Here is a 144,179-nt window from a genome sequence, read left to right as displayed (position 1 = left end):
AGGTGGGCTGACGAGGAGCTGGGCAGCTCATTCGAATGCCTTGGGTGATGTGGAGAAAGTGCACGCTGGGTCTGGGAAATCATCATCCTCTTACAAGGGGCACTACCTCGCTCAGGGCACACGGGAGGTGCACTGGGCTCTGGGCACACTTGGTGGCAGTGGGGCTCTCATCACACCTGTCAGTTCTGTGCAGGGCTCTCACGCGCCGGTACATGGGTCACTATACGTTTCTGCTTTTCCAGTTGTACTTTACACCAGCTCTGGCCTTTCGCTTTCTTTAAGATCTTAACTTTTATTTTGCCATATTCATTTTAGATTTCAATCAAGTCAGGTTGCCGTTGAAATTAGCAGAGATTATGGCTTTAATTAACCCTCCCCCATGACTTTATAATTTCATGACTTTTAGGCTCTGCTTAGAGCTGGCTGTAATTTTTAACAGACAGAGTCTGAACTGAGTCTCTAACAAAAGCCCTGTTCTCCTTCTCTCTCTCCCAGGCCATCTACACAACATTCTCCCCACCATGGAAGTGCTGGTTCTTTCCAGTCACTCCTCTCGGCAACATACGGAGATTCCCTAGCGCCTGGAAACATACTAATACCTAGCAATGATCCAGTGATAACTAACTAGTCCTCACATCCTCTGGGCGGGAGGGAAGGCTCATTGTTCCCATTGTATAGATGGAGAAAGTGAGACCGCGAGGCAATGTGACTTATCCAGGGTCACCCAGAGAGTCACTGTGTCAGACCAAGAATTAGAACCCAGGAGTGCCTGGCTCCCAACTTGTGCTTTAACCGATAGGCAGACTCCTTCTCCCAGCAGCAGAACTGTAAAGCGCAGGGCCCACAAAACACGCCCAGTTGTTGTTCTCGCATTTTCTGAAAATATGTTTACCATTAGAAGAAGTTTAAAGCTTTGTTGCGCTCCCACAGGAAACACCATTTAAAGTTAACATTTCACATGTAACAAACCATAGCAAAACATCAAAGCCTCCTGCACCAATGAGACAGACTTGGAAAATTCAGTCACTGCTGGGTAAACCTTCACATGGTGCAGACATGCCCCATGAGGCTCTTTATGTACCTCAAAAGCAAGTCTCATTTGTCATCACTAGTGCAGCCAGACACAACGCCACTGGTTTCTCGTCAGGGGTGCCATGTCTGCTTACGCAAGCAGTGAGTCTGGCCCATGTGTGGGGGTAGCTTCCAATATCAACAACAGCTCCTCATCCTATATGCCCAATTTCCAAGTTATTTAAACTTCAGAACTTACATCCCCAGACATTTTACTTTCTAAAACAGAAAAGGATTTGACACCCAGCCGGAATGGGTGGGATTCCTTGGTTTGTCGTGAGGGTGCTGGGGAGAATTTGCCAGCATACTTCATTCCTTACAAGCCTGAGTAATGGTAGAGGATTGCAGATGTCTGAAGCCAGCATGGTGGCCCAGTCTTACAGTTTTCACTTTGTAAATTGCACTTTATGGGTCTCTAATTACATTGGAGCAAATTGCATTGTTAATATATTAAGCTAAAACTGTTTAATTAGGCTACTCATAATCATTTCTGAAAAGTCAAATTTAATAACAACTGAACATATAACTATTAGAAAAAATTGTAATGTTTCAGGTTTGATTGCACACAAAAGTTAATAGTTAATAAATTCACACACCAAAATTATTCCAATACATAAGCTCTGAGAAGACTCATTTACATATCCAGAAACAATATTTGCTTTAATTATGTTAGTTTAATAGTGTGTCTACAGGAAACCTCATTAGAAATCAACAACAGACAAAAACCGCACAAATATCCTCCCCTCAAAACAATCAGGTGCCTGCTAAAAGATCTGCAGTATTCTTCTCCGCTTCAAGGAGCTGAATCTAAGCAGAAAGGGTTTGGCTTCATCAGGAAAGCAGTTGCATGTAGCCAACTTCCTAAACTCCACCTTTTCCTAGTGCAGATGCAAAGTAACAGCTTCAACTTGATTTTAGCTGGTTGCATCATAGCCTAGCCTAGAATGCAACCAGCTAACGGCGTTACCTTGCATTTAAACTAGGAAAAAGGCCAAGTGTGGGTCAGGCTTTGCTAGACACAGCTCTGTTCCTCAGGTCCCATGGAACTCTCCACTATAAAGGTAAAGCTCACGTGGGCAGCAGACAGAACTGCCTCAGGGCCAGTCAGACTGTGGAACAAACTCCCCCAGGAACATCACAGACGTCGCCACCTTCTGCTCCAAGGGCAAGGCGCATTTCTTGGACCTGCCATCTCTAACATAAACATGTAGCAACAGGTATATTTATGAAACACAAACCCTAAAGCCCTATCAAAGCCACATTCCACGTGCTTCTCCCCATGGGGAGATGAGAACAAACGACATAGTCTCATTGCTGAATGCACTACTGCAAGGGGCTCAGATACCATGGTGTCAGGAGGAGTGTAAGCAAAGGGGTTCACTCAATGTAGGAGCACCTCCTTGTGGCCAGGTATGGCACAGCAGCTCTCTCCCCATAGGACCCCCCCTGCCGACAGTCAATCAATCGCTGCGGTGGTCTCTCTTCCCACAACCCTGCCCTCCAGCCAGGTCATGCTTTAGTCCACCCCTTCTGGGGTAACAGAGTCCATCCAAGCTATGGTCCCATGACCTTACAGCAGGTCTTCTGGCTGTCTCTGGGCTCCATGGTGCTTAGACCCCTTGCCCCAGAGGGTTTCACCCCACCTTCCTCGGCGGCTGGTAGGAAACCCAGGCCCTCTCTCTACTCTGGGTTCCAGCCCAGGGACCCTGTACCTGGCAGCCCGGGTAGCCCTCAGACTTCTTGCTGCCTCCCTGGGCTACTTCCTATCTCTTCTATCCCCCAGAGAGTGACAGCAGATCCTCTCCCTGCAGCCCCCTTCTGCTACAAACTTCCCCTCTTTATAATAACCAGCCTGCTTGTGCCCAGCTCAGCTTCATGAGCAGTTAAGCCTGGCTCCCCTCCAGGTGCAGCCAGATAACATAATTGGCCACTCCGGCCCCCATTAATCCATTCAGTGCCTGTGTGGGGCACACACCGCATCACAGAACCTGAATCGAATCAAATGTGTTAGCTATGCCCTTCCTAAGCTCAACCTCCTTTCCTAGTCAAGCCCAGCCCTAGGAGCATAAACCTGCCCAGGCAGGGAATGAGCCTGGGGCTCTGCCCACCTGCTCTGGTGAAATGAGACAAGCTTCTTTGAACTTCACAGGGAAAGAGCTAATTTTCTGCAATTTGTCACTTTTTAGGGCCAGCTCCTGCCCCCTCCTCTGGGGTTGCATGGAGGCCTAGACCAGATGTTGACTGATTAATTTGCATTAGGGTAGCACCTAGAAGCTCCAACAAACATCAGGCCCCATAGTGGGGTGCTGCAAAGACACAGTGAGAGACAGTCCTTGCCACAAAGAGCTCAGTCTGACTAGTCAGAACAGACCCAGGAGGGGAAGGGCTGGAACGTACAAGCAGGGCACTGGTTTGGAAGCGTCATGCAGACTCCACACGTTAGGGTTGCCAGGCATCTGGTTTTTGACTGGAATGCTCAGTCGAAAAGGGACCGCTGACCGGGCCATTAAAAGTCCAGTCGGCGGCGCAGTGGGGGTCCGGGGCTAAGGCAGGCTCCCTGCCTGCCCTAGCTCCACATGACTCCCGGAAGTGGCCACCAGGTCCCTGCAACCCCTAGACCCATTGGCCCCTAGATGCCGGGAACCGCGACCGATGCGAGCTGCGGGGCAGCGCCTGCAGGCACGAGGGCAACGTACGGAGCCTCCCTAGCTGCCCAGACATCCACGGGCTGCAGGGACCTGGCAGCCACTTCCAGGAGCTGCAGTAAGTGCCACCAGGACCCCTCACCCCGAACCCTCTTCCCCAGCCCGGATTCCCCTCCTGCACCCACACTCCCTCCCGGAGCCTGCACCCCACACCCCCCAAATCCCCTGCCCCAGCCCTGAGCCTCCTCCTGCACCCCAAACCCTTCATATATGGCCCCGCCCCAGCTGGAGCCCTCACTCCCCCCGCACCCCAACCCCCTGCTCCAGTCCAGAGCCCCTTCCTTCACCCCAAACCCCTCATCCCAGGCCTCACCCCAGAGCCCACACCTCTAGCTGGAGCCCTCACACCCCTCCTGCACCCCAATCCCCTGCCCCAGCCCGGAGCCCCTTCCTTCACCCCAAACCCCTCATCCCCAACCTCACCCCAGAGTCCAAACCCCCAGCCAGAATCCTCACCCCTCCCATACCCCAACCCCCTTCCCCAGCCTGGTGAAAGTGAGTGAGGGTGGGGGAGAGCGAGCGACGGAAGGAGGGGGAATGGAGTGAGCAGGGGCGGGGCCTCGGAGAAGGGGCAGGGCATGGGTGTTCGGTTTTGTGCTATTAGAAAGTTGCCAACCCTACCACAAGTTTGGTCTTTTATCTCATATCTGAGTGGGTTTTACTGAGTTACGGCAGCGCACGGCTGGGACGGATTCGCTAAAAGAAGAACAAAGGAACGGGGCTGGAGGAGGGTGCAGGCCACGGGGGCAGGTGGAACTAGGCTGATGTGAACAAGTCGTGAATGGGAGGGGCTTGTTGGAGCCAGCAGCCAATCAGCAGATGAGATAGGAGGTTTGGGGTCACTCCATAGACAGCAGCTCGATGACATCATCGGTGTCCTAAGGTCGCTGGTAAACTGTTGCTGCAGCTGCTCTACTGACTTCAGCCTCTGTTCCTCTTCCCCCTTTCCCTTGCGTGGCTGGGGGAGAGGATGACACGTGGGTCCTCTCCCAGGGTTCCTGCAGGGGGGCTCCCTGCATGACCTAGGTCCTTGGAAGGCCTGGAGGAAGCACAGGCCCACTGGATTCATCTGCCCCACAGCGGAGGAGTGCACTGGCTGTGTGGGCTGCTGCAGGCACAGAGTGATGCTACTGCTACTCTGCAGCCTGGGGGAGAAGATTTTCTCTCCTCCCTGGCCTCAGGCTGGACGCTGGGGTCATGGAATTTGACTTCATTGTCCCTGCTTCCAACCAGAGACTGCCTGACTGTGCTAATGAACCAGGTTACAGCCAAAGCTGTGAGAGCTCCTGAGTTCTGGCACCGGAAACTTCAGCCCATGTATGTCTGCCGTGTGTGATCTAGGATTCCATCTGCCTCCTGCTGGGGTCACAGACGGTAACAGTAACTGCAGTGAGGCCTCCATCACCATCTGTGCCAGTCATAGAGGTCTCTCCCTCCCGGCTTACGGGCGACTTGGGCAGGGCTGCAGATAACAGAGTGGCTGCGCCAGGTATAGGAAGGTGCTGCCATCCATCACTCCTGAGGCTGCTGGGAAGCAGGTGATTAAAAGCAAGAAACGCATGAATCGATGCAGGGGAAAGGCTGCAGAATCACTAGGAGTCCTGACCATGCAGGTTCTGGCCTCCTTCAGCCTCCTCTGATGGGACTCTGAGCTCTGGCACTGCCTACCTTTCCAGGATTCCACCACACTGTCCTCTTGTTGCAGCAGGTGTGGCTCTTCCCGGCATTCATCTCATCCTTCCTTCCCTGCTTTTAAAGATGCCTTAGCCCTTGTTCCATCACAATGACTCGGCCCCTATTTACATCCTTCCCTTCCCCTTTATGTTTTTGCCTTAAATCCCCTTGGATTTTCAGCATTAGAGTTAGGGGGGCCAGTTTGGTTATGATGCTCTTGTTGCATTGTACAATGCATTACTCTCCTTTAATTCCATTTGTGCAGCTCCTCGAGGACGTGGAGGGGAGGAGCATGCTTTAAAAATCAAATTAGGAATCATTATTATTAACCTTCCTGAACTGCTGCTTTTAGGTTGTGCTGCTGCCTCATTAACCCAAAACTGAACTAACTTAACGTGAGTGATTTAATCCACACAAGGCAAAAATCGGACTGTCCTCACTTGAAGCCAGTGCAGAGCAAAGCAGGAAAGTGAAAGCAGAGCCAGATTCTCAGCTGGTGTCAATCATCCTCGCCCCATTGAATTCAGTGGAGTTACAACAATTTGTTCCAACTGTGGCTCTGCCCCAACATCCATTGAAAGGAACTGGCTGCATTCACATAGTCTCGTTTGATTTAAAAAAACAAAAGAAAAGAACTGCAAGTAGCATATTGAGCTTTAGAGGATGACAACAGACCCAACATGCTTAAGCAAGATGACACAAAAAGTTCCCAGATGTCATCATCGTCAGTCAAGGCATTTCATTTGATTTCCCCAACAGAGATCTCTAGTTAATCTGCGTTGCATTGTGCAGGATTCTTCACTTCTCAGACGGGACCAAGTTCATCTAGCACTGCATCAGCCATTTCATTCTCCAAGAAAGCAATAAGGGTCAGAAAGCGCCGAGAGGAAAGCTAAGCAAAGCCAGCATCCCTCACAAAGGATAACATCAAAACCCCAAATCTTCTAAGACTTACAGTTCTCTAGTCACAAACCTTTTGGGTCCGCCAGCTAGGTTCCTATTGGAACTAGCAACAGCTGTGTCACAGAGGTTGGCCTTACACTTGGAGTTACCGCTGAGTTTGACATGTCCTGCAGGTAAAAAATATGCAAAACTGAATATGAAAAAATCCCAATAACTAAATCTTTCAAAGGACAGGGCATAACCAATAAGCAAAATAACAATTACACTAAGTGACATGGACAGTGCTCAGAATGCAGGTACTCAATTATTACTGACCTGCATTACCTTCCATTTCTGCACCTGACCATAAGACCCCTGGGACTGTGGACGGAGTCATGGCCTGATTCCATTCTCCAAGAACAGCACACCTGAACAAATCTGCAAAAACTACAAGTGTCTTCTTTAAGCATTCAAGTGGCAAAGAAACAAAGCCCAGCCTTGCTGGAATACAGATTACCAGCCGCCCTTCATGCTTTGGGGTTATTTAAAATAAAACAGAAAGGTACAGATGGGTGTTTTTCTCATGAATAAATGTATTTGTGGACCTGAAAGGCAGGTAATATCTGCTTTCTGCACTAACAAGGTTACTAAATTAACCCCTGGGACACTGGTGTTATCCAGATGGCCAGTCCCATTGTTAGACATCCAAATTATAGGAGTCAGAGGTGGAAAAGATCTACCAGTTCTGAGTTACATCTAGCCCATCCCCACAGGCTCAGACATTGTTAGTGTGGTAGCAGCTCCTGGACAGAAGAATAGTGCAGGTCTGTGGGGTTGCATTTGGGCACAGCACTTCTGAAGGGGGCTTGGGGATTCTGACTGAGCTTTGCTGTTGCTTAGGGCCTGAGGGTTGTGGTGACAGGAAAGGAAATTGGGGGATTCCCACAAAAATAGACTTTTAATAATATATAGCTGGACTCAGGACTTTTTGCATACTGCAGCTGCAAATGCCTCAGTCCAGAAATCAAAAGCGCTATGGAGAGTCACAGGGAATCTGCAGTCATAAGGTTTTGTTTGGCTACGCTGATCTAGAAACTTGGTTCAAACTCATTTCCCTGTGTGTAAAACCAAGGGACTTGCATTGCTCTGTGGGGAGGGGTTTATCACAGAGAACACAGCTACTTCAGCTCATTCCACCCAAAAAAGAACACAAGGACTGACACCTCGGACGCTTCATGTTGTCAGGCAACATCATCAGTCCAGGATTTTTAACTCATTATTCAACCATGACCTGCTGCAGGAATCAGTGAGTGACACTTGCCCAGTATTTCCATGGCATGCGCCCCCTTGTCAGCTGCCAGGCCTCAGCACGCAAAACACACAGGAGCTGGAGCGAATGATCCTGGCTGAGAGAAAAGCAGCTGAAATGTCTATAATGAAAATGCAGTGTTTAAAACACGCTTTGAAATTGTTTCCATTTCTTTCCAGCCTACACTAAAAATCGTTATTTTTAGCACCAGCCCTTTGATTTAATTTTTTAATTGATTGTAAAACTAAGAATAATGGTAATGTCATGACACCTCGCCCAGCTGGGCAGCAGGGGTAGAGACTGCTTGTTTAGCTAACCAATTGCAGATGGGAATGAGAATGTGCTGCCAGGATGGTAGGGTGTTTCAGGCAGGTAGCTCACCTCTGAAATACAGGCTGGGGCTCTGGAAAGGGTCTAGGGCTTCCTTCAGTTAGACACGGTACACTATTCGCTATACAGAACAGAACAGATTCGCATTCAGATTGTGTGCTGCTGCACAGGCTGTTATGCCAACAATGTGACAGAACTGCCAGGCCCCACGCTGCAACTGCATTTTGATCACTTCACTCCCAAAAACGCTGGGCCTAGCGACACAGTGTTGGAAAGAGCATCTCTTCCCTTTCCTCTGACCTCACTTCCACAGTCAAGAGCTTCGCAGCTTAGTAGCCAGAAACTCATATACATGATCTTCGGTGCTAGGTCAGTTATGAGCTGAGCCAGCATCAGGTTTCTTCTGAGCAAGTGGGTACTACACTGGCTGAACAGTATTCTGCAAAAACACCCAAAGTCCATGCCTGCTGCTCTCCTCCAGGAGGGTTTGGTCCATAACTATGCAGACTGTAAGGTCTGTGGGGCAGCAACCATGTGTTTCATACAGGGCCAAGCACAATCAGTGCTTAACAAAGACACGGTAACTGTGGTGCAGGCTTAAGAGCTGTGCCAGGAGAACTGGATGCCTCCTCCTCTTACTCTGTTTGCTTCCCGGGCGGATGTGTTGCAGTTTCATGAGTGTGCTGTACCCTCTCTCTCTCTCATGTGAGCTTTGTTTTACTCAATTCAGTCGCCATTTGAGAGGGGGAGAGGGCAGGCGCTGTAGAAACCCTGGGTGCAGACACTCCCAGTGAATGGGCTATTCCTGACAATGGCCATTCCAGGAGCTGTAAGGAAAGATGGAAAGCAGAGACTCACATGGTTCTTGTGATACTGTCACAATCTAAAGTACTCCAGAACCCGTAGCTCACATTCAGATAGAATCCTCTCCTGCTACCCAAATCACAAGGCAGGGAAATCTACTCAGTGCTGGGCAGACAACAGCCAGGGCATGCAACTCACCCAGCTGTCCCACAACACAAGCACTTGGATTGAGGCACCATCTCTTCTGTTTGCCCCACTCTTCCCCGTCTTGTGGCTTTGTGGCTAAGCGCAGTCTGAATAGGGATGAACGCTGTGTAACTTCATGGCTGGAAAGCCTGGAAGGGCAGGAGAGAATCCCCACTTTCTGCGGTGAGGTGCCAGAGCTGCTTGGCACGTGGAAGCTCATGGAAGGTATACAAACTGTCATTATCCTTCTTGGAAAACTCATTAAAATAATGGCCTAATCATTGTGATTCCCACTTGTATTACTTGTAATAACATTAATCCTGATCGGCCATCCACAGTAATACCAAATGAGCTAAAATTCTTCTCTAGGATTTCCCCTGCAAGTTAGCATTACGGGCTTGTTGTAAGTGTATGTCCATCCTTGCTTCCAATGAGGAGGAGGAAAGCCGTTCCCCAAATCAGGGGATTAACTGAAATAACCCCTTCGTCTGGGTCTCCCAGGTGACTAGTCTCTCAGCGAGAAAGCATCTTCTATTTTTTAAATTGTAAACTCCTTGGGGCAGGGACTCTATTTAGTCTTGCACACAACTGAGCGCATTGTCAGCGCTTAACAATCTATGCAGTAAGATTTCAGGATTGTCACTCTGAAGCCTAGAATGTCTGTCGAGTCAGTGTGGAGGGACAGAAACAGCTACAAGCATGCTTGAGGGCTCTTTTGTTCAGAATATCACCAGGCTCAATCATCACTGCGATTTGCAGTCTGTTACCATTCATTTTTTAAATTCTCACCCATTTTGCCTCTACGAGTTACACCCATATGGTGTATGGCTGCAGAAAGGCATGTACCTATGCCATGCCAAGAGTCCTACCCTACGTCCTCACTACGGGGGTGGGGGTCGATTTAAGATACGCAAATTCAGCTACGCGAATAGAGTAGCTGAATTCGACGTATCGGAGCCAACTTACCCCGCTGTAAGGACGGCGGCAAATCGACCTCCGCGGCTCCCCCGTCGACGGCGCTTACTCCTACTTCCACTGGTGGAGTACAAGCGTCGATTCGGGGATCGATTGTCGCGTCCCGACGAGACGCGATAATTCGATCCCCGAGAGATCGATTTCTACCCGCCGATTCAGGTGGGTAGTGTAGACCTGCCCCTAGACCATTGTGATATCAGAAGTAACTCACCAATCACCACCCTTGCCCTACAGCTAATCTGAATGCAACAATTTCATTGTTGTCTGAGGCAGACTGTACAGATGGTGGATAACTTGGTCCAAATGCCTTCAGCTACTAGTTAATAATGTGTTCACAAACCTGAAGCACAAAACTTGTCTGATGAACTGGGTAGATTCCTAAACAGAGGGGAGATAGAGAAAAGTGCAAAGAGAAGAGAAGTATAAGAGCTATGGGAAAGATGCAAGACTTGGTTAATATGTTACTGGTTAATTAGCTTCTACAAGAGTCAAATTCTTCATTCTGTGGCTCTGAGCAGCTTTGCCTCCTGGCTGCTGATGTCTTCTTGCCAAAGATGGAGGCTATTTGTTTATTGTGGGATTCTGCACAGTCTCTGAGGACAAGAGAGCAAAAGATAAGTATTGGCTCAAGAAAAAGAAGCCCACTTTATTAGTAGTCTTCCTCTGCTGATCAGCTACTGCAGTGTGTCCCCACGTACAGCTGACCTGCCATTATCTGCATTGCATCCGTCCAATTCTGAAGAGCAGCTCTTTGGGCAGGGAGACTCCAGGAGCAGCAACGGATCCAATAGGACACACTGCAAAAGCTGGATCTTCGCCCCCCATGACAGCTGCACTGCCAGCTCTTGCCATCCCCCCTGCATATCAACATCTCTTCCATCCTATGGAGAGTGGGCTTTCCCAGGGCCTGGGGCAGGGGAGCCTGTGCCTGGACACCGCCCTGTCCTGAGTACTGATAATAGCGCTGATCCATGCGCAGGACAAAGGACATATGTGGATTGGATTTCTTCCCACTTATACCAGGCTCTTCTCTCTGTCCAACTGGGATATCGCTGCCCCACCTGCCAGGCCAGAGGCTGCTTGCTGGGACAAGATGCACGAGGGCGGCTGGACAGACCTCATTGAAACACACAGTAAAACCGCACACAACCCTTGAAAATGAGTGACATGGAAAATACTCCTGGAGCCAGCACTTCATCTCCAAGATACAGGCAGGGCAATGGAAGCCACTGAACATGGTGTGCAGGCAAATGATAGGAACAGCAAAGAGACTCACCCCACCCCTTGTACCTCAGCTAGGGGTAACCTGCAGAGCCCCAAGCAACTATTAGTAAATACACAAAACAACACTGGTGCAAAGAATAAACATCAAAGACCACAGGATTCCTCCCACAGCGTTTGCTCCTATGCAGTATTTTCTGTCCCTGTTTTTCTGGCGGAATGTGTAGTTTACTATGCCCCTGTCTGTTGTAAACAGACAGAACGTGCATGCAACCGGGTTAATGTTGCTGCTGGAACCTTAACTTTTGCATTTCCTGACTTTGTATTTTAACTGTGCAGCCATAACGTTCCACTGATGCAGTCTGTTGTGTATTCGTAACATAGAAAAGAGAAACCAACCGTTTTAAAAGGAAGTCCACCCGGAGCAGGCTGTTTGGGAAATGGTGACAAGCAGTTAAGTAAATGGAAGCTGATATGCGATGTTTCTGTTTTATTAGAAACCATCATATGAGTGCTGCTGATAAACACACTTCTTGTAAAATGGCTCTTTGTAGCGTGCCCAGGTGTGAGCCATAGGCATAACTGGCACTGAAAGGGAGGGAATAAAGAGCAAACATAGAAGATCATAAAATATGGTGGAAAATACATTCCAGGAAGCTCAACTTTACTAAAAGGTGGGGTTTCCTGTAAGTTTCCTTCTGTTTTCCCATCATGCTGGAGAGAGGAGTAGGACAGACAGACAGCACATATTGTATTGTGGAATCAGCACTTATTTGCCTATCAGATACAGCCTGTGGCAAGGTAGCAAACTGCTGGTGAAGGGGATATTTTCCTGTAGTAGCAGGAATGGTGGATAACTCTGTTTGCCCAACCCAGGCATCTTATCACAGAGCCAAGAGTTTTACTACCGATTCCTTCAATGCTCTTTTACATTTCACTAGCTCTGCCTTAGACATGCTTGGAATGTAAAGTACTATTCTCTGTAAGGTAACATCAGCTAACCCATGCTGCCCTCTTCAGGAGCTTATATTATTCCTTACTAGTGTACAGCATTGTCCCTGTTTTGGAAAATACCTTCAGCAGATGCCTTAAACTAGAACCTCAGGGACCTGGGACTGGCAGTGCAAAGATACTCTTTCCTGCTAAAAGGCTGTGAGACAGAACACTGAGAGTTTCTACCTGAACAATTCCATAGCAACAAATCCTTCTAAAGCCACATCCCTGACACCACTCTAATCCACAAAGTCCAGCAGCTCAAGCAAGATCTGAGGAGCTACACAAGGCGCAGAGAGAAGGATGTTGGCTCCTTCCAGGAGCCATGTAGCAGACGCAGCAGAATAGCTTTTTGCTGAATATGATTCATTTACGGTGACTTGCCCCTGTGGCACAAGACACAGAACGTACACGCCAAAGGGAAGTGGAGAATCCCCAAAACTCTGATGTTTGTGCTTGATGTAGGGGCCACAAGGTCAAATGAATCAGCACCAACTCTCTACAGCAATGACCAGTACAGTGTTCTAGGAGAGGTGAAAGGTGGCACCCTGAGCATGTACTAAGCCAGTGGGATACACTCTGTTAAGGATGTGTGGTGAGGCTATAAGTGAGAGCCTGGGGACAGTGGGCACCTGCTACAGACCCATGTGGCCGAAGAACAGCAAGGACAGTATGCTCCTGGGCTTCCTTGTGAGATAGCACACGTGGGAATTGTAGCTCCCCAGATATCAGCAGAATAACAAATGCAGCCAAACATCTAGCTAGCCCAGCATCTGGCCTGTGCCCCTCACAGTGCTCCAGCCCACCAAAGGGGTTCTTAGGTTCCTAGGGGGACAACTTTAGGGTCCAGGAAGTAGAGGATCCAACTAGAGGGGAACCCATCCTGGATCCACTTCATGCTGATGGGAGGGCACTGCTGAAAATGACCAGGAGCTCGGGGCCAGTGGCTACAAGGTGGGTGGACTCCGCACAGCGAAGGACATTGAAAGCAGCAGAACAAGATGTGAGATGTTGGATTTCAGTCTAGTAAGCATGTGCAATGGCAGGAATATTAAAATCCACAAGAAGGCTGAAGAGTCCTAGAGGGGATCAACAGATACCCATGAAAGAAGAATGCTGGGAACAGTGGAGGTGCCTCTCCTCAAAGGACCGCAGGGCACAAAGCAGTACCCAGAGTGGACATGGAGGAGAAGCCAGGACCTACACAAGATCGCTTATAGGGGGAAGGTAACCGCAGAAAAAAGAATGAACTAATGCTGCCAAAGGGAAGGAACAAGAGGAACTTTTACCAGTATCTCGGGGGGGAAGGGAAGACTAGTGAGAAAGTCACTGATAAAATTTGATCAGTTCATTAAGCATCTTAAAATGACAATATATCACATACATGATTGCAGGGAGCAAAGCCCAGTAGGGAGAGGGGGGCTTGTGGGCTGGACACAGAAGGATTAATCCAGCAATGGGACACCTGGGAGTGACCTACCTGTTGGTTTCTCAGCCAGGGGCTTGTTGTTTATCCCCACGGGACGGTTCAGGCAGAGAGGAAGTGGCAGAGCTGTACGTCAGCCCCAGAGCACCTGGCGAGGGGTGCTAGACTTTGGTACAAGTTGTCCCCTGCAAGCTCACATTCACAAGTCGTTTCTTCAGGCTTGACAGGCAGCATGAATTTATATGAGCCTGATGATACTTACTCCGCTTCCTCCTTTGTCCCTGGCACTGTCTGCCTCCCAGGCACACCTTTGAATTTGGTCCTTATTTATTACCAGCCTCTTCTCCGATTTCAGTCCATGGAGCCTGATGGCCAATGTTTGTTAGATTTCCTTCCAATAGTATTGTTCAGGCTGAGCGCCTTTGTCCCTAGCACAGAAGGTGAGAGTCAGTTCCCTAGGAATTTAGATGATATTTACAGTTATTTTCCAATATCTAATTTGCCTTTTATTTATTTAGGGAGCTATTTCAGCAGGACCCTCACTGCTGAGACACCACACTTCTTTATGGTGAAAGTCCTGAAGGCGGCTGGGGGCTGGGAACTTCAGATAGAGATATTACAGACTAAAGTAGTAATTACAACAGTGAATACAGCATTAAGTGAAAGGGAAAACACTGCAGGCAGGAGGAAAAGGAAACATAAATTAGGAACAGTACAATTATCTCCCAGCATTTATAATAGTCACACTGAGTGATGGTGGTCTCCTCCTTAGCAAGCGCTACTCTCTGACACTCTGTGACACCACCACATTCCAGAGAGAGAGAGAGAGAGAGAGTGTGTGTGTAAAGGGGTCTGGAAACCGGACCATGCTAAACTATTCCAACAGACTGGCAGAAGGGTGCACTTTGCTATGGGGGAACATGGAGTTGTAACATCTCCAGCAGCAGGCCTGGCATTTAATGAGCATACAGATGCAGGGCCATTTCCTCAGGGTAGTTCCACTGGAATTTGGATGATTTACACCCATTGAGGATCTGGCCTCAAGTCCTCTCTGCAGGATGAAAATAATAATGTTATTTGTAAGGTGCCTCACACTCCCACCACTCCAGGGACAAACAGTGACAGTTCAATCATAACAACAAGCACAGAGGAGAAAACCATCAGACTAGCAGACACATGTTCACGCCTTGTCCTAAACAAAATCTTTCCCTTTCGTGATGACCAGAAAGAGTCTTTCAAGCAGCTAGAGATCCAGAGCAGCAGCTAGAGATCCAGAGCAGCAGCTAGAGATCCAACCACCTTCCAGAGCTCTGCTCTGCCCAGACCAGGAGCTCCAGCTGCAGACTGACCAGCGCCCATGGGCTGTGGAGCCGGTGCTCCTGCCAATCCCTGGCTCTGCCCACGTGATCAGCTGGCATGGACTCCAGCTGAGTTCACATACACACAGTTCACAATTCATTAACTATTTGGTTGCTGGATTAAAAGCACTGTGCAAGTCATATCTCCACTACCCTCCATGCACCAATAACCTCCCCGCATGCCCCCCACACAGCAGAGAGGCAGGGTCTGCCCAGGTTAATTCTCTGCACTGGGTTTGGGGGTTTGTTTCTTTCTCCCTTGATCCCCAGTAAAACTCTCCATTGCAAAGGGATCTCCACTCCACATAGACTTACTGCAGGCCCAGCCCCTGGCATAGGATGGAGAGAGATGAACCTTCCTCCTCCCCAGGGAGCAGAGAACTCGGCCCTCGCACCCAGATGGAGCATCCCACAGCTTAGCAGCCTGTGACAGCCAGACAAGGTACCTGTCACTCCATCACCTCGTTACTTGGAGCAACAAGGCAGATTATTGAATCAGCCCCTCTCCCCAGCCCACAGCCAGCCGTGCGAGGGGGCTCAGCCTCCCCTCCACATCCCAACCCACAGCCAGCTGTGCGAGGGGGCTCAGCCTCCCCTCCCCAACCCACAGCCAGCCGTGCGAGGGGGCTCAGCCTCCCCTCCACATCCCAACTCACAGCCAGCCATGCGAGGGGGCTCAGTCCCCTCCCCCAGCGCACAGCCCGCTGCGCAGTGGGGCAGCCATCTGTCATTGCATTTGCCTCAGAGGGCAGTGCCAGTTCCGTTCATGAATGGGCACAAGTGGCACCAGGCCCTTTCTGAGCTGCAGAGATGTGTCTGGTGAATGATGCTTTCGCACTTTTCTCTTCTTCATAGCACGTGAATTTGCTTTATTCTAGCCCCACCAGTGCACTGCCTCTCCCTGTTCTGAGGGGACCTGGTTGTGCTCTGAGCTGTGGCCCAAAAGAGCAGTGAGAGCAAAGCTGGAGTCAGCCCAACCCTATGTGCCCTGTTGGGAGTCATGTCCTCCTGCAAGCTCCAGTGCAGTTAGTGTGGAGGGAGGGGCATCACTCACAGCAGCCCATGAGGCTGTAAAGCAGCGGCGGGGGAGTGGGGGGGAGCGTCCCCAGGGGGCTGCTGCTCCACAAGGGGACTGAGAATTTCCACAGACGTGTCACCTAGTAACAGAGTCAGAGGAAAGTTGTCTGGAAATTTCCCCCTCCAGGCATTGCATCAACTGACCCATCTGTGTGAGCATCCCGCTGTGTGAGGGGCATCCCTGGTACAGCAGAGCTGGCGCCTGGCCCGTGCCATGTCCTCCTCTCCCCTCATGCCTAGGGGCCACTCCCAGGAGAAAGTGGCCATGACCGGAGCCCTTCTGGTGATCCCCAGCTGCTGGACGGGCCCCTTGAGGCCACAGCATCAGTCAGTGTTACCCTGTGGATAACAACTCATCAGGTGCCCAGAGACTGGGCAGGCTGGGGCGCCGCAAACACCTCAGATAGAGAAGGGTATAGGGCCAGACCACTGGCCCAGCCGAGCTTCACATGGGCACTCTGTCCCTGGCCAGCCCCAGCATCAGGAGGGAAGTAAAAGTGATTTAAAGGCACATTTATCTCTACTCCCTTGGTAGTGCCAATCTGGCCCCACATCTATATCTACCTTAGGAGTCTGTGGGGCCCCATTCCATATAGTCCTGAGCCCCTGGTGAATCCCTGACTCCCCATCTCTACCCTGGGTACCACTGACGGGCAGGCAAGCCCACGCAGCCAGCCAGCCAGGCAGGACAGCCAAGGAACACACTTTGAATCCAACGTGAGCCTCCTTAGTCTGAGTCTCCCCCATTACAACCAGAGATGCTGTGGTTTCAGTGCTGCAGCTGACAGCGGAGGCCAGGCTCCCCGAATTTGGTGGTGCTCCCTGGGTAGCACCAAAGACATCAGGCCTCCCTTATTAAACATCGACACTTAGCAGCCATTGAATAAGCTCTTTCCCGCTCTAGGACCAGTCCACACCGCAGCTGCTAATTATCCTTTCCTGTTAGTTTCCATGGTCTCACTCTCTGATCATTTTATGGAAAGGAAATTATGAAATATTTGAAGGTTGGAACCAGCAGATCCCCCCACAGCAGGGAATTTCCATTATTTACCCATAAAAATATTTCAAGGGTTATTAGCATGTAAACTGTGATTAATTAAATTCACAGAAATTGTTTCTGAGGCATATAAATGAGGAGATTCCAGCTGAGTGAAAGCTGGGAGCCAGCTCCTCCCTCCCAGCAGCACAGCCACGCAGGGGGACGGAACTGAACTGGCTTCCTCTTCATTGCACTTCTCGGAGTCTCCTACACGGCCGAGGGCCACAAAACAAGCAAAAAGGGGAGCTCCTCTGAGGATAAAGACAAATGAGCCACTTTGCAGGACAGAGCAGCTCCTTGCAGAACCAGTGAAAACAGTTGCTCAGCAAAAGCATCTGCTGTTGAAGGGTGTGGGGGGGGCTTCAGACCAGCGCCCCCATCACAAAAACAGTTGCAACTGTTGGCAGTCTCGGCAGAGAGGAAGAAGACTGACTGGGCCAGACTGGCCCTCACCCCCTTCCTACATCTGCAGCAGATGTCACATTGTACAGCCAGGAAAGCTCCTGCCTTAGACCTTCACATCCAATGCAGGGAGTATGGATCTTGCTGCAAAGAGCAGAATACGTAGCACAGCCTTTGGGCTTGGAGCTGCTCTGTGCACCCAGGGCCGTCCTTAACGGGGTGCGGGGCCCGGGGCAGAAGTGACGGATTCGTCTCTTCTGGAACCGACAGCACCAGCCAATCGCACTGGGCCCCCCAAAGCGTGGGGCCCAGAGTGGGGGGGCCCAGAGCAGAAGTGACGAATTCATCTCTTCCGGAACTGACTGGTGTTGGGATTGGTCCTGCTTTGAGGAGGGGGTGGGACTAGATACCTCCTGAGGTCCCTTCCAACCCTGATATTCTATGTTTCTATGACTGCACCCGCCAATCGCACCGGTCTGCAGGGGCCCCCAAAGCACGCGACCCGGAGCTGTCACCCCAATTCGCCCTACCCAAGGGATGGCTCTGTGCGCACCCACAGTTTCCACTTAGAAGCAGGTGAAACAATAATAAAAACTGAGCCAAAAAAGTGACTAGGTCTTGGTCATTTCTATACATAAAATGTACAAAAGTTGGAATGTGTCAGATGGGCTCAAAGATCTGATCATGGCATGTTAGTGGCTGGAGGGCTGAGAAGAGGGTCTAAACCCCAACACCAGGATTGCTAATGGCTCTCCTCTTTTAACGGAGGTGTAAGCCTCCCACTGTCCAGGAGCAGAGTCTGGAGTTCCACCCCGACACCACAGATATTTAGTTGGTGATCACAATGTCTGCGTGGACAGCTCACGGACTGGTTACCAGTGACTTAGCACATCAGCCACGTACAAGTCACTAACACACCCTAAAATGGGGGCTCCTCAAAAACAGCTTTAAAATAGGGAGGAGACATGCCACTGAAAGGTCAGTGTCCGTGTTCCAGCCCCAAGTGACGGCGAGCATGGTCTGGGGGTCCGAAGTCTCCACATCGCTCGGCAGCCGTTTGTCAGACATCTTGATTAATTTCTTATGCTGAAGAAGATGGAAGAGGGTAGGATTCATCATTTTAAATCCTGGATGATGACAGATCAGGCAGCACATTTAACAATTGAAATATACTTTGCAGACAGTAATGGGTACTGTTAAAGAGTTACCTGGTATTTGGATTACCAACGGCATAGTCTATCAATTTTTATTTTTGCATTAAAGTTGTTTTTTCCATCTGTTGAAAATGTCTTTTTGTGCTTTCATCGGGCATTACACTTTATGTCTCATTTGCTGCACCCAGAGGAATTTCACGCTGCTACATTAATAAATACCCTGGGATGGTGGCTGAGCTTTTTACTTTCCAGAACACTGTTCCATTTCCATCTCTAGCCAGCAGTTTTTTGTTGTATTGCTTTTATATACAGATATAGGGGCAGGCTCTGACTGGTAGCTTAGCTCTCATCCCATCATGCCTGGAGGAGCAGGCCTTCCCCAGATTGCTCTGAACTGCTTTTATTAAAGATACTCCCTCTTCCATTTCCCACCTATGCAGGTAGGCAGCAATACAGCTCCTGAAGCTAGGACCAGAAAATCGCACAGGGGTGGGGGGCGAGTCCTGCTCATCTCTGAGCTGGAGCTCAAAGTCATATGAACAGCTAATGACAGCGACTCTACCACTGGGGGATTGAGGAGTTCCTGCCTTCGCACAAGAAGTGATGCTGAGGCAACTCCCAAGGGGAGACATGGCCCTGGGGTACTAGGGTTACCCCAGAGACTGGTCAGGGGGCGTTAGCAGTGCAGAAGGATAAGCTGTAAATCACAAGTCATGTTACCATTGCCACCATGATGCAGAGTCTGCCCATCTCACTTTGTGCCACAGCCACCGTCCCGCACCCATCTCCTGCTGGACTTGGATCTGAAATGAGGCATGTTTAGACATGTCAATGTGCTTATGCCTGTGATTTTCTGTGTACTGCACCTTTAAACCTCACAGGACTGCTGTCTGCAAAGGCGGGGGCCATTCTGTGCTCAGTTCACAGCAGACACACAAAGGAGAAGGAGGTTCGTGCAAACACACACACACACACACACACACACACTCAGTGCTTTCTCTCTCCCTGTCACAGGCAGACGTTACTGTTCTTTCAGTATAAAGGGAAGGTTATTCTGACTGAAAGTCCATGGTTACATATTGAAAAATGACATTATTAATACCAAATTGGGACTGAGACTAGTAGAAGGGTCACCCTAATGATCATCCCAAACCCAGCACCATGACTACTGCCCACCACAGCCAACATAAGTGCCATCGCTAACCCCATTGCAGTGTGCATCTTCCACCCCGCCTCTAAAACCATGGCAACCAAATGCATCATAACCACCAGTCCTTTTGGTCTCCTGGCTCTGCCAAAGTTCTCTCTGCCTCCTGCATTAGATGCCTCTTGCCGGGCTCAAGATCTGCCATCAGATCTTTCTTTCCATAACAAAATACAAACCGAGCAAGCACCACCCAAAACTAACAACCCACCTGTTGCAGGGTTGATGCACCCCATCGTGGGATGTCAGGCTGTCAAGGAGAAAAGGGGGTGGGGGAGAGCGAAAGCTCACCCCCTTTCGATTACTGCAGCCCCTTGCATTCAGGACAGCAAGGCCCCTTGGCCCATGTCCTTGGTCTCAGGCAGTAGCGCCTAACGTTCACAGTCCCAGGCAGTGGTGCCTAATATCTCGAGAGGTTGCCACACCCAGCGGTAGGCACGGCAGGGGACCTGTCCCACTCTACTTCACCAGGTCCCGACCCAGGGCCCTGTGGAAACAGTAGCCCTGGTTTCTGGTTCAGGTTCCAACCTCCACAAACACGTTCCCTAGGCCACTTCCTACCGGTGGTTCCAGCTCCGGCAGTTCCTCTGGGGACAGCGGCCATCTGTCTCCGTGGTCAACTGGGGGCCCTCAGTGGGCTCGGCGTGTTCGGCCGCCACTGTCTGGAGCTCTAGCAGCTCCCTGGCAGTCCCCTGCAGCATGTGTCCACTCTCCTCCTCAGTCAGCCCAGACTGAGCTGAGCTGCTTCCTTTTATACCCTGGGTCCAGCTGGAGCATGCCCAGCAGGGCAAAGGGGCGTGGCCTCCTGAGCCCACAGTGAGCGGTTAACCCTTGTTGGGCTAGTGCGGGGCTAATAGACTCCGTCACACCACCACAAAACAATTTTCAGGGGAAGGTTTAGAACATTGCAGAATCTAAGCTTCCTTCCGGGTTTTCCTCGACTGCATTATTACTTCAGAAAGCTCTTAGGGGAACTGATGTCCGAGCACAATATGTGGCCAATGCATCCTAGAGAAAGGAGGGGAGAGGGCCAGGCATCCCTGGCTATACAACGTGTCGGACTGTCTGTATAGAGCACTACACAAGCAAGTGAAGATAAAACATACCCCAGATTACTCCAGGTGAAATGCACCCCATTCCCAGCACAAAATGCATATTAACCCTGGGCCTTGGTTTAAAACCATTATCGAGAGATTTTCCAGAATATAGGAAGTTGCACAGCACCCTCCTGATTTTTGCAAAAAAAATAAATGAAAGGGGCGGGGAGAGGGGAATCCTAAATCCTGGCTATTTCTCTTTTCTTGCACTGACAATAGACTCATAGACTCATAGATTTTAAGTCAGAAGGGACCATTATGATCATCTAGTCTGACCTCCTGCACGACACAGGCCACATAATCTCACCCACCCACTCCTATAACAAACCCCTGATCTACGTCTGAGCTTTTGAAGTCCTCAACTTGTGGTTTAAAGACTTCAAAGTGCAGAGAATCCTCCATCAAGTGACTCCTGCCCCACACTGCAGAGGAAGGTGAAAAACCCCCAGGGCCTCTGCCAATCTGCCCTGGAGGGAAATTCCCTCCTGACCCCAAATATGGCGATCAGTTAAACCCTGAGCATGTGGGCAAGACTCACCAGCCAGACACCCAGGAAAGAATTCTCTGTAGTAACTCAGATCCCACCCCATCTAACATCCCATCGGGCATATTTACCGCTAATAGTCAAAGATCAATTAATTGCCAAAATTAGACTATCCCATCATACCATCCCCTCCATAAACTTATCAAGCTTAGTCTTGAAGCCAGAGATGTCTTTTGCCCCCACTACTCCCCATGGAAGGCTGTTCCAGAACTTCACTCCTCTGATGGTTAGAAACCTTCGTTTAATTTCAAGTCTAAACTTCCTGATGGCCAGGCTTTTCCTCCAGAGCCCTGACATGGGTGACCCAGACAGCAGTTACCAAGTAAACAGAGGAGATTCCTTCCTGAAGTAGATGAGAGGCACAAACCATTAACTGCTCATTACCCCTCCATTGTTATTCTTTTCTAGGGGATGGGGATTCCAGAGTTCTGAGCACTCCCCACCCCCCCACACACACTCCTGACTCTGACGCCATGTCTACACTACCACTTATGTCCACAAAACTTGTAGCTAAGGGGTGTGGAAGAAACACCCCAGTGAGCAACATAAATTACACTGACCTAAGCGCTGGGGTGCACAGCGCTACGTGGGCGGGAGAGCTTCTCCTGACAACACAGCTACCGCTGCTCGTTGGGGGTGGATTAATTATGTAGACGGAGGAGCTCTCGCCCGTGGGCTTAGAGCCGCTATACAGGGCTGCCCAGAGGTGGGGGCAAGTGGGGCAATTTGCCCCGGGCCCCGCAGGGGCCCCCCAAGAATATAGTATTCTATAGTATTGCAACTTTTTTTTTAAATGGAAGGGGCCCCCAAAATTGTTTTGCCCCAGGCCCCCTGAATCCTCTGGGCGGCCCTGCCGCTACACGAGAGCTTGCAGCAGCGTTGTGGCTGCATTGATGCAGCTACGCCACTGTAAGCTCTCCAGTGTAACCATAGCCTCAGAGGCAGTCCCTGGCCCCGTGTAGTAGCATGGTGTACGACCCAACTGGGTCCCCTGGCTCTGGGGCCACAGTGCCCCAAGTAGAGTTAAGGACCAAAGCTCCATTTTCCTTGTCAGGCCTGCAGGGAATGGCAGTGGCTGAGAGGAGCTGATGAGCCTGCCATGGAGATGAGGATCCAGCTGCCATCTATAAAAGGAGGAGGAAAGGCACGTCCAGCCTGGGAAGAGCAAGCGGACCCAGCTGAGGAGCCGAGTGTGCTCTCCTGCTTGGCACCCAAAGGACGAGGAAGTGGAGCTTCAGTCTTTCTGCTTTGAGCATTTACAGTTCACAACACCCAGTGACACACAGGGGCCAACTGCTTGGGAGCAGAGGCACTCATGGGCTTGTCGCAGGATTGGGCCCTCAGAAAAATACTCTGGCTAGGTGCAGACACCGCACAAGACAGAGGCTCAGGGAGGAGAGGGAGGCCATGTGGCACAGTCTGTCTGAGAGCACAGGAACTGGTCTGTCAGAAGCTGTAACATGGGGAGTGGGAGAGGAGAGGGAGGTTTGCTAGGGCAGACAGGGGGAGCAGGGTTATGTTCAGGGCGGGCTTGTGGTGGGCCTTCATGGCGAGGATGAGGAGTATGAATTTGATGCACATCTTCCCTTAACATCCTGCGTGTTCTCTCAACCTCCAATATCATTATGGTGACGCGCAACACGAGAGAATATAATTGCTGTAGTGATTACTTACAGCCATTACATTACGCTTTAAAATGCTCCTTTCAAATTGAACAATGTTTTTCCAAAGTCAACAGCTGGTTCACAGCTTGAAAGCAACAGTTAAGATAAATTAAATAAAAAGGGTAATAAAATCACAGTCTAAATTTAATTTCTGAAATGCACGCAGACTCCAGCAAAGCTTTTAAAACATCTTTAAAATACAGCCAGAGGAGCAAAAGTCAATCCACCCAATAATTATACAGTGTTCATTAATACGGGTGTGATGTTCAGTCACAAATAACTGCATCTGCTTTTAAAAATACATGCACTAGAGCACAAAAACAAATCTGTGAAGCACTCACAGGCTGAGAAGCCCCAAGAGGATCTGATTCGAAACTTCCAGTGAGATTAGAGCTCTGGGGAGGAAAACACCTCCTGTGACCTCGTTGATGGGAAGGGCACTTTCACCCCCCAACTGAGCCAGGGACTCATGACATCCCCCAAGGACATCACAGCCTCAGCAGTCCCCTGCAGGCCCGATAGATCTGGATTACATGTCTGATCTGTGCAACTTTATGTAAATGTCAGGTAATTTTTCATTGGACCGTCCTTCTGTTTTTCATTGGGTGAACATTATCTCTGCGGCTGACCCTGGCACTGCATGTGCTGTCTGCTTGGCTGACCATAAAGCAAACAAAATGAACATTCATTTGGCCGAGAATGAGGGGTTGGAACAATTGAAAAATATTCATCTCCAGATTTAGAGGAGCTATGCACCGAGTCTCTTTCATTCTTCTCTCCACACAGCTTTCCACATCCCACACCTTTCTGATCAGGAATGCTGCCAAGCTCTCTCTTTGACTCCGTTCTTTATCCCTTTGATCACCTGTTGAACATTTTAAAGCCTATTGTGTTTTGAAAGGAAAGTGGCCCAAGAATGAAAAGCAAATGTTCCCCCTTCACTCTTCGCTTCTTTCTAATCACTTTATTTTTGACACCTTAGAGACTAACAAATTTATTAGAGCATAAGCTTTCGTGGGCTACAACCCACTTCTTCGGAAGAAGTGGGTTGTAGCCCACGAAAGCTTATGCTCTAATAAATTTGTTAGTCTCTAAGGTGCCACAAGTACTCCTGTTCTTTTTGCTGATACAGACTAACACGGCTGCTACTCTGAAACCTCACTTTATTTTTGTATCTCACCGGGAGTGATATTTCTTACCAGTGCCTGTAGCCAGAAGGAACTCCCCACACCAGTTTTCATACCGAATCGTTATAGTGGACTGACAGCCTTGATGTCACAGTTTTACATTAATACAAGAGTGACAGACCCTCCGATGTCAAGGGGCAAAAATAACACAGCTATGGAAGTCACTAACATGAATCTGCAGACACCCTATTCTAGTGTTCTATCAAAAGGATATGGGCCAGTGGCCAAGGCCTGGTCCAGACTTCCCTTCCCTCCTGCATTTGCCAGTTATGTGATCCCTAATTCTCCTAAAGTAAAAAGCACACTACACAACACAGCAACCCATATTCTCACGGGCACCATGTACTCTGTGTGTGTGCTTGCATTCCACGTCTATGTGCAGTATACTACTGTAGACTTGTTAAATGAAATCACAGTGGACCCTGAAGCAGCTGCACTGCAGTGGTGAGTGATTAGAGAGAGAGAGTTTGGATATAATTTTAAGATTTTAAAGCATGTACAATATTATAAATACTAATGTTAAAATCCCCTGGCACGTTTTGCAAGAGAAGGACTATTAGCTAAATGTCTAAGCTGCAACTTGGGTAATTACATCTACCTGTCAAAAATTTCCCCTGCAGTTTCTGGTGGTGAAGTTATTTTTCACTTCCTTCCTTAAAAGACTGTGTAGCATTGCTGTGCTCTGATAAATAGCTGCTGTGATCCACCCCACAGCCTACTGCTGTGTTTCAGTAGTGGGTGAAGTGATTTCTATCCCGATGGCCTGTATGGGCCTTTCAGAGACAAGGTGTAATATAGTGGTAAGACGTTATTGTTCCCACGATCTCCATCACATTTATCACTGAATTTCCTGCCGCCTTCCTCCCCTGTGCTAAGACTGCCACACAATGCTGGATGTCTGTTGTGACACAGTGGGATATGTCTGTACCAAATTGTGAACTCCATTTTGTATTAACCTCCATTTTGTATTTAACCTCCATTTTGTGCTATGTACTGAATGCATGTATAACCTTGCCCAGTATTCTAGACAGCTACCAAATGCATGTGTAACCTTACCCAAGGCAAATCTATGATGATGTATTTTAGACTGCTACCCTGCCCGGGAAAGGTCCATCACAGAGCAATATAGGGCCATCAACTTTGATTGTCTCTCAAACACTGGCCCAGTTTATAGCATGGCTTGTAACTACAGCTTCTCAGCTTGAGTACAAGGCAAAAGGAGAGAGACTGTATTTAAGAGGCAGGGGTGGTTCTCTGCGCAGCGGGAGATTATCACTGCATGGAAACAGGAGTGAGAGAATGATTCCACCCAGCGTGGACGCTGACAAACCTCAGACTCACACGATGGGTGAGATCAGTGGAGGAGACAGTGTCTCAAGACTTTTGTTTGCCTTGTTGTTTTAGCCATGTCGGTCCCAGAATATTAGTGAGACAAGGTATTCATGAGAGGTAATATCTTGTATTGGACTCAGGACTTTTGTCATTTTGCAAAGTTCTGTAACTCTGTAGAGCTTGTTAAGAGTAAAGGGACAGTGATTAGAAATGCCTTTGCTAAGTCTGTTCTTTGCTTTCCTGACATACTTGCTTGGAAGGAGTTAAATTAGAAGTCAGAGTGGCCACAGCTAGGTGGAACTATGAGGGAGTGTGTTTAAGCCACTAGGGGTTCGGAGGTCTGAGGCGTTGGTTCCAGGATTTGGGAATGGGGGTGGCTGGACTGCAGAGTCCCACCACCCAAGGGAGGGCTCAAACAAGAGGTCAGTGCCTGGGATAAGTGTCTTACAGAAGAAGGGTTAGGAACAGTAACTATACGCTGGCCAGATCCAGCTGGCTTGGAAGCACATGGGACCCTGCAACTGGGTCCACTCACAACAGACAGGTGACAATCAAGAGGGGAAACAGGCCAGGCTGTGGCGTCTCAGCTCCGCCCTGTGCTCTCTGCATTCTGCCTTCCCCCCGCGTGAGCTGCAATCACATGGTCCCTGCTATTCATATTGCCTCAGAAGTACATATAGCGTTCCTGTCCCCCAATTCTTTAGATAATGATTTTACAGCTTACCTATTTCCCTCTCTTAGTGTCCCCTCTAGTTCTTTCCACCCCAGCTACGCTATCCTCAAAGATTCTGCCTTTTTTTCCAAAACACTTTCTTTTAAGAAGTCTCACTGGCTTTTTCATTCACAGAGAGACTGGTATCCACTTTGCCCTCATCTTTCTTAGGATTTGTCATGTGCCGATTACCCACAGCTCCTCCCCCTACAAGACTTGGGCTAGAGTCCCCATGGTCTCCCAAAATGTGCTTTCTTGAAATGGTCTTCTCCTGAAATGTCCATTCGCAATAAGGGATGCTGCAGGCCAGGAGGCAAAGTTGTAGGGGCGAGATCTGTATTGCCCACAGTGTTACAGGCTGGGATTCTGGAGCTTGTCGACCAGCAGCCTGTCCATGGCTGGCCTGCATTCCTGAGCCACTGGTGCCACACTGTATTGAGTCCCTTCTAAACCTGAAGCTCTTTGTCCAGTTCCACCCATCCTGCTACACAGCTCCAAGCTTGCTCCAAGGCATATGCTCTACAGGAAATGACATATAAGGCTTCCGCCTTGTAGGCAGAGGGGAACCAGGTAGGACTTGGGAGGGGGTTCTCTGCACCTGTTATGCAGAAAGCAGGAGCTGGGTAAGGAGAAGCATTGCCTGGGAAGTCCTGGAGAAAGGGCTGTGAGACAGGGCTGTGAGGCTGTCAAGGTTGCTTTGTTTTGCATCTTTGTTTCTAAATTATTAAAGACAGTCTTGAGCAAAGGAAGCGGGGCTGTGCCACTGTTAGGAGCATGGTTTCACTTTCCCCAGCTGGTGGGGGGACAGCCCACCTACTTAAACTTCCATTTTCTCTCCACTGGTCAAGCACGTGCTGCCCAGTGGCTTCCAGGACCCTGGGAAATGGATAGGTGTTCCCAACACAAATTGGGAATTTCCTGGATCCTCTGTGCTTTACGAAACTAATTGGCCAACATATGCCTGGTTATATAGATGCAAGCTCCACTCAGCATGTCTTCTGCGTAAAAGCTTCTGATGATATCTGAAGATACTGACCAGCACACAAGGGTTAATAACTTTTCTGGTTTACTCTATCACTCGTAGAGAAAAATTCCCTCCAAATGAAAATGGCAAAAATGACCTGTCTACTCTCAAAATGTACCTCATTTCAGCGTTTTTCTCCTTTGTTTGGAACTGTTTTGTAACCACGGTGTTTGATTTCTGTTTTCTTTTAGATTTACTTATCCTAATAACAGGTTTAGACTTTAACCTTCTGATTTTTTGAAATAATTTTTTTAAAAGGACAAACTGAAATATATGAATGAATAAATCTAACCTTTCTGTGACTAAAACCAGTTGGAAATGATAAGGTGCAAAGCTCTGCTTTGTGATAAACAATTATTCCACACCTTAGAGCACTTCTGGACATGAGTGTGCTTTCCCTCTTCTAAGGCAAATGCTATTTTGTAATAAAAGATTAAAGAAAATCTCAAAAGTGACACATTACGTGAATCAACTCATGGAATGGGCAGTAGGCACTTTCTGGGGTGCTTGTAAATACAGTTCCATGCAGTCACCTAGAGATCAGCTGCACCAGAAGATTCAGCAATAATATAGCACTAAATAAGAAGGTAAGTATAGCGGTAAGTAGGTTTCCGGTATAGGGTGGTGTTTATGTGTCCATCCCTTATTTGCACTGTAGCATCCAGGAAATGGATCTCTTGTGTGGACTGGTCCAGGCTGAGGTTGATGGTGGGGTGGAAATTGTGGAAGTCCCAGTGGAATTCTTCAACAGCCTCCTTTCCATGAGTCCAGATGATGAAAATGTCGTAAATGTAGTGCAGGGGTAGGCAACCTATGGCATACATGCCAAAGGCGGCACACGAGCTGATTTTCAGTGGCACTCACACTGCCCAGGTCCTGGCCACTGGTCCGGGGGGGATCTGCATTTTAATTTAATTTTAAATGAAGCTTCTTAAACATTTTAAAAACCTTATTTACTTTACATATAACAATAGTTTAGTTAGATCTTATAGAATGAGACCTTCTAAAAACGTTAAAATGTATTACTGGCACGCAAAACCTTAAATTAGAGTGAATAAATGAAGACTCAGCACACCACTTCTGAAAGGCTGCCAACCCCTGATGTAGTGTAAGTAGAGGAGAGGCACTTGGGTACGAGAGCTGAGGAAACATTGTTCTAAGTCTGCCATAAAAATGTTGGCATACTGTGGGCCCATGCAGTACCCATAGCAGTGCTGCTGACTTGAAGGTATAAATCGTCCCCAAATCTGAAATGGTTGTGGCTGAGGACAAAGTCACAAAGTTCTGTTACCACGTGAGCCATGACATCACTGGGGATACTGTTCCTGACAGCTTTAGTCCATCTTTGTGTGGAATGTTGGTGTAGAGGGCTTCTACATCCATAGTGGCCAGGATGGTGTTTTCTGGAAGATCACCAATGGATTGTAGTTTCCTGAGGAAGTCAGTGGTGTCTCGAAGATAGCTAGGAGGGCTGGTAGCATAGGGCCTGAGGACAGAGTCTATATAGCCAGACAATCCTGCTGTAAGAGTGCCAATGCCTGAGATGATGGGGCGTCCAGGATTCCCAGGTTTATGGATCTTGGGAAGCAGATAGAATACCCCAGGTCGGGGCTCCCGGGGTGTGTCTGTGTGGATTTGTTCCTGTGTATCTTTAGGGAGTTTCTTGAACAAATGGTGCAGTTTCTTTTGGTAATCCTCAGTGGGATCAGAGGATAGTAGCCTGTAAAAGTTCCTGTGTGTCTGCATGGCTGTTCTCCATTGGCCCTCAGATCTACACAAGTATTTGTGACTAGCGCACCCTCCTGTGCCTGGAAGCCTGAAAAAGTTATGAGACTCCCAATCCAACTGTACCTGTACTTGTGAATGGAGACACTTTTCTGCCTCCAATGGTAAACGCCTGTTTCCAAAGAAGAAGGATATTAACTACATGTGCGCCTTGCTAACAATTGCTACACCACTGCCTGCAATCACAGACTGCTACACTCCCCCTCACTTTTATTTGTCACAGTTAATAGTGATTCTCTTCAGCATGGCACTGCCTTTTCAGGTAAATAAAAGGTTTCTGTAGTACTGGTTTATTGATAGGAGCTATGGCAATTGGAGATATATCGATCATTAAAACTAATAAGTAACATGTTATAAATCACCAAAGCTGCTGGATATTTATCAGCCCACTGAAAAATATTCTTGGCAAGGCACTGCAAATCCTGCTTCAATAAATATTTGATGCACCAATTGCTGTAAAGATTTTTTGTTTCTTTTCATTTTGAAGAAGCTCCCTGAATGCATTTGCAAATACAAAGAAATCCCTAAGTGGATTCAAATTGAAATAAACAGAGAGAGAAAGCTAGTAAGCTACATTTTTATAATGACTTAATTGATGTTACTCCCACCCAGCAAAGGTACTCAGAGCCCTTTTCAGACAATTAACATTATAACATCCAAAAGACACAAAATCACATGCCCACCTTAAAGAAGTCATTAACAGAAGAGGTGGAACACACTTCTGGGGATACCCAGAGCTGTAAGCCACTATTACCTGTCTGCCTCAGCAAGAGTGAGTTTTGCTTACGTTTAAGACGGTGTCAGCTCCCCGCCACACCAGTCTGTCTTCCTCACCCATGAACTCCTCCAGGCGCTCCTGGCCTAGTCCTCGCTTAGCATGCAGGTAAAAATCATTGGACTCCAGCCCCCCGAGCTCCTCAGAGACGTTTCTCTGCAATGCACAGCTCCTACCACTTTGCTCTGTTAAAAAGTCAGACATCACAGCTCATTGCCTGGGGGTAAATACACACTTCCTTTCAAACACTGCACTGAATTAGTTTATAGTAAAAGTTAAATAAGTTTTTTAACAAAGGAACATGGATTAAGTCATACCAAGCAAAGAGTGAAAGGGAGAGATGGTTATGAACAAATAAAAGTAAAAACACATCTAAAAGTCTAAAATTTAATCTAGCAAGATATAGTCTTTGTTAAAGATGTTTTTTTCACCCACAATCTCCTTTTTACTGGCCGGCCTGCCCAGAACCCATCACAGAGATCAAATCACTTGGTTTCTTTGTCTCCTGAGGTGAAGGATAAAAATGGAGTCTCCACCTGTACCTTATATCCCTAAAGGGATGTCTTTGTCTTACAAGTCAGAAAGGCCTTTTGGGGACTCAGTCTCTTGTATCTCTCTGGCGTGCAGGAGCCATGTTAATTCTCTGTCTCTGGAGTTCAGGAACAGGAAGGATAACCTGTGCTGGTTTAGCTCGATAGCTTTGTTTACCACTAATATGTAAACTGAGATAAACCCACTTTTCTTTGTCTAGGACAGACCTGTTTATCACCTTTATCTAGTCTGGGCTGTCTTGCCTTAAACAGCATAAAGCCAAAATTCATAACTTCACATATAAAGTCAACACATGCATTTTACAATGATATTAATAACAAGTGTGTTATTACCTTTCATATGATACCTCACAAGGTATATTTTGTTCAGTATCACAGCAGTAGTGTGTAGAGAGTGAATACAGGGTGCCTAGGGTCACAGGAGGTCTGACCAAGTGATGTTAAAGAAAACTTGAGTGTTTCTGGTGATTTTTGAAAGTGGGATTGGATGTCCTATGGCAGAACATCCTGTGTCCTACACACACTGCAATGAAACACATTCCAAAGTGCCAAGCATAATGTCACCTTATCTTGGTTAAAGTTATTCCAGCTAGTAATATCAGAGAAATTATGACAATATGTTGTTCTACATGAAAGTACATGACAGAGCTATTTGTAAGACCTGGCAGCTGCCACTCTCGGCACAGCAGATGGCAGTGATAAAAACACAATGCAGAGAACAGGTTGATAAAGACATTTCCGTCATTACACTTTCACTTTACAATTACACTCGACTGCAAGATACAATTGAAATGCATGGCTCTGTCACTCTCGAGCAGGAGGAACTTGCTTATCTATGGAAAATCACTCTGGTGTAACAATTAATTTCATACATATTATTAATCAATATAATTCATCTCCTGTCCACAGACGCAGGAAGAGGCAACCAGCAAAGACACCTGAAATCCAGGGCCGCCCAGAGGGGGAGGCAAGTGGAGCAATTTGCCCAGGCCCCCACGAGAATATAGTATTCTATAGTATTGCAACTTTTTTTTATGGAAGGGGCCTCCGAAATTGCTTTGCCCCAGGCCCCCTGAATCCTCTGGGCGGTCCTACTGAAATCTTCACAGTGAGCAGCGCTAACTTGGTTGTCCTCTTCTTCCCCCAGTGGGAAAGAGACAATCGTCTGTCATCAGTAGCGAAAAGCCAAGGTGAGGGATAGTAACAAACACACACATCTGTGAAAACTATCACTTTATGTTCCCGCACTGAGGGGCATCGAGTGAGTTACATTCACTCACTAGTCCCTCATCTTCAGCTCTCTTGGGTTCCTTAATGGGTCTGGTGCTGGTGGAAGGTACAAGCAGATAGCCCTCAGGCCTGATAACATCTATTTACCCTGAAGCACACAGACCGGGGCAGCAGCTGTGCCAGCTTCTCCCATACTCTTCTCCATCAATAAGCTTGATTCCTACCATAGAGGGACCACTGCTAAACATGATGGGGGACTCCTTGGCCTCTCTGCCGAGATGGCCAAGATCAGGGGCAGGCAATTCAGATCAATGGTGAAGGCATATTTGGCATTGAGGATCGCTGTCCACTAGAAATGGAATTCTGACTCCCATTTCATTTCACACCGGCCACTGGTCACTACTGACCTGGAACTGGTGACCCTGTGGAATTTGTTGCCAGGGGATGTTGCAAAGGCCAAAACAGTAACTGGATTCAAAAAAGAATTAGATACATTCTAATTCTAGTTCATGGAGGCTAGTTCCATCAATGGCTATTAGCCAAGATGGTTAGGGATGCAACCCCATGCTCTTGGTGTTCCTAAAGCTCTGACTGCCAGTAACGACGCTGGTTCTGGCGGGACCCAACTGAGAGTGCCAATTCAGGACAAATTGCTTAAAACAGGGCAGTTACAACCCAAGGCTGGGGTTTTTCCACCTCTAAAGCAAACCAAACCAGCCAGACAAAGAGGACTTTGGTCTCACCCCACTGGCTAACCACAAGTCACACAAGCAATTCCCTTAGACACTCCAGTTTCCCAGTATCACCACCAGTGCCACTTGTTATGGGGACGAATGGTTAGGAAAACCAATACCCCAGTAAAAGAAAAAAGGTTCTCCTGATCCCCACGGACCAAGCCCCAGACCCAGGTCAATATACAAATCAGATCTTACCCACAAATCACGCTGTTGTCAATCCTTTAGAATCTAAAATCTAAAGGTTTGTCATAAAAGGAAAAAGATATAGATGAGAGCTAGAATTGGTTAAATGGAATCAATTACATACAGTAATGGCAAAGTTCTTGTTTCAGGCTTGTAGCAGTGATGAAATAAACTGCAGGTTTAAATCAAGTCTCTGGAGTACATCCCCAGCTGGGATGGGTCATTCAGTCCTTTGTTCAGAGCTTCAGTTTATAGCAAAGTCCCTCCAGAGGTAAGAAGCAGGATTGAAGACAAGATGGAGAAGAGGCATCAGCCTTTTATAGTCTTTTCCAGGTGTAAGAACACCTCTTTGTTCTTACTGTGGAAAATTACAGCAAAATGGAGTTTGGAGTCCCATGGGCAAGTTCCTGCATACTTTGCTGAGTTACAAGTATCTGCCTTCTCTCAATGGGTCAATTGTATAGCTGATGGTCCTTAATGGGCCACCAAGCAGGCTAGGCAGAACTAACACCAACTTGTCTGGGATGTCTCCCAGAAGCATAGCTTAAGTTTGAAATACAGACAGTATAGAGCCAATATTCATAACTTCAACTACAAAATTGATACACACATACAGACAGCATAATCATAACCAACAAACCATAATCTTGTCTTAGACACCTCATTTGACCCCTTTTATACAAGATTTGGTGCCACTACAGGACCTTGGTTGCAACCATGTTCTATACGGTCCCAATTCAAGTCAATAACGTGACACTGCCAGATCCTGGGACTGGACAACAGGGGGTGGATCACTTGATGACTTCCCTGTTCTGTTTGTTTTCTTTGAAGCATCTGGCACTGGACACTTTCAGAAGACAGGATACTGGGCTAGATAGACCATTGATCTGACCCAATGTGGCCATTCTTATGCTCTTATTACCCTGAGATGAAAAGCCTCAGTCCATCTCAGCACAGAAGAGTTGTCTGAATATCTGTGAGAGTCATCAGAGGCAGAGTCCTGCCATTGGAGACCATCACAGCATTGACATCAAACTAAAGTATCTTGCTATAGTGTTTTCAGACTGAATAATCAGATCCCATTCCTGCCTATAAAGCAGCTACTGAAAATAGCGAGTGAAACAGTGAAGAGTTTTCCCAGGCAGTTGCACTAGATAAAAAGAAATCCCAAGCAGCATATGTAGGCCTGGCAGGATGAGATGAGGCTGAGAGAGAGGCCACCACAAGAGTGTATTATGAAGTCATACAATTTATTGGAAGAGGTCACTCCTTTCCAGCTCCAGTTCTTGCCTCCTCTAGTGGCCAATACTTGATGCTGATGTGGAAAAATATATATATCTAATGCAGCAGGCCAATTGTCCATACCTATGTAAAGGGGAAAATAATCCTGTACTGTCCCAGGGGGCAGTCATCTTACACCCGAACACCTGAGACACATGTGCCCTTAACTTCACAGCTGCAAATATTATTGGTCATAAAGTCATCCACATTTTAAAATCTGACTGCAGACTTTAACTGTCTGTATCCTTGCAGCTGGGAGCTCCCCAAGCCAACTACATGCGCTGTGGAGAAGTGCTTCCTTTTATTTGTTCTAAATTCACCAGCCATTACTTTAATTAAATGACCCCTTCTTTGAAGGTGTGAAAGGAATGTTCTGGCCAGCTTTCATTGTCCCTTTCATAACCTCCTGTACCTCTGTCAAAAAAAACCCTAATTCTTCTCTTTCCCTATTTACATAATCCCATTGTTTGTATTCCCTCTTCATAAGTAATCCTTGTCCCAAACTCTAACCTTTTCAGGACCCCTTCTAACTCAGCTCAGATTTTTTCAAGGAGAGGCAACCAAAACTCGACAGAGGGGATTTAAATACACAAACGTGAATAATAATTTGGAATTGTGCAAGAACATTTTTACTAGATGCCCAAAAAGCCACAATCAAAAAAGAAGGCTAAATTGCTTTTAAAAAAAAGTCTGGCTTAGAGGAGAAGAGAAAGCAGCTGTAAATATTTATAACAAATAGAAGAATGGAGAAGTTGACAGTAATGAATATAGATCAGAAACGAGGAATTGTAGAAAACTGAAAAGGGAAGTAAAAGGACTCTAGGAGAAATCTATGGCTGACACAGAGGACAAAAGGGTGAATACAATTCTTAGATCTCAAATAGTAGTAGAGAGGTTATTTTACCTCTGTACTTGGCACTGGTCCAATTGTTGCTGAAATACTGTACCCACTTCTGGTCTTCACAGTTCAAGAAGGATGTTGATAAGTTGGAGATGGTTCAGAGAAGAGCTTCGAGAATGATTACAGGATAGAAAACACACCCTATAGAGATAGGCTCCAGGAGCTCAATTTATTTAGCTTAACAGAGAGAAGGTTAAGGGATGATTTGATTAAAGTCCATAAGTATCTACATGGGGAACAAATATTTAATAATGGGCTTTTCAATCTAACAGAGAAAGGTGTAACATGATCCAATAGCTGGGAGTTGAAGCAAGATATATTCAGACTGGAAAAGACATACATTTTTTACAGTGAGGGTAACTAACCATTGGAAAAATTTATCAAGAGTCATAGTGGATTCTCCAACATTGGTAATGCTGAAACAAAAATTATTTCAGGGAAATCTTATGGCTTGTGTTATGCAGGAAGTCAGATGAGATGATCACAGTGGCCCCCTCTGGCCTTGGAATCTATGAAAGTTTCAAACAGAAGCGGCCCACAACAAGTACCCAAACCAGATTTCCCTAAAGTCCCTATGAAATGAGGTCTGTCTTTTGGACACTCCAGAAGGCACTGCACATTGACCACATTATTTATTATTATAATTTATTTGTAGCATCTAGGAGCCCCAGTCACAGACCAGGACCCCATTGTGCTAGGCACTGTACAAAAAGATCCTGCCCCAGAGAGCTTACATTCTATTTTCTATGCTTCTTTACAAAGACCAAGGGAGTCGGAGTGAATGCTTCCTCCCAGTACAGTATTGTCTGCTATTGCTGATTACCACATAAGTTCTGGCCATGCAATCACCTTTCCTTGTCCTTGAGAGAGCTGTTGGGAAGTCCCTGAAAGGGAGGACCAGCTGAGGGAACTGAGCAACAGCCTGAGGAGCAGCACAGAACAGATTTTCTCTGTGTAGCACTGAGACAGTGGGAGGGGCATCACCATAAAAATTACTCAGTAAAATGATACCGCTCATAAAAGCCAGTCCCTATGTCTCTTGTGGTGCTAGTGAAAGCTGAAGAAATATAGCAATGGAAGACTCAGGTCACAGAGCATGTTGGGTCTGAGTGAGATATTCCGAGAACCCAGTTTCCCTACATTCTCTCACTGCACAAAGCATCCCACGTCTGATTGTGTCTAGTGGAAAATGCTGCTTAAGATGTGCTTGCTCAATAGTTCCCCAATGTCATTGTTCTGTGTTGCCAGAGTCACCCATCAAAGCAGCCAGAAGACCCTTTTGTGCTTTGGCTGTCAGAAGCAGCAGCACAGTCACGGTGATTGTTGTGGGTGAGATCAGATTAATCCCTGCACACTGTTTGGAAACTCCTTAAGAGGGGGTGGGGGGAGATGGGAAAGGGGAGGCTGCCTCTGTAATATAAATTCCAACTCACCCAATCCATCTGATGTAATTTTGCCAATGAACAGTTCAAGTAATTTACAAGTCCCTTCTTGGGATTATATATTTGGGGCATCTGTTTAGTTTTTATTACTTCTGGCCTTGGCTTCAATACTCCTTCACAGATCAAATAACTGCTTCCCCTATTCGCTAATTCAAACAGCTGGTTATTACTCACCAAGCTCCTGGTATAATCACCAGGGGAAGAATTATAAATAAATGTGTACAAGCAAACAGATGCTGTCATTTTAAAAATCAATCCATCTAGTAAAAATGTCCCACTTAGGACTTAACTACTGAATTGCTGAGCATGTGTTGATGTTATTTTAATAAAATCCAAAACCAATGGCAGAGTTTTCTTGATTAATTCAAATTAGCAAATGAGGAAAGAGTGTTATAAAGGAAAAGATGGCTACAAATAACGAGTCAAATCCTGAAGGTGCTGAACACCTGCTATTCCTGATGAAGTCAATGGCACTGTAGGTGCAGAGCCATCCTCAGACATTTGGTCCAATATATCACTTTTCTACACCTGACTAACAATGTAACATAACCATAGCTCCCTGTCTCTGGCTCCCAGGAATCTATGGTTGACAAAAGGAACTGAAAACAAGGTATATTTACTGGCTCTTTATTTTCTTCTTTTTCAACCCATTACTCATTTTTAAAAAATAAATATTTTCCACATGAATTACAGTGCAAGTGGAAGATGAAATCCCTGGAGAATGAATGTCCTCTGTCTGCAGAACTAGTAAAGTACAGGCAGAAGCAGTGAAAGATTCCTCTTGCTGACTCCCTGATCATCTTCAGCCCTGTTTTGCAAGCACCACTTCCTGGGTAGGAGGACAGGTCAGTCTCCAGGACCCATTAAAACCTTGGCTCCTCTGCTGAAAATGGTAGCAGCAGCACTTGTGGTGGTGACACTGCTCTGCAAGGAATTGAAACAGAGTTCCATAATTGATTTCCACAGGCTGCCCAGCAACCCTCAAATGGTAATAACCGTTGTTCACTGATAACATGGGCTGGACTAGTGTCAGTGACTTATGGTACGTCTACACTTACCTCCGGGTCCGACGGCAGGCAATCGATGTTCTGGGATTGATTTATCGCGTCTTGTCTAGACGCGATAAATCGATCCCAGATCGATCCCGGAAGTGCTCGCCGTCGACGCCGGTACTCCAGCTCGGCGAGAGGAGTACGCGGCATCGACGGGGGAGCCTGCCTGCAGCGTCTGGACCCGCGGTAAGTTCGGACTAAGGTACTTCGAATTCAGCTACGTTATTAACGTAGCTGAATTTGCGTACCTTAGTCCGAAGTAGGGGGGTAGTGTGGACCAGGCCTTAGAAGTGAAAAACTGTACATACAATTCACTCTCATGGATCTACAACGAGAGGCTCTCGATATGGCTGACATCTGACACAGCAAGCATTTCAATTTGCTATCAGATGGCAAGACTTTATGACTCAGCCTTCGCAAATACATTTGCATCCTGGTCACTTTCAACCAGGTCATTAGCTGTAGGACAACACTGCAAGCTGTTAATAATGTTTTCTAAACCAAGGGCCAAACACAAACACAACATATGCCTAAAAATCTGCTTTTATCATATTTTAACTGAAAGAGACCTAGTCAAGTACATGAATATTTCAAGATATTCCATTATTCAAATCATTGAACACAATATAACCATTTTATAAGTAAATCCCCATCCACTGTATGCGCAGCATGGCATAGTGAGTACCTGTACCCTTTCTCTTCTCTCTCATTGACACTCCTGGCATCAATACACCTCTACCCCGATATAACGCTGCCCTCGGGAGCCAAAAAATCTTACCGTGTTATAGGTGAAACCGCGTTATATTGAACTTGCTTTGATCTGCCAGAGCATGCAGCCCCGCTCCCCAGGAGCGCTGCTTTACCGCGTTATAAATAAATATAAATAAATAAATTAAATAAATATCCGAATTCGTGTTATATCGGGTCGCGTTATATCGGGTTAGAGGTGTACTTTTAATCAGAGTTTAAATCTGTGCCTGACTGGCTCTTCACTTACAGAACTTCTCAACCTCTCCAAGGTTTTTATACCACAATATTCTTCTAGAGACTGTATGTACAGAACATGGTGTTATTTGGCAATGGAAAATAGAAAATCCAAATCTTTCTAATGTAATCTGCAATTTGTGGAGAGATTCCTGAGAATAATATTTAAACTTTGGGAAACAATGACTGAATAAGAATCAGATTTACATTGCTCGCAACTTCAAGGAATTTAAAAGTTCATCTAGATGGCACGACCAATCAGAAAGTCCATCAAAGTAAAGTTTGCAACATTTGTTAATATTGGACTTATCAAATATTGACAAATGTGGCTTAACAAAAGAAGTGTCCCTTTCCAAGGCAATAAATGTTCCAATAGCAGTCTGCATACAAAGCATCAGCACACATTTAACATTCAATGACTGAGAGTGGTCAGCCAAGTTCTAGATAAATGGGCCGGGACAGCAAAAGCTCCAATCCTTTTGAGGAGACTCAAAGACAGAGAAAGGGAGAGGGGAAACCAAGAATGGACCACCAAAACAAGTAAGTGAACCAAATCTACAGAGTACTGACAACAGATCAATTTTGTATTGGATTTTACAAATGGATAGGGAGCCAGTCAAGGTAGAACAGGAGGGGGAGTGATCGATAACTATGGCAAGGAAGGCTGGCTCACAGGCAAGCAAAGAGAACAAAATGAGGAGATGCTTCCAGAGTTGTCAGGGCACGGCATTTTTAGGAAAAATTTGTGACTGAGTGAGCTTGTTGACAACAAGGAGAATGAGTAAATCCTACAAGGGGTCTCTTCCTGGGTTCATTCCTGGTATCACCTGATGGCTCCCCCCCCCCCACCTTAAAAATAAAGTTATTGTTCAATTGTTAAAAAGAAGGAGATTGGCATTTAAGCAGAGGCATCTGACTCAGGATTTGGGATCCCCTTTATCAACCCCGGAGTGCCCCTACCTGACACAAGGTATCTATTTATCTTAGGGTTTTGTACTGGTACTGTCAACCATAGTATCTGAGCAACTCCCATATTAATTAGATTAGCATAGGAAGGTCCATAGTCAGGGCTGGCTCCAGGCACCAGGCAACCAAGCTGGTGCTTGGGGCGGCACCTGGAGGGGGGCGGCGCGGCGCTCGGGCCGCCGGGGAGAGCGGGGCCACAGCCGGGCTCGCCGCCCTCCCCCCGGCGCTCTGGCCGCCCTCCCCGCCCGCGCCCTCCCCCGGCTGCCGGGGGGAGAGCGGCGAGCCCCTGCCGGGGCTCGCCGCCCTGCGCTCTGGCCACCGGGGGGGGAGAGCCGAGCCCCAGCCGGGGCTCGCCGCCCTCTCGCCGCCCTGCCCCCGGCGCTCTGGCCGCGGGGGGGGGGTGGGGAGCCGAGCCCCCGCCGGGGCTCGCTGCCCTCCTCCCAGGGCTCCGTCCGCCCTCCCCTCCGGCGCCCTCCCCCCGGCCGCCGGGGGGAGAGCCGAGCCCCCGCCAGGGCTCGCCGCCCTGCCCCCGCCGGGGCTCGCCGCCCTGCCCCCGGCGCTCTGGCCGCGGGGGGGGGGGGGGGAGCCGAGACCCCGCCGGGGCTCGCTGCCCTCCTCCCAAGGCTCCGGCCGCCCTCCCCTCCGGCGCCCTCCCCCCGGCCGCCGGGGGGAGAGCGGAGCCCCCGCCGGGGCTCGCCGCCCCCCCCCCGGCTCCGCCCCCCCCCCCGCGGGGGGGGGGGCGGCCGGAGGCTTTTTTGCCTGGGGCGGCAAAAAAGCCAGAGCCGGCCCTGTCCATAGTAGACTTGCTTCATTGCTGCATGTGACAGTCTGCAATCCAAAAATAGCTAAGCCTTTCAGCACTCATCTGTAGTTTTTATAAATATATTAACCCATTTTCAAAACAAAAAAAAGGTTCAAAGTGCAGAATAGCCATCTTCTTCATATCATCATTCTACCCCACCACTATCATTCACATGTAATCAAATCACCCCTTAACCTTCTCTTTGTTAAGCTAAATAGATTGAGCTCCTCAAGTCAATCACTATAAGGCAGGTTTTCCAATCCTTTAATTATTCTTGTGCCTGTTCCTTGAACCTTCTCTAATTTACCAACACCCTTCTTGAACTGTGGACACCACAACTGGACACAGTATTTCTGGTTGCACCAGTTCCAAATACAGAAGTAACATAGTCTACTTTTACTCAAGAGTCTCCTCTTTTATGCATGCCAGGATCACATGAGCTCTTTTTGACACAGCCCTGCACTGGGAGCTCATGTTCAGCTGATTATCCAGCATGATCCCCAGCCTTTTTCAAGTCTCTGCTTCCCAGGATAGAGTCCCCCCATCCTGTAAATATGGCCGACATTCTTTGTCATTAGTGGGTTATACTTTGCATATGGATGTAAATGTAGTTTATGAGTAGATAAGGCTTCCCTACCGGTTCCTTTTTTTCTCTCTCCAGATGTTCAGTTTCTTTTTGCTTTACTCAAATGGGCCAGTTCTGTGCATGTTGAATTTCAAGAGAATATAATCAAAGATTCTGGAGGTAACAGAATGCATCGTGCAAATCTAGTCTGAAATGTTATCATAAAATTAATGCAAGACGACGTCTGGTAATCGCCATATTAGCTGGTAAGGTTGAAGGAAGAAAAAGGATAAGAGGCATTAAAGGAAAAACAATACCTGCATCTCTGAAATGCTTCAAGGAGTCAAAGTCCTCTACCATCATCACGTTCTTTTGTCTTGTGTCTGAAAGCCCTAATGAGGATCCAGGAAGGCAAGGTGCTCAGTAGATAAATGCTGTATATTGTGCCACTTTCAACCTCCTGTGTGTGTGTGTGTCTCTCTCTCACACACAAGCAACATCACATAATGATTCTCAGTTTTGTCACAAAGTTTCCTCAGCATGTTCAGATTAAGTGACAAATGAATAAGAGGAAGGACCTGACTCAGAACAAATTGTATCAGAAGATGTAGCTGTCTCAAAGAAAATGAGAATGAGGCAGATGAATCCCAATACTGTGCTCTGCCCAGCAACTAGTGTCTATATCCCTGTATTCTTACATTATGAGCACTAATTATGGATGGATTTCTGCAGCATATAAAGTTGGGTCTACACTACAGACTGAATCATTTTTTAAACCAGTTGCTAGATCCAGCTCCATCCCAAATCCCACATCCAATACTAGTTGAACAGCGATGACCCTCTGTTTTGTGCAGCACCAAGTTGTGTTCATGTCAAATGTGAAAAGTGTTGACATTCATATGAGTTTCCATACTATAAATGCAGCCAAAAGGGATTATTTTCATCTTTTTCGCATCTCTCGTTTCAGCTGCTGGTGTGGCAAATAGTCACTGTGCTGAAATTAAGGTGAACTGTGATCTAGGGATTTTGCTTAGAAATAAATATAGTTCAATGTTATTTTACTATACCCGCAAAACATACTACTACGTCACAAGAGTAAGTCAGTCCTATATAGAGATATTTCCCATCACACATGGATTTAATGAGAATAACCTTGGAAAATTGTAAGTTCTGCTCTTTAATATGTGCTGTAATTTATGTCCCTATTACTTAAAATACAAAGAGCCTACTTCTTATGCAATGTACTATTTTTGAGCTATGCCGCATTTTAGAGACAAGCTATATTCAGCACGTATTTGGTAAACACTTGATTTTCCCAACAGTAACTTCGTATAGACTGGAATAAATACAAAGTAAAAAGATTCTTGTTTTATCTATTTTCTAAACCATTTCATGTATATTGATGAGGAGGAGAATGGAAAAGAAACAAAGATGTCATACATATTTCAATGGAATGTGCTTCAGTGAGTTGCACAAAGGAGCAAAGATGCCTGTGAGTAGGAGGAAGATAGGGGAACCATGGGACAGGAACACATATCCAGTTGCCTGACCTTCCAGTGGATCTTGTGGGATCCAAACCCCCTGCCCATTCTTTATGGGAGCATAAGGAGTGTGGAAAACTCTTTCAGGGGACCTGATGGAGTATTCCTCCTTTTCTGGTCCATCTCCAGGTTTTTATATGGCAGGATGAGATCCAGCCATTGGTAATTAAAGACCAAAGGATTCAAGCCTGTTTTTTTTTTTTTTTCAGCTTCAGCTTTTCAGTGAGAAGAGCAAACAGCCCATTGTTGCTAAATCATAGTTTTGTGTTCAGTGTCCTTCCACAAAGCCTAAAAACCCCTTATGCTGTGTTTGTACAGACTAATGGCCAATTTTGCAGCTTTCAGAAACTGGATGTACACTCCAGTAATGTGGCTAAAGACAAATGATTCTGGGCAAAACCTATCATTAAAACTTCATTTTATCTAAAAAAAAAAAAAAAAATGAAAATAATCCTGAGTTAGTATTTTAATCCATTTTAACTGTTAAATACTACCAACCAGAACAAGTTGTTTTTCACACAAAATTGAACCTTTCAAATGTAATTTGTAAAGGACTATGCAACTCTTCTAATAGGCAGAGCAAAAATTATGCTCCTAAATATTTCTACCTAGCTTTCCGTGTAGCTGTAGAGTAGGAATCAATATGCCTCTACATGCTTTGTATAAACTGTTGCACTCAAAAGAGCTTTTACCCTTAAAAAAAGGTCCTAGTTCTCACATATTCCACCAGCAAGTAATACAAGCTGCAAATCCAAGATCCATATTGACAAATAACACCACATATGTATTGTTTTGAATACAACAGATTTAGTTGTGTTCCACTGCATTGCAGTTAGCTGTTGTACTGCTAACAGGTTAATACACTACAGAGCTAAATACTTCATTAGGAAATAGTATCAGAGATTTACAAGACAAACCCAATAATTAACCAAATCCAATAACATACCCTACTCCTCCATCAGTGTTCTTGGCAGGGAAAGACTTGTACCAATGGCCAAACCCAGAGGCAAAGCAGGCAAGTGCTCTGCAAGCTTCTCCTATCAAAGTCTGGTGACATTCCTTAATCCTGACTCAGACCACCCTATCGTAGTATAATCCTAAACCCAATACAGTTCAGTCCTGACTGCAACAGCCATACGGCTTTGTCAAGGTCTTTCAACTATGACTTGTAGCAACTCCTTCTGTTCCAGTCCTGGGACTCTGACACAGCTTAGCTAATGGGTCTGATCCTGGACAATAAAAGTAAGTATGAGATAAAATAAGCTAAGGCCTGAATGGGGATACCTACTGGATAGCAACAGAAGTGACAAACAGAGAAGCTAATACCAAAAATCTGAAGAGAAACCAAAGGAGACAAGAACACATCCTTGATAAAAACAGTTTAATAAACTCTTGAAAATGACAGTGATATGCAGAATATTTTAAAACCTAGAATGAGAAAATGAGTTTTGAAAATTAGGAAGTCTTTGTAAAAACACCTATTGATAAATAGCAGGTATGGGGGGATACTTGTAAATTTACAATGTGAAGTTAGCAAATTCAGATTACATGTTTTATAAACTGTTAAAGGATGAACATAAACATTATTTTGTCAATATTTTTTTAATAAATCATGAAGTGGAGAGGTACCGGAAGACTGGAATACAACAAACTCAGTACCAGTCTTCAAAACAAGAAGGAAAAGAGATCCCCCAATTACCCTCCTGTAAGTCCTTAGTGAAATAATAAAAGATATATTTTCATTAAAAAAAAATCACTAAACATCTGAAAGGTAACAGTCATGAGACATAAACAGCACTGGGAGATTATAAAATATAAATCTTGCCAGACAAATGTGATTGCTCTTTTCTGACAGAATTGCAAAAATTAATGGTTGAAGGGATCAGATATGATGTAATATATTTGGATTTTAGTAAAGAATTTGAGACTGTGCCTTGTAAAATCTTAATAGAAAAATAATTGGAATCAGTTTGGATATTTCAATCATGAAGACTGAAAACTGACAGAACTATAAACACAGGAAAATAATAAATGGTCATGTATGAAGTATGAAGCAGATATCTAGTGATTCTACCAGGACGAGTGCCAGGTCTCATTTTGTTTAACATTTTCACTGATGATCTGGAAGACGGAGAAATCAGCATGTTACTAAAAGTCACAGATATATTGGGAGAGCTGCAAATACAATACAGGCAGACAAAGGAACTTACTACTTTCTTCATGGCCACATCATAAGCAAAATCATGGCCGTAGCCTATTAACCTATTCTGAGTGACAAATGGTTTTTCAAACCAAAATGCTTTCTACCAAATCCAGATCCCAGCACAACTTGTGGCAAAGAGCTCTCTTTATATTTTGCAGTAACGATTGTCCAGATCAGAGGTGGTGTTGTCTTCTCCAAACAACCCTACATCAAAGAGATACAAGGGAGATTGAGAAAAAGCTGGATTTTTCTTTTTTTGCAAACCCAGTGACTTCTTTTGGTTTTTTTACGTGGTTTGAATTTCTATGTTGCTCTAAAGTATTTACACGGACATAATATGCATGTCCGTTTTTTTAATTCAACAGCATTATGTTCAAATTTCAATCTGTAAATGGCTATTTTAACTATTCTAATGGCTAAAAGGGAAGTGATGACACATCAAGGTTCTACTTGTGCCTTTTAGGAAACATTACCATATGGCACAGCCCAGAAAGGGGATGGAAATAAGTGGTTATTAGTGCCTGGACAGAAGGGCATGGCTAATGACATTTTGGAGGTACTTGATTGGTTACAGACTGATGCCATTATTATTATTTATGGGTTTCAGAGTAGCAGCCGTGTTAGTCTGCATCCGAAGAAGTGGGCTGTAGCCCACGAAAGCTTATGCTCTAATAAATTTGTTAGTCTCTAAGGTGCCACAAGTACTCCTGTTCTTATTATTATTTATGTTGCTCTAAAATCTAGAGGCCCGCATTCCCTGAAAATTAGGCCTGATATAAATGACAAACTGAAACCACAAAAGGATAAATATGTGAAACACTTCAGAGACGGTATGGATCCTTTCTATTACTTAACCAAGATAACTGATCCTCCACAGATGTCATAGACTGAGCCCAGAACACAGAGGCCAAAACATGGCTGATGGAAGCAATCCCAAGCTCCTTCCTGCTCTTCTAACATTGAAAATTGACAGAATTCTACCCAAAACCTGTCTAGGATGTTGTGTCACACATAGTTTGTTACACTGAGAAGATAAAATCACAGGGCAGGAAAGGCCCTCACGCTGTCATTTAGCATGTCCCCTCTTGCTGAGGCAGGATTAAGTATACGCAGACCATTTCTAACAAATGTTTGTGTAACCTGAACTTAAAAATCTCCAAGACAGTAACCTGTTCCAGTGCTTAGCTCTCCTTATAGTTAGAAACCTTTTCCTTACATTGAAAATAAATCTCACTTGCTGCAAATTAAGCCAACTACTTCTTGTCCTACCTCTTTCTAACCACCTTTACATATTTGAAGACTGTCATGATGTCCCCCTCCGCCTTCTCTAAACATGCCTAATTCTTTTAATCTTTCCTTATAGACCAGGCTTTCTAAACCTCTTATTTTTGTTGCTCTCCTTTGGACTTTCTCCAATCTGACCACATCTTTATTAACGTGCAGCCCCCAAACCTGGGCAGACTAGTCCAGCGGAGGCCTTGGCAGTGCCAACTAGCGGGGATAACTCCTCCGCAATGACACGCCTGTTAACGCTGCTCTCCCATCCCACAGCGACATTGGCCTTTTGGGCAACATCCCCGCCTTGTTCACTCGCAGTCACTTGGCGGCGCGGCGCGGCGCAGCGCGCTCTGACCCCCGCCCCGTGCCGCTCACTGACCCCAGCACGGGGCTCCATTTGCCTCGGCCCTTGGGCGCTCGGATCCGGGCAGGCACGGCCCCGCAAGCCCGCCCGCCCCACAGCGCGGCCGGGAGCTGCTCGCGGGAAGGGTGCGGCCGGGGCGGGTTCACACCCACCGGCGTGTCAGGGACTTGGTCTGACACGGGCACGTATCGCCCGGGCCCCAAGGCCTGACTCGGGCCGCCAGGCCTGTCGCCCTCCCGCCGCCTGGGAGCCGGGCCGAGCCCCGCAGAGCCTGAGGCGGGCGGGCATTGGGCTCCCCACAGGCCGCGGGCGGCTGCTCCGGCCAAGCCCCGCCCTGTTAGCACCGCCCTCCGCCCATCTGGAGCCCGCGCGCGGCCGGGGGGGAGTGAGCCAGAGGGGGCGGGGCTAGGAGGCGGAGCCGTGGTCGGGGCGCGCTCTCAGCTCTGGTGGGGGCGGGGCTGCGCAGGCCCAGTAGATGCGGAACTCGGAGCGCCGGGTGGCGCGCGGGGCGCTGACTGCAGGGCTCCGGCAGGCGGCGCTGCTGAGAGGAGCGAGGCGGTTCCCTCCCCTCCCGGGCTGCGCGGAGGAGGGGCACTCGGAGGGAGGGGCGCTCTAGGGGTGAGGGCGTGCCTGGGGCTCTCTCAGAGGAAGGGGTGTATGGGGCGACGGGGTGCATGGGGGTGGGGTGCTCTAGGGGTGAGGGGGTGGCACTCTTAGAGGGAGGGGTGCACGAGGCGAGGAGGGGTGCTCTTGGGGTGAGGGGATGCACAGGGTGGGGGCACTGAGGGAGGGGGGCATGGGGGTGGGGCATGCTCAGAGGGAGGGGTGCACGAGGCGAGGAGGGGTGCTCTTGGGGTGAGGGGATGCACGGGGTGGGCACTGAGGGAGGGGTGCATGGGGCATGGGGGTGGGGCATGCTCAGAGGGAGGGGTGCACGAGGCGAGGAGGGGTGCTCTTGGGGTGAGAGGATGCACAGGGTGGGGGCACTGAGGGAGGGGTGCATGGGGCAAGGGGTGCATGGGGGTGGGGCATGCTCAGAGGGAGGGGTGCACGAGGCGAGGAGGGGTGCTCTTGGGGTGAGGGGATGCACAGGGTGGGGGCACTGAGGGAGGGGGGCATGGGGCATGGGGGTGGGGCATGCTCAGAGGGAGGGGTGCACGAGGCGAGGAGGGGTGCTCTTGGGGTGAGGGGATGCACGGGGTGGGCACTGAGGGAGGGGTGCATGGCCGTGGGGCACGCTCAGAGGGAGGGGTGCTCTTGGGGTGAAGGGGTGCATGGCGTGAGGTGCTCTCGGTCTGGCACTGTGACTGCCTGGCTTCCACATTGGGCCCCTTTGGCTCTGCTCACAAGTAACATTTGTGTTTGTTTACAGAAGGTGGTGGGGCAAGAGAACCAGCCCCTAATCCCAGCTGTCCAGTAGCAGTAGTCAGCCCCTAGGGGGCCTCATGTCCCAACCCAGCTCTCCTGAGGGCCTAGCCACAAGCTCCTGCCCCGCTGCAGATCAGGTCTCAGCAGGGAACACCATGTGGGCCGACATCAGGGCATTGCTGCCCAACACTAAGGAAGACCTGAAATTGGACTTCAGCGAGAAAGTGGAGGAAAGTGTCATCTCACTGCTGCAGCAAGCTAGAGACCTTCTCTATGGAACTGGAAGCCTCTGCTCTGGAAGCACAAGGGAAACCTGCTTACAAGTCAGTGAAATAATAATAGATTACTCTTGGGAAAAGCTTAATATTGGGACTTGGAGAGATGTGGACAAGGACTGGCGACGAGTCTATTCTTATGGCTGCCTTTTCAAAGTACTGTGTATGTGTAGTGAGCAAGGCACCATAGCAGATACAATTCGGGTCTGTGACATGGGACTGCTGATGGGAGCATCCATATTGGATAACATCCTGGTTAGGATAATTAATGTCCTTCAGAAGCATCTGACGTATGGGAAACGGTCTGCTGAAGAAGACACAAAGGAGTCATGTAGAAAGGTAGCAGCTCTCAATGTTCTTGCCCACCACTGTATTACATACAGAGAGAACAGGAACTGGTGATTCCAGCAAATAACTAGATCCCAAAATCCAGGCTGGGTCAAGGATCTTGGGGAGTAAATCATGTAACTGGGCCTCTCTCGTTCTTGGGTAAAAGCAGAGATCTCAGACAATGCAAATGAGATGAGCTTTACAGAGGCAGAAGATGATGCTTTTATGCAATCATTCCTCTTTTTTTTGTTTACATGGAACTTTTCATCCTGTTTTCTCAGTTTATTTGCAGATCTAAAGGTATTCTGTCCCATTTTTTATCTACTTCTTGCTTATATCATCCTCTGGTTTCCCAATTAATGGGAGGCCTCTATCACACTTTTGTGGTACCTTCCATTCAAGGATCTCAGTCAAAGGATCTTACAAACATGAATGAATTGATCCTTGCAGGCCCTATAAATGAGAATCATCACCATTCTGTGCCTCAGTTTCTCCATCTGTAAAATGGAGATGTGATGTGCCAGAGGTCACACAGTGAGTCAGTGGCAAAGACAGGAAAAGAGTGTCTCTGGGTTCCCAGTCCTGGGATTCACAAAATCACTCTTCCTGCATACACATAACTACTTTGATACACTGTAAGAGCTGCCACTTGCAGCAGCTCTCAGTGCAGCCTGGCGAATTTCTTGTATATTTTACTTTTTTTTTTATTTGGTGACCAGCTGAAATCTCTCTTCCTTTTCTGCTTCTGTTCCTATTCCATATCCTGCTTCTGGGGAAAGAGCTGATGATTGCAGCCTCCATAAGTCAGTCCACCAGCTACTAATTGTGAGATTTTTGTGAGACACTGCAGGCTGTTCCATTGACATGCAATACAAAGAGGCAGGGCAAGCAACACAAAAGGGAGGTCAACTTCCCCGCACACTCACCAGTATGCCTGAGGGAGGCTGTAAATCTGGCTTCTCCATCCATATGCGCTTAGGACATAAGAGCAGTTTACTTTAGACTCCTGGGTATTTTGGGAAGTCTTTGCAGGTTGGAGGAGTGCTGAGGATTTTATCCCCGTTCTGCTTAAGAACATAAGAATGGCCATACTGGGTCAGACCAAAGGTCCATCTAGCCCAGTATCCTGTCTTCTGACAGTAGCCAATGCCAGGTGCCCCAGAGGGAATGAACAGAACTGGGAATCATCAAGTGATCCATCCCCTGTCGCCCATTCTCAGCTTCTGGCAAACAGAGGGTAGGGACACCATCCCTGCCCAACCTGGCTAATAGCCATTGATGGCCCCATCCTCCATGAATTTATCTAGTTCTTTTTTGAACCCCGTTGTAGTCTTGGCCTTCACAACATCCTCTGGCAAGGAGTTCCACAGGTTGACAGTAGCTTTTCCCTCTTTATGTTACATCCTCAGTTCAAGTGATTTCAGCATCTCCTTTGCTGGGAGAGACTCACACTGTTTTTAACATACATGTTTTCTGATGTAATAAAGGGCAGGTTACTTTGTTGTGCTAAAAAAATCCCTGTGTTTCAGAAAATCCGGAATGACCACACGACTGTTCCATCAATAAAGTCAGAAGAAGTTATTCCACGGCTCCACTGCCCTTCTCTAGAGCATTTCAGAGATAATTATATGATTCCACAAAAGCCTGTCATCCTGGAGGGTATTGTTGACCACTGGCCATGTATGAAGAAATGGAGGTGAGGACAAGAGCTTAAAAACAGCTTCATCTGTGGAAAAGAAAAATTGTGGTATTAAGATGCATACAAACCTCACTGCTCATTACTTTGCTGCCTGCATCCTTGGTCTCTCTGGTTGGCTGGCTTTTGAGAGCAGAGGCCTTCTCTGCATATTAGTCTTGTAAATTGCCTACCAGACTTCAGGTGCTGTGTAAATAGAAAATAATTAATAATAATATTCCAAGCAATGCAGCTTCCACCTCTCCTCTTAGGGATACTCTTTCTGGCAAATGGGTGTCTCAGGAAGTGTTGTTTACATGCCATCAGGCATGAGCGGCGCATCCAATAAGCTGGGGACGGCTGTGACCCCCCACAAACAGCCCCGCGTGGCCCCACCCACACTTATTGCCGAAGCCCCCTACTGCTTGCCCTTTTCCCCCTTGGCCCCAGACCAGACTGGCTGCTCCTCTTCAGTGCTGCTGGGGCTGCCCAGCAGGGGAGTGGGGTGGCTGGAGGCACTGGGGCTGCCCACCCTGTGGTTGGGGGAAGTGGGGGGGGGGGGGCGCGTACCGCCCACCCTGTGCTCGGGAGGGGCGGGGGGGCGCCTGCCCTACCCTTGGAGGGACTGTGCACCGCCCGCCCTGCGCTCGTGGGCAGGTGGGGGCTGCACGCTGCCCGCCTGATGATTGGGACAGGGGGGCTCTGGCGGGGGAAGGGGACCGGGGCCGCAGGGGAGGGCAGGGGTGGTAGGGGCTAGCCTCCCCCAGCCAGCGGTTCACCCGCCGCCCATGCCATCAGGTAAATGCTCCACTGGAGTGCTCAGGATGTTTCCATAATCATCTTAGTCAGGACAAAGGCAGCTGCTCTGTGACACTAATGTTCTTTGTTCACAAAACCCTCTCAGAAAATGGATTTCCCATCTGACATCCAAACCAGGAAAAATAATGAAAATGTTAAAGCTAAGATTGAAAATAATGGAACCTGCTTTCTTCCAGTCTGGATTATCTCCGTCAAATCGCCGGCTGCCGCACTGTCCCTGTGGAAGTGGGTTCCCGGTACACCGATGAGGAATGGTCTCAGACACTCATGATTGTCAATGACTTCATCGATCAGTATATCGTGAACAAGGTCTGTTACTTTCACATTGTTTTATCTCCTGACAAAGTCTGGTATTGGACTGGGGAATTCTGTCCTAGACACACTTGGCAAAGGATATTAGAACAGAGAGCTGCTTGCACAATACCCGACACCAGAGGTCCCAAACTGTGGGGCGTGCCCCCTTGGGGGGCACAGAGGAACGTTTCGGGGCCCCGGCTGCCAGCCACATGCCCGGCCGAGGCCTCGCCCCTGCCCCCAGCTATGGCTCCAGCCTGGGCATCTTTACCTCTGTCTGCTACGGGGGGAGGAAGAGGGTGGACAGGGGTAAGGAGGGGAGCAAGGTAAAAAGTTTGGGGACAGCTGTCTTACACGAGTCATGGTGCCTGAAATATTTTTAGGAATTGGAAGTCCCCAATTTGCACCACTGACTCGCTTTCTCCTTATCTAGATGTTAATGTGCAGCGACTGGAATTTTAGGAGTTTTTCTAGGCATTGAGCAGGTAACTTAAGACCACCCCTCTTCTGGGATGCCCCATGTGGGAGGGATAGTTCAGTGGTTTGAGCATTGGCCTGCTAAACCCAGGGTTGTGAGTTCAGTCCTTGAGGGGGCCATTTAGGGAACTGGGGTAAAAAACTGTCTGGGGATTGGTCCTGCTTTGAGCAGGGGGTTGGACTAGATGATCTCCTGAGGTCCCTTCCAACCCTGATATTCTATGATTCTAGTTACATATATATTGATCTGTGTGTGACTATCAATGAACAATCTAAAACTTTGCCTGTTTAAAGGGTGAATCCCTGGCCATAGGGGGGATTTTACAGGCCTGCTGGTTTTGATCGTTGCACAGATTCCATCAGGAGACTCATCCCGCGACTGTTCTTTGTGCTCTTCACAGCATATTTGCTCCTCCACTTTCCCATGAGTCTTGTATGTGACTCACTGAAACTGTGAGGATGTTAGTGTGACTAGAAAACAAACTCATCCCTTGGTCATATTCACTGATATTACAGATAATATGGGTGTGGAGCTGTAGAGGCCTCATCCTGCTATTGCATAGATCCCTTCTCTGAAGCTTCTGTTACAGGTAGAACAAGGACTCTAGAAAATCTCTCACCATTTCTTCCCCCTTTTTGCCCTCCATCTCTGGAGCAGTCATTCTGTCCCAGATGGTACTATATCCGCCTGGCCTGACCCTGTCTAGTGAAGGCCAGGTGCCTCAGACCAAGCCCCCCATAATCACCAGTACTGTTCCTCTAATTGATTATGGTGCTTTGTGAGATCTCATAAGATCCAATTTCACTGCAACCTGTAACAAGGGATGTGAAGAAATGGGACATCAGATTATATACTAAACATCCCGGCACTGTGGCACAAGCATCAGGATCAGAAGTCTCCGAGCTGGCAGGACCACATATCTCCAGCAAGAGGAGCATTTACAGCCAAAATAGTCAGTTATTATTCAGTTGACTCTAGCATTTTGGAATAAATTATGCCAGTAATTGACTTTATTTATAAGTAACTTTCATAAATGTGAAGCCAGACCCTATAAATCATTATTCATTCTCTTTCTCTCTCCTGTAATTCCAGAATAGCATTGGATACCTTGCCCAGCATCAACTTTTTGATCAGGTAAATCTAAAAATGAATATTTTTTTTCAGCTTGCTGTAGAGACAAGGGAATATCTTTCACTGGATCAACTTCTGTTGGTGCAGGCTAGTCTACACTAAAAGCTACATCAGCACAGCTGCACCGCTGTAGCATGTCTGGTGAAGACGCTCTATGCCAGAGGGAGAGGCCTCTCCTGTCAGCATAATAAATCCACTTCCATGAGAGGCAATAGTTGTCCTGCCGACATAGCGCTGTCCACACCGGTGCTTAGGTTGGTGTAACTTACATCGCTCAGGGGGTGGCTTATTCACACCCCTTATTCACACCCCCTAGCACCGGCTTCAGCCCGCAGCCGGAGCCCCAAGACCCGCTACCCACCCCCTCCTCGGCCAGAGTTGTTGCAGGCTGACCAAAACCCTTAGGCCTCCCCCCACCTGCCTGGAAGAGTTCTGGGCCAGCTGCAGCCACGCTGCGCCTCCCCAGCCCAGACCCCAAGCCGCCCTGGGAAAAGTGTCTCTAAGTTCCAAAAGAAGATTTTGATATGCCCCATGCAGGTTCCGGGGCGGCTGAGGAGGCGGTATTTGCTACTGAGCTTTCTGGGTTCATCAGTAATCTCCCTGGAGTCCAGGGAGATTACTAATGAACCCAGGAAGCTGAATAGCACATACCACCTGCTCAGCAGCCCCTGAACCTGCATGGGGCATATCAATCAAAAACTTCCCCCCAAAGCCCTGCAACCAGACGTCTGGTGGCCGCAGTAGCGCCATAGGAGGCACAGATACCCTGTATACCTGTTGCCCATGCCCCGAGTGACGTAAGTTATACTGAAGTAAGTGGTAGTGTAGACCTGGCCTTAGAGAGAGAAGCTTTCAAGCCACACAGGGCTCTTTTTCAGGTCTGGAAAAGGAACTCCCAGTGTCAGAGCAAAATGCAAGGTGGGACAGATTGTTTAGCATAAGTAGTTAGCACATGCTGTAAAGCAGTGGTTCTCAACCATGGGTCTGGGCCCCACTGGTTTCAGGAGGTCCGCCAGGCTGGCATTAGACTTGCTGGGGGCCCAGGGCAGAAAGCCAAAGCCCCACTGTCTGGGGTTGAAGCCGAAGCCTGAGCAACTTAGCTTCATTGGGCCCCCTGTAGCGTGGGACCCCAGGCAATTGCCCTGCTTGCTATCCCCTAATGCTGGCCCTGGCTTTTATATGCAGAAAAACAATTGTTGTGGCATAGACGGGCCATGGAATTTTTATAGCATGTTGGGGGTGGGGGGGGGGAGGCTTAGAAAGAAAAAGGTTGAGAACCCCCGCTGTAAGGGACCACTTAAGGTAGAGTGGCTTGTTAACACTTCTGCAGTCATAGGATGAAAAGAGGGGGCTAGTGGGTTACAGACTGTTGTAATGAGCCATAAATCCAGTGTCTCTGTCAGTCCATGATTTTTGGTGTCTAGCAGAGTAATGAATTTAAGCTCCCAGGCTCATCTTTAGAAGGTGTTGTGTAGGTTTCCTTTGAGGCTGAGGACTGAGGTCAGAGATAGAATGACCCCTTTGTATGTTCGCCCACAGGTGATAGGGTGGTTTTGTCTTTTATCATTTTCCTGTGAGTTCAGTCGAGAGCGCAGTGATTGTCTGGTTTATTGTTTTGGGGGCATTTAGTGCCCTGAAGCATGTGGGGGCATGTGTAGGATCCATGGATCTTGAATGATATATTGGGAGGGGTCTTGATCATTGTAGCAATTAAGATATGTCTGCAGGTTTTGCATCTGTTGTTCTGGCAGGGCCTGGTGCTGCTTTGATTTGGTGTGTCCTGCTCTGTTGTGAGCTTGCGTCTGATGATGAGCTTGGAGAGGTTGGGGGTGGAAGGAAAGATTTCTTTCAGGATGGGGTTCCCATCGAGTATGGGTTGTAGCTGTTTGATGATATCCAGAATGGGTTCCAGTGTGGGGTGGTAGGTGACAACTAGGGGTGTGCGATCAGAGGGGGGTTTATTTCTGTACCGAAGCAGGTTCTCTCAGGGTATTTGAGTGTCCCATTCCATGATGCGATCTATTTCTCTGATGGAGTGTCCTTGTTTGGTGAAGGCGGTTTTGAGTGTGTTAAGGTGTGTATCCCAGACATTCTCCTCAGAGCATGTTCTGTGGTAGCTGAGTGCCTGGCTGTAGATAACAGATTTCTTGGTGTGTTTGGGGTGGTTACTGGATCTGTGAAGGTAGGTGCGGTGATCCAGTGCTTACTTGTATATGGTTATCTATAGGATTCCATTATTATTAAACGTAATCAGTGCCCAGGAAGTTGATGATAGTGTGGAAGTATTCCAGAGAGAGTTTAATGTATGGGTGGTGGTGGTTAAAGTTGTGGTGGAAATCTATGAGGGAGTTTAAGTCATGTGTCCAGAGGATGAAAATATCATTGATGTATCTCAGGTATATCATTGGTTTTGTGGTGCATTTGTCCAGAAATTCTTCTTCAAGGTGGCCCATGAAGAGGTTGGCTTATTGGGGAGCCATCCTAATACCCATGGCTGTTCCAACAGTAAGGACAAAGTGTTTGTTGTTGAATGTAAAATTGTTCTGGGTAAGGCTGAAATGGATGAATTTGGCGATGTGTTTGGGATGGACCTCTGAGTGTTGTCCATTGTCTTGTAAATGTTTGAGGCAGGCAGCAGTGCCATCATTGTGAGGGATGTTGGCGTATAAGGAAGTGACATCCATGATGACAGCCATCCAACACACAAAGAAGTGGAACAGGCCACCCAAATACCCTGAGAGAACCTGCTTCAATACAGAAATAAAACCCCCTCTGACTGCACACCTCTAGTTATTCCCACCACCTCACACTGGAACCCATATGGGGTATCATCAAACAACTACAACCCACACTCAATAGGGACCCCATCCTATGCAGTGAATACTGTTGCAAAGAACTCATTTTGCTTCTCCACAAGGGCCTTATCTTCCTGGAGTGCTCCTTTGGCACCTTGATCATCCAGTGGCCCCATTGATTGTTTGGCAGACTTCCTGCTTCTCATGTACTTACAAAAAAATGTTTGCTGTTAGTTCTTGCATCTTTTGCTAGTTGCTCTTCAAATTCTTTTTTGGCATGCCTAATTATACTTCTGCACTTGATTTGCCAGAGTTTATGCTCCTTTCTATTTTCCTCAGTAGGATTTGACTTACTATTACTCTGCTGTGTAGCCAGGGTGGCATTTTTTTGGTCCTCTTGATGGTGGGGTTGTTTTTTTGTTTTTTTTTTGGGGGGGGGGGGCGGCAGGGTTATATATTTAGTTTGAGCCTCTATTATGGTGTATTTTTCTGTGAATCCCCTTTTTGAAGTTAGTATGTTTCTTTGGGATTTCCTCCCTACAAGGATATTAAATTTGATTACATTATGGTCACTATTACGAAGTGGTTCAAGTATATTCACCTTTTGGACCAGACCCCGTGTTCCACTTAAGGCTAAATCAAGAATTGCCTCTCCCTTTCTGAGTTATAGGACTGGCTGTTCCAAGAATCAGTCATTAATGGCATCTAAAAAATTTATCCCTGCATCCCTTCCTGAGGTGACAATATAGGAAATCCCCCATTATTATTGGGGTTTCTGTTTTTATAGCCTCTCTAATCTCCCTGGTGATTTCACAATCACCATCCTGGTCAGGTGGTCAGTAATATATTCCTACTGCTATACTCTTACTATTCAAGCATGGAATTTCTACCCCTAGAGATTCTATGGTAGTTTGATTCATTTTAGATTTTTAGTATATTTGACTTTACTTTCTTTCACATATAGTCCCACACCCCTCCACTAGTGCGGCCTGCTCTGTCATTTCTGTATATTTTGTACCCTGGTATTATTGTATCCCATTGATTATCATTGTTCCACCAAGTTTCTGTGATGCCTCTTTGTCCTTTGACTGTTTTTCTTCAGATCTTACTGTACTTTTTATCAACTTCTATCCTATCCTCTTTGTTAGGATATAGAGTATCCCCTTTAATAAATCCTCCACTAAGGAAGGTCTCTGTCCAAACCATGTGGTCCTCTGCGCCCGTCGGCTTTCTCCCAGCACATGGGTCGTACTGAGGATCTCAGTTGCAGCCTGGACACTCTGTTAGTTGGAAGGAGACTCTGTATTCTCCATAATGTTTTAGGATTTCCCACCTGCACCGTAACTTGAAGGGATAGGGAGGTCTGTAACTCTACCCTGGATCCATCCTGTTTAGTGTGGTGGTACCTTTTCAGTAGTGAGAAAATCCAGTCTTTGTAATGCTTTGTGACCATGTCATGTTGCTTGTGTGTGTGAATATAACTTGAGCAGCAGCTCTGCACCCAGGAAATAAAACGGTTGGAAATTTGGGCAGGGAACAGTCTCTACAAGCAATCAGTTCAGCTGCACCACAGTAGGCAACAGGCTTCATTTCATCATCTACTCCCTGTGTGTTCAGATAAACAGAACTGGTAGCAGTCTGTAGTAGTGGCACCTAGTGACTTCCCTGGTGCTAGTCTCATTTACAGAGATCTTTCTCTGCTCGTGGCGAGACTAGACAAGAGGGTTGGAATGACTCTGGATTGTGTATTGATTTAAAGTAAGCCAGGGATCACTTTCTGTTGCTGATCACGTGTCCCTGATCATTGTCACCACTGCGGGATAGGTGACTCGGCTTCTGAAACTCCAGGGACTGTGGCCCCACTTCTAGGGGCTGCTGTCCCTACTCTCTACCCATCTTCAGAAAGTAAACTGTTCTTCTCTCCGCTTGTGCAGTTACTTCTGAACCTTCCTTCCAGTTTGCTAGAGGGAGATGTGTCTGGTGAGGGGTGTATACTGGGGTGACACAAGGGTCAGACTGAAGGATGGGGAGGAGGGGTTAATTTCATAGTTCAAGAGCAATCTGCTCCTCTGCTAAGACACATGCATTACCACCATGCTGACTCATTCTTGTAATTCTCATTCCCCTGTTTCCTCTACCTCCTCTCTATTTTGGCATCCTTCATCTTGTCATGTCTCCACTTACATTGTAAGCTCTCTGGCCAGGGACGCTGTCGGTATCTGTACAGTGCCCAGCAGCATGGTGGCTTGATCCTGAGGGCAGCCTTTGCATGCTATCACAATACAAATAACTAGTGAGCAGGTCTCAGCCCATGAGTAAAGACACTTCTAACAATTATGCGAAAGGAGGAGGTGGGAACAGGGGAAGAAGGAAAAATAATTAAATTGTAACAATAAAAAGAAAAATCCTAACTGCCCCAGGGGAAGTAGGAAGAAAAACTAAACCTTTGGTGTTTCTTTGACAAGAACTGTCTGAGGTGTTCAGATACTGTAATGATGGGAAGGGTATGAAACCCTGGGCAGACTGAGGAAGAGGAGAATGGGCAAGTGTGTATTGTGATTGGGAGAAAGGGAGGGGGAAAGGCAGGACATTTTTTTAAAAGAGTAGATTAAATATGTTAATTTTATTTCAGAGTTCTATTAAGATGCAAAAGATTTTAATAAAGAACTTGATCAGCATGCTATTAACATAGTCAATTCACTAATAAAACAATATTTTCATTAGTGTTTCTGTGTTTTGAGTTTAACTGCTAAAGAAGAAAATTTCTCTGCAGAATTAAAAACATTCCCATAGATTTTGGCTTTACATTACAGTAGTTTGGGGACCTTTCCTACAGATCTTCAGTGGCCCTTCTCTTCTGCCGACCCTGTTGAACAATCCAACCTTTGTGGTTTATTTAACCAGCTGGTTTATAATTTTGGAACTATGATTTACATGGGCTGTCTCACTTCTCTCCATTGTATTGATCTAAGTGACGTTGTTCGCACTTTGAGATAGGGCCTGGTCTTCTGTTCTGGACATGCCATCCATATTGACGCTGCTCTGCACATCAGCACACGCATGCTCTCATTGTGTACTTTTACATAAGAACTTAAGAACAGCCACACTGGGTCAGACCTAAGGTCCATCTAGCCCAGTATCCTGTCTTCCAATACTGGCCAATGCCAGATGCCCCAGAGGAAATTAATAGAACTGGCAATCATCGAGTGATCCATCCACTGCTGTCCAGTACCAGCTCCTGGCAAACAGAGGCTAGGTAGGAACACCATCCCTGCCCATCTTGGCTAATAGCCATTGATGGACTTATCCTCCATGAACTTACCTAGTTCTTTTTTTAACCCTGTTATAGTCTGGGCCTTCACAACATCCTCTGGCAATGAGCTCCACAGGTTGGCTGTGCGTTGTGTGAAGAAATTCTTCCTTTTGTTTGTTTTAAACTTGCTGCCTATTAATTTCATTTCTGTGTTGTTGTTGGTTATTGGGAGTAGATCCCAGAACTGAAGCAGGATATTTGCATCCCTGATTACTGCAGCCTGGGGGAAGGGGAAGAAGATAACATCACCATTAATGCTTGGTTTGGCCCAGAGGGAACCATCTCACCTCTTCATCAAGATCCACAGCAAAATTTCTTAGTCCAGGTCTGTACTCTGTTTTTTTTAATGACTGCATAACCCGAGTGTAACTTTAACAATACAGCTAGAACGTACATAAGTATTAGAGACAAGGGTAGCTAAAGGCTTGATTGATAAGAGTGGCATGTGTGAATAGTTTACCATGTCTCTGTTGTGTTTACCACCTTTGCATCTCAGCATCTGACAGATGTTAACAGATTTATGCTGTCAACGCCCGGTGAGGTAGGGAAGTATTATTTATCTCCATTTTACAGGTGAGGAACCCAGGCACAGAAAGGAGAAGTGAGTTTCCCAAGGTCACACCTGGAGTCCATGGCAGAGCTGGGAAGAACCCATTTCTCCAGATTCCCTGCATGGGGCATTATCCATAAAACCTTCCTTTTCCTCTCTAGGATGCAGCAGAGTTTTGTGTGAATTTATACCACACGGGCAAATAACACCATCAGCCCTGATTATCTTATGAAATAGCTCTTTGTACTTCCATGAAAATTCAGAGTTTAAACCGTGTTCTCACCCTAGCCAAATTAGTGCTAATCTCAGATAAAAGAAAGATTATTGCTGGTAGGTTTATTAACGTTTACATTACAGAAGCACCCAGAGGCTCCGATCAGGATTGGGGCTACTTTGTACTAGCGCAGCACAAACACATGAAGATTGCCTGCCCAGAGTTTACAATTTAAGATGTTCAACTGTGAGTTTGTTTACAGGCTGGAGACCTCAGAGTTGCTCTTTTCTCCCCTTCAAACTCTTAACAGACACGTCAGCCAATGCACTAAGACAAATATAGCTATTGCATTCTTTCACATTGCTTTCAGCTGAGCCATATAACTGAGGCCCTGGCTATTTGTGCCTGTTAATGAGAAGGGGTGTTAGCCCTACTTACCTAAGTACACTACATTTCAATTAGAGATTGTATTCTTTATCACTTACTTTTCTAAAAATGGCTGTTTAGAATTGCCATGCAGTTAAACAGCTGCCATGTTCCACCCAGCAGTGACTGCATTTTGATAGGAAGAATTCCCTAATGTATACAGATTGCAAAGGATACTGGGATCTTTCTGGAGGAAAGGCCTTGCATAGGGTAGTATTGTGAGGGAAAATCTGGATGCCTTGTCGTGCTCCAACCAGCCTTGTGACACTTGTGCCTTGAGAAGAGGAGATTCTCAGTCAGTGAATGGGGAGTGGAGTATTGTGGGCAGCAGGGGACCTCATAGCCCCAGTTTTAGTTCAACTGCTTCTCTTTTCCCAGTGTTGCCTAAGGCCTGGCTATGAATTTCCAGATCGCCTCAAGGCATCGTAAGCAGGCAAAATCAATATGAAAGAAATTCAGTGTCAAGTCTCTTCCAGATACAGTGACTCAGCAGAAACTTCGGCAGTATCAAACCTTTCTTGGAGACCACCATACTTACAGTTGATGAGGATAATGAAAATTTCTGGAAGTGATTAAAGGCTGCCACTCTTTTGACATGTGCTGAGTCCATTGACTATGTCACCTGCCATCACCAAGATTGGTTTGATGAGAATGATGCTGAAATTCAGGGCCCGCTCAACCAGAAAAGAAAAGCTCATTGCATATGGCAAAACGACGTATCACATCTAAAGAAGAAAGAGTCATACAAGCAACTCAAGACTGAAGCCCAAAGGAAAATCCGTGACATCAAAAACAAGTGGTGGTGAGAAAAGGCCAAGAAGATTGAGCTTTCCGCTCATAAACATGACATGAGGAGCTTTTTTCAGGCAATAGGGGCCATTTACAGTCCATGCCCCCATACTCCTATACCACTCTGAGCCCAAGATGGGTCAATGTATTTTAAAAACAGCTAAGCTATCAAAGCCAGATGGAAGGAGCATTTTGAGTCACTCCTGAATCGTGAATCAACTGTTTGATGCCACTATGAATCCATACCTCAAGACATGAAAGAGAATCTCTTGCTGATCCCCCCCCATCCTCAGAGAAGTACCACGAGCCCACATGCAAACCAAGAACAACAAGGCAACAGGACCAGATGGCATACCAGCTGAAGTCTACAAGTTTGGAGGTGAGGAACTGGTAAAGAAGGTCCACAAACTTTTTATTCAAATCTGGTATAATGAGAAGATTCCGGAAGACTTGAGAAATGCCAACATTGTTACAATCTTTAAGAAAGGAGATAAGTTGGAGGGTGAAAATTATCGAGGCATTGCCTTGCTATCTACAGCAGGGGAAATTCTCGCCTGTATCCTCTTAAACCAATTACTTCCCTTTGCTGAGGAAATATTGCCAGAATCTCAGTGTGGTTTCAGACCATCTCACAGGACAACCAACATGATCTTCGTTGCCTGCCAAATCCAGGAAAAGTCTCAGGAGCAAAATCAGGACCTGTACATGGCCTTCAACTCCATCAGTCACAAAGTCATGTGGAAGGTGCTGGCCAGATTTGGCTGCCCTCCCAACATTTTTACGGTCCTAAGACTTCTTCATGATCAGATGACTACCACCGTTTTCTATAATGGCCTGGAGACGGACCCTTTTGTCATCAAAACTGGTAAACAAGGATGTGTTATTGCACCAACCCTGTTCTCCATCTATTTAGCAGTCATTTTGGTCCTCATTAAAGACCGCCTCCCTAATGGAGTTGACATTCAATACAGAATGGATGGGCAGCTGTTTAATCTTCAAAGTTTAAAGTCCTCCGGGCATCCATTAGTGATCTTCAGTATGCTGATGACTGTGCCATCCTCGCAGACACTGAGAATGACTTTCAATCCACACTGGATTTTTTTTGCACAAGCTTACCAAAGCCTAGGACTCTCACTTAATATTAAGAAGACTAAAGTGCTCCATCAGCCTGCCTCAGGCCTTGTACATGACCCACCACAAATCACCATTGAGGGACAGACTTTGGAGACAGTCGAGCACTTCTGCTACCTCGGTAGTGAACTCTCTCAAAATGCAAAAATCGATAGTGAGATCCAGCACAGGATCCGGGGCACAAGTGCTTTCTTTGGGAAAGTGCTCCAACGTCTTTTCATGGACCGTTACCTACGGAAGGACAACAAGATCCAGGTCTATAAGACAACTGTTATTCCTATACTCCTTTATGGATGCGAAACCTAGGTGTCCTATCGACAGCACCTCAAGAGTCTGGAGAGGTGCCACCAGCAATGGCTCTGGAAGATCCTTTGCATCAAGTGTGAAGATCACTGCACTAATGCCAGCATCCTCACTGAAGCCAATGTTACCAGCATTGAAGCAATGATCCTCATGCACTAACTCCGCTGGGCTGGACGTTGTGTGTGGATGCCAGACTCTTGCCTCCCAAAATAAGCCCTCTACTCTCAGCTCACCCATGGTCAGAGATCCTGTGGTGATGAAGGAAACGCTACAAAGAAAACTAATGTGGACATAACAAGCTGGGAGGAGCAAGCCACCAACCAACCTCAATGGCGCCACGTCGAGGAGAAGTGTCTTGCCTTCTAAGCTGAGAAGAGAGAGAGAAGGAATTAAAAAGAAAAAACCTTTTTCCCAGCAGGCAGCTGATCCACTGTACCTACTGCAGGCGGATCTGTGGTTCTCAGATCGGACTCCTGAGACATCTCAGGACCCATATGTAAATCTGTGGTAGAGATCATCCTCAAATCGAGGGATCGCTAGTGATGGAGGCATTATTCTATTGCTAACAGAGAGCACAAGCGCCTTTGAAGTTTCATAGCCTAGCAACTTTAATTTAGTCTGCCAGTTAATTTTTAGCATCACCTGCCTGCAACTCAGAGAAGTGCAGGTCAATCAGTCCAGCTGCCTTTCTAATTCTACTCTCCCAATTGCACATCACAATGTAGAGAACAAATGGTAATGGAAAAATTAGACCTTGTAGAGTATGAGCAAGCTCAAGATCAGCTGGCTGCTACCTGGAAATATCACCTTTACTCTCTTGAATGTAGCACTGCTCAGCTCAGCAGGCACGGCTAACTCAATACCTTTTTTTATTCACCATCCTTTCAACATTGTTTCCTTCTAGCTATGTATGGCCCCAGCAGCACTGTGGAGACTGGGTGCCATATAATTAAAAATGAATTTCAAGAGGAAGAGCTGCCTTCCTTTCCTTAAAAGCATCTCCCCAGTATTTTGGACATCTTACCTGTTCCATGAAGTCAGGTACATAGGTTACAACCCAATCTGATCTGATTTCATTCTTCATTATAGAGTACCTGTTCCTCAGTAGCAAAAATCATGACTTTACCTGTTTTGCCCAGGATCTGGCAATCCGCTGTATTCTACTGTTAAGTGCTTGTCATGATACAGAGGTATACAGCATTACACTGATCACTAATTAACTGAACTCAAACCCTATTTCAGCAGGTAATGTGCAGATTAATGACAGATGGGAAATTTATATCCTTCCACCTGCAGGTAATTGGAAGAAAATACATCCGTCTGTACTCTCCACAGGAATCAGAAAACTTATATCCACATGAAACCCAAATTCTTCACAACACCAGCCAGGTAAATAGCTGCCTGAAATCTAAAAATTGATAATTTAATTTTAAATAACCAAACCATCTTTGGACCTGAAAACAAATTGTGTGTTTGCTTTATAGGTGGATGTGGAGGATCCCGATTTAGTTAAGTTCCCCAAGTTTGAACAGGCTGCATTCCAAGCTTGTATTCTGACACCAGGACAGGTTCTGTTTATTCCAGTTAAATACTGGCATTATGTACGATCTCTCGATGTCAGCTTCTCTGTCAGTTTCTGGTGGTTATAAAGCATTATTTGGTGTGGATAAATCTCTGTTGTGCAATTTAAGGTAATATAAAAAAATGCAGCATGCTGTACTCTTGATTAGTGAAAGAATTTTCAGACCTTCAACAGAGGAAAGTTTTTTCATAACATGAGAATGTTTTCATTATCTTCTGCTTAAAGTGCAGAGCTGGGTTAAGAAATTCAGTTCTTTCTGCCTCCCGACGTAGCGAGAAATCTAAACAAAGAATCAGAAATGAGCTAGCTGCAGCCGCCACTGTTTTGTGAATGTTTCCGATACAAATTCCTAATAAAGAGCATCTGTCAAATGATCAGCTCAAGTATACATACCCAAAACAAGACTATATATGGGCATTATCAAGACACTGGGCCCTAAATGGTGTGATTGTCAAAGTGGAGCTGAAGGGAGCATGTGATCCATTGTAAGTTTACCATCCATCTGAATTTAATAATAGTTGCATATCCATGACTTCCATTATGGTGGATAACATTTATACAAAATCTCAGATAATAAAAAGGAGCCAAGCCAGCAGTAAAGTCTATTGCTAATGAGGGCTGAAAGAGCAGTACACTGGATTATTATATAATTCAGTTATAGAGCTCAGCTGTAGTACTTGTGTTGTGCCCTTTGCGGGGAGATGGACTGTATTCCTTTCATTCTCACCAGCAGTTAATTCATTACCATCCTCGCTGTTGCAGCTGGCAGGGTCTGGTGCCTCTCTCCCTTCCAAGCCATTGTAAGGAAACAGACTATTCTAAAATGATTTTTAAAAATAGCTGCTGGAGAAATACATTAATATATAAAACATGGGCACTCCAGTGACTTCTCGTCTGCTGATCTAACAAAAAGCCCATTTGCTCACAGGGGAAATATGAAATGAAGGTTTCATTTTCTTGATTAAAGCTCTGATATTACTAATCATTGCAAATGCAGAGTTCTCTCTCACTGTTATGCAAACCCCAAGTGCGTGTTTGCTTAGAATGAAGCTTCAACATGAGCTCTGGTGCAGTGAGTCAGTGAAGGAATCAGCACGTGGTGTTTGGAGACTGCTCCTTCATCTGGTGCTCACTCCCATTAGGCTCCTCTCTCCCACACTAAACCATTTTCTGGGGTATTATGTAAAAACAATTATAACAGAAGGAACTGTAAAAGAGATGCTCAACTTCTACTCTCCGGCATTCTGGGCTGAAAAGACTACCCACCTGCTTCTATGCCTGCGAAACTGTGAGACTGAATGTGCTTTGAGATCCAAGAAATGAAGGTGCAGCAGAAGTGCTAACTTATAATAAATAATGCTAACCAACAATTACCACGAAATCATGATATTAAAAGGAGGCTTAATAGATGCTCTTAAATCTTGGGAAACCCTGAGATGTGCTTCTGGCACCACCTCTTTGTCAGATTTGCAGCAATAAAGAATGAATGTGTATGTGAATACTCTATGTTTAAAAGCATCCTTTCAGAGAAGGGCTGGACCTAGGTGGGGATGAGATGTTAATACTGAGCCCTGTCAGAGGCACCTTCACTGAATTCAACCAGGATGACAGAATGGTTGACAAACCTCATTGATTTTATAACAGTTTTAAAATGGAAGTCGAAATAGGTCTTGTCTCTTTTAAAAAGTTTTATTTTTGGAGGATTTGCACAAACTCCCCTGCACTGAGCTCTCCTGTCCCAGTTGCACGTTCAGACCTGTGCAGATGGATCCCTGCACCTGGGCAGGGCCCCATTTAATTTAACAGGACTAGGCCTGGTATAAAGGTCTGTCTATGTGGATCAGCTTACACAGCTGAGGCAGCAGCAGTCAAATCTCCCATTCCTACACAGGTGTAATGTCCCACCCCCCCCTTTGGCAATAATGGTAGGTATGTACACGTACCATGACAGCCTCCACTACGGCTATGCTGACCTTCTTAACAGTGCTGGAACTAAGCAGGACCTTTGAGCAGGGAGGCCAAGGACAGAACAGTTTTATTTTCAAACTTCTAGCAAGATTTTAGCCAAGTAAAAACAAACCATAAAAAGAAAGTTGACTTTGTTCCCTAGGCATTCCTACTTTCAGAATGACACATTTTACACTAACGATGAAGTAAACTGCAATTGGGCTCATCTTTAAGACAGTGAAAGAAAATGGCCGCTCTAACTGAAGCTGGTCTTTCTAACGCCGCCTTGTTCCTGAAGATGAGGTTCTTCTCCTCTCCCTCGGGGCACTTGAAGGCAACTGGGAATCTGGCCGATTTATCTCTGTGTTAAGAAACAATGCAATGTTAGTGAACAAATACTGGTTTGTGTTGTTACCGTGACAATACACTTTCATGAGCTCCAAATTCTCTCTAAATGGCTAAAAATGTGTAAACTCCTATTTGCTTGTGACTTCCATTAGAAATGTTCCATTTCATTAGTTAAATTGAGGAATTCCGAGAAACTTCTGCTTAAATGTAACTGAACATTTCCACATTTTTTTTCTGCACTCAAAATACTGCTGGTAGCAGAGAGGGTCTAGGACTTCGGGAGTAAAGGCACAACCCTGACAGTAATAGGTGCACAAAATTACCAAAGAAAGATCCACCAGCTGAAATACTTGAAGTTTCCAGTAAGTAAGAAAGTTCAACCCACTGTCACCTCATCATGACTACAGTAACTTAAGTATCACCATTAAATACACCTCTACCCCAATATAACGCTGTCCTCAGGAGCCAAAAAAATCTTACCGCGTTATATCGAACTTGCTTTGATCCACCGGAGTGTGTAGCCCCCCCCCGGAGCGCTGCTTTACCGCGTTATATCCGAATTCGTGTTATATAGGGTCGCGTTAGATCGGGGTAGAGATGTATCTCAGTCCATACAGAGGTATTATTATACAAGAGTTTTAAAATGGGTTGCTTGCTACCTGGAATCTCATGTGGCCAAAACTCATTGCAGTGGGGACAGTGTGGTTCCGTCTGAGCTTTGAAATATTTTCCGGCACAAGGCAAGTGCATTCCAATTCCACAGGTTTCACATACTTGACTCTGAAATGAGAAATGTTACTGTTAACAGAAAGCATTTCTGGTCTCCCTCTCAGTGCTACAAAGCATGTCATCTTTGGAAAGAGTCTGCCTTACTGACCCAAAGTAAGAGCATTAACTTGAGAGAATTTTACTTCATTGCCAGCTGGAGGATCCTTGTAAACCGAGGCTGGTATAGGTTACAGGGAAATACGTACTTGGGAGCTGGGAAACGGGCATTTGTTGGGGTGATGGAAAGAATCATAGCAAGAAGGCTTGAGAGCCAAAGGGTGTTGGGACAGGTGGGTGGGAAAAGGAGTGTCAGAACAGCGTGCCTGTTAGGGAAGACTTGGAGAAGAGAAGTAGCTGCAGGAGGCAGGGAATGAGTAACGGGGGATTGACAGCTGAGAAGAGGCGCTCTGGTTCCAGCCTCTTAGGGGGACAAGATTGGGCGCTTGTGGGGGTGCCACTGCCCAGCTCCTCAGTGCAGTTTGTGGGCTTATTCTAGAACTCTGCGTCCACCACCAAGAGTGAAGATGGATGCACGTGCCAGACAGGGAAATCACCATGTGCTGAGCCCAGTGGCTTAGAATAGCTAACAAGGGTTATGCACATGTAAAAATGGGAAAGATTCACCCCCAGCTCAGCTGACTGGGGGGGGGAGGGATAGCTCAGTGGTTTGAGCATTGGCCTGCTAAACCCAGGGTTGTGAGTTCAATCCTTGAGGGGGCCACTTGGGGATCTGGGGCAAAATCAGTACTTGGTCCTGCTAGTGAAGGCAGGGGGCTGGACTTGATGACCTTTCAAGGTCCCTTCCAGTTCTAGGAGATGGGATATCTCCATTAATTAAAAAAATTAAAAATTAAAAATTGACTGGGACAGGAGCCAACATGATGGATGCAGGGTTCTCACTGGCTGAGCTCACTTTCTCCAAGTTCTTACACGTTTTTCCAGTGACAGCAAGCAGCAATAGAATGGGTCAGAATAGGTATTTTGTGTACTGTGGACTCCATTGCCAGGTTACAACAGCAGTCTGAACATAGAACAAATGCTCAGAAAGAAAAATATCATATACTTTAGCTACCATCATGCAGGAGTGTTTCTCAACAGCAGATACCTACTGAGGAAGCCCAGCCCAATTTGTTACCTGGATGGCGAGGCTGTGACAGATGTTACATTTCCTCACCAAGTCTTGGTAGTTGCTGAGGATGTATTGCTCCATCTCCATTATGCAGCGAGTGTGCAACGTGTACTCCCCATCTCGCTAAGGGAACAACACCACCAACTGTAAGACTATAATATTGTTTCTTACAATTCACTCTTGACCTTTTTCTGACCTCGCTCTCTACCTTTTAGCAAAAGCAAAGCTTGACATTCATTTCTTTTCAGCATCCAGCAGCGCCCAATCACTGACTAATACAAAGACAATATCCAAATTCCACTCAAAGCACTGCACCTAATTAGCATAAAACAGCAGGAAAAAGTTCCCTTATCTTTAATAAATATGCATACCATGGAAGCTACAGGTCCCTGCAAGCATTCGCCCATCCTCCATCAAAGACCACAGAGGTAAAAGAGATTATTCTTAACAAAATGTAGGGTTCCGTGTAACAACATATACCTTTGCAACTGGACTTCTCTTTGGCACAGCTCTAAAATACCTAGATTACTGAGAAATATCATGAAAGAAAATCTGGCACCATTTCTTAACACATGTAATAAAGGAAGAGATTTTCAAAGGCACAAATGGGAGTTGCCCCCTGACTTTCAGTAGGAATTGGGCACCTACCTGTCCTTTACATTTTTGAAAGTCTCCCCCAGATCAAGGGAGCCCGTGGCAGAGGTCGGTGTAGAGATTCAAGGTGAAACACCTCCAAGAGCAGAGGGTGAGCACAGCAACAGCACCACTTACGGACATGGTCACCTCTGCTTGCCAACATGAGGAGTGGAACTATCACTCCAGCTCTTCTCTGGTGGGGCTAACACCAGCAGTGGCACAACCACTTCCCTAATTCAGTATTTAAAGGAGAGCTGCAAGTGTTCAGAGTGTCCCAAGCATGGAGACTATGGGAGTGTTTCGGCATGTTTCTCAGTTACACCTATGGAACTTTGCTGCCTTGCATGAGATCCTAGATGTAACCGTATTGTTTGGCTTGCAGAACCTTTGCTACTAGTGATGATACATGAGAAGAAAAGAGCTCTGTCCGAGTCAACTCCTCTAGGGTAAGCTTACAGAACAGCCAGATGCAAAGACTTGTAAACTTAGTACATTTTATATGGAATCATTGAGACAATAAAAATTGGCTCACCCAATACCATTTTTACAAGTCACTCTTTAGAGTAGAACTGCACTTTTGGCTGTCAAAGCAGTAAGAAAGAACAGTCAAAGCTACTAAAATGCCCACTCTCTCTACAAGATAAAGCAATTACTTCAGAGAGCCACTTATCCTGCACTAAATTTTGCAGCACTTGCTCTGCTTCCTTTTTCTTCATTTTCTTTGTTTTAAGTTGGTCAGCCAGGTTTAAAATATTTGTGGAAGATGCAAAGCCACTTTCTGATATGATGATCACATCCATCTGCAGAAAGAAAAATATCTGATGAGAAAAAAAACATACAATTGGCTAGCCCCAGTCCTGGGTTAATGGCAATGTGGAGGTTTTTTTCAGCACCTAGCTTAAATATACTATAAAATGCAACATATAATGCAAATAGTTCAGGAAACAACCAATTAAGAGGCTGTTGGCAGTGTTAACCTGCCACAGGGGAGATAATTCCTCAACTCAAACTGCAAGATGGGGGCTTGCAGGAAGCAATGTTGAAGCCCCTTTAATACACTGCAATGATGCTGAATATATGATGCATCCTCCACACCAGTGAGGAATCTGTGTCTTGACTTGGCCTGAGATCCATGCTTCCTTGATGAAAGATCTTTATCCATCAGGAAGGTATCTGTTCCAACTGGATTCATGTGCACAAGTAAATGTACTTGACATTCTTAGGCTGAATTGGTACTGCCAGTTTTCAGAAATTCTATCATCTTTAGTTTAGCTTCAGTAAAAAAGCTGTGATGGCAACAAATCTTGGAGTGCTAGTGAAGGCAGGACACATGCACTTTCAGCACACTGTATCTGCTCAGCGCAGCTCTAGAGGAGAGTGGTAGTAACCTATGCCCTGGTCTACACTTTTGATCTCATCAATGAAGCTGCTCCAGTCTTAGACCAACAATGTAAGTATTTCTGAAAGCTGTCAGTGTAGATGAGACTTTTGGACAAACTTCACATTGAGGCAAGTGAGGATTTTCTTCTAGGCAAGCAACACATTGCCCTTGCAGTCCATAAAGAACATATGTATTTTTAGCACCGGTAGGCCCAAAACATACACAGTCTCCAAGCGATCACAGAAACTCACTATACTCTTTACGAACAGAACCGAACAACATTATAACAAGAAACCAACAAAAAGCAAGATACTGAATTCTTATCATGGGAAATGCTAGTGATGACAACTTTGGTTCACATGAAGCAGGACACTGCATATAGACCCAATGGAGGAGTCTGGAGCTTTGAAAACTGTTCAAGAGCTGTCTGCCTGTCTTCTTAGGCGGCATTGTCAATTGCTATCAATGCATATGATTCATCGACTAAACCAACAATATACAATCCACTTTATCACAATCTTCAAATCCAAGTACTAGGTTATTTATGTCAAAATCTACTGTATATTAAAGGGATCCTGAAACCTTCTATTCCCAGACAGAATTACCCAGTCATTGCTGGGAATTCTGGGACAGTGCTGCTGCAGAAATATGATTATTAAACTAAAAGCAGGTCTGCCAAGTCTTGCTCTGAGAAGCACTTACTCATTATTGATTTCGATTTAACACTAATTTATCCCCAAGAGGGAATAGATTTATGCCACACTTCTATTTTTTCAATTGATTTGTGGTACAACTAAAAATTATAAACTAAAGCAATATGGTAGCTTATTCTTCAAGCAGATTTCACAGACTATTCCTTTTATTTTAAAGAGGAGACCATTCCCCCAACAGTCTGATTTGCTGAGTAATGAGATGACATACAGTACTTACAGTTTTTCTGAACAATTCTAACTCATTTTCTGTATAGTCAGATGCCATCTTAGATATTTCAGTTTCTGCCAGATTCACCTACAAAATAACAATTATTGAACTAAAACTACCTTTGTACTTCCAGGCAGAACAAAGCATGTATTATTTTAAAATAACATAAAGGTCACTTGTTGCAATAGCATGAAGGGGAACATTCTTTCTTGAGACAAAACCTTTTATTAACAAAAACACCTCAATCCTGCCCTTGTAGCACCGCCTGTGTTCCAGTCCTGGGCCTCTCCTGAGCAAACACTCCACATTGTGCGCAAATGGAGACTAAGATGAGACGGAATTTTTCACTTATACTAAGCCAGTACTTCAGATAAAGGTTTAGATTCTGAGGTAAGTTGAGATGAAAGGGATACAATAGAACAGCATTCAAAAAATCATGAAAATACCTAATAGCAAATAGTAATTTACTATGGTTAATAGGTGGCACTACATGATTATTAAAAACAACAATACTTTGTATTGCTCTTGCACCTTCTACCATTATGTATTATTAGCCCTATTTTACACATGGGAAAATAAGAACCAGGAGCTAAAGGCATTGGTAAAGGTTGCACAGAGCACATGATTCCCAGACCTGTGAAATCAGCAGACACTGCTCTCTCTCTCACTGACATTTACAATCCAGAAATTCCAGGGAAATCATTTCCTAGCAAATCCTTTCTATTGGATGAATTTTTGATTAGCAGGTGCAGAAAACCCATGTTGGGGAGGCTTGAGAGCTTTCCAGATGAAGTTACAGATAGAGAAAAAAAGTTCCTTTTTTAAAAAAAAAATCTTATTGCAGCACCACCTCTTAATATTTATGCTAAATAAGTCCGACACTACTACAGTCCTTGCTGCCATGTTCCATTCCCTCGTGTCTGTCATGTGAACAGTTTATCCTCACACTTCCCTGTTCTACATGTAGATTCTAGAGCAGCTGTCAGCATAAGACTGAAGGAGCCCAGCCAACACAAGACATCACTAAGTGTGAGAAGCGTGCTGGCAGACACAGCCTCATTCGTAAGATTCTGAATATTTGTTCTAAATAACATTGCTATTATAGTCCTTTGTTTCAGTACTTCTATGGGTACCTCCCACTCAAGGGTGGCATTTGGAGCACAAAGAGAAATAGTGGCTATATTTGTTAAGCACTGGCAAAAATACTGTCCCTGCCCGAATGAGCTTACCAGTCTAAAAGCACTACGAGGAATGTGCACTTTTCATTGACGTGTTACACATCACGATTAAAAGTATAGAGATGACTCTCCCCTGCTGCTGCATCTTTGAAATGTGACATTGGTTAGCGTTACTAGTAGTTAGAAATTAAATCCAGAAGGTGGCAGCATATCACACGCTTACCAATGCGTAATATGTTCTCCCATCATCTTCAGACATTCCCTTCCGGATCTGCATAAAGAAAGGCTGTAGATGGATGTTAACAACATTGATGAAGTCATCCAATTTATCATGAGCATAGTAGACTGGAAATTAAAAAAAAAAAAAAAGATGGTTAGCTAGTCAGACAGCCAATCTCACACTACTGAAAACCCAGTCTTGGGCAACAAAGTTTGTGACACCCAGGCAGAGTTTTGAACATGTCTTTTACATTTAGCTGGCATGTACTTGTCCTGTGCGCCTTTCATATCACTGCTGATTACAAACGCAACACCAGATTTCAGAAGAGTCCAGCCCTTGGGACTTCAATAGCCGTGCTCACGGACTCTTATGTTTGTTGCTTGGCTCTTTGGGATCCACAACATTATCCATTCCAGCTGGTCAACTTGAATGGAGTTTTTAAATTGAATAAAAAGTTACCATATAGGATCAAATCTTGTGTATAATGAACAAATATATCTGTGCTCTCTTCTGTTTATGTGGTTTCCTGATTTCTTTTCCTGCTCTGTTTTCACAATCTAGCAACAGCTTTGCTACCTGCATACCATGGATTGATAATAAATTCTGACTTCAGGGACCTGCCATTGTAGCATTTGGTGCCACATCCTATAAGCAAGAAATTTAGCAGTAGAAATTACATCACAGACTTCACTGGGTCATGGAAGAAAGCAGATGAACCAGTCCTGGTCCCCACATAGGCACAGCACAAGCTCCAAGCAAAGATTCTGACAGAACTCCCATTGACTTCAGTGGGACTAGGATTCCACCCTAAATGTTTAGAAGCAGCATTAAGTAATATTTCACAACTTTTTCAACCAATAAAGTTATTTCTTGCAATATATATCTCAGAAGTACACCTCTACCTCGATATAACGGTGTCCTTGGGAGCCAAAAAATCTTACGGCGTTATAGATGAAACCGCGTTATGTCGAACTTGCTTTGATCCACCGGAGTGCGCAGCCCCGCCCCCCCGGAGCACTGCTTTACCACGTTATATCCGAATTCGTGTTATATCGGGTCGCGTTATATCGGGGTAGAGGTGTATTAAGAGTGGTCACTAAAAGGGCATTGGACTGTCTCAGTTACAAGAGATATTATCTGTATTACAGGAGCACCTGGAGGCCTCAGCCAGGGCTCTAGACCCATTGTGCTAAGTACTGTACAACTGTGTAATACAAAGCCAGTCCCTGCCCCAGCGAGCTCACAATCTAGCTTTATGACAGGACTCCAAAGGTGGGTGAAACTGACAAACGAGGAAGAACCAGGTAAGAGTAAAATAAGCATGTGTTTGCATTATTAATTTGCCTGACCATGATAAGGTGGTGTCATGGCAGAGGTGAGTCTTTAGTGACCACTCCTTCAGAGCTCTCCTGGAGGAATATTCTTTTGGGCGACAACTACACCATTTGAATTTTAGATGAAAGTCTGCTTGCACTAGCAGATCCTCTCCCCATGGAGGGAAATCAAATGCTGTGCTTGATAATTTTAACATCTGTCAAATTAGTTTGCACACTTACTGGTGGTGGTGTAGGAGAAATAAAGGGTGCCACACTTAAACTATTTACAAATTTTTATTAAAGCTAATGTTAAAAAATTATATAGTACACAGTTTAAGAAAAGAGTGTCTGTACATCTGCATATAGTGCTTAGATTATCCACAAATACAAGTTTGTTTTTAAAGTCATAAGATATTGCATAATCAGCAATAACCCAAATTTAGGTGAACAATTTAAGAATACAGTTTAGATATTAGCATCCAAAGTATTCAGATACATCACTCATGAAAAGTTATATAGAGAGTTGGTTGTGGAAATCAAATATAGCAATTGCCCCTCAGCAATTGAGAATTTAGGGTAGGTTGTCCTTTTAGAAAATACAATCCATGAGGAAAGTATTTCAAACCTTCCTCCTCTTCTGCTCCTATAAACTATTCCTAGTCTTGGGAAAACATTTACAGAGACTACTCCCTAAGCTAAAACAGTGACATTTTCTCAAGGAGAAAGGGATGGGAAAATTCTCTCCTGTGGGGACACAGATGAACGACTGATCCAAACCACACACTTTTAGAAGGTACACTAATGAGAGCAGTGGGAGCACCTACATAGAATAGACTAAGAAAAGAGCCACTTAAATGGCCTATAAACAACAGTAAAGTAAAATTAAGAAAAGCAGCCCACCCTCCCCCAAGCACCTCAACTAAAAACAAAATACAAATAACTAACCCAAAATAAATGAGAAATATATTAACATTAGAAACAAGACAGTAACACAACAAATTTTTTTCACTTTCTTTTAACCAGAACATTCTCCCAGATGGGAGGTGCACCATTCCTGGAAGCACTGCAATACCAGGTTGATGCATGGAGTGGATGGCGTAAGCTCCTATTCCAGCTCCCTGTTTCAAAAATCCATTTAATATACACAAAAAGAACAGGAGTACTTGTGGCACCTTAGAGACTAACAAATTTATTTCAGCATAAGCTGAATAGGTTGTAGATCTTTGGTGATGCGCTGGAGAGGTTTTATTTCCTAGACACTACTGTGCTAATAAGCGATGGTTACATAAACACCACCCTATACCGGAAACCCACTGACCGCTATACTTACCTACATGCCTCCAGCTTCCATCCAGGACACACCACACGATCCATTGTCTACAGCCAAGCTGTAAGATACAACCGCATTTGCTCCAATCCCTCAGACAGAGATAAACACCTACAAGATCTCTATCAAGCATTCTTAAAACTATAATACCCACCTGCTGAAGTGAAAAAACAGATTGACAGAGCCAGAAGAGTACCCAGAAGCCACCTACTACAGGACAGGCCCAACAAAGAAAATAACAGAACGCCACTAGCCGCCACCTTCAGCCCCCAACTGAAACCTCTCCAGCGCATCATCAAAGATCTACAACCTATCCTGAAAGATGATCCCTCACTCTCACAGATCTTGGGAGACAGACCAGTCCTCGCTTACAGACAGCCTCCCAACCTTAAGCAAATACTCACCAGCAACCGCACACCATACAACAAAAACACTAACCCAGGAACCTATCCTTGCAACAAAGCCCGATGCCAGCTCTGTCCACATACCTATTCAAGTGACACCATCATAGGACCTAATCACATCAGCCACACCATCAGGGGCTCATTCACCTGCACATCTACCAACGTGATATATGCCATCATGTGCCAGCAATGCCCCTCTGCCAAGTACATTGGCCAAATTGGACAGTCTCTACGCAAAAGAATAAATGGACACAAATCTGACATCAGGAATCATATAATTCAAAAACCAGTGGGAGAACACTTCAACCTCTCTAATCACTCAGTGACAGACTTGAAGGTGTCAGTTTTGCAACAAAAAAACTTCAAAAACAGACTCCAAAGAGAGACTGCTGAACTCGAATTAATATGCAAATCAGACACAATTAATTTAGGCCTAAATAGAGACTGGGAATGGTTGGGTCATTACACTAATTGAATTTTTCTCCCCCCCATGTTAAGTTTTCCTCACACCTTCTATGGGTCATCTCGATTATCACTTCAAAGTTTTTTCTTCTGCTGCTACTGATAGCTCATCTCAATTGATTGGCCTCTTACAATTGGTATGCGTACTTCCACCTTTTCATGTTCTCTGTATGTATAAATATCTTCTGTCTGTGTGTTCCACTCTATGCATCTGAAGAAGTGAGCTGTAGCCCACGAAAGCTTATGCTGAAATAAATTTGTTAGTCTCTAAGGTGCCACAAGTACTCCTGTTCTTTTTGCAGATACAGACTAACACGGCTGCTACTTTGTAACATTTAATATACAGTTTATTACATCTGTATCTGTGCCAAAGATACTGGAAGTAGCTGTAGCAAAACTCATAACCTTCCTCTGTGCTACATGACTTGTATTGGAATGCGTTCTATCCATAATACACAATCTAACTGAATGGGCAGAAATTGATCATATATTATTTTTGTACTGACTTACACTGGCAGGTCTGAGCGAAAAATTGGATAGGATTAATCGTATATTATCAAGATGTGGCCATTTACTCACTACCTTTACCACTCTTCTCATAGGCTGTACACTTTCCTCTACCATCTATCTGTCTGTAGATTGTAAAATCCTTGGAGAAGGGATCATGCCCTCTTTTCTCTTTGTAAAATAGCTAGAAATAATAATAACAATACTTCTGTTAGTCTTAAAGGTGCCACAGGACCCTCTGTTGCTTTTTACAGATTCAGACTAACACGGCTACCCCTCTGATACTAGAAATAATGGGTGCTCTGGGAAATACATTATTTATACTGATGACTGCAGTCTTCTGGAGGTATCAAAGGATGCCTTGTGGCATCACACAGTCCAGGTTGGTGTAAGATGTGTATCTAAGCCAAGACACCCTTTTATTTCAAGATATCAAACTATAACCAGTTTCCAGACCAGTTGGGTTTTTTACATTTTTTTTAAACTACATCAGTTTGGTAAAAAGTTGCAGTTTACCAAAAATGATTGTGGATGATCTTTCTATAACAATAATACATTGTCTCTTTCTTTAAGGTGTAGAACACAGTCTCAACTAATGCCATATCAGAGATGTAGCTATTTATTGTGCTTTCAGTTGAGGAGAAAGGGAGGAAAATGCTGTTCCAAGACATGGCTAATAGAAAAGCAAAATCGTTCATAGCATAGAAAACGAAGCATATGCTAGAACCAACTAGTGTTCTTTATCCTCTCTGTAAATAAATGAGTCCCAGCCCTGAACACTCAGTAGATATGCACATGGACAATAACATGTGGCAGCATTAGAAGCAAGCTCATTATCTACAAGCATAGCACGCATATTGGAGCATTTGCTTTGGCAGGAATTATTTGAGTTCAAGGGCAGTTGACAGACCAGCAGAGTAGTAACTAAATGGAACACTGTAAACAATCTGATTTTATTTTAAGTCTGAGACCAACTCTTAATAATAAACCAGATCAACAGACCCCTGGCCAGAACACAAGCTGGAGGTCCGCTCTGGAACTAAGGACTGTATCTGTACTGGAGGTCTCTGTGCCTCTCCTAGGGATTGTGAGTATAAAGCAAACTAAATGCTGCTTTGCCTTTTGGTTAATGATCATTCTGACTCAGACACTGGGCTGAATATTCATCCCCTCTTTTAGACAAGGAAAGTAATAGCAAAATAATGACAGAGATAAAGACCAGGGAGTCTTTACCACAGGATTGGTCAGAGAAACCATAGCTTCCTAGTAAGTTTCAGAATACATACAAGGGCAGATACAAACCTAGGGATCCCTTATTTAGGACAAAAGACTATATAAAAAATGTTAGTAAGGACTTTAAGAAATGTGACAGGCCCTTTATTTACACATCTTACTTGACATCTAAGCATATGGTATATTACACTATTTTGTGTACTTAATCTCCAGCTATGCAGATGTCAGTTACAAAGGAGAGAAAAGTGAAGTTCTACTCTGAAAAGTGACAATGTAAAAACAGCACCTTGCATCTTTACACTTTGACTCAGAACGGATTTAATGCAAAAGTCATTGAGAAACGATGTAATACTCACTTTTCAGAGTACAACCACGTTAAGAAAAATGACACCTATACCATAATCTTCAATGTTCATAATTTTTTAGGGTTTAGCATTAAACAAAAATCAGAATGAACCATGAAACTATAAGATTACTTTGGATTTTAAATCCATGGTGCTCAGTTTTGATTTCACAGCAGGCTAACTAAAGGTGAGTGTCACTGAGAAATGCTTAATTTCTCCATTTCATCTAATTATTCCTCAAATACAAACTTTTAAAAAAAAAAACTTTTATGAAAAGCACCCTATCACACTTGGAAATCTTGCCAAATCATGTAATTATTACATGTAAAAAAATAAAACCAAAAAAAAAAGCACCTACAAGAAAAACCAGAGCTGCTTGTAAATCTGACAGAATTGTATTATTGTTAGGTGCACTTCACATTAAGAAGACTTAAAATTTCACAGGTTGCAACTGCATTTACCATATTGACTGATTTACAGGGTTATACCTAAGAACATCTTTTTCATTAGCTTTCCTGTGTTTTTCAGGTTCAGCATTCACACATGCAAAGAGACCAGAACAAGTCTGTGTTTTTGTTTGGTTGGCTGGGATTTTTGAGGAGGACTGGGTATTTGGCTTTGATTTTGTTTTGTTTTTTAAACGTATCATGTTCATTATGGTGGTGCCTAGGGACCAACCAAGAACAGGTCCCATCCCCCGTACTCCACCCCCATGGTGATATTCAGTGTTTGTACAGTGCCTAAGAGATAGTCCTTGCCTCAAAGAGCTTACAATCTAAACTGTGTTTGACTTCTGACCAGACTTCACCATTAGCTGTTAATCCTTAGGATGTGTATCCTATTTTTCATTATAGTAATAAATGATAACCTACATGTATACAGTTCCCCCAAACACATTACACACAGATCTCCAGTACAGATTTCATCCAAAACACTGTTGCTTGTAACAGGGCACAGCAACACCACACAACAGTTTAGAAAAAGAAGAAGGTATCCAACTGCAGGAGGAATTTAGGGAGGCAAAACAGAATTACTCACGTTGGAATCGGGCCAGAATAACAGGGTTAACACACTTATAAAAGTGCCATGCCATTTTACTGATCACGAGCGACCAGGACTTTGGGCTTACAATGAACCTAAAAATGCCACCCACGTACTACCATGCTATGCTGATGGTTCAGCATTGACTAAGAGGGATCATACATCTATTCAATCACCATTAAAAGTGGAACTAAGACACAGATTTTTTAAGTGTGGGTAATTAACGATTGGATTGATTTTAAAACAAAACGGGATGAATGTCTTTCTATAATATTCTCTAGTTCAACCACAAAACATCGGGCTCAAAGCAAGAATCACTGGATAGCCTGTGGTACATAGGACACCAAAATAGATTATCACAATGATCCTGTCTGGCCTTAAACTCCAGGAATCTATAGATAAAAGTTTGCTTTGAAAATAAAATGGTCCCTATACAGCAGCATATCATTGATATGCAAACTGCTTGGAATGGCAGGAAGGAGGTTCCCACAACCAGTGATGGGTGCCAGCATGACTCGGGGGGACAACTGTCCACGAGGCCACTAAACCCTCCTCTTTCCGACCCCTCCTTCAGACTCCTCCTGCCCCAACATCTATGAGAACTGAGTCAAAGTGGATTATGCAGAGCCACACAAAGGCACTCTAATGCAGAATAAAGGGGGACTTGGGCAGAATAGCTACTGCGGATTCTGGGCTATTTCCCCTTATAGACAAGCCCTGAGTTAGTGCATAATCTCATTGCTGAAAACCCTGTGCTTCCTCAGCATGTTCCTACTGTTGTGACACCCTTCCTTGTGTCATGTCTAAAATTAGATAGCTAGTTCTTCCCTGAAGAACTATGTATTTTTATTTGCACTTATGAGGGGCCTAGCACACTTTTGGGCACTGTAAAGTAAGACATCATCATTGTAGCACAATGTTCTCTTCAAACAGATAGGTATATGCAAATTCCACCACAGATAAAAACAATCCTACAAAACTCTAGCTGAGTTTGGCAGACAAGGTTTTAGTATAATTAACACACTGGGCCCCACACAGAAGCACAAGATGAAGTTCTGCAAAATGCTCCTGAAGCTGATGATCTGAAACTCCTCTTTCTCATATATAATTTCTTGAATGATACTGTAGATCTCACCACAAAAAAGCACAAAATTTGTGGCGCTTAAGAAATGTAGGGCTGTAGAGGAACACTGCTGCTCTTGGGTAATTCCTTTTGAGCCCTAGCCACCATATCCGGTTAGATAAAACACTTGTAGTGTAATTTACATTAGTCTTTCTTTAAGCTAAGACATTTCCTTTTGAACATCAAATAGGGAAAAGGAGCAATTTTCTCTAATCCCTTCTCTCCCCTCTTATCAAGGGCCCTTCACATGTGTATTTTATTGAAGTCATTTTTATATCAAAACATAACTAACTCAGTCTACACAGTTACTTTTCATAATGAATTATACAAACATTACACAGGATGGCTGCTTACTAGCACTTGCCACTGGCTTGAAATGCAACATGAATTTGTCTCCCCAAGTGTAAGGGGAGAAAAGGGGAAGTAAAGACTCTGACCTTTCAGTTTTCTTCACAGCTTAATGAGTCTAACAGAGAAAATCCTCATGACTGGCCAAATCTCAGAAAGATAAAGAGGGAGTCAGCAGTATGTACCAATACTGCAAATTTATTTTGAGAACATGTCAAATTCAAATACTTTAAAGCAAAGAATATGCAGGTCTGCTGGGTTAACAATCCTGGGATGGAGGGAGAAGTGTGTAAACCTCATTATTCAGTCCATGACCAAGAGGATACTAATAGTATTATAGAGAAAGATGTGCTTTTCAAGGGGCAGGGAGAAACAGGGTCTTTCTAGCTTTAGTAATTAAAGAAGATGAAAGCTGCCCTGATGTCTGTGCCCCCCCAGTTATTAAGGAAGCACAGAAAGGCTGGAGAAGAAAGGTGCTTGCTGGTATGTGAGAAGGCAGGGAGAAATGAATGAGTGACTGCTAGCTCAGTGATACAGAATAGTGTTACTATTCTGCCTACGGGCCCCACTCATGGGCCAGGACCCCATTGTGCTAGGTGCTGCACAAACAGAACAAAAAAGACAGCCCTGCCCCCAAAAAGAGCTTACAATCTAAGGATAAGCCAAGACTTGACATATGGATACAGACAGGGCATGCAAAGAAACACTGAGACAATACTGGTCAGCATGATAGTCCTACACCAGCAGATTAATTATTATCTGTTTTTGTAGGCATCATGGCAAAGGAGAGTTTTGAAGGAGGATAATGAGTTAGTTTTACAGATGTGGATGTGGAAAAAGCTAATGTACTCAATGATTTTTTTGCCTCTGTCTTCACAAACAAGGTCAGCTCCCAGACTGCTGCACTGGGCAGCACAATATGGGGAGAAGGTGACCAGCCCTCTGTGGAGAAAGAAGTGGTTCGGGACTATTTAGAAAAACTGGACGTGCACAAGTCCATGGGGCCGGATGCGCTGCATCCAAGGGTGCTAAAGGAGTTGGTGGATGAGATTGCAGAGGCATTAGCCATTATTTTTGAAAACTCATGGCGATCGGGGGAGGTCCCGGATGACTGGAAAAAGGCTAATGTAGTGCCCATCTTTAAAAAAGGGAAGGAGGAGGATCTGGGGAACTACAGGCCAGTCAGCCTCACCTCAGTCCCTGGAAAAATCATGGAGCAGGTCCTCAAGGAATCAATTATGAAACACTTAGAGGAGAGGAAAGTGATCAGGAACAGTCAGCATGGATTCATCAAGGGGAAGTCGTGCCTGACTAACCTAATTGCCTTCTATGAGAAGATAACTGGCTCTATGGATGAGGGGAAAGCAGTGGATGTGTTATTCCTTGACTTTAGCAAAGCTTTTGATACGGTCTCCCACAGTATTCTTGCTGCCAAGTTAAAGTATGGGCTGGATGAATGGACTGTAAGGTGGATAGAAAGCTGGCTAGATCGTCGGGCTCAACGGGTAGTGATCAATGGCTCCATGTCTAGTTGGCAGCCAGTTTCAAGCGGAGTGCCCCAAGGGTCGGTCCTGGGGCCGGTTTTGTTTAATATCTTTATTAATGATCTGGAGGATGGAGTGGACTGCACTCTCAGCAAGTTTGCCGATGACACTAAACTAGGAGGCGTGGTAGATACACTAGAGGGTAGGGATCGGATACCGAGGGACCTAGACAAATTAGAGGATTGGGCCAAAAGAAACTTGATAAGGTTCAACAAGGACAAGTGCAGAGTCCTGCACTTAGGACGGAAGAATCCCATGCACAGCTACAGACTAGGGACCGAATGGCTAGGTAGCAGTTCTGCAGAAAAGGACCTAGGGGTCACAGTGGATGAGAAGCTGGATATGAGTCAACAGTGTGCTCTTGTTTCCAAGAAGGCTAACGGCATTTTGGGCTGTATAAGTAGGGGCATTGCCAGCAGATCGAGGGACGTGATCGTTCCCCTTTATTCGACATTGGTGAGGCCTCATCTGGAGTACTGTGTCCAGTTTTGGGCCCCACACTACAAGAAGGATGTGGAAAAATTGGAAAGAGTCCAGCGGAGGGCAACAAAAATGATTAGGGGTCTGGAGTGCATGACTTATGAGGAGAGGCTGAGGGGGGATTTGATAGCAGCCTACAACTACCTGAAGGGGGGTTCCAAAGAGGATGGAACTCGGCTGTTCTCAATGGTGGCAGATGACAGAACAAGGAGCAATGGTCTCAAGTTGCAGTGGGGGAGGTCTAGGTTGGATATTAGGAAACACTATTTCACTAGGAGGGTGGTGAAGCACTGGAATGCGTTACCTAGGGAGGTGGTGGAGTCTCCTTCCTTGGAGGTTTTTAAGGCCCGGCTTGACAAAGCCCTGGCTGGGATGATTTAGTTGGGAATTGGTCCTGCTTTGAGCAGGGGGTTGGACTAGATGACCTCCTGAGGTCCCTTCCAACCCTGATATTCTATGATTCTATGTTTATGGGTTTCAGAGTAGCAGCCGTGTTAGTCTGTATCCGCAAAAAGAACAGGAGTACTTGTGGCACCTTAGAGACTAACAAATTTATTAGAGCATAAGCTTTCGTGGGCATCCGAAGAAGTGGGTTGTAGCCCACGAAAGCTTATGCTCTAATAAATTTGTTAGTCTCTAAGGTGCCACAAGTACTCCTGTTCTTTTTATGTTTATGGGGAGTTCTTCCCAAGCGTGAGAGGCAGCATGGGGAAAAAAGCACAAAGGCGCTTGCAAGAAAACCTAGTAAGTGGGCGACGGGAGGCTGCCACCAGGGGCTGATCAGAGGCGAGGATCAAAATCAGGATAGCAAATTGGAGATGATAGTTGGGGAGGTTAGACCACAAAGGGCCTAGAAAGTGTGGACAAGCACCTTATGTTTGATGTGAGAGAGAAGGGGGAAACAGTGGAGGGATGCAAAGAGTGGGGCGACATGGTCAAAGCAATAGCCTAGGAAAGTGATCTTTACAGCAGCATTTGGAATGGATATGAGTACGGCAAGATTTAATTTGTCAAGGCTAGAAAGAGGGATGTCGCAGAAATCCAGAGACGGGGTGATGAGAGCTTGGCCAAGAGTTTTAGCTGTGTGGATGGATAAGAAAGGCCATATCTTAGACACGTGATGCATAAAGAATAGATATGATTTAGACAAAGCCTACAGGTGAGGACCTAGAGAGATTTCCAAGTCAAAGACAACAGCCAAGTTATGGGCCTGAGTTACAGGCAGGATGACAGTATTGGCCACAGTGATCAAGAAAGGAGGCAGCTAGATTTGCAGAGGAGGGAGAAAAGCAGCTGTTTTAGCCAATTTTAGCTTAAATGTTAAATGTTCACAAGGAGATGTCAGAGAGACAGGATGAAATTTTAGTTTGGACAGAAGGAGACAGGTCTGGAGTAAAGAGGAAGATCTGTGTGTCGTTAGCGTAGAGATGGTTATTGAATTTGTATTTGTGGATGAGATTACCCAGAGATAAGGTGTAGAAGGAGAAGGGTAGGGGACAAAGAACAGAGCCTTGTGGAACACCCACACAAAGGTGAAGGGAGGACAAGAAGGATCCTCCGAAGAACATTCTGAAGGGGAGATTAAAGACGTAGTAGGAGAACCAGGAGAGGACAGAGGCATGGAAGCCAAGAAAGGACATGATTTCAAGAAGAGCATGGTCAACACTGTCAATCAGGGCTTTGGAGCGGAGCCCGGAGCTGGAGCGCAGAGCAGTAGGTTTGTGCCCGGAGCTGGAGCGGAGCCGGAGTGGAGCAATTGAAAAATTTGATTGCTCCAAATCCCTGCTGTCAAAGGCAGCTAACAGATCAAGGAAGATGAGGATGCAGTACTGGTTCTAAGCAGTGGCTAAGAAGAGGTCATTAGAGACTTTGGCAAGAGAGGTTTCAGAGGAGTGCAAGGAGTGGAAGCTTGATTGGGGAATGTCTAGGATGGAATTGGAGAGGAACACCAAACAGTGATTGTAGTCAGTGCACTTAATGAACTTAGAAATTAAACAGAAATGGGGCAGTAGTTGAAGACGCAAGTGGGGTCAAGGGTAGGTTAAAATAGTGGTTCTCAAGCAGGGGTATGTGTACTCTTGGGGGTACATCAACTCATCTAGAGATTTGCCTAGTTTTACAACAGGCTACATAAAAAGCACTAGCAAAGTCAATACAAACTAAAATTTCATACAGACAATGACTTGTTTATACTGCTCTGCATAATTTACACTGAAATGTAATATTTATATCCCAATTGATTTATTTTATAGTTATATGGTAAAAATGAGAAAGTAAGCAATTTTTCAGTAATAGTGTTCTGTGACACTTTTGTATTTTTATGTCTGCAAGTAGTTTTTAAGTGAGATGAAACTTGGGGTACACAAGACAAATCAGACTCCTGAAAGGGGTACAGTAGTCTGGAAAAGTTGAGAGCCACTGGCTTAAAATACCCCAGCCCAAAATGAGGAACAGCAGGTGGGAGGATCACAGTTCCTTTCAGAAAAGAATGCCATTCCCCCCAGTCTCCTACCAACGCAAGCACCTTTAGAAGGGGTCATGCTAGGCTCTATCACACGATGGCAATGCAAATACAGGTCTTTAGATTTTTAGAAAGAGGAGCAGGTATTACAGAGGTGACCAGGAGTGACAAAAGCTTCCCCCACAAACTGCTGAAGACATCATAGGGATAGTAGGAGCACAGCTTGAGTCATGTTTGCCGTTGTTTGCCTTGCTCTCTCAGGTTTGCTATAATGTGTTTTATCCACTGGGGAGACTTACACCACAGCTTAATCAGCAAAAGGCATTTTAACAGAATCGGACATAAAACAATTCTATCCTGAACAATCCTGCATATTTGTGTTTTAACTGAAGTTTTAAAATAGTCAGTCATTCTGAGCACCACTGTGACGGGTGCTGGAAGTGAGTCCAGAGATACATCACTAGACATGTGGAGCACTTTCTCTCATGTGTTCCAATCTACTGATGAAGATACTATAAAAGCACTTCTGGTGTTATTGATTCATGGTAGTGATCTAAGGCCCAATCAGGATCTCAGCCCCACTAAGAGAAGTGTTGTACATACATACAAAAAGATGCCCCCTACCCCCAAAAGCTTACAAAATAATTTGAAATATGATGGAAAAAGTGAGCGTGACAAACATTAGAAAGGAATGTGATCACTTCATCTAGCTATGGTGTTCCATAGGTCAGCTATTGCACAACTGTGATGGAATATTTGCCCCACACAAGCCTTAACTGGGTTAACCGTATATGCTGCACCTGGAGGGAGGCCAGAGCTTGATAAGCGCTACTTACAGATGAACCTCACCTGTTGGAGAAGCAGGGCTAGGAGTATAGAGCCAGGAAGTGAGAGCAGTAAACGGCTGTGCAGTCACTGCCTAGATGGAAAGGCAATTGTCCAGGGACAAGGAGGAAATCCAGGGGGAGAGTAAGCCCTAGAATCCTATCCTGAACTAGAGAGGCTGGGAAGGGTGAGGTAGCCATGGGGTGCACAGGATGCTCCAGTGATAAACCTAAAGATAAGCCAGGAGATAAAAAGATGGGGTAGGATGGAGCCCAGGGAAACAGCAACAGGTCTGTGATTGAGCAGACCTAGGTTGCTAGTCATAGGATCTGGAACTCGAAGTAGTGGGTAGACCTAGGTTCCCTTACCGGCCACTGGGAAAATGGCACTGGACCTATTCTTGGAATAGAAGACTGCCTAAGATAGCATATGGACAGCTTGTCTAGTGGAACTTTATTGAAGAAGGGGGGAGTACTATACAGTGACTGGGCCAGAGGGCTAGGTTATGAAGAGGAAGTGCCCTGAGTCATTGGGAGAGAGAGAGGTCACACTGTGAGCAACTGATGGAAGAGGGAGCAAAACCAGGTGAAAGCTAATTACAGACCCAGCCACAAGGGGCACCTATGGTGAGTAGAACCCCATTACAACTTGGTTCCTAATAATTTGAAAGGGGCTGTTTTTGTGTCCTCTTACGCTTAAAACCAATTTCACACTCTAATGTCCTAGCACTTGGAATACAACCATCTGGTGATATAGACGTGGGAGGTTAACCCTTTAGCGTAATTGAATTGAATTACGCTAATTCTATAGCATGTTAAATTTGATGTGATCACAAGGATATTATGCTACTACACTTTAATGATATTGAGTGCATCTGGACACACTGCTTCAATAAAGAAGTCCATATCCAGGAATATAGAGAACTTTGAAGAACTACATTAAATGCTACACTTCCTAGTTTAGTACACATCAGTAATGCTACAATAAATCATATACTGACTGGATCTATTTAGAGGATGTTAGAAAACAAGGAAGAGCATGATGTATTTGCCCTTGGAAGCAAAGCTCTGACACATTGCTGTGTTTGCTCAAGAAATGAATGTAAAGAAAGTAAAATCATGTTCTATTCAATGAGTCAAGTTCAGGATCCTTTTGTCCACAAAATCTCCTGACTTGGCACATGGCCTTTAAAGTAGAGTATTTATTGTGGTTATAACATTTGAAAACTCCCACACATCTGAGTAATTTCACAACCTTTTTGCATCCCACACAGGCTGTATATATATACACACTGAATACACTGTACTTAGAAGGTGGGAGTTTTATGGTGTGCTACTCTGTTTTCAGGAAATCTTCCCAACAGATGACCCTTTCTGATAAATTATTTAACTAACTTTTACTGCACTGTAGCTCACTGGCCTAGAAATAGACTTTAAGGCCAGAAGGTACCATAGTGATCATCCTTCTAGTGTGACCTTCTGCACATTGCAGGCCATAGAACCTCACACACCCACTCCTCTAATAGTCCCATAACCTCTTGAGGACTTCAGTAACCACCAATCTTGATTTAAAGACTTCAAGTTATGGAGAATCCACCATTTACTCTTGTTCAAACCAGCAAGTGACTCATGCCCCATGCTGCAGAGGAAGGTGGAAACCCCGGGGCCTCTGCCAATCTGACCGGGGGGAAATTCCTTCCCAATCCCAAATATGGTCATCAGTTAGACCCCCAAACATGTTGTCAAGACCCACCAGCCAGACACCTGGGAAAGAATTCACTGTAGTAACTCAGAACTCTCCCCATCTAATGTCCCATCTCCAGCCATTGGGGATACTTGCTACTATCAGTCACAGATGGGCCACTTGCCATTGTAAGCAATCTCATACCATTCCCTCCATAAACTTATGCAGTTCCATTGTGAAACTAGTTAGATTTTTTTGCCCCCATGGCTCCTCATGGAAGGCTATTCCAGAACTTCACTCCCCTGATGGTTAGAAACCTTCATCTAATTTCAAGCCTAAACTTGTTGATGGCCAGTTTATATCCATAGACTATCAGGGTTGGCAGGGACCTCAGGAGGTCATCTAGTCCAACCCCCTGCTCAAAGCAGGGCCAATCCCCAAATGGCCCCCTCAAGGATTGAACTCACAACCCTGGGCTTGGCAGGCCAATGCTCAAACCACTGAGCTATCCCTCCTTCTCAAAGCTCAGTGGTTTGAGCATTGGCCTGCCAAGCCCAGGGTTGTGAGTTCAATCCTTGAGGGGGCCATTTGGGGATTGGCCCTGCTTTGAGCAGGGGGTTGGACTACATGACCTCCTGAGGTCCCTTCCAACCCTGATATTCTATATACTCCAAGTTACCTTATCCGTTTATATCCATGTGTGCCAACATTGGCGTTTAAGTTAAGCGCCAGGGAGGGAGAAGAGTTATTTATCCCTCTGATGTATTTATAGAGAGCAATCATATCTCCCCTCAGCCGTTGTTATGTTAGGCTAAACAAGCCAAATTCCTTAAGTCTCCTCTCATAAGGTAGATTCTCTATTCCTCTGATCATCCTATTAGCCCTTCTCTGCACCTGTTCCAGTTTGAATCCATCTTTCTTGAACACAGGAGACCAGAATTGCACACAGTATTCCAGATGAAGTCTCCTGTATAGTGGTAATGACACTTTCTTATCTCTACTGGAAAGACCAGAACTGGGACCAAGCTGTAAAGTTTGCTGTAATGTTCAATGTTGCTCTGATCCAGACCTCTGGTTCAGGACATCTCTGCTAATTACAATACATACCTTTATCAAACAAGGCACAATGACTTGTGTGTTTTCAGGAAAAAACTTACGCCAGTTTTGAATTTGAGGGGGTATAGGGGAAGCAGTGGTACTCTCCCATGTTTTACTCATGTTAGTCACCACAATATGATACTGCTCATGGGAGATTGCACAAATGTTTAAAATAGGATTGTTCCTGCTCTCTGAGCTTCTTCAGAGGGGTCTGAATATGCCCACTGGCTTTGCTAGGTTCATTCTGATTAAGGAACAAAAATAAGTAGTGGTATCTCCCAAACGCCACCCCACCAATGGTGCTAAAAAATTAAATGTAGTTCACAGTAGATTGAGCAGTTCTGTGATCTCTCCTCCTTTCTCACATGAGGAATGGAATAGTTAACAATGGTGACAATTAAACCCTCATTGGGCATCTGAGTTATGGCTTGCCTACATGGGGAAACAGACTGGAATAGATTTTAATTTGGAAGTGGATTAAGTTAAACCACAAAATAGCACCCTTAGTGCAGAATACCTCCCCATGGGGTGTTAGCGTGCTTTAAAAGTCATACCCTAGCTGATTCTACAATGTCTCCTCCGTGTAGACAAACCCATACCCCTCATTGAAATGAAAGAGGTAGTTCACCCTCTGAGCTATTGTTCCAGGCTCTCTGCAGACTCATGTAGCTATTTCTGCATTGGTTATATTCAGTTCACAGTGTTGAGGTTTTCTTTGCAGTCATAACACTTAGAGAGTTACTTTTTCCCATTAAATCTGAGATTCTGAAGAACAAGAAAGTATCTTAAGAGAGGCATTGGTATGCTGTACTACCGCATACCAGCTTAATCTGAGCCATGATTTAAGCCAACTAATATTCTAGAGGTACCTGGATTCCAATATCCTCCTCATCATCTTTTTCCTTTATGCCGCTTTTCCTGGTGAGGATCGCAGCAGCATGGAAAATAGGGAGGGCCAGACCTTCTTTTCCTCCACAACAGGTTCCAGCTCCTCCTGGGGGATTCCCCAGCATTCCCAGGCCAGGTGGGAGATATAATCCCTCCAGCATGTCCTGGGTCGGCCTCGGGGACTCCGCCCAGTGGGACATGCCCAGTAGAGTTCCAATGGAAGTTTCCATGGGCATCCTTATCAGGTGCCTGAACCAACTCAGCTAGCTCCTCTCGATCCAGAGGACTAGGTTTTTTTCTTAAATAGTCACTTAACTTTTTTCTATCCAAAACTGTCTTATCTTAATAACTTTCAGAAGCTGCCTTAGGGCCCAATCCTACAAACACTTTACTCATGAAAGGAGTAGCATCAGTTGGTAAAACTACTCAGGTTCAGAAGCATCTACAGACCTGAGCCTGTAGATATCTTTGTACTAATTACTTGCCAATTAGTTTTGTTTGCAAATATGTGAAAGATGAAGGTCTTGTGACCTTTGATGCTTTCAGTTTTTGTTTTGTAAGCAGCAATTTAGTTTTCACTTTGTTTTATCAGATTGTATCACCTACTGCTAAAAATTACTAATTAACTAAAAATGTTACTCATTTCAGCTTAATTTCAGTTTGTCCACCACATTTTCAAAATTAGTGAAGGTATAATACAGATAGTAAGCAGATCTCTCTGAAACATCATAACAAAATTGATTACACATTCCTATACCATTAAAGCCTTAAAAAGAACTTCAAATTAAAATGAAAGCACAAAACCAAAATTCCTGTTTTATAATGTACAGCGTTCACTACTGTGTCTACAGGGACTAGTGAATATGTAGTTAAGTTTGGTGAAGGATTTAGCCTTGAGAGATACTTTTCCCCTGCAGGCAAATATGTGTTATAACATCCCAAAGAAAAGCTGCCCAAGAAAGGATGAAGTGGCAAATTTAACACTGCCAAAAAGGCATTACTTTAAAACTGTCAATTGCAAATATGAATAAAGTTTTAAATATGCAATTCTAAAGACACTATTTTTGTAAAAGCCTTTTACATGTTTTTTGGTGAGGTTTAAATTGGTTTAACCCTTAATTTCTTTGTTTTTATTTGTGCTGTTTACACTATTAACATTATTTTAACATAACTTTCTATAGGGTATATGCTAGCCAGGAATGTAGCTGTTTGTAAACTGCACATCTGTTAGACAGTCAGATTTAACACTGCAATCTGGAACTAGTGACATGTTACTTCATGTGGGAAGGATCTACTCAGTTCCCCATTTAAAAAGCACACTTCTCTGAAATATTTCTGCCTACATAACACCCTGACTACTGTAGTTCAAAGAAATTAAAGAAAATCTCCTTTTCATTCAGCTGTTACTCTGTATTTATAGTCAGTTTTGCTGTTTCCGCTTGTATAATTAGGCCCCACTCCTGAAATCAGATCTGTGCAAGTGAACCTCTGGTGCTGATGTAGAGTTCTAAAGTTAGAGACAAGGAAAACGAGAGAGATCCCAGTTTTAAATGGGTCGGCGTCAGCAATAACCTCAACGATCTGACCAACGTTTTCCTGAGTAAAAGAGGTCTTGGTAAGGCTAGGTGTGTACTACTGCTGAGGACACAATTTGCCTACAAAGTCAACATGTTACCTAACTGGTAGCTCTGGAAAGCACTTTGGGATACCCAGAATATGATGGGTGCAATAGAAAACCCAATTTTACTCTGTTCTCTCATTCACTACACTGCTGTTTTTCTCAGGAAATGAGACTAACCTTTATGGATTTCACAGCAGTCCCTGTGTAATGTTCTAGCCACCGACGCTTCCATTATTCCATGAGACATCAGCACCTGCAGAAACCGTCGATGACCATCAGTCATCTGGGTAGCCATTGAAATGTTACACTAGGTTTAAAAAGCTGCAGAAGGAATAAACTGGAATTAGATGCACACATTCAAGCAAAATATTTATCTATATGCACATTTGTAAATACCTTCTATCAAATCAATCCAGATCTGATACTGAAGAAAGAAAAATAAGTTCCCAACAGCACAAATTATTTTGATCTTTATATAAGATTCCAAATGAGATTTCAATTTCACAGGTACCTTTAGGAATTCCACATATAACTTTAGTTAGTTTTAATCCTATCCCCCCTTCCTGGAAAAAGTGAACATACCAGTGAGACAAGAAATTATATTAGGGCAAACTAGCATATTCATGAAGTTTTAGCTCAGAATGCACATAGGGCTTAACGTCGATGCTCTAGAGCAGTGGTTCTCAAACTTTTGTACTGGTGACCCCTTTCACATAGCAATCCTCTGTGTGCGACCGACCCCCTTATAAATTAAAAACACTTTTTTATATATTTAACACCATTATAAATACTGGAGGCAAAGCGGGGTTTGGAGTGGAGGCTGACAGCTCGCGACCCCCCATGTAATAACCTCACAACCCCCTGAGGGTTTGAGAACCCCTGTTCTAGGATATTTGTTATGAAGACACTATCACTACTTCACAGGACTCTTTCAGATATGAAATACAATGTTGCATGCATTATGCCATTGTACTAGCCATATAAAATAGTGGTATTACAGTTCTCAGTGTCTCAGTTTCCCCACCTGTAAAATGGGGGAAATGATACTGACATCCTTTGGAAAGCACTTTGAGATCCACTGAAGAAAAGCGTTATATAAAAGCTAGGTATTATTATTACAATCAGTAAAACTGTCGGTATAGTTTTGTGTTCAATCCATCTTCTGGTCATTTTATCAGAATAATATTGTCTTGTCTACTTAGCCCTGGTCTATACTAGGAGGGGGGGATCAATCTAAGTTACGCAACTTCAGCTACGAGAATAACGTAGCTGAAGTCAACGTACTTAGATTGACTTACCGTGGTGTCTTCACAGCTTCCCCATCAACTCTGCCTGCACCTCTCGCGGTGCTGGAGTACAGGAGTCAACGGGAGAGCGCTCAGGGGTCGATTTATCCCATCTAGACTAGATGCGATAAATCGATCCCCGCTGGATTTATTGCTGCCCGGGATAGTGTGGCCATAGCCTTAGACTGTAAAAGGTCAAGCATGTGGTCTGTGTGCTAAATAAAAGCATCCCTCTGAACCCTTCTCCACCTTTTGGGACACCATCCTCGGTGAGAGAAAACCCACAGCCAGCTAAGAAAGAGGCAAGAAACAAATATTAGGGCAAAGTAATACTAGTTACCCTAAGCTAGTGGCGCTCAACTTTTCAAGACTACTCTACTCCTTTCAGGAGTCTGATTTGTCTTAAATACCCCAAGTTTCACCTCACTTAAAAACTACTTGCTTACAAAATCAGACACAAAAATACAAAAGTGTCACTCCACACTATTACTGAAAAATTGCTTACTTTCTCATTTTTACCATATATTACAAAATAATCAATTGGAATATAAATATCGTACTTGCATTTCAGTGTCTAGTATATAGAGCAATATAAAACAAGTCACTGTCTGTATGAAATTTTAGTTTGTACTGACTTCACTAGTCCTTTTTATGTAACCTGTTGTAAAACGAGGCAAATATCTAAATGAGTTGATATACCCCATAGAAGATCTCTGCGTACCCCCAGGGGTACACATACCCCTGGTTGAGAACCATTGCCCTAAGCCCTTCTGTGTACTGAGCAACTCTGCCCACATTTGCCAGTCATACTGGCACATAATAAATGATGTTAAAATCCTGAACTGTTTAATTTTCTTTAGCATTGGCACATGGAATACTGTTTCTACTCCCTGGCCTTTCTAACCAATGCCAAATGCCGCCACAGGAAACAATATGCTGTAAGACTGAAGTAGCCTTTGCAACAGGAACAGAACTTGTAATTTCTCTATTCACACCACACAGATGTAAGAGCTCAGTTACTCTCCAAACTCTCAAAGCTATCACCAGCCAGAAGGTATACTGCTGGGGGCATAGTCTTACAAACAGCTTTAGGGACTGGATGAAAAGAAAATTCATAAAAGGTTTATGGTGTGTTTGGGGCTCATTCTCTCTTTAAAGTGAATTGACCAAAACCTACTGCAGCCCACTCTATCCAAAGCTTCATCTGCCCCCTGCCAACGGCCACTGTGCTCCCCTGGAGATTCTGTCAGAGGTAACAGTTCAGACTCTGTGATGTTTGGACTCTTGACTGACTGGGGCACCCACTTAAAGCCAGTTGTGACATGGTTGCTTTCCATACTGTGAAATTATTTGAGATCCACCAAATTCATGTCACCCTCGGCAAAAAAAAGAGTCCTCCGATGGAGGTAACTTTCAGTCACTACTGCCCAGGGCTGGAGTGTTACTAAGATGGCATGTGAGGCCCAGCCCCAGGCACGCAGCTGGCATGGGAAATGCTGAGGTTCCTCCTGCCCACTTGGTATTTCAGGTCTCATGCACATGTGCCCTTGACTTTAAATTGTAAATGAGGGAATTAATATTTTACCCTGAACCTACCACCTCCAAATCCCCCGCAATCTACCCTACCCCCTCCAATGCCCTACCCACAACTTACCCTGCCCCCAACCTACCTACCCCACCTCCCCCCACTCCCCACAACCTACCCTCCCCACAACTTACCCTGCCCCAACCTACTTACTCCACAACCTACCCTACCCCCTCCCCACAACTTACCCTGCCACCTACCATCCCCACCTCCTTCCACTCCCCACATCCTACCCTACCCCCTCCCAATGCCCTCTCCACGACTTACCCTGCCCCCAACCTACCTACCCCACCTCCTCCAATCCCCCACTACCTACCCTGCCCCTCCCCACAATTTACCCTCCTCCCACCTCCAACCTACCCCCTTCCCCACAACCCAACCTGCCGCCTGCCCCCCCGCTCACCCCTTCCTGCCCTGATTGGCCCGGCGCTCTTCCTTTTTCGGGCGGGACTCGAGGATTCGGCGCGCGCCGCTGTCGCCTGCTGACATCGATGACTCGGCTGGTCTGAATCCGCCTCGTCCCCGACAACAGCCCCTCCCGCGCCGTTACCCCACCCCGCGCGCTGCCCCTCCCCCTCCCACAATCCCTCCCGCGCCGCTACTCCCCCCGGCGCTGCCCCTCCCCCCCGCCTCGCGCGCTGCCCCTCCCCCTCCCACAACCCCTCCCGCGCCGCTACTCCCCCCGGCGCTACCCCTCCCCCCCCGCGCTGCCCCTCCCCCTCCCACAACCCCTCCCGCGCTGCTACTCCCCCCGGCGCTACCCCTCCCCCTGCCTCCCCCAACATCCCCCCACCTTGCGCGCTGCCCCTCCCCCCCACAACACCTCCCGCGCCGCTACTCCCCCGGCGCTACCCCTCCCCCCTCAACAATCCCCCCACCATTACCCCACCCTTGCTGCCCCCCACCGCCACCCTCTGCCTCCCCCTCCCCGTCTAACAACTTACCCCATCCCGTGCTGCCCCTCCCCCCACCACCCCATCTACCCCACCACCTCCAACAACCCCCCAATGCCACCCTCCCCCTCTAACAATCCCCCCACACACTATTCTGGTCTGCATTGCCCCTCCTGACGACCTCCAACAACCTCTTCCCCTTCGCCACTCTCCACCTCCCCCTGCCCCTCCAACAACCCCTCCCTCACTACTAACCTGCCCTGCACTGCCCCTCCCACCTCCAAGAATCCCACCCCCCCAGCACTGCCAGCCCCACCCAGCATCCTCCCTGCCCAGTGTTCTCCTGCCTCCCCCTCAGTTCCTGGCACTGTCCCTCCCCTTGAGCATTCCTACAGCTACCAGCCCCCTGGCGCAGTAGCCTCTCCGCTACAGCCCCTGGGGTATCTCTCACACCTTCACCTCCATGCCCCAAGCCCTCCTGCGGTTCCCTGCTGCCCATGGCCTGGCAGCTGGGCAGGGAGATGAACTGCATGATCTCACCAGGCTTTTCATTTCTAGGTGCTGTGGTCTGGCACTTGCCTCGCCTACTGCAGGCCATCGCGGGTGCTGTGTGCTATTGTGGCTATGCTGCTGTGGGCGCCTCAGGCCATCATTATGCTGCTGTGGGCCATTCTGGGCATTACTGCAGGCCATCACAGTCATGGTTGCTATGAGCCATCCCAGCTATAAAGATCAGTTGGAGTATTTTTGCTTACAGTTCCTAGCGCTAAAGATTGGGTGAAGGCCCTTGGCTGAAATTCATCCCTCGCTATTGGTCCTAGGGAATTAGAGTCTGTTACCTTGAGAGTAAAAGTTAGAAACCTTTTCTCTTGAGGTGTCAGTTGATTCTCCCAGCCCCTTTCTAGGAACACAGGATCAGATCATGCACTGAGCCATGCTGCCCACTTTTTGGCACTTGAGTGGCTATGGCCTCCATCTACACTGCAAAGTGGTCACATTAGCAGCTCGAGTTTCAGCAGCACTTCACCCTTAGTCTGTAACTCCTGACTGGCCAGCCTACTTGAGTTAAAAGCACCACCACGCTCAAGGTAAGGGGTTTGTGTGTAGATTGGACTTGAATTGGGGCAATACTCCAGGTGTAACATAAGTTAACTTTGCATTGAAGAAAAGCCCATTGTTAGAGTGTAGTTTATGTCAATGGACTTTGGGGAGCTAATGCTGTATTGTAACTGTCTACCGCCAAACACATATTTTCTTCAGACTTTCTAATAAGTAATATCTCAGGGCAGAGAATATGCATCAGAAAGTTCAGCCCCAAAAGGCTTATCTGAGAATGTTATAGACCACTGAACACACCGGCTTACAATGGGAGGTGCTGTATCTGATTTATAGAATCATAAAACCATAGGGTTAGCAGGGACCGCAAGGGTCATCTAGTCTAACCCCCTGCCAAGATGCAGGATTTGTTTAATATAAGAATAAGTGAATTCTGCAAGAATAAACAGAAATTGCAAAGCCTGGTGTGAAGAGTGCTGAGTAAAGCTAAATATCCAACTTGTACACTGAAAATCTCAAAAGTGTTGCATGGGGTTTTAGCTGTCTGACATCTACAAAGGTAAGGGTGTCACATGGCTTCTGCTCACCATTTTGAGAATATGGGGTTAGTTTCCAGGGCACTGATTGTAAATGAAATGCCACAGGTCTGTGAGCTGCTTTTTAAAATCACAAAACGGATCTAACTTGTCTAGGGCCATGCTCGTGAAGGGGAAGGAAAGAGGGAATGCTAGCATTGGTGAGAACTGAGCCCCACGTGGGGAGGAGAATAAAAGAAGGAAGCTGCCTGCTCTGTGGGTGTTTCCATTGAGTCACAAATTATTTCCTTCTGCCTGCTCTGTGGTGTCATTGCTGGGAACTCTGTTGAGTAGGACTGTACCATGTAAAAGAAGAAGACGTTTGTTTGCCAAAGGTAAATGAGTGGGCTGGGAATGCAAATTCCACTCTGCTTAGGAGAGTGCATGTAATAAGGAAATGTGCAATAATTTTTACCCATTGAAAGAAACAAGTTCGTACAGTGCCTGCTATGAAAATGAAGAACGGAGTAGAACAGTGCTTCCCACTCACTGGCTTGGGACAAAGTTACCTGATAACAAAATTCACTCTCCAGCCCTGAAAATGAAGATTGGTTCAGGCAAGTTATACCAAAGAGCTTCCACCCCCACCTCTCTCTGTCTTATATTTAGCTGAAGAAAATTTTTACCCTTATCTGATTACTTGCTAAGGAGAGTTGTGTTGTGAACTGTATGTTTTACTGGCTTGACTTGTATTTACATTTATCTTCGCTGAAAGTATAGAAAGCTATTCGATTTTTCTCCTACATATTGAATGCCCAACCTTCCTCTACTGGTAACTGGAGGAGTCATAATATTTGTCTTTCTTATCAGCACTTCGATCAATATGCTGTAGCTGGAATTGTTTGAAAAAGGTTTCATTAGAGTTACTTGCTTGTTAGAATTGGATACAAGTACCACAGGAAAGAATTAATAGAATTCCAGTTACTTTTACTGAACATTCCCTTATCTTTCCTAGGGCTTATATAGCAATACTGATCACATCTGAGAACAGGAGATATATCAGAATATGAAAGGTGTAAATGTAGAAGAGCAGTTTTAGATGACTGACTAAGGAAGCTTCATGTAGTCTAAATACTGAAAACTTCTTGCAGATGTTAATGAAATTCAGCTTTATCTCCAACTCCTGTCAGAATTAAACTATTTTAAAAGGAAGTTTTGAGGCTAGACAACATGTCAGTACAAACTTTGCTGTTGGCAGAAACCCATTTTTCTTTCTTATTGTTATTTAACCCAGAGAAGCCTGTTGAAATCTTTTCTATTCCATATCAAAACTGAAAATTCAAGAAGATATGTCACCATGAAAACCTCCTCACAGATACCTCCTGCAAGTTCCCCTATGTGAGACCACTCTACCCAGGGCCCTGAGTATTCAGCAGTCATAGAATTTGCTGTAGAATTCACCCCTTGCTGCAGAATTGTTTCCAGAATCTCGGATTTCATTTTTTAAAGAATTACATTTCTAGTCCTTATGACTGCGAAGGAAACATCAAAAGTGTGAATGGATGGCTGTCTAAGTCTGCAAAGAGCCAGCAGCAATAGCTCTGAGAGGAGTGAATTGTCCTAGTTATTTCAGTCAGGGACCTTTGGACTCAGAGATTCTGCAGAAATGATACATAGCATTTGTCACGCTGTCTGCAGTGGTTCATGACGTTGAGTGTCAACCTCAGGGTAGATGGTCAAAAAGCAGGGCAGGGACCTGGTGGTATGGTCTATAATGAGATTTCACCAACCCAGTAACAAATGTGAACTCCTGAAGCACTATAACAGTCTTACCAGGGAGTCACAAAGTCCCCTTGGGCACTCCCGTCTATCTTGCTACCAAGGCAAGCTTAACTCTGTGATAAATGGTTGCTTTACTCCAAAAATCACAAAATACTCAAGTTGCTTCCAGTCCTGGAGACTGGTCATTTACCCCAGGTCAATCTGTACCTCAGATCTCACACCAAAGACAGTGCTTGTAGCTAATCCCATAGTAAACAAACTAAGGATTTATTAACCAGGAAAAAGAAATGAAAGAGTTGTGACACTGCACCCCATATTTGTCATAGCAGTATTATTATGATATGATTATAGCATAATTATGGTGTATTTTATGTAAGATGGGTTGTGTAAAGTGCATTGGAAAAGTTATGTTTTGCTGAATATGATTAACCTATTTATATGCATGTATCATTTTTGTATCTGAAGTTATAAATCTTGACTATGTATCTGTACTTCAACTGTAGTTACACATGGGTAATGTCCACTAGACAAGATGTTTTTAGTCTAGATAGCTGGTTGGGAAGGGCCTATTCTGGGCCAGTTCTGTCCAGTTCTGGGCGCCAGATTTCAGGAAGGATGTGGACAAATTGGAGAGAGTCCAGAGAAGAGTGACAAAAATTATTAAAAGTCTAGAAAACATGACTTATGCGGGAAGATTGAAAAAATTGAGTTTGTTTGGTCTGGAAAAGAGAAGACTGAGAGCGGACATGATAACAGTTTTCAAGTATGTAAAAGGTTGTTACGAGGAGGAAGAAAAATTGTTGTTCTTAACCTCTGTGGATAGGACAAGAAGCAATGGGCTTAAATTGCAGCAAGGAGGTTTGACATTAGGAAAAACTTCCTAACTGTCAGGGTGGTTAAGCACTGGAATAAATTGCCTAGGGAGGTTGTGGAATCTCCATCATTGGAGATTTTTAAGAGCAGGTTAGACAAACACTTGTCAGGAATGGTCTAGATAATACTTAGTCCTGCCACGAGTGCAGGGGGCTGGACTAGATGACCTCTCAAGGTCCCTTCCAGTTCTATGATTCTATTCAGGGCAATGAGCCATTAGGGAAAACAATAGGCCTTAGGAGAAGCTTATCTCCCACCTGGTGAGCCGTCCTGAGAACACTCCAGACAGCCTGTATGTAATGGCTGCTATGACTCTACAAGGACATGTGACCTGGCCACATGATTCTGGACTCCATCTTGGGATGTCAGTATTTTTCCACAAACCGGTCTGGGAACTAAGTTTTGAAACAAAGGGTTCCCACCATATGCTAAAGCTATATAAGGCAGGGAGTGACCTGATCTGTTGTTCTTCACTCCCCACACAAGACTCCTGGAAACACCTGAGGAACAAAGACTGAAGTGGGGGAAGTGCTGGACCCAGTCTAAAGTGATTTCTAGCCTGTGTATGAAGACCTGAGAAACCCCAGCTGTAAAGCTAATGCAGCTTGTGCCTTAAGAATCTACAAGTCTGCCTGTACCATCAGTTAGGGTGAGACTCTGCTATTCATACCCAATCTATCTAGAATATTAAGCTTAGTTTGCATTTTTTGTTTATTTGCTAGGTAATCTGCTTTGATCTGTTTGCTATCACTTATAATAACTTAAAATCTATCTTTTGTAGTTAATAAATTTATTTTATGTTTTAATCTAAACCAGTGAGTTTGGAGTGAAGAGTGTGAGAATCTTTGCTCAGAGAGGCTGTTGCATTTCCTCTCCACATTGGGGGGTGGGGGGGGGGGCGGACTCTGTGAGCTTACTCTGTACAGTTCCCTGTGCAGCGCAAGACAGTATAATTTTGGGTTTATGCTCCAGAGGGGGTGCGTGCCTGGGGAGCTGAGAGTTACCTCAGCTTTAGTTTTTCTAGTGTTGGTTCATGCAGTGGCTAGTCAGAGAGCCTGCATGTAACTGCAGCTGGGTGTGTCCCGAATTGTGTGTATGCTGGTGGAAGTGCAAGACCAGGAGCGTGTCTGCAGCTTGTCACAGCAGCACAGTGTGAGAGGGAGCCCAGGCTGATGGGTCAGAGGGCTCAGTGATACCCCAGTTCCAGGTGGCACCCCGGGGAGGACCCGTCACAAGAGTTATTTACGGGTTAAAGCAGGCAACATATATACACATATGAGTTACAGTTTGTGGTTCCAAAAGGTGACAGAGATGTAGTAATGTCAGCACTGAATGCTTTTTAGGGGGATATCTGCTTTTGTTTCCTAGCTCCGTCCCTGTGAGAGTCCAAACAGCAAAGAGATGGAAAAATTTTATGTCAGCTATCTTTATTTCTCTCTTCCAAAATTAAAACTGATGGGACAAGCCCTTCTGCACGTAACCTGTGTAGGGGCAATTAGCAAAGTCTTTGTGTCATGATTAAAGCTAAGATTTTGTCATAGGTATTTTTAATAAAAGTCACAGGCAGGATGCAGGCAATAAACAATAAATCATGGAAGATGGAGCCCTGCCACCCGGGGCTGATAGCTGGAGCCCTGCTGCTGGAGGCTGAAGACATAGAGGTCACGTAAAATCACAGAATCCATGACCAACTCGTAGCCTTAATCATTTTGTTTCACAATGGCCCACTTTGTTCTAATAGTCCTCCTTGGTAGGCGAGGTAGGCACTCCTCCTGCCAGGGGTGCTGGAACAATTTGTACAGTGGGGGGGCTGGGAGCCAATGAACCAAACTGTAAACCCTGTATATCAGGGGTTGGCAACGTTCGGCACGCAGCTCGCCAGGGTAAACACCCTGGCGGGCCGGGCCAGTTTTATTTACCTGCTGACGCGGCAGGTTCGGCCGATCGCGGCTCCCACTGGCCGCGGTTCGCCGTCCCGGGCCAATGGGGGCGGCGGGAAGCAGCGCGGGCGAGCGATGTGCCGGCCGCGGCTTCTCGCCGCCCCCATTGGCCCGTTGCCGACCCCTGCTGTATATGATGGAAACCACTTCAAGCCAGGGGGCAGCACCCCTAGTTCCAGCACCTATGCCGCCTGCCTGTGCTCACAAGTTCAGAGCAGACATTTTTACCATTATAAAGCAAAACTTACATATTATAGCATGGGATACAGACATCACAAGTAAGATTGATGCATGCAGCAACTTACAAGCATTTTATAGAGTCTAAAAACTAAATACGTCCTTGCAAGTTAACACCTGTCTTGAACAATACTAACATGCAGATGGGCTGGTTTACAGCTCTGGATTTGTCAGTGCTTAGCTGATGCCTACAGCATTGGCAAGAGATGGTACCTGGTCTACCAATGTCACAGCATTTTTCCAAGATACCACAGAAATCAATATTTATGCTGCATAATGAGAATGTTCAACTTTGAGCCATAGTCATGTGAGTGTGTGAGTGTGGGAAGAATAGGAATGAAAGATATGTCATGGAGATACAGAATTTTGGATTTTTTGCTGCAGATTTTGTCCAATTGTGCCCTAGATTATACTGGGCCCTGCCTATAGGTATAATTTATGACATCTGCTGTTACTATATGTCCCTGACAGCTGTCACCCATTAGAACTCAATAGCTATAGGCCTGAAATGATTTTATAGTTCTTATAGTTGGTAAAAAGTAAAGACCAATAACATAATTGGTGAAAAGTAAAGACAACTGCTAGACACTTGCAGTTTCTTCCAGACCAAGGTTATCTGAGAAAATACCTTGTTGCTTGCAGACAAGGTTAGTGGGTGGGTCATAGATCCAGATGACATGTCATGACACCCTTTGCCTTTTCCTCTTCCCCTTCGTGAATGCTCATCTTGGAATGCACAAATCTGATTATATCTTAAGAAAAACAACAACAACAAAAATTACCTGTTCAGGTTTTACTGGAGAGAAACTGCCCTCTTTTGATTAAAAGCTTTTTTCCCCCTATTTATTTAGAGAGCTTTGTCTCAATGAGTCTTGTCATCTGCTGGGGACACACTTCATTTTATGTAATCAAGCACTAGGACACTGGCAGTTAGGGCATGTAAAATGTCATGTGTTGTGAACAGCCAAAGTGGTGGCAGCTGGACAAGGAGAGTGGTACTGAAGAAGTCAGAAGGAATGGTTCATTTACAAACAGCATATACAAATAATGTCTTGTTCCTTGTTCTGAAGTAAAAGGCCTTCTTTATGCAGTGGCCAAACTTAAAATGAGGAGGGAACTATTGTTATTTATATATCACCATGGATGTGCACAACAGATATAAAATAAGACATGGCCATTGCCTTGTGACCCTACAATCTAAGGCCTTGATACTGCAACTAACCTTGTGCAAGTGGAGAAAACAATAACACAAAGGGGGATTAGTGGGATGACAAAACAAGGGGAAAAGGGTTTAAGGGAACATTTTATGTTTATTTTATATATTACAAGTATGAGAGCTTTGGGTTGCAATAATTTGAGTTGTCATGTACATTAATAACCCTGGAAATAATAGAAATAATAAAATACAGAGAATTAATTCACCCTTTTCATTCTTCACAGTGGTCCCCAACACACACATTCATCCCTTCATTCTCCCAGTGTCACTAGTCTCATATTCTTTCACTCTCACCTTTAGACCTTCTACACCACCCTGTTCCAGAAATGACATCCCTGGCTCTTCCTCTCATAACTCAAATTCTTTCCAAAACCTACTTCTTCCAGGAGGCCTGCAGACTCTAGCCTATGTCTGCACTGTGTAATCACTATCCCACATCAAGAAATAAGCAAAAATAAATAAATAAATAAAGCCCATTATGAATTGTATTCCTTTTCTGGTTCTCCCATTTTGTGTTGGTACTTAACAAAACGTAATAGTAAATAGCAATAATAATCAGCAATGCAATAAAATCTATTTCCTGGCTTCTTTATTTTCAGATTTGGATACAACATGAGCTGATTCTTATGTCCTTGTGTTCTTATGAGTCTTAAGCTCTTTATTCATCCAGTTCATTAATGATATAATGAGGTTTTACTCTACCATTCTGTACTGTTAAATTGATCTTAGGCTCTGACTATAGCAGACACGTCAGTTCTAAAGAGTGACATAAATTGTTCTTTAAAATTAAAAGGCCCAATTTTTAAACAAGTTAGGTACCCATTTACATGCACAATTACCACATATGTAAATTGGGCAATCTTGGGTAGAAATTACCATAAGTAGTCGTGTGTGTGCAATTATCCAGTATGTGTAACAGTCATGCTAAGTGCACATGTAAATTAATGCATTTACACATGTAATTTATTTAAAAATCAGGGCTGGACATTATTGATTATTTGCCTTATATTAAGTTAACTGAATGCCATCACATTTTTTTTTAAGAGAGAAGAATGGTCTAAGCATAGAACCCAGGACCAGGAAATTCCATGTTCTACTCTTAGCTCTGACACTAATTTCATCTGTGGTCTTGGGCAAGTCCCTTAACCTCGTTATGCCTTATTTCCGTCAACTACAAAATCGGAATGATAATACTTGTGTTCATCAGGATGTTGTGAAGCTAGGGTATGTAAAGCATTTTGTAGATATACACTGTAAGTGTTAATTTTATTTTATTATTTGTTATTATGAAAAGCTTTAGGGCATACATATGGGACAACTTTTGAGACTTTGACAGTCTTCCTAATTCCTGAGCTTCATTTAATAATCTACTGCTTTTATTAGAAAGAAAAAAATACTTCTTGCTGTTTCGAGCAATACATTGCATCCATTTCACCAAAATATAAAAATCTTTTTTGTGGGGAGATCTTTTTTGCTTTGGGCTCTGTTGTTTTGTATATGCTTATGCGATGTGGAATTCTTTGCCAAATCTTTTAAGAGTTTCTTGGAACACTAGTCATGAGACACCATTATGCAGCAGTTGACTGGAAATCAACCATTTCCTCTCTTGAGAAATCCAGACAGAGAAGGAATAATTTGTATTTGGAGAATTTGTTCTTATTTTTCAGATGCAAAAAATTCTGTTCAAATCCAAAGGCAGCTGTGTCCTTTTGGGAATATTTCTTACTCTTTGGTCAGTCATTTTTTGTCTGTTTGCAAATGCTGATAAGTCAGTTCTCAGGTAGTGTGTATGAGATAAATAGAAATGCATTTCACTTTATAGTGGAATCAGCAGTGACTGCTTAGTTAAGTTTGCTTAACAGTTTCCATCTTAACTCCTTATTTTCAGTCACTCAAAACTTTGTGAAACCTTAACCTTTAAGGTTAAAATTTTCCAATGCTTTCACTGGGTTTTTTTCATATGAGGAGAGTGGAAGACACCATTTAAAAAAATTTCTGACCATTTTGAATAGCTCAACAGCTAAAATAGCTTGGGGTAAGGAGGGGAATAGCACAGTGGAACCTGCCTGATAGTGGAGTGAAGCTTCATTACAGGAGAAGTCCTTTGAAATGTATTTAGCAATTCAGGTCCTTTCACTCCATTTCACTAACTGGGTTTTTGTATGTGTGTAGATATTTACACACATACAAAACCCAAGACACTGTCTTCTGTGTTCCAGTCATTTACAACCAATGTAGGAGCAACTCAGCTTGCAACTCTTCCCAACACTCGATAAAAGGCAATGTCTCGGACAGTAGACAGGGCCATATGCAGCAGAGGAAGGGACTAGCGTTTGCTTGTAACCAGCTGACATAATGCTGAACAAGACTTGTCTCTGTCTACATTGCCTGCAAAGTCATGGTCAACACTGTATTAGTTAACACAACTCTTCAAAGTTGTGTTAACTATACTTTTCTAGTGAAGACAAGACCTTAGCCATTTCTAATCCAAGACAGTATTTTCACTACATGGCCACTTAGTTTCTTTAATAGCTTTTTTAAGGGACTTTGTCAACGGATTTTTGAAAGTCCAAATAATGTCATTTGGATCTATTTTATCCACTATGTGCTTGATACGCCCAAAGAATTCTAGTATATTAAAGAGGCACAATTTTCCTTTTTAGAAGTTGTGCTAGTTTGTCCCTATTATAGCACGGTCATATAGGTGCTTTATAACTCCATATTACTGTTTTAACAAATTTGCCTGGAACTGAAGTGAGGCTCAGTGGTCTGTAATTCCCAGGATCTTCCCAGCGCCTTATGTTAAAGGTTGGTATGGTATTTGCTAGCCTCTAGTTCGCTGAGATAGTAGCCGATTTTAATGAGAAATTGCATGTTTTTGTTAGCAAGTCAGCTGCTTCAATCTTAAATTCCTTCAGGACTCTGGGTTGAACCATCTGGTCTTGGTGACTTGTTGCTCTTAAATGTTTCAGTTTGTTCCTGTACATCCTCTTTGGGGACCTCAGTTTCTGGCAGTTCCTCATCTTTAGTACCTGAGAAGAGTAGGTCTGGTGTAGATCTCTCTCCAACAGTCTCTGGGGTGAAGACTTTTGCAAAGAACTCATTTAACTCTTTTGTAATATCCTTATCCGCCTTAATTGTTCCTTTTACTCCACGGCAAAGCTTCAGGGAATTCGGAATACACTGAATGTGCTAACATCTGGCACTGGGGGCAATATGGAGGGAGAAGGGTAGAAAGAACTGTGTCCTTTGACTAGTTTGTATACTAATCTAAGCTTTTAATGTTTTCTATTGGCAGGATCTCAGCACAGCTTCTCCTATAGAAACTGACAAGTGCTAATGATGGCTGACAGCCTGAAGGCTGCAGTGCTTGCCTTATGGACCCTTTTCTTTTCATGTGCAACATATCACAGTGAGTTTGCTAATGCTGTAACGTAATTCATTTAAAAGTAATTTATCAACAACACTTTAAAGTGAATAGATCAATTAGCAAGCAACATTTTTACCATAATTCAGTAGCCATAATAATATGTCTGATTGCAAATATCAACAATATTTATATGTTAGAATATAGTCTCAGTTCTTGTATATTTTTCCACTAATATTTTCAACGTGCAAAGAAAAACACTCAGGAATTGATAAAGAGCTGAAACTGATGTTTGGAGTGACTGTCTTTCTGTTCCCCTGTTATTGCAACTGGCTTTCTAATCTAATCTATCTGCTTTGTTTATAGTACTCACATTACTATAGTCTGCATTCTCTGCAGCACAGTCCCCTGCTGGCCCAAAGCTATCCAGTGGTTATCTGCTCTGGAGGGACAGAGTATTAAATTCCCAGTGGGTCCTCTCATGACCCACTAATTCTGCCCTTTTTAAAGTAATCAAGTTTTTCTGGTAAGATTTAACCTTTATAAACCACCGGTGCTGCTCATTGCTCTTTGGTTACCCTCTGGAGACCACTGAAGTGCAGTTTATCTAACAGGAGGAGCATTAGGCCCTAGATGTTTGGGGACTTTTTTCTTATTAGCTTTTCCAATATTTCCTTGGGGATAGAAGGTAGATTTATAGGATGATGATTGCCAGGATCCCTCCTTTAACCTCTTGAGAATCAGTCCTACATTTTACTTTTGGTGCAGTATTTTGTTAGCACCCCAGTTGTCCATGGTTTAAAAAAAAACCAAAGCTGTCTGTGGTACAAAAATTGCATTAGCTAATTTCCTTACTACCCACAGTACCAGTTCTACTTCCAGTGATATCAGTGGGAATTTTGCAATAGAATTAAATGGGAGAAGAATCAAGCCCCACAGGTGTATATCGGCTAAGTCATCTGATTTGAATATGCTTAGATTTTCCAAAATTTTCTTACCCGCTTTTTGTCAATGTTTGGTTTTACAGGTTTGTTCCTTCCTTATGAATTGCATGTTTCAAGCTTCTTTGTTGTATTTTTCTTGTTGAAGATAAAAAAAGAAGTTCAGTATCTCAGTTCCCTTTTTCAACTATACAAATTGAAAGTAAACTTTGTATTGTATGTGGTTTCAAAAGGAAATTCTCAAAGATCTGAGATTTAAAAAACTGTGCTAGAAATGAAAAAGAGAGACGGTAAAAGAAATACAAAGTATGTTAAAAGTTGTAGGGAAAAGATAAGGGAAGTAAAAGGCCAAATGAATGAATGCTGCTAGTCAAAGTAGTTTAGGAGACTAGAGAGATCTTTTTACATCTCAAGGGAGAAAGTAAGTCCATTAAAAATTAGGAGGGAGTGAAATTAATGCTGATTCAAAAATGGCTGGTACACTGAACGGAGCCCTGGGAGGAGGGCGGAGTGCCCGGTCGGGGCTCCGCTCTCCCCGGCGGCGAGCCCCGGCCGGGGCTCCGCTCTCCCCAGCGGCCAGAGCGCCGGGGGGAGGGCGGCGAGCCCGGCCGTGGCCCCGCTCTCCCCGGCGGCCGGAGCCGGAGCACCGCACCGCCCCCCTCCAGGTGCCGCCCCAAGCACAAGCTTGGTGGGCTGGTGCCTGGAGCCGGCCCTGTGAATAAGGACTGCTAGGTGATTAAGACTAGAAGGGCTAGGCATTTAGAAGAGAAAGTGAAAGTAACGGATATAATATATATGGATTTTAATGAGGATGACAGACCATAAACAAATGACAGTGATAAGCAGCAAAGTATTTAGTTGGCTCAAGTTTCTAGTGAAGTACCACAGGGATCAGTGTTAGATCCAGTCTTATTTAACAACTTCATTAATGCTCTTGAAGAAGCAGTGAACTGAATGTTCATGAAATTTTCAGATTACACTTCATAAGGAGTAGGTGGAAATACCCATCACACCTGAGAAATAATACAAAGGAACCTAGGGAGATTAGAAACATGGGCAAGAAGTTACCAAGTGAAACTCATCTTGGAGAAAATGCAAGCTGACATATTGGAGAAATAATCCAAGCCCAGACGCTGAGTGGGAGAGAGGAACCTGGGAAGCAGGAGTGGCTGAAAGAACCCTAAGGGGTGGGACTTCCCCGCAAATTAATTTTCAGTTTGCAGTGTGATATGACAGCAAGAAAAGGACCAATAGAGTTTTGGGCTGCGTATGCAGAATCGTCCTGTCCTGGAGCAGAGGAGGAATCCTTTCTCTGTCTAACCCTTGTGTAACTTCAGCTGGAGTCCTGCCAGCAGGCTCTGTCCTGGGAACCTCATTACTGGAAAGAAAGATGTTGACAAGTTTGGCAGAGTTCTGACAGCAGCAACAAAAAATAACCAGGGATGTGGAGGAGACTGACGTGAAAAGAAGGACTGGAAGAGTTAGATCTGCATAACTTGTATAAGAGAGGACTGGGGGGATGTGACAAACATCTACAAATACCCAAAGGGTCAAGCGCCAGAGCGGGAGAGGAATTATCTAGGACAGGAAAAGTGGGTGGTATTTACTGACATTTTTTTTTTTTTTTAAAGTTCACATGTTTCAGAACTTCAAGGCATGTTGTTAGCCTTTATAACTACATGAGCTTATTGTCACACATGCCCTCCCACCCCCTTCCCTTCTGCTGTTCAGTACAGTCACATATGGTATCTTGTTTCAAAGTAGATTGTAAGTTCTTTGGAGTAGGGAGCAGGTCTTGCTGGGTATCTCTACACTGCAATTAAAAATCTGTGGCTGACCCATTCCAGCTAACTCAGGTTCCCATGACTCAGGCTAAAGGACTGTTTAATCCTTTGTGGTGTTGATGTTCAGGCTCAGGCTAGAACCTGGGCTTTGGGACCCCGTGAGTGGGGAGGGTCCCAGAGCCCAGGTTCCTGCCCAAGCTTGAACATCTGCACCACAATTAAACAGTCGCTTGGCCTGAGCCCAAATCAACTGGCACAGTCCAGCTACGGGTGTTTAATTGCAGTGTAGAGATACCCACTGTGTTTGTGCAACACCCAGCACAACATGGTCCTGATCTTGACTGGGGCCTCTGGGCCCTACTACAATACACATTAATAATAATAATTAATAAATAAATAATGGGCATAACTAGGAATAAGGTAATGAAATATCAGGAGAAAACTTCTTTTAAACAGGGAACTTGATTAGGCTATGGAGAAGCCTGTCGCAGGGAATGAGGGAAGCCGGCTTGCTTGGGATGTTTGCAGCTAGATTCGACAAAACACTAGAAAAAACCCTATAGGCAGGAACCTTATTCTGATTCCTAGGAGAGTGCACTGTGACCTAATTAATCTTTTCTGTCACTAATATCTATGATTCTGTTATTCTCTGATTAATCTTTAATAACCTTTACACAGAACTTGTGATAAACTAATTTCCCAATGATAATGTTTCGTGGCCTGAGAGTAGGTGAGCTGGGAGCTGTTTGGGGGTCTTTGACCCAAATTCCGATTGTACAGCCTTTTCATTTTGTCCCATAGAATTTCGAGGTGTGCTCTGTAGTGGGCCAAGTTTAGTTTCTCTTCCCATTTAATCTGAACAAGTCAAACAATTGAGCTTTCACGCTCCCTTTAAGAGATTTTAATAGTTCACCTTAATTGAATTGGCCGTTAGCACTGACCCACCACTTGGTAAGGCGACTCCCATCTTTTCATATGCTGTGTATCTATACCTCTCTACTGTATTTTCCACTCCATGCATCTGATGAAGTGGGTTCTAGCCCACGAAAGCTTATGCCCAAATAAATTGTTAGTTCTAAGGTGCCACAAGTACTCCTCGTTGTTTTTGCTGACACAGACTAACACGGCTACCACTCTGAAACCTTTAATAGTTCTGTTTCAAAAGAATAATTTTATACTTCTAAGCACCAGACCCTGTTCTGGCTGATTTTGTTTCCTATTGCTGTCACTGCTCAGTGTTGTGTTGGTTTTTCCTTAGTTATGGCAACAGGGAGCATACAGATGTTTGACTGCTTCACTGACTATGCCAGGGAGCTGACTTGTCACTGGGGAGTGGCTGCACAAACAAACTGCTCCAAGGAATTCCAACTCTATTACAGGAAGGAATATTTCTCGACAGTGTAAGTGTTTAATGCCACTTTCTGGGTTCATTGTTAAAATGTTAAATATGCTGCAATTATTAACAGCCTTGCCCGGCCTCTCTATGGCCATTGCCGAGGGGTTTGAAGCACAGCAGAATCAATGTAGTCCTGCTGCATGGGGAAGGGCACAATGCTCGGGGTCCTCACCCCCTGTGTTTGGTAGAGCACAACTCTACAGGCCTCCCTGCACCCCCGGTGCAGAGGGGATCGTTAGGTGTGAACTGGGGAAGTGTCAGGGCCAATGGATCTGCAGCTACCTTCACTGGACATGAAGCTCCATGTGGGGAGTATACAGCAGTAGCTGCGTGACCTAGAAGGGGTATTCCCTGTCTTCAGCCTGGGGGAAAGGATTGCCCTCCCCTCCCCCACCCTCTCCCCTGGAGCCCAGTGGTTCTCCTGCGTATAGCACAAGAACATAGGGCCAAGTCCTTATTCCTGGCCCTATTGTGCAGAGGCCTGCTGGCACTCCTACAACAGAAGCCAGTTCCAGCCTGCTCTCCCCAGCGGATTATAGTTTCTCCCCAGAGACATGCAAGTGGCATCACTTTGAACAGGTTAGCTGACCCCTCTTCCTTTCCCAGACGTAAAGGCTTTCCATCACCAATATGCTCTCTCGGATGCAGCCATGTGAGGAACGGGTCCTCACTGTGTTAATTTCTCCTTTACAGACTAGGCCATAGCTTTCTCCATTGAGTTTTTCACTGGGGGACACACAGATAGCTGAGACTTTTGTACCAAATGCTTTCTGGGAACTAAGTTTGTGCATCTTAGATTCAGCTTACACACTGGGAGCCTTCTCTGATGACACTGAATGGAGGCTTAGTTTAAATGAACTGAGTGCTTAAACCTATGTAAACATTACATCAATTTTGATATTTTTCAGATATGACACATGCATCCCTGAGAATGGAAAAGGCAGCAGCATGAATTCCATTTCCAACTGCATTTGCATAATTCTGCCCGAATATTTCTCGACAGGCCTCGCATATCATTTAGCACTACAGGCCAATGGGTCGGTGCTATGGAATGGCACTCTAATACTGGCACACATTGGTGAGATATAGCTTGTTACAGATTTATCATTGATATATCCCATTCCACATCCCTAGCCAACTACCTCACCAGCATCACACAGTCAGCACCTTCTTATCCTCTGAGAGCAACGCACCTGCAGTGTGTTCTTCATGTGGCCATAGAATTCAGGGATGAGGAGTGAGATGTCATTGCCTATTTCTGAGAGAGGACAAAGGTCTGTAGCCAGGATTCTTGGCCCCCAAAACATCTCATGGCAGTTGACTCACCACCTTGAGTGTCTGAATGGGCTGAACAGGGTTTCTAGAACTAATTCTTGGTAGATTGCAACAGCCTTTGGTAAAATAGTCACTGTCTCTCTCATGTCACAGGGTACAGTCAGCATAGATATACCTATTACACACACATGTGCCCACATACTTTCCTGGTATTAAAATAGTTTGTATGGATAAATCTGTCTCACCTCAGGTATTAGGAGAAATATTTCAAGAAACCTGTGTAGTAATTAACCTGCAGCAGTGATCTGGGCCCTTCTTTAATGTCATTGTTGCTCACTAGCAGGATGAGTATGAATCTGGACCTTGGGACCCCATCCCCAGAGGACAGGCATCAGAGAGAGGTTGGCCAAGAAGATGCCACAAGCAAATCCCTATCCCCAAAGCACAAGCTAGGAAGCAACTCTATGCATTTTCTCCATGTTGGGAGCAGGCCACTGATAACATGTATTTGAGACCTACAAATAATTCCACTGACGCAAAAATCCCATTTCAATAAGGAGTATTCTGTTTTTGGCTTTTACATCCCTGTGCCAGAGCACAGGGAAACAAGGCTGAATGCACTGCCCACATCTGTAACTACAGCATTGTCTGTGACTGAATAGCCCTCTTCTGTCCATTCCTCTGAGTCAGTGTTTCTCCCTTACAGTTAAACCAAGGCCCCCAAAAAATCTTACCATTGAGAAGAGTGAAAATGATAACTTGTACGTCTTGAGGTGGATCGAGAGCTACAGCACAGAGGACATGCTCTATGGAGAGGAAGTAAACTATGAAGTCAAATACTGGAACAAGCAGAATCCAGAAGAGGTAGGGAACTGCGTTTTTCTTCGCTTTCTAGAGCTGGTATCCATGGTATGAAAAGTCCTTCAGAAAATCCTGAGGAGCTTTCAATCAGGTGGTTAATAATGGTGATGAGACTGCTGGGTGCCATTTCCCCCATCATTCATGCATAAGGGACAGCAAGCACTATGGCCACAGGAAACATTGCTTCAGGGACATCACCAGGAGTGGAACTGGTGGTAATCTTCTGACCTTCGCCCACAGAATAAGCTCTCCCCATGCGAGTCATCAAATTGAGACGCCTCTCACAGTAGATTGTGCTGAGATTCAGAATATGATTGTTCTTGCTCTCAGAGCTCCACTGGGCTTGGGTCCCCTTGGTGGGGCTTGAATCTCCCTATAGGCTCTGCTGGGCTCCTCAGGCGTGGCTTCCCCTCCTGTATGACAAAGCACACTATAGAACTGTTTGTGCACTGTAACAGTTGCCACACAAGACATTAGTGCACAGCAGACTAGTGATGTGGAAATTCACACTCTGGTTTGCCATGCGCTAATGTCCCATGCAGACCAGCCCGTACTCTCTGTTTTAAAATGAAAGGTGAGATTCTGTAGCGCAGTATAGCAGCTTTGGAGAGGTGTCAGGACACGGTACTACTGCATACTGCCCCAGTTTGAGCCCTGGATGCCACTGAATTCATATTTCATTAAACTCAAGTCTTTAACAACAAACTTAACATATTGAAGTTCAACAGTCATAGGCTGATTCTCAGAATAAATTAGCCAGGTTCTGTGTTTATTTAGATTATTCCTGATATTTTTTTAAATTGTGTGCTAAAAATGGATTTAATCCACCTTAAATTATACAGCAAAGGAGTTTATTTCTCTTCAAATATATCTTGAGCCTTTGGTTTGTTAGCAGGTATCAATTAGATGGTTACAGCAGTGAAATCAGTAAAACACATTTATATGAACTGAATGTCACACCTAACACTGTCCAGGAAACTAAACATAGATTACATACAGAATCTAAGTGTGTTACTTCCCTTTTTATTCAGAAGTTTGTAAAACAGCTTTCCTACCAAACGACACACTTTGAAATTCTTGCAACGCAGTTGAAGCGAGGGTATGACTACCTTGTAAGCGTACGGCGTAATTATACAGGCAGCTATTCCACCAACTGGAGTGACTGGAGCAAAGCAGTTGAATTTCACAGTGGTAAGTATCAGTAACAGATGCAACTCAGTGGAAGAATCTTACAGGATTCTAAAGCATATGGTGTACATCCCACTATTTCTTCTGCCTTTCTGTATCAATTAGAGAGATGTAGCCAGTGAGTCCCAGGGCTGCTAATACAATCATCATCCTCAGACTTTTACTTATTGTAGATCGATGCCCAAAGACTCCAAAGAAAACAAAAAGCATATTACCAAAAGCACAACAACCACACAGTAATCAACTCCATTGCTCTCACCATTCTTTAGGTCCATCAGTGGCTACTAGCCAGGATGGGCAGGGATGCAGAACCATGCTCTGAAGTGTCCCTAGCCTCTGTGGAATGGGCGACAGGGGATGATCACTTGATGATTACCTGTTCTGTTCATTCCCTCTGGGGCACCTGTCATGGGCCACTGTCGGAAGATAGGTTACTGGCTAGATGGACCATTGGTCTGACCCAGTATGGCCATTGTTATGTTCTTATGTTCTAGAATGCCTCACATACCATAACTGTAGGTCCCCATGCACATTTTGATACATATATGGGCTTTACTTTAAACCCTCTAAGTGGCATTATTTCAAGGTGTACAGAAGATCACTGACATGACTAAGCTTATTGACTGTGCTTTTATTTCTGAATATATAGATTATGGAGTAACTTTAGAAGATAGTCTGCAGAAGATTGTTCTCATATCCTGCATGTTGATCCCAGCTCTGATTTTAATCTGTTACTTCTGCTTTGCCATGTATGTATCATGCTGCACAAGGGTTTACAGTTTGCCAAATATTCGGTTTCATTTAGCGTAATGGCATGTACAGTAGTATAGTAACCTAATACTTTGTAATCATGAAGGACCTTTTATCTGAAGATCTACAAGCAACCTCTTTACAAACATTAATTAATTAACCTTCATATCATCTCTCTGAACCAGGCACATTAAGAGATTAGATTACAGCACTTTTCTCCACTAAACCATCTGTATAATAGTGCCAGGACTACACAGGTGCCTACTGAGATTTAATTAATGAGTGTTTGTTAAGTACCATGAGACCCACTGTTGAAAGGCTAAAACACATTTTTAAGGGCTGCATCTGAGGTCCTTACTCAGTCCTTGCTCAGGCTAAATTCTCATTGATTTCAATGGGCCTGAGTAAAATCCTCAGAATTTGGCCCATATATTTTGAAGACAGCAAATGCAGCTAATATAATGTTAAAACGTTAATAGAGCCAACTTCCTCATCTTTATAAAGTATTCCCCTTGTCAGAGCAGTGTCTGTCATCTTTGGGCCCCCAGCTCTGCAAGTATCTCAATAGTGCTGGTTATATCTTATTGCAGTATTTTATTTTTGAGGAGTAATTTGCTGGACTTTGGTCACATTAATAGATTTTCCTGTTTTCTCACAATCTCAAATAATATTCTGATCACGTGATGGTGCTCAGGCCAGTTAATCATTAATATATGCACAAATGTTACACTAGCGTTGCTGAAAAGCATCGTCACTCCTGGACATACACAGAATAAGCGCTTCCAGTTGCTGGAGCATACAGACTGGTTGAGGAGAGAGAGCAGGGGTGGTGAAACTGGGGAACTGAGGCCAAACACAGCTAAGAGTAAGCAACCATTCTTGCGTTGCAGAGTTAAGAGAGAATGGTGGGATCAAATCCCAAATCCAGCTAAGAGCCATCTGGTTGTAAAGAATGTCAAGGCAGCTCAGGTATGTGATTTAAAGATTTTACGAAAAAACATATTTCCCATTTATTTAACAAATGAAAGCGGTAATATGTTCTGATGCTGACTGTGATGTAGACAAGTATCCAGTTTAATTCAGCCATCCCTCTAGTGGGGCAGTTACCCCGCGCCTGACAGGGGTGGGCTGAGTGGGTGTGGCTGCAGCTGTGGCTGCTTCCCCAATTAGGTCACAGCTGGCCCTATAAAAGGGCTGTGAGCCAGGGGCTGAGTCAGTCTCTCTCTCCAGTCTTGGAGGGAGAAGGGCCGGGCTGCCTGCAGTGGCGGATTAATAATTTTGCCGCCCCTAGGCCGGAAAATAATTGCCGCCCTGGCCCCGCCCCGACTCCGCCCTTTTCCCACCCCCATTCCAACCCCCTCCCCAAAGTCCCCACCCCAACTCCGCCCCCTCCCTTCTCCTATTGGATCCCTTCCCCAAATCCCCGCCCCTGGCCCCGCCTCTTCCCCCAGCGCATGGCGTTCCCCCTCCTCCCCCCTCCCTCCCTGCCCCGCAAAACAGCTGGGAGGGGAGAGAAACAGGACGCCACGGCGCGCTTGCAGAGGAGGCGGAGGTGAGCTGGAGCAGGGGGGCGGGGCGCGGAGGGGAGCTTCCGCCCCTGAAAATTTGCCGCCCTAGGCCTAGGCCTTGTCGGCCTAGGCAATAATACGGCGCTGGCTGCCAGGGAGCTCAGGGTACAGGGAACGGAGCAGGGCTGGGGAAAGGCAGGAGGAACTGGGGAGCTCCAGCCTGGTAAATCCCCAGGCTGCAGGACTTGCTAAAAAGCTAAAACAGGTACAGGGGTTGCAGAGGCAGCAGCTCAGGGTTAGGCAGAGGCAGCTGGTCTGACCCCCTTGCCAATGATAAGTGGCCATTACAGACTGCAGTCTGCCCCAGGGAGCGGGGGCTAGATGACGACTGGCAGTAGCCACTGAGGCAAGGTGGATGTAGAGAGTGGGGGTTCCCCTGGGAGGGGAGACCCAGAGTGGGGGTACTGCAGGGGCAGAACCCTGAGGTAAAGGGCACCGGGGTCTGGGCAGGACATGGGGCCCGAGGCAGGTGAGCCACTGGCCTGCAGAGGGTGCTCCAGGCTGGAATCGAGTTAATTCCCAGGATAACCAGCAGGAGGCGCCACGCCAGTGAGTCTCACTTCGCTACAATACCCTAAATCTGTTTTATGCCTCTGTTAGATTTCAGTCTGGAGGAAAATGCTGTCCACTGATGAAATTAAGGCACCTTTCCATGATGTGAAACAGACTCACATGGGACACCAACTGTAAGTAAAATAAAGAACATTTCTCTGGTTTACAGCATAAAATATTTTTCTATCAAGTTAACATTAATTGTGCCTTCCTTTTGATCCCCAAAAACAGAAGCTGTAAGAACTGTCTTGCAAAATATGCTCAAGGCCAAACCTTGAAGGGGAAAGATAACGTCAAAAGTGGTGAGAAACCCGACAGTTGCCTGAATAAATGTGGAGAGTGGTTCCCAGAAGAGTATGAGGCTGTTCTAATTCCAGAGATCACTTTGGTTGAAGATTCTCTTGAAGTCTGTGAGTATTCAACAAACACTGAAACTGAGAGCCATGAGGACAACCTGGGTCAGATCGTCTTGTGTCCACCTTGTGAGAGCAGTGCTAATAGCTTTTTCGAACACACACAACACAATGATGCACTTGCAGAGATGTTTATTAAGCTACTAGAATGTGGAACCAGTATTCATGACACTGAAGTTCCAGACTTCATCATAGAAGAGCATAAAAGCTTTGAGAACTGTGAATCAGAAAATTCATCACAGCAAACACCAAAAGAAAATGTAGTCCAGGATCAACAGTCATGTGACACTTCACACACTTGCTCCTTTTCCACTACAGCCTCTCAGGATGACTACAACTGTACAGCTAGCACAAAGTCAGTGCCATCAGAAGATTCTTTTGAATCTGGTTATCAAAGTTCTAATACAGACACTGCTTCTCCCAAGGCAAAGAATCCTCCAGACATGTTGCATCAAAGCCACTTTCTTTGCAGTTCTGAAACTCAGAATGACTTGTTGGTCTTGATTAAAAAATCACCAAATGCTCCTTCCTCTGAGATAATCAAAGACGGAATAAATAGTCCAGCATATCAGAGCTTCGACAGCCTCATGTCTCAGTCCACTGAGTCTTGTAGCACAGCATATAAGAGCTTCGACAGCCTCATGTCTCAGTCCACGGAGTCTTGTAGCACAGCATATAAGAGCTTTGACAGCCTCGTGTCTCAGTCTACAGCGTTTTGTAGCCCAGCATATCAGAGCTTCAGCAGCCTCCTGTCTCAGTCCACGGTTAGCAATAGCCTGACACAGTGTTTGGAAAACCCAAGCTCTTCACTGTCCTTAGTAGAGTTTCCAGAGAATCAAATACTTCCCTGCAGAGAAGAACAAGCCCATCGACCCCATGGAGATCAAAGTTGTTACACCGACCACAAGGGTGACTGCACCGAGACTGCTTTTCAAACCACCTGTTCAGAGGACATAGACTTTACATGGTTTTCCTCCCATGCTCATGACAAAGTTTCATTTTTCCTGCCAGAGAAAGAAATACACAAGCAAATAACATGTCAAAATGTTCCAGAAAAAGCAGCTGCAATTTCCAGCCCCTCTGTTTCTATTCCATCTAGTTACCAGCCTTTTGATATTGCTCTTAAACACAATAATACACACTGTGACAATAACAGTGAGGCTATTTCTGAGTCGCCTTATAAACCCTTTATCAACCTTTTAAACAACAACCTCAAAGAAACACTTCCAGCTATCATTGTCTGTGAATCTGACCTGGAGATAGACTTGTCAAACTTTCTATAGCATTGACTCAGATGTTACCACAGGCTTTGCCTTTGGTCTGAGTTCAGGAGAGGATCTCACACAAAACAGCAGTGACAGCCCTTGGATTATCAGCTTTAATGAACCTTGTAGTGATGGTGAAGATGAAGATACCGTGGGCGAGAAAAAGTTGCTGTGGTCTTTAGATTCTAGCTGTCAGTGGAAGACTGGGAGGACCATACAGGAGACAAAAAATTGTACTTCTGACTACTTCTGACTGTACAGATGAAAGGATACAAGAGAGTAGCAATAACATGCCATGTTCTCTTCTGATATGTTATACACGTGACCATTTGAGGACGTCTGTAAATGCGGAAGAAAGGGAAGCACAGTTACAGAATATTGTGAGCATGGGAAGTGGCCGTGCAGTTAATTTATCAGATGAGTCACTGAACCACAACACTATTGTATCTAAACCATCCTTAGAAAGAAATCAAACTTCAGAGCCCCCGAACTCAGCCGAGTTGCCACTGGGTGGCCCCTTTGTGGATAGCTCCTGTTTAGGAACCTGTCCTTTTGATTATTGCTCCGTTCCAGGTGAGGGATCAAAAATGTCACTTTTCATAAAAACAGGCCAAATGGACCTAATGAGTGAGAGCACCAGGATGAACCAGAAAACAGTGAAACGTACCTTCATGGACAGGGGCTTGTGTAACTGCTATATGAACATGACCTAGATTAATTTCACGGGGTTGCAATCAAGATAGCCTTTGGGAATAAACTGTGTGGAAAATGGAAATGTTGCTTGTTTTCCCACACTCCCTTCAGAAGAGCAGGCTGTCACTATGCAGACACTGAGTGGGCTCTGGAACAGATCAGAATAGATTTGCTGAGATGTCATGGTCACACTTGCTCCAGCTGGCGATTGGTAAATGGCTTGGACTCTTGGGGCTGTTGGTGCTCAAGGATCCCAGCAGTGGCTCTCCCAATGAAAAGATGGTGACAAGCTACAGACTGAGCTAGAGTCTGTGATGGGGCCTGATTCCACCCCCATAACTTGTAGCAGCTGCATAGGGCATGAACTCGTGTTCATTTTGGCTTCCCCAGTATTGGTCTGGCCCCAATACCCTTGCATGGGAAACATGTTCACCCTGCAGCTCAGATTCAGAGGTGCTATATAAGCTGGTTCACATCCCAAGGACCTGGAAGAAGGTGCAAGTTAAAGCAGGAGGTCGCTGATTTCAAGGACACCTTTGCACAGCCTCTCATTAGCTACTTTCAGGAGAGTGCGGCCCCGGCGTGGGTGATGTGAGAAGGGAAGGTGTAGCTCCCTCCTGGCCAGAGGTTGCTTTGCATCACCCTGCCTAATTTCCCTTTATGGACTCCAAAAAAACTCCAGATCAGAGCCCAAAAGTAATTAAAACACTCCCCTGTTTGGGTCCAATCTATTTAGTCCTGACGCACACTGGCCTTCCAGGCCCTAAACCCAGTTCAGCATCTCTCTCCCCTTTGGGTAGGGAGTCCCACTCCCAAACCCTCCTTCCTGGAGCTGGGTCACTGTACAATGTCTCTCTGCAGGCCTTCAAGCTCCCCTGGTGTGTCAGGGTCTTCCCTGCTTTAGTAAGCTACTCCCAGCCCTTCTTACCTGGGGCAACTCCTCTGGTCTCAGGGTCTTCCCTGCAGGAACCTTTCTCACTCTCTGCATTCCGTTTCCTGCAGACACACCCCCTTCTTGGCAGCTTCCTGCTGCTCTCATGATCCCTGCTCAGGTGTGCCTACTTAGTTACTAAGGTTGGTTGGTCCCAAACCTCTAGCCCTTAAATGGGCAAGCCACCCTTTTACAGAGACTCCTGAGTCTGCCCCCCTCACGGCTGCATGCAAAGGCCAGCACTGTCTAGCCCTCCGTAACTCTATTCATGAGGGTCAGTTTCTGATCTGTTACCTTAGTGTGACTGCAATAACTCTGTGGAAGTCAGTGGTGTTACTCCACACTAGTATCAATGTAACTGAGATCAGACATTTTTAAACTGTGTATGCCCCAAAAGCCTGACTAGTGTAGGATTAAACACCCTAAACTGCGTGTGCATTCCAGCAGGTTTCTGTATGTGTCCAGGGTATAGATTGGAAATGACTCCCACAGCTGAATTCAGCTGGGATCACATGTGCCCCAGCCCCTTGTGATAATATGTCCAAAGGTTTTCCCTCGGACTCTGAACTACTTGAGCGCAGAAGTATATTCTGTGGCATTGTAAATGCCACAGTAAGGTGGTGAGTCCAGATAGTTAAATGGCCACTGCAAATTGTTTACATTTCAAGCCAGCTCATATTATTCAGAAACCCCTGTTCCCATTTCTAGCCATAAACAGAGAGGCCTAGGCCAGTTCAGAGAATGTATCTGTGGCCACTGTTCAGCTACTGCGTTGGCATCTTCTATAAGGGAGGCTTTTCACTGCAGCAGCTCTACCTACAAAACTCAGATGGGCAGGCAGATAAGGGGTTTTGTGCCCCAAGTAGACTTTTGCGGCCATACAAAGGAAGTGCATAACCTCAGGAGGGCACTGCTGCAAGGTGCACGTGTTCAAGGCGGGTGTTTGCATTTGTTTGGACCCTGGTACTTACACCACTATAATGAGGATGCTGATAAATGAAAACATATTGTTGTTCATTGTTAACATGGTGATTAACACATTAAAGACTTTTACCAGAATTATCAGGTTGAGAGTATTTTTTTCATTCAAAAATAGCTTTAATTGTATGTGAAATATTCTATATATTCATTAAAGGGATGAGTACAGTTCAGCTATCACCAAAGTACATGATACAAAGGGATCTCACTAAACTGGGTGACTGGGCAACAAAATGGCAGATGAAATTCAATGTTGATAAGTGCAAAGTAATGCACATTGGAAAACATGATCCCAACTATACATATAAAATGATGGGGTCTAAATTAGCTGTTACCACTCAAGAAAGATCTTGGAGTCATCATGCATAATTCTCTGAAAAAATCCACTCAATATGCAGCAGCAGTCAAAAAAGCTAACAAAGTTAGGAACCATTAGCAGAGGGATAGACAAGAAGACAGAAAATATCAGGGGAGGGGGCGGAAGCCAGAAAGAGGCAGGGTAGGGGTGGAGCAGGGGCTGGAAGAGGTGGGGCAGGGGCTTGGGGGAAGGGGTGGAGTGGGGGTGGGGCCTGGGGCGGGGTGGGGGGTGTCCTGGGACCCACACCCCCCTAGGGATGGCCCTGGCTCCGGGTGTCCCTGCCAGAAGCTGGAACTGGATGACAGGGTGGATCAGTCAATAATTGCGCTGTTCCGTTCACTCCCTCTGAAGCATCTGGCACCAGCCACTGTCGGAAGCCAGGATGCTGGGCTAGACGGACCATTGGTCTGACCCAGTATGGCCGTTCTCCTGATACTGAAAAGCACGTATTGTATTTCAGTTCATCTAGTTTGTTTGTTTTTTCAGGCAGAACATAACATAAGCTAATATTCATGTGATGCAACAGCCCAGTTCCATGTCTGGGCTTCAGGGATCTGTTGGGCTGTATCAGGAGTAGTCAAGAGGCAGACTGTGGGCCAAATCTGGACCGCCAGATGCTTTTGAACAGACCCCAAAATCTTTTTATTTACTTATTATTTATTATATTTTATTATTTTCTCTGGAGTCTAGACCTTGACTATACCTTGATCAAGAAATTTGGTCCTTGACAAAAATAATTGACTCCCCCTGGGCTATCTTGTCAGAAAGGCTATGTTTGGGGGCTCCCTGGTCCTTCCCAGTGTCTCTGCTGGATTTAGAGCTGGCACTCTTCTGCTCCTTGTGAAAGAAATTAGAGTGGTTTTGCAACTCAAGTATCCTGAGCAGTTTGTTTGCGTGAACATATAGCAAGAGCCAGGCTGACAGAGTACAGATGTTGTTTTTCAGGCTGTATTGTATAAAGTGAACTGGGACATCTTAATATTTAAAACCTGTAAATGTGCATCTTTTATTTGTTAATTTCTGTACTTTGCCTACTGTACAGCAATGTGTCCTTCTGCAGATCCGTCTAGAGTAGATGATAATGCTCAGCATTGGTATAGCACTTTACAGACAGTAACTGACTGATGCTCATAGTCACGCCTCTCCTTGTGAGGTCAGGCAATACTGTTAGCTACATTTTACACATGAGGAAATTGAAGCACAGGGTGATACAATTACTTGCCCATTGCCACAGAGCGAGCGAATGGCTGAGCCACATTTTGCTGCTGCTGGTACACTGCACTGGGACGTGATTCTGGTTTTACACCTGTCTCTTTACGTGAAGTCTGGCATTTCCCAGGGACTTTCTTTGCCTCATGTAGCTCATGTTCCCAAGCTTCGTGTCACTCCCCCTGGGCTGGATGATGGCGGCAAAGAACTGTGAGTAAATACTATTAAGGGTACAACACAAAGACAGGAACACTGCTAGGCAGAACATCAAGGCCAATCTCACCCTCAGTAACAGGAACTCCTGGGGTTTTCTGATTGCTGCAGGCCAGTGCCTGTACTGCCAGTGGGGCTGATATCTCTACTTGCTGCACTTCCTTACTCAGTCACAAGTAGAGGCCAGGGTGGCCCTAACACCACGTCATTAGCAGAGTGACCTGTGAGATAAGCTGCCTGCACCTCCCGAACAGAGCGGGGTGTGACTGTGCCATTCACAGATCTGTACTTTCTCCATCACACTCTGTTATCTCTGCACGTAGCATGCAGTGCTGTGCACTGGGCGGGGTGGGAAGCTAGCATACAGTTTTTCCAAATTCTGTTTGAACAGCAGCCAGCCTGGGATGAGATTCAGGCTGGATTCTGTCTGGGTGTGTCTGGTGCAGGCAGCACTTCGCTGAAGCCGTAATCTGATCCTTCAAGCTATTTTGCAAATATTTATATTTAAATTCAGTGGAGCAGTTGCATCTTCAACAGTGTAACCTCACTGAATGGAATTCTATTGGGGATTAAATGGGACCAGTCCACAAGAAGAGTCACTAGAGCATTTGAGTGAGTTGCCTCTGAAAGCTTGAGCAGTTCAGCAGCATTACCGTTAGTTGAGTGACCAAGTGTGGCATCAAACCAAGACAGAGCAGCTCCCTTCACCAACAGACGCGTGGCATTGGAAACACCCCCTATAACCTATCTTTGCTTGGGGCTGCTCAAGCCAACCACTAACGTTCTCTGGGGTAAATGCAAGAACTCCGTGCACAGGGCTCCCTATTTCTGGCCTCCACACACAAACCACCCATTTAGCACCCAGTGTGGATGTTCTTAAATCCCATTACAAGTACATAAAATCAGTTTCTCTGTATTTGATTTGTTACTGAATTGAGCTACGCTGATTCAAAAACTTTTAAATCAATTTCAGAGTATCCACCCCAGGGGGTTACAGATTACACTGCACTGATTTAGTTCAATAGGTGCCATTTCTGCGGGTAGACTGAGCCGAAGAAATAGCTGTGTGACGCTAAAGAAGAGAGGTGGCTTTGCAGGACAACACACAAAATGTCATGAAAACGATGAAAAGGGAACAGGAAAAGAGACGAAGCCCAGCCTCACGCCTCCCTTTGCAGATGAGTCACTTCCCTAAAGCCAGTCAAGTTCAAGGTTAGATCAAGATTACAGGATACAGGCCATAGAAGTCGCACAGAATAAGACATTGATTGTGTATGGCAGCAGGCAGACTAGCAGTGCATAGATTACCAGGCACAGTGTGCACCATTTAACACCCTCTGGCTGAGAAGGGCGCGTGGGAACTTGGGTCTGACATTCTTGCTGTAAGCTTCCTGGCACAATTTGCATGTTTCTGTTTCACTGAAACAGGGGTTTGGCTGTTTACCTTCTCTGGAGATCAGGCCGCTCCTCGCCTCCCCCGTGTGTTGTCCTGCATTGTAGTGACTGGGGATTCTCTCTGTGCTCCTCTGACCCAGAGTAAGGCAGTGTCCCAGCTGATCGTGTTAATGGCTTGGTTGAAGGAGCTCTGAGGAGGATATGTAGAGGTGGGGTTTGGTTCCAGGTGCACTAGTGTGCTGTGCTGGGCCTGAATCAAACGGCATTACTGGCCTGCATGGAGAGGCCTGTATTTGAAAAGACAAAGAACAAAGTTGAGTATTGCTGCCAGAGGGGTTTCAGCAAGCCTACCCTTGTTAACACTAACCCTGCAACCCCCTAACCCCCTACCCTTGTGAACAAGCACAGGGCTCCTGCCCTTCTGAGCCCCACTGGAGTGTTTCTCCACATTCTGCTTTACACATTTGCAGTGTATTTCATTCCTGGTTTGAGAGGATATTGCAGAGCAGGTGCTTGTGCCTAGTTTTGTTTCTCAGACCCATGTGTCCTTTGGACCCAGTGCTAGTTCCAAAGCCATTATTCCTTGTTCACACATTCTGTCTGACTTTTCCTTCAGCTCCTTCCCCTCCAAACACCCCCATTCCAATTTATCATTCTTCTGTTTCAGTGAAACAGGAACATGCAAAACTGGTTCTGGAGAAAGCAGGTGAGTTTCTCCAGGTAGGCGCTGCCTCTCCCCACTGCTGGGAGGCCGTAGTTCTCACAAACTACTCTGCCTTGGCAAAGGTAATACCCAGGCCTTTTATTTCCATTTGCTGACACTGTCTCTTCAAAAAAGGCACCTGCAGTGCCAGCTCTGCTCAGTAAACAATGTTGCTTCGTTAGAAATTCACACCCGTGCTGAATATCTGCCAGCAGAAGCCTCCTTAGTCACAGCTCATTCCCTTTGTTCCTGGATTTTGTCCGTAGAAAAACCCTTCCAGCATGGGCTCTGCAGAATGTACAGAGACATTTCTGAAGTGTATGTTTTGAAGGCATTGGGATTGCACAAGGGCCGGGTGTTTCCAGCCACTTCCAGGGAACGATACTCCTGCAATACACACACACACGAACATGCACTGAGCGACCGTCCGCCCACCTCTGCAGATTGTTCAGTTCAAATGCTGCATCATATGACCATTTACTGCCCAGAATTCTATCTTTTATCCTCCTCTGCAGTGTCACTAGCCATACGTCAGTTCCTCCGCTTGTCACACGCGGCGCAGAAACCACGGCTCTCTGCTCTGTGGAGCCAGGGAGGGAAGTGGGGTTGAAGCTGTGCGTGAACTTGCTGACACTGAGCATGTGGCATGAGAACAGTCAAGCAGATTTTGCAGAAACAAAGGAAAGAGACTCGGCAGATATGGGGAGGGACACGCCTCCATGCACTCATTATCTCTCTTCTACCCTCAGGCTCACTTGGACCTCACACCAGTATCCCTGTACCAGCGTTTCTTGTTAAGGTGTATATACATGAGTCAGAAGGGAGGAGGGGAGGGATAGCTCAGTGGTTTGAGCATTGGCCTGCTAAACCCAGGGTTGTGAGTTCAATCCTTGAGGGGGCCACTTGGGGATCTGGGGCAAAAGCAGTACTTGGTCCTGCTAGTGAAGGCAGGGGGCTGGACTCGATGACCTTTCAAGGTCCTTTCCAGTTCTAGGAGATGGGATATCTCCATTTATTATTATTATTATTTATTTAAAGGCTGGGAACTGTATAGTAGTGTTAATTCACTAGACGTTGACAGCTCGTACTCTGTTAGGTCTGCTGAGATAGGGACTCTGAGCTCATAGTCTGTTTGCATATGTCTTTGCTCTGCTCTTCTGTGGGTATCAGTGCTCTGCTTCTCCAGGTACAGGGGAGGCTCTGGTCTCCACACTTGCCCTGCTCTGCTCTTTCTGGGTTGGAGATTCTCTCATCCAAAAACTACACCCTGCTTCCCTATTTCAGATGAGGTCTCTAATCTGCGAGAGAGGGGGAAGGGAGAGGACAGGAGCTGATTTTTATAGCCATTGTGCTGCTCTCTCCCTCCACATCCGAGTTCATCGTTACCTTCCACACACGGACAGCAATAACCAGCCAGCCCCTGAGCCCAGGCACTTTACTCAGGCCAAATTCACTGACGCCAGCAGGAGCTTAGCCTGAGGGATGCTGTGTAAAGGCATCAGGATATGGCTGTACACACAAAGCGCACCTGCCTCTCCAGGGGCTGGCCAGCAGGTGCTTTAACAGAGACCCCGTTTCTCCGCAGGCTCCACGTAGCTTCTCTTTACAGATTGTGAAAGGGGCAGGAGCCATGCTGAGCCCTGCCCTGCCCTGTGGACGGCCTTGGAGAAAAGAAACAGCCGTGGTTCCCGACCGTGGTGCTGACAGCTGGGGCTCATTAAGGAGAAGCCCCAAGTTGTGCAATAGGTGAACTAGCTCCTCCTGGCTGTCCTCTCCCCCGTGCTGCAAGGGGGAGCGTGGCCTGTGAGCCCCCTGCTGTACAGGGAGCTGTCAGTGGGCAATGGCCCTGCTGGCCATTCTTTAAGCTAAGAAAGGAGATTGTAACAGCACTGGATGCTGCTGCCACCCTGTCTTTAAAGGGGCACCACGGTGGCCCTATTGCAGCCCCATCTTTGTGTCCCCCTGTGTGACAGGCCCTGTGGTGAGCTTCACTGCACAGATCCTGCCAGGCCTTTGCAGGGCAGGGTTAGCTGCCTGCGAGCACATGCCCATTCCCCCACTCCTTCCTGTGCTCCCATGCACACGTGCACAGCCTCTAGGAGAGCACGCGGGGTTTGTTCCCCGGGCTGGAAGGGGACGGAGCCAGTGACTAACATGCAGCTGGGACTTTCCCACATGCTGCCATTTCCCCAGCTCTGAGGCATGGGGAATTTACCGTGGGCTGGGGGCGATGGGTGGAGGCAGCCTCTCACCACTTCAAGCATGGCTGGTTTTGTTTGTAATAAGCCACCCACCTGGCAGCGGGGGTTACAGCATGCTGTAAGGAAAGCACAAAGGTGCCTGTTGTGGGGAGAATTTCCATACTTGGCTCAATATTGTAACTAAGTCCTGGCCATCTGGCACATGCTGGCTCTCGCCAGGGCCGTGCAGCAATTCACCACGACGTCAAGGCGAACCTCCGCTCCTCTTGCCGCAGCAGCACAACGCCTGGGCCTGGCCGAGTTAGAGCTTGGGACCGTAGCTGGCCAGCTCCGATTCCTCCCAGCAGAGGGCACTAGGCGACTGCGTCTCTAGCAGGCTCACTCTTGCACAAGCCTTTCGGGGTATCTACAAGCAGGATGCCAACGGAGCTCTGGGGGATGCACAGGGGTCTCGGTGCAGGCCACAGCCCTACAAGAACATCAAGGGGCCCATGCTGGGGTGGGGGGAAATGTGCGGCACATGCCCCGTGTTCTCTGCAGCACACAGGAAAGGGCCCACGCTAGGGCAACAGCTTCAATGAGCGAACGACTTGTTTCTCCCGGCCGGGAGGGTGGGGGTTTGGGCTCGTAGTTCGACTCTGTGCTCCCCACAAACCCAGTCTGTGGCCTGATCCCGAGAGATGCTGAGTACTCATCGCTAACGCGTCTTCCAAACTCCTGCTCAGTCCAGAGATGGCAGCAGCAGACTCCCCTCCCACCACAGTTCAGCCCTTGCAGTTACTTGCATCACTAAATACTGTCTTAGCTCTTCTCCCTGAGGCTTGGAGGGCCTAGATCTTGTACCCTGTACCGTAGCGTCCCTACACATACTCACCTGCAAAGGGGTCGTGCTGGCCTCTTCCTTAGCTGTATCACACCTCATCTATATATGTCACTTTCCATTTCTGAATGCTTGGATCATGTGGGGAGGGGAAGGGATGTGAAAGCTGTGCTGCATGGAGCCACTTTTGTCCCAACCACAAGCCAGCAAAGAGCCCATCCAGACCTCTTCCTTATTCCACTGAGGCCCTTGTTCACAGCCCATGTCAATGCTGCATATTATGGAGCCCCAGCCCCTGATTTCTGTATGCTCAGGAGACTGACCATATCCCCTGCTGGCACTGTGGGGTAAGGACTGCAGGTCTGTCGCATCTTACCCGCATTTAACATGCGCGATTTTCACATTACGCGCTGACTGCGGAACGTAACCCCAGCGTAAGATGCGACAGACCTGTACTTTCCCTCCTGCTGAGTGGTGACTGGCACCATTCTACACCATACAATGACATGAATTATTTAGACTATTCCATCAGTTTGACAGTTTTGTACCTTTCAGGCTTTTGCCCATTCTGACTTCCTCTCCACTGAGGCAGCTGCAGCAGCTCTGAAGTGACTGGATTTTATTGCTCAGTGCAATACGCTTTCCCTAGAGCAACGGTTCCATGTGTAAACTGTTCTCCATTTTTACTCCATGAAACCTGCTCATCTCCAACCAGCTCCAGCGACGGCCTAACAAATAATCACCTTCAGAAATCAATACTGTCTGGCGAGGTTTGAAAGCTCCTGTTGACACAGCAAATGGCCATGTAGCCAGCCTACCCTGCAGGAGTCTGCCTCTGAATCCAGGCTGCTGCACGGCAGGCTCAGAATAGATAGTTCTTCAAGTGACTGCACACAGCCATTCCACTGGTGTGCTCCTGTCCACCATTGTCAGAATTTGCCCCTTCGTGGTACCAATCGGGGCAGCAGGCATGCCCCCGTCCCCCACTGCCTCGCGCACTCAGCACAGGCATAAAGGGCAGAGCCGCCCCCGGCTTCCCTCAGTTCCTTCCTACTCCCCGTGACAGTTGTTAGAGCTCCCGTTCTACAGTGTGAGTGCCTTCTTTCTCCAGGAGCTATTGTAGCTAGTACCCGGTGTTGTTACAGATGAGTCTGTGTCGTTTAATTAGCTTAGTTTTAAAAAGAAAATTGTTTGTCACAAGCTCTCGTCTGGGTAGCGGTGTCACTGCCAGAGTTCAGACCCATTCTCTGGGCTTCAAGCCCTGTCACTCTTTCAGCAAACCTATGCCAGTTAGTGACTTGCACCTCAGCTGCCTTACGTGCATGGAGGAGGCTCACGTGAAGGACACATTCAGTATCTGTAAGGGGTTTAAGCCCTGATCCAAAAAGGGCAGGGCACCCAGACTTAAGTACCTGCTATTGGAATTGGCTCTCGGCCCTCCATTGGAGCCAAGTGCCTCTGCATCATTCAGCCGTGCTCCTCTGGCCCTGTCAGTACCACGAGGCAGACCAGTTTCACCGGTGCCAAAGAAGAGGTACCACAAGTCATCTAAGGACTCCATACTGGGCATATCAACATCAGAGTTGAAGAGGTCAAGCTCTACCAAAGACTCAGGGATACACTCAGAAAGGAGGCATCCCCAGAGCACACCTCAAAACCAGGGAGTTTGTTGACTCCAGACCCTACTTCAGGTCTGTTGAAACCAACTCCTGAAGGGCCAGCTCTATCACTGTCGCCTCAGGTCTGATGTCACAGGAGCAGAAAACTGCCCCAGCACCCTCTGCTTGTGAAGTATCTGTAGCTGTGAGAACGTTGCTGAATCTCTTGGTACCACCTTCCCCGGGAATTCAAGATTCTCACCTGGCATCAGCACCAAAGGTAACAACGCTCACAGCTTCACCTCTGCACTGTGTGGGACCCTTGGGTTCTGCTATTAATGTACCGATTAAAACAGTACCATCCAGGGGAACGCCACAGATGGTCTTGCCAGTGCCCCTTTCTTTGGCATTGGAGCCACCTCTCTGGTACTGACGGGGACGGCTCCTCCGTGGTCTGAAGAAGCAGACTCTTCTCCTCTGCAGTCCAAAGTGGGTTTCTAGGGGTCTCAGCCTGAACACACTTGGCAACCTGTGAACGGTGCCTGCCCCCCTTGGTTTCAGCCTCAATTCCAGAATGGAGCACACCACAGGGACGCAGGGTCCATGCTCAGTTGGAGACCAGGGCCATTTCAGTGGGCCTTTTGAAACCCGTGAGGGTTCCCCTTCAGTCAAGAGCGTCCCCCATCCTACTCCCTCTGCTGGTCATCAGGAACATCGATGCCATGAGCAGCCCACCCTCGGTACCAAGCTCAGCACTGTGCAGGATCAGGACCCGTCTCACAAGCTACCCACAGAGGAATTGGAACAGGATCAGCCCTGAGAACCATTGGCATCCTCTTCCTCATCCTGATGAAGCTGTCGTGGTGGCGCCTATGTCCTCGCCACCGGATGATTAAGCCTGTCAGGAGCTCTTAGGAAGGATGGCTTTGGCTCTGGACATCCATCCAGAGGAGGGCCAGGAAAAGTCCCACAGGCTTGTGGACATTTTGACATCAGCAGTTCAGCTGAGGGTAGCTCTGCTTATTAACCAGGTTATTCTAGAACCTACCAAAGTTCTTTGCAGACCCCAGCGAGCCTGCCACCTCCTGCGAAAGGGGCAGAAAGGAGGTACTATGTCCCTTTTCAGGGTTCAAACCTTTTTCCAACCATCCCCCTTGGAGCTCCCTGGTAGTATCTGCAGCTAATGAAAGGGAGAGGCAGGATCACCAGGCATCAACACCGAAGAACAAGGAAGCTAGGAAACTAGACTTGTTCAGAAGGAAGTTATTCCACAAGAGGGTTACAGATTCGTATTGTGAATCAGCCAGTTTTGCTGGGTTGCCATGATTCTACCCTGTGGGATGCAATTTCAGAGTTTAAGGACAAGCTCCTAGATGACATACATTGGTTTCTCTGCAGGCTGGTCTAATCGCAGCTGACTCTGCAGCTTGCTGCATGGCCTCTGCCATTGCTATGCGACGGTCTACATGGTTGCAATCTTCTGGTCTCCCTGCAGAAGTAAAACGAACAATCCAAGACCTCCCCTTGGAAGGGCCATTGCTTTTCTCGGGAAAGACTGACAAGACTATGCATAGTCTAAAGGACTCCAGAGTGACTCTGAATACCCTGGGGATTTACATTTCAGCAGCAAAAAAAAAGGCCTTTTGTCCTCACCAGACCCAGCTGTGACAGTGTACCCCATAAGGCTTTATGGGGAGGGGGTGCTTATAAATGTATGTATGACATAACTGGAATATGTTTTGTGCTGCCTGTGCCAGGTAACATATCTCCGTAAAGGTTATGGTCTACTATATCTATTCATCCTATTTGTACATATATATATATCATTTTCTACTTGAGGTTAAGAATATGGGCTGTATGCTTGCTTGGTTTCTAAGTAAGCTTTGGGAGGCATTTGGTCAGCTTCTTTAGGAAGGAATTCGCCAGGTTAAGTACCTGATCAGGAAACACTTGGAGAACAATGCATCTTGGAATGCTCCAATCCACATAAGAAGTCTTCCTGGAGACATGCAAGATACCATGTGGACAATGGCGTCGGCCTGTAAAGACTGAGTCATGCAGGGGCATGTGACTTGCCCAGGTGACTCCAAAACTCCATCTTGGAGCTGGACTTTGCATAGGAGGGAGGAGGGGGGTCCCCACCCACAAGAGTCTATTTAAACCCGTGGGAGACCCCTCCATTTTGTCTTCAGCTGGCTAAAGGAGCCTCTCCACCCCCCCAGGATACTTGAAGGAGACTGAAACAAAAGACAGTAACTACAGGGGGTGTGAGTGATTGCTGGACCCAGGCTAAAAGGAGATTAGCCTGTAAAAGGGAGTGCTCTGGAACTGGTGAGGAAATTATCTGTATTTAGTTTGATTAGACATAGATTTGCGCATTTTATTTTATTTTGCTTGGTGACTTACTTTGTTCTGTCTGTTACTACTTGGAACCACTTAAATCCTACTGTCTGTATTTAATAAAATCACTTTTTATTTAGTAATTTACTCAGAGTATGTATTAATACCTGGGGGAGCAAACAACTGTGCATATCTCTCTATCAGTGTTATAGAGGGCGAACAATTTATGAGTTTACTCTATATAAGCTTTATGCAGGGTAAAACGGATTTATCTGGGTTTAGACCCCATTGGGAGTTGGGCATCTGAGTGCTAAAGACAAGCACACTACTGTGAGCTGTTTTCAGGTAAACTTGCAGCTTTGGGACAAGTGATTCAGACCCTGGGTCTCTGTTGGAGCCAGACAGGAGTGTCTGACTCAGCAAGACAGGGTGCTGGAGTCCTGAGCTGGCAGGGAAAACAGGAGCAGAGGTAGTCTTTGCACATTAGGTGGCAGCTCCCAAGGGGGTTTCTGTGATCCAACCCGTCACACCAGCAATTCCCAGAGTTTGTTCCTCGAGCCGAGGACCTACCAAGGAGGAGTAGAGGTTACAAGAGACATCCACCACCACCCTGTGCCCCTGCAGCTGCCAGTTCATCAAGGCAGGCTGCGTCCTCCAAGAGCACATTTTGATGGACTGGTCGAGGATAGAGTACCCGTTCCATGAGTTCCAGATTTCCCTTCCCCAGTTTTTGCAAACCACCTGTCCCACTTCTGACATGCTTGGGCTCACATCACCACCGATAAGTGGGGTCTAAGCCCAGTGGAAGTGGGATGCACCCTTCAATTTCTTTCCATCTCCCACTCCCATCCCCCTTCCCTGTCCCTTTTCAGGGACACCTCTCATGAAGCTGTGTTGCTGAGAGAAATACAATCACTTCTTCTTATAGGAGCTATAGAAGAGGTCCCTCCATTGCTCAGGGAAAAGGGTTTTTATACCCGTTACTTCCTGATCCTGGGAGCAAAGGGGGATCTCAGGCCTATTTTAGACCTGAAAGAGTTAAATGGGTCCCTAAAGAAATCAAAATTCTGGATGGTCACTCTAGCTTCCATTACTCCTTCCCTGGAGCCAGGGGACTGGTATGCTGCTCTCAGCTTAACGGACACTTACTTCCACCTGGCAATTCATCAGAGCCACAGAAAGTTTGTAAGATTCACAGTCAATGGGTTGCCATGATCAGTTCACAGTGCTGCCCTTTGATCTGACAGCTGCCCCTCATGTATTCACAAAGTGTCTGCTGGGGGTAGCAGCAGGAGGCCATATCTTCGCTTACCTGGATGACTGGCTAATAAGAGGTCCTTCGAGGGCACAGGTGTTGTCCAGAGTAGATATAATCCGGTCCACATTCAATGCATTCAGCCTGCTGATCAACACAGAGAAATCTGTCCTGTCTCTGGTACAGAAAAGAAAATAGAATTTATTGGAGCAGTTCTGGGTTCCATGACAGCCAAGGCCTTCCTTCCACCAGAAAAGTTTCAGACAATGCAAAGCATCATTCTAGACATAAAGACTTATCACCTCACAAATCCTGAATCTTGGCAGGGGTCAGGCATGATTGCCCTTGCGGTCCCTCACGCCCCTGTGGTTCTATCGTTCTATGATAAGAAGCCTCTGACTTGGGCTAGGGGGCTCACTTGGGTCTCATGCAGACTCAATGTTTCTGGTTTCCCCATGATCTCAGCCTGCCTTTAAACGTCAGGGAATTGCGAGCAATCCGATTAGCTTGCATGGTGTTTTTTCCACACAGCAAGAGAAGGGGCTTGTTGGTTCTGACTGACAATACAATGGCTGTGTTTTATGTAAACAAATGAGGAGAAGCCTTTGCTGCTGTGTCGGAAAACAATTCTATTTTGGGACTTCTGCATTGCCAATTCTATACCTCTGAAAGCAGCTTACCTTCCAGGGATCCAGAATACTCTGGCAGACTGCCTAAGCAGACTGTTTATCAATCACCATGATCAATCCCTTCAGCTGGACATAGCAAGGTCCATTTTCTAGCTCTGGGAAACTCCCCAAGTGGATTTATTTGCAAGAAAACACAACAGAAAGAGTCACCGGTTTTGCTCCCAAGGAGGCCAAAGTCCGGCTTCATTAATGGATGCTTTTCAACTGACATCCTCAGATGGTCTTCTGTATGCTTTTCCTCCTATCCATCTCCTGCCCAGAGTTCTGTGCAAAATAAAGCAGGACAAGGCACAAGCAGAGTCCTGCACTTAGTCCGCTACAGGCTGGGGACCGACTGGCTAGGCAGCAGTTCTGCAGAAAACAACCTGAGGATTACAGTGGACAAGAAGCTGGATATGAGTCAACAGTGTGCCCTTGTTGCCAAGGCCAACGGCATATTGGGCTGTATTAGTAGGAGCATTGCCAGCAGATCGAGGGAAGTGATTATTCCCCTCTATTCGGCACTGGTGAGGCCACACCTGGAGTATTGCGTCCAGTTTTGGTCCCCCCCACTAAAGAAGGGTTGTGGACAAATTGGAGAGAGTCCAGCGGAGTGCAACAAAAATGCTCAGGGGGCTGGGGCACATGACTTAGGAGGAGAGGCTGAGGGAACTGGGGCTATTTAGTCTGCAGAAGAGAAGGGTGAGGGGGGATTTGATAGCCTTCAACTACCTGAAGGGGGGTTCCAAAGAGGACGGAGCTCGGCTGTTCTCAGTGGTGGCAGATGACAGAACAAGGAGCAATGGTCTCAAGTTGCAGTGGGGGAGGTCTCAGTTGGATATTAGGAAACACTATTTCACTAGGAGGGTGGTGAAGCACTGGAATGGGTTACCTAGGGAGGTGGTGGAATCTCCATCCTTACAGGTTTTCAAGGCCTGGCTTGACAAAGCCTTGGCTGGGATGATTTAGTTGGTGTTGGTGGTGCTTTGAGCAGGGGGTTGGACTAGATGACCTCCTGAGGTCTCTTCCAACCCTAATCTTCTATGATTCTAAGGCTTACCATATACTCAGCGCCTAGCCGGCCCCTCAGCACTAGTTCTCAGAGTTGTTAGCCCTGTCCCTCAGCCCCCGCTGTCGCTCCCGCTACACGCAGACTTGATTTCACAGAATCGTGGTCACCTCCTCCAGCCCAATTTACAGATCTTTCATCTGATGGCCTGAAGGCTTCATGGCTGATGTCTGCAGAGGGGTCCAGCTCTAGGGAAGTCCAGGAAGTGCTGCTGAATAGTAGAAAACCATCAACTAGGAGGACTTAGCTGGCTAAATGGAAGAGGTTCTCCATCTGGTCCAAACTGAAAGGAATTTCCCCGGTCCTCGCATCTATTCATCATGTGTTGGACTATCTTCTGTCCCTAAAGCATCAAGGGTTAGCAATTACTTCAATCAGAGCACACCTAGTGGCTATCTTGGCCTTCCTACTGATAACTGCTTGCTTTTTTTCCCAACCCAATGTCCATGAGATTTCTGAAGGGCCTGGATAGACTTTTTCCACAGGTGTAGGATTCTGTCTCCCCATGGAACTTGAATCTAGTCTTAGCAAAACTAATTCTTCCCCCCCCCATCCCCCATTTTAAGCCTCTAGTGACCTCCCTGTTTCACCTTTCTATGAAGGTGGCATTTCTGGTGGCTATTACATCAGCCAGGAGAGTGAGAAAATTGAGGGCAGTAGTATCTGAGCCACTATATACAGTTTTCTTCACAGATAAAGTTTATCTTCATCCTCGCCCAAGATTTCTTGCTAAAGTGGTTTCCAGTTTTCATATTAACCAAGCAATCTCCTTACCAACCTTCTTTCCAAAGACTCCTGGTCATAAGGGTGAGGAGCTGCTTCACGCTTAGATGAGGAGCTGCTTCACGCTTAGATGTTAAAAGAGCATTAGCTTTTTAGCTGGATCGGGCAAAGCCTTTGACATAACTGTTCATCACATTTGCAGACAGAATGAAAGGCTGTCCAGTATCCACTCAAAGGATCTCAACTTACATTTCTAGTTGTGTTCAGTTATGCTACCAGTTGGCTAATGTAACACCTCCAGACTGAGTGCTGGTTCTTCAACTAGGTCCTAAACAGCTTTTGTGGCCTTTCTAGCTCGCATCCTCATATTTGACATTTGCAAAGCAGAAGCCTGGTCTTCATGTCATTTGTTTGCCTCTGACTATGCAATCCCCCAACAATCTAGAGACGATGCCAAATTTTAACCAGTGGTTCTCCAATCCCTGTTCAATTAGACTCCATGCCCACCTCCAGTTTGGACGTCACCTACGCTGAAATGGAGATGTGCAATCACTCCAAGAAGAAAACCAGTTACTAATCTTTCCATAACTGTTGTTCTTCGAGAAGTGTTGCACATGTCAATTCCATGACTAGCCCTCCTTCCCCTCTCTATCGGTGTCTATCTGGCAGGAAGGAACTGAGGGAGATCGGGGCAGCTTCCCCACTTTATGCCTGCATGCAGTGCACAAGGTGGGGGGGCCCTTGCCCCACCCCAATAGGTACCGCTAAAGGAAAAACTCACCAACAACTGTGCACACATCTCAAAGAATAATAGTTACGGAAAGGTTAGTAACTGGTTTTTGGTGGTAAGAAGCAATTCCAGGAGACATAGAGAGCGGTGATAATGGGCAGCAAACCCAATACCTGCTTGCAACATGATGCTGGCAGAGTGGGCGTCCTAGACCTAGGCGTAGGAGCCAGAACAAGCAGGTCTGTGCTGATCTGCGTGAGTTTAGAGCTGTGCAGGGGCAGCAGAAAGCAGCTTGTTGTCGCCACGTCCATGGGCCGAGGCAAGTACAGCTGGGTCTATTCTGTGGGTTGCTGTCCTCACTCAGCATCCATGGGGCAGTGTGAGGAGGAGGGCGGGGTGAAGGCCTGGGTGGGCACCAATCTAGAAATCACAAACCCAAGTCGGCGCCAGTCTGAAATCAATCACTGGTGCGGGGGAGGGCTGCTTGGGAGGGGAGCAGGAGGCACCAAGAGGACAACAGGGTTGAAGTAAATGAAGGAAAACATCAGTTGAACAGCACGGGAAAGTTTCTGATGTTGAGTCTGTAAGGCTGTGGTACAGCCCCCGTGGGGAAGGGGTGGAAGCAGACATGCTGAAGATCAGTCCTGCTCTGGGAGACTGGGCTAGGTGGGATCCAACAGGTTTCTTCCATCCTGTGATTCAGAGCAAGTGGGCCACACAGCCTGGTTGTGGGGAAGGCTGAATTAGCCTGCATCAAAAGGAGGGCGAGGTTTCTCTGCTCTGAAGAAGTGTACATGGCCCGGTATCAGGCAGCAGCATGGGTCACATTTCACTGCTCACAGGCTTCACTCACCAGCAAGATCACGATGGGGCAGCAGCCGCATGTGTCAGATGGGCCAGGGAGTTTCTGTTCCATATGGCCCTGGGGACACAATCGCTCAGTCATTCCTGTTTCTGTTTACTAGTTTGTGACATGGTGCTTTCCTAAGAGAAAATGAAAGTGTGTCCATGTGACCCCCTCAGAAGCTGCCAGAGCGAGGCAATCACTGCTCTGCTAAGGTAAGTCGTCTTCCCTCCAGTGTGAGCGGAAGTGTAACCGCCTCCCCCACCCTCAAGATCCTGGGCTTCAGTCAGGGTGAATTCAGGCCTAATGCACATTCAGAAAAGAAATGCATGACTCCGGGGCTGGACCCAAACTCGCAGTGTCATGGTGGGCTCTAGCCAGAATGAGAAGTGGGGGAGGGGGATAGGCTGCTCGGATTACTGGGGGGCTGGGTGGGGACACCTGCTTTACCAGTTTGAATTTTCTGTCTTAAAATGGTTTTGGATGAAGAAATGCAGGTTTGGTGCAGGGAAAGGAACAGGGCCTTGGTGATGGACACATCATGTCGGGTGGGCTTGGTGCTGTGCAGGGAGCCGCCCTGCATTGTGGTCACCAAATGGGCTGCCTCGTCCACCTCTCACTCTGGGACTGGGAGGGTTACTTTGAATGAAGCCCAGGGTACCAGGCTTGGTACCTGCAGGCCCTCCCCCAGTCCGAGCCTGGTTTTCAGGGGTAAATCCAGGTTTCACCATTTTCTGCGGCAGTTTTCCCAGCTGGCTGGAATCCCACAGGAGTTGTTCTCCATGAGCCATGCAAGCTGCACCTCCTCTTAGCATTTGGTCTATATTAACTAGTCTCCCTGTCTGGCTTTGTTGTTTTCTTGCATGTGCTTTGCTGACTAACACCTCCACATTCTGCAAGGCTCATTCATATTTTACCTTACTTCCTGGGCTTTCAAGTGGTTTCTTCTCTTGCTGTTTCCATCCGGTGGAAGGATGTTACTTAGCTCTCAGCTGTTCTGCTGTCACTTTACCTCATTATTTTTGGTAATATGCAGATTAACTTCCTCATAAATGTAGAGATGGTTTGACTCTAGGGAGGTAGTGCTAGGGGTGTAACATTTAGAAACATGATGGTTGCTTATCTGATTGTTTTATTTCCATTGTTACAGGCAGGAAATATGGAGAGCTATTGTTTTTTCCATATCATGAGCTTAATAGTTAGAAGCATTAATTAGCAAAACACTGTAGAGCAGGAAATTGTCAAAGGCATGATTGCACTATTTATTGTACATATTTGTGTTGGTTTTCTAATTACACACAAACAGATGTCTATCTCCCAGTTAAGAGGCCTCTGCCAAGACTCATAGAGCCAGCAACACTACTAATACACGTCCAGCAATCCCCAAACCTCCCCTTTCCCCTGGAAATAGACACTGCAGCACAGAGGTTACAGCCCAGGGTAGTTTGGGGCACAGGAATGTTTTCTTGTCTTGCGTCTGAGCTGCCACAAATTGATATCAGGGAAACAGCCTGACATCCCAACCTATCGCACATGGAGGCTTAGGTCTGTATTTCTGAGCCCCATGAACCTTTTCTTTTGTTGAGTGTGTTTTTGACTATGGAAACTCTGATGTCTTTGGTGCAGAAGAGTTGGCGACACCCACAAGTGCAGTGGTGAGTCTCTCTAGACTGGTGTGTGCTGTGGTGACAGGCGCAGTGTCACAGACATAGAGTGGAGCTGGACATTAGGCTTCACTGGACTTGCCATGTCCAAGGTGGGAGGTATCTCTGCTGACTGTTTCACACAGCACAGGCAGTGGCAGAAATAGGGGCTCTCCTATTTCTCCTAGGGGAGAAGCTATATATTTGTCCCTGGTCCCAGCCCCTCGTGGGCTTGGAGTGTGAGATGCTTTGCGTGGAATGCTACAGACAGAAACTCTGCAGCGTTAGTGCGCCCCAGGCTGATACTTGTGTTAAGATGCCATGTTTCCGGCACTAATGGTCCCCGAGGCATTCACTGGCAGCCTCAGGGCCCCACTTCAGAATTCACAAGGGCTACTCCCAGATACGCAGCAGAGACATAACCAATGAGCCTCACTATGCCACAGAGATGCACAATACACACCAAGGGCATTTCCCACCCTCTGCCCTGGGCCTGGTCCCTTATGCTGTTTTTCCCTGCTCCGGCCTGTCAGCAGGAAAACCCCCGCCATGTGAGCGTTCAACAATTGCTAAAAAACAAAATACACATAACTGTTCAGCCAGCCCTTCCCCACCCCTGCCCCAGCCACCAGCAACAGCTCCACCACTAGCAACAGCCCCACCACTATCCCAACCCCCTATGTAACCCCATCCCCACCCAGTCCTGCCCCAGCCACCAGCAACAACCCGACCACTATCCCAACGCACTAACTAACCCCGTCCCACCCTGTCCTGCCCCAGCCACCAGCAACAGCTCCACCACTAGCAACAGCCCCACCACTATCCCAACCCCCTATGTAACCCCATCCCCACCCAGTCCTGCCCCAGCCACCAGCAACAACCCGACCACTATCCCAACGCACTAACTAACCCCGTCCCACCCTGTCCTGCCCCAGCCACCAGCAACAGCCCCACCACTATCCCAACGCACTAACTAACCCCATCCCCACCCAGCCCTGCCCCAGCCACCAGCACAGCCCCACCACTATCCCAACCCACTAACTCTTCACCCACCCAGTACCTACCACCCCATCCTTCTCTCATGCCAATCACTACCCCATCCCTGCCCATACACCATCCCCATGACTACCCCCACCTTTCTCTACCCCATTCCGATAACTACATTCCTGCCCCACCCAACAACTACCATACGGCTATAGTGCAAGAAGGGGGAGGGAGGGCGATCAGCAGCTAAAGGGAAGAAATCAGTTCACACGCTTAAAGTGGGAGCGATGGGGACCATCAGAGCTGGTCAAAAATTGTCTGCCAGTGGCTTCGAGTCAGTAAATGTTGTTTAAAACGTTTAGCAAGACCATAGGGCTGCATTACGAGAAAGGGGGTTAATCAGATAGGGGGCACATGCTTTGCTGTCCCTGCGCTGCTGGGACCTGCCAGTTCCCTGCCCCCCAGAACTGACTCTCAGCTGTCAAGATTCATAGAGTTTAAAGCAAGAAGGAACCATTAGCTCACCTAGTCTGACCTCCTGCATATCACAAGCCTTTAAATGTCACCGCGTTCCCTGGTACTGAGCCCAGTAACTTGTGCTTGCCTAAAGCATCTCTTCCAGAAAGGCTTCTGGTCTGGATTTGAACCCTCAGGAGATGGAGAATGCACCACGTCCCTTGGTAGCTTGTTCCAATGGTTAATCACCCTTGCTTGCAAATCATCGTGCCTAATTTCTCATTTCAATTAGTCTAACTTCAACTTCCAGCAGTTGGGGGGGTTTATTCCTTTTTCTGCTAGATTAAAGCATCCTTAGTGCTCAGTATTTTCTCCCCATGAAGGTATTTATAGAGTGTAAGCAAGTCAATTCTCAATCATCTTTCTGATACGCTAAACAGATTGAGCTCTCACTGACAGGCATTTTCTCCATTCCTTGAATCATTTTGTGACTCTTTTCTGCATCCTCTCCAGCTTTTCACCATCCCTTTTAAAATGTGGACAGCCGAACTGTACATGGTACCAGTCTCACCAATGTCATATACAGAGATAAAATCACCTCTCTACTCATACCCACTACTCTGTTTATACATCCAGGGATCACATTAGTCCTTTGTGCTACTGTGTCACACTGGGAGCTCATTTTGAGTTGTTTGTCCATTATGACCTCTAAATCCAGAGGGGAAAGTAAGCCGGTACGGTACGGCACGGCACGGCATACTGGTAAGAAAGTGGCTGCCAGGACACAGCCGATCATACCAGCAGGGCCCCTGATGGGGTGGGGCAAAAGGGGCAGCTGCCCAGGGGCCCGGCGATTTAAAAGGGCCCGGGACTCCCGGCAGTGGCTGGGGCCCCTGACCCTTTAAATTGCCTCCGGAACCGCAGGGCTCCTGGCCGCCACTACCCCGGGGCTCCAGTGGCAATTTAAAGGGCCCGGGGCTCCCAGCCGCTGCTGCCGCTACCACACCAGCGGCCAGAGCCCTGGGCCCTTTAAATCATCGCCAGAGCCCTGGGCAACGCAGGCTGGGCACCACTGAGGGGCTGGCTGGGGGAGTCTGGCCCCAGCCCCGCCCCCCTCCGCCCAAGGTCCCGCCCCTTCCAGGACCCCAGAGCCGCCTCCCCACCTTGCCCAGGACCCCGGCCGCCCGGTATTCCGGTAAGTCCATTCAGTTACTTTCACCCCTGCCTAAATGGTTTTCAGAGTCCCTGCTTCCCAGCATACGGGCCCCTGTTCTGTAGGTACGGTCTGCATGCCTTGTCCCCAGCTGTGTAACTTTGCATATGGCTGTATTAAAACACAAATTTTGTCAGCGGTGATTTTATATTTACTTCCAGATCATTGATGAAAATGCTGAAAGCATTAGGCCTAGAACTGATCCCTGCACTACACCACTAGAAACACCGCCATTAGATGACGATTCTCCATTGACAACTACTTTTTGCAATCTGTCAGATAGCCAGTTCTTAAACCATCCAACATGTGCTCTATTGTTGGACAAAACCTATTTTCCCTAAACCCAATGGACTAGCATCAATTATTTATATATCCTTTAATTCTTTATCAACTGAACCTCATCTTCACTTTTCCATTAATTTATCCAGGATTGACATCTGGCCACCTGGCCTATGATCATCCAGCTCATCTCACTTCCCTTTTTGAATTCTGGCACGTTAGACTCTTCCAGTCTTCTGGAATCTCCCCGGGAACCCAAGCTTTATTAAAAATTAACAGCACAAGTCAGAGATCTCAGCCAGCTGCTTCTTTCCAAACACAGAACAGAAATATTATTGACCACTTCTGCATCATTAACAATTTCACCATCTCCATCTAGTCATGGGTTGATACAATTGCTACTGATCCCAGTATATTTTAACAGATCCTTCTTATCCTTAGCCCCGCAAGCCAGGGATTTTTCCTGATGTCTTTAGCTTCCCTTATCCATTTTTGAGCACCCACCGGGCACTACAAGGGACCTCTTCTCCTCTCCTCCCTGTTCCCCTCAGCCCCTCCCTTTCTGTGTGTTCAAACCCTTCCCTTTTCCTTCCATTTAGCTAACCCCCTCCTAATTAAATGCATCCCCTACCCCCAAAATTTTGCACTAACTTGATGTTTGTCACACACCCTGTTCCCTCTGCCCGTGTGTTACAGCCCTGCCCTTGCCCTGGGTCTGTCAGTTCTTCAGGGCAGGGACTGCCTGCTACTCGGTGTTGTGCAGCACGTGGAACCACGGGCCCGAGCCATGCCGGGGGCTCCTAGGTGCTGCACTAACAGAACGGGACTCGTGTACAGCTGCCGGGCTGACCAGGCCTCTGCACTGAGCACCAGTGCAAGGGGTAGGGGGCACCCCAGCAAGCCCCATGCTCAGGCCTGCAATGGGACCCAAAGGCAGGGCAGAGCAGCAGGCTGGGCAGCCACCTCCCACCGCGGGTTCACCCGGACAACCCTTACAGTCACCCAAAGCGCCTGTCCCCGGTAAGCTGAGCTGATAGAGGATCTGAGTTGATGAGGGGTGAGGGGGCTGGACTAATGGGGGGCTGGGCGGGGGACAGGCAGATGTGGGGCAAGAGCTCCTGCTGCGGGGCCCCGACCCCATGAATCCCCTGACCCAATGAATATGAGAGAGTGGGCAGTGCTGATTGTCAGCTGTACACAGGGGTGGGTGGGGGGAGTGCAACAACCAGGGCCGGCGCTTCCATTTAGGCGATCTAGGGCGGCAGGATTTGGGGGGCGGCATTTTGCCGCCCTTGGTGGCAATTCTGCGGCGGGGGGTCCTTCCATGCTCTGGGTCTTCGGCGGCAATTCTGCGGCAGGTCCTTCACTCACTCCGGGACCTGCTGCCGAAGTGCCCCGAAGACTGGGAGCGCGGAAGGACGCCCCGCCTAGGGCGGCAAAAACCCTGGCGCCACTCCTGGCAACAACCACTGGTCAGACCAAAAAACTCACCATAGTCTTTCAAAAACTTATGATTTGGGGGGTCTCACTCATGACACATAGAAAAACATAAACTCTTGAGCAATAGTCAACATGGTTTCTGTAAAGGGAAATCGTGTCTTACTAATCTATTAGAGTTCTTTGAAGGGGTCAACAAACATGTGGACAAGGGGGATCCGGTGGACATAGTGTACTTAGATTTCCAGAAAGCCTTTGACAAGGTCCCTCACCAAAGGCTCTTACGTAAATTAAGCTGTCATGGGATAAAAGGGAAGGTCCTTTCATGGATTGAGAACTGGTTAAAGGACAGGGAACAAAGGGTAGGAATTAATGGTAAATTCTCAGAATGGAGAGGGGTAACTAGTGGTGTTCCCCAAGGGTCAGTCCTAGGACCTATCCTATTCAATTTATTCATAAATGATCTGGAGAAAGGGGTAAACAGTGAGGTGGCAAAGTTTGCAGATGATACTAAACTACTCAAGATAGTTAAGACCAAAGCAGATTGTGAAGAACTTCAAAAAGATCTCACAAAACTAAGTGATTGGGCAACAAAATGGCAAATGAAATTTAATGTGGATAAATGTAAAGTAATGCACATTGGAAAAAATAACCCCAACTATACATACAACATGATGGGGGCTAATTTAGCTACAACGAGTCAGGAAAAAGATCTTGGCGTCATCGTGGATAGTTCTCTAAAGATGTCCATGCAGTGTGCAGAGGCGGTCAAAAAAGCAAACAGGATGTTAGGAATCATTAAAAAGGGGATAGAGAATAAGACTGAGAATATATTATTGCCCTTATATAAATCCATGGTTCGCCCACATCTCGAATACTGTGTACAGATGTGGTCTCCTCACCTCAAAAAAGATATTCTAGCACTAGAAAAGGTTCAGAAAAGAGCAACTAAAATGATTAAGGGTTTAGAGAGGGTCCCATATGAGGAAAGATTAAAGAGGCTAGGACTCTTCAGTTTGGAAAAGAGAAGACTAAGGGGGGACATGATAGAGGTATATAAAATCATGAGTGATGTTGAGAAAGTGGATAAGGAAAAGTTATTTACTTATTCCCATAATACAAGAACTAGGGGTCACCAAAAGAAATTAATAGGCAGCAGGTTTAAAACAAATAAAAGGAAGTTCTTCTTCACGCAGCGCACAGTCAACTTGTGGAATTCCTTACCTGAGGAGGTTGTGAAGGCTAGGACTATAACAATGTTTAAAAGGGGACTGGATAAATTCATGGTGGCTAAGTCCATAAATGGCTATTAGCCAGGATGGGTAAGAATGGTGTCCCTAGCCTCTGTTCGTCAGAGGATGGAGATGGATGGCAGGAGAGAGATCACTTGATCATTGCCTGTTAGGTTCACTCCCTCTGGGGCACCTGGCATTGGCCACTGTCGGTAGACAGATACTGGGCTAGATGGACCTTTGGTCTGACCCAGTACGGCCTTTCTTATGTTCTTATGTTCTTATGTTCTTATGATTTTTGATATGCTGGATATTGGCAATACTGCAGGGGAGCCTGTCCCTGGAATCCCCCAGCTCCAAACACCCGCCATGCTCCTGACCATACCCCGCTGCCCCAGTACACACACCCAGGCTCTAAGACACCTCGCAACACCCTCTGGCTGCCCCCGCTCTCTTCACACCTTCCTGTCCTCAAACAACCTCCCTCCCCCACAGCCTGTCTTAACTCTCTCCAATACCCTGGTCCCTCTGGCTTCTCCAGGCCCGCTCAAACTGCCCCTGGCTCTGCTCACCCTCTCCCCCAAGGCTGCTTCTGCAGGTGTGAGGAATAGGCTCCTATCGCCCCGTGTCTGCCCCACAGCTCAGGGCACGCTGAGGTGAAATGACCCATCTGTCATCATCAGGGCTGCCGAGAGCGGGTTCGGGCCCCGGTGAAAAAAAAATTTCGGGCCCCCCAGCAAGGGCGGAC

At 45.9% G+C, this 144,179-nt stretch overlaps 3 protein-coding genes and 1 pseudogene across 7 annotated transcripts; 2 read left to right on the top strand and 2 right to left on the bottom strand.

Annotated features, from left to right (window-relative positions):
- Positions 1-47,455: 47,455 nt before the first annotated feature.
- On the top strand, positions 47,456-64,960 carry KDM8 (lysine demethylase 8). Of its 2 annotated transcripts, none has more exons than XM_065412230.1 (7): positions 47,456-47,992; positions 49,513-49,679; positions 50,654-50,786; positions 52,342-52,383; positions 58,664-58,813; positions 63,198-63,290; positions 63,386-64,960. In XM_065412230.1, the coding sequence occupies exons 1-7, from the start codon at positions 47,456-47,458 to the stop codon at positions 63,548-63,550; spliced, it is 1,287 nt and encodes a 428-aa protein (XP_065268302.1). In that variant the 3' UTR covers positions 63,551-64,960. The 2 variants fall into 2 exon arrangements, with proteins under 2 accessions (XP_065268302.1, XP_065268303.1); XM_065412231.1 differs by having other exon boundaries at positions 47,482-47,992; positions 63,144-63,290.
- Positions 64,961-65,502: 542 nt separating this feature from the next.
- NSMCE1 (NSE1 homolog, SMC5-SMC6 complex component) lies at positions 65,503-95,057 on the bottom strand. 4 transcript variants are annotated; one of them, XM_065411785.1, is made up of 8 exons: positions 95,021-95,057; positions 90,894-91,037; positions 72,015-72,136; positions 70,623-70,700; positions 68,965-69,129; positions 67,682-67,798; positions 66,438-66,558; positions 65,503-65,791 (listed from the first exon to the last, which is right to left on the bottom strand). In XM_065411785.1, the coding sequence occupies exons 2-8, from the start codon at positions 91,009-91,011 to the stop codon at positions 65,706-65,708; spliced, it is 807 nt and encodes a 268-aa protein (XP_065267857.1). In that variant the 5' UTR covers positions 91,012-91,037; positions 95,021-95,057; the 3' UTR covers positions 65,503-65,705. The 4 variants fall into 4 exon arrangements, with proteins under 4 accessions (XP_065267857.1, XP_065267856.1, XP_065267858.1 ...); XM_065411784.1 differs by lacking the exon at positions 95,021-95,057 and adding an exon at positions 93,991-94,111; XM_065411786.1 differs by lacking the exon at positions 95,021-95,057 and adding an exon at positions 93,991-94,111 and having other exon boundaries at positions 68,965-69,111.
- On the bottom strand, positions 74,366-74,544 carry LOC135885210 (U2 spliceosomal RNA; annotated as a pseudogene).
- Positions 95,058-103,244: 8,187 nt separating the features above from the next.
- Positions 103,245-117,477, top strand: IL4R (interleukin 4 receptor). The gene is made up of 10 exons (XM_065412745.1): positions 103,245-103,323; positions 105,398-105,511; positions 109,450-109,591; positions 110,496-110,665; positions 111,569-111,726; positions 112,755-112,914; positions 113,561-113,660; positions 114,552-114,630; positions 115,830-115,915; positions 116,013-117,477. Exons 2-10 carry the CDS (start codon positions 105,439-105,441, stop codon positions 117,475-117,477), a joined length of 2,433 nt encoding a protein of 810 aa, XP_065268817.1. The 5' UTR covers positions 103,245-103,323; positions 105,398-105,438.
- The last annotated feature ends 26,702 nt before the right edge of the window (positions 117,478-144,179 follow it).

Source organism: Emys orbicularis, chromosome 10 (genome assembly GCF_028017835.1).
Source record: "Emys orbicularis isolate rEmyOrb1 chromosome 10, rEmyOrb1.hap1, whole genome shotgun sequence".
NCBI classification, from domain to species: domain Eukaryota; kingdom Metazoa; phylum Chordata; order Testudines; family Emydidae; genus Emys; species Emys orbicularis.
Note: the sequence above shows the minus strand (reverse complement) of the source record. Positions and strands in the feature narration are given on the sequence as shown.

Excerpts from the sequence above, each read along its gene's own strand:
- NSMCE1 (XM_065411785.1), bottom strand. The coding sequence starts at position 91,011 with ATGGCTACCCAGATGACTGATGGTCATCGACGGTTTCTGCAGGTGCTG. Across the intron at positions 70,701-72,014 it reads GGAGAACATATTACGCATTG|GTGAATCTGGCAGAAACTGA; the intron begins GTAAGCGTGTGA and ends GTTATTTTGTAG. Across the intron at positions 69,130-70,622 it reads TAGAATTGTTCAGAAAAACT|ATATTTTTCTTTCTGCAGAT; the intron begins GTAAGTACTGTA and ends TTTTCTCATCAG.
- KDM8 (XM_065412230.1), top strand. The coding sequence starts at position 47,456 with ATGTCCCAACCCAGCTCTCCTGAGGGCCTAGCCACAAGCTCCTGCCCC. Across the intron at positions 47,993-49,512 it reads CAAAGGAGTCATGTAGAAAG|AAAATCCGGAATGACCACAC; the intron begins GTAGCAGCTCTC and ends CCTGTGTTTCAG. Across the intron at positions 50,787-52,341 it reads ATCAGTATATCGTGAACAAG|AATAGCATTGGATACCTTGC; the intron begins GTCTGTTACTTT and ends CTGTAATTCCAG.
- IL4R (XM_065412745.1), top strand. The coding sequence starts at position 105,439 with ATGATGGCTGACAGCCTGAAGGCTGCAGTGCTTGCCTTATGGACCCTT. Across the intron at positions 105,512-109,449 it reads TTCATGTGCAACATATCACA|TTATGGCAACAGGGAGCATA; the intron begins GTGAGTTTGCTA and ends GTTTTTCCTTAG. Across the intron at positions 110,666-111,568 it reads TCTAATACTGGCACACATTG|TTAAACCAAGGCCCCCAAAA; the intron begins GTGAGATATAGC and ends TCTCCCTTACAG.